At 42.7% G+C, this 131,878-nt stretch overlaps 3 protein-coding genes across 5 annotated transcripts; 1 reads left to right on the top strand and 2 right to left on the bottom strand.

The window, feature by feature from the left end:
* Positions 1-11,298: 11,298 nt before the first annotated feature.
* Positions 11,299-46,661, bottom strand: CAPN9 (calpain 9). Its single transcript, XM_044420752.1, has 21 exons — positions 46,633-46,661; positions 46,248-46,537; positions 39,833-39,902; positions 38,505-38,623; positions 36,960-37,093; positions 34,441-34,609; positions 31,506-31,589; positions 30,150-30,235; positions 28,320-28,397; positions 27,087-27,247; positions 25,379-25,536; positions 23,501-23,709; positions 22,292-22,328; positions 21,851-21,931; positions 19,287-19,344; positions 18,086-18,150; positions 15,935-16,003; positions 14,364-14,442; positions 14,158-14,274; positions 13,492-13,550; positions 11,299-11,453 (listed from the first exon to the last, which is right to left on the bottom strand). The coding sequence occupies exons 2-21, from the start codon at positions 46,458-46,460 to the stop codon at positions 11,427-11,429; spliced, it is 2,073 nt and encodes a 690-aa protein (XP_044276687.1). The 5' UTR covers positions 46,461-46,537; positions 46,633-46,661; the 3' UTR covers positions 11,299-11,426.
* An 8,649-nt stretch (positions 46,662-55,310) lies between these two features.
* AGT (angiotensinogen) lies at positions 55,311-63,605 on the top strand. The gene is made up of 5 exons (XM_044420744.1): positions 55,311-55,378; positions 59,295-60,105; positions 61,973-62,240; positions 62,576-62,720; positions 63,282-63,605. Exons 2-5 carry the CDS (start codon positions 59,319-59,321, stop codon positions 63,468-63,470), a joined length of 1,389 nt encoding a protein of 462 aa, XP_044276679.1. The 5' UTR covers positions 55,311-55,378; positions 59,295-59,318; the 3' UTR covers positions 63,471-63,605.
* A 6,182-nt stretch (positions 63,606-69,787) lies between these two features.
* COG2 (component of oligomeric golgi complex 2) lies at positions 69,788-102,403 on the bottom strand. Of its 3 annotated transcripts, XM_044420715.1 has the most exons (18): positions 102,266-102,403; positions 92,720-92,881; positions 90,830-90,895; positions 88,380-88,460; positions 86,231-86,328; positions 84,998-85,106; positions 84,522-84,701; positions 83,956-84,080; positions 82,656-82,782; positions 81,450-81,589; positions 78,848-78,909; positions 78,063-78,214; positions 77,647-77,847; positions 76,264-76,336; positions 75,282-75,424; positions 74,204-74,343; positions 71,779-71,959; positions 69,788-70,224 (listed from the first exon to the last, which is right to left on the bottom strand). In XM_044420715.1, exons 1-18 carry the CDS (start codon positions 102,320-102,322, stop codon positions 70,123-70,125), a joined length of 2,199 nt encoding a protein of 732 aa, XP_044276650.1. In that variant the 5' UTR covers positions 102,323-102,403; the 3' UTR covers positions 69,788-70,122. The 3 variants fall into 3 exon arrangements, with proteins under 3 accessions (XP_044276650.1, XP_044276659.1, XP_044276670.1); XM_044420724.1 differs by lacking the exon at positions 90,830-90,895; XM_044420735.1 differs by lacking the exons at positions 81,450-81,589; positions 82,656-82,782.
* Between the last annotated feature and the right edge of the window lie 29,475 nt (positions 102,404-131,878).

Here is a 131,878-nt window from a genome sequence, read left to right as displayed (position 1 = left end):
TGCTCGTGCCCATGTCAGTTTCACAAATTCTCAAATGTGGCCAGAGGTCACAATCCTGGTCCTATATAATTGTGCCAATACTAGTGACGTTGTTCTTTGTGCTGTTCTTACAAAGCAAAGTAGGTTTCTCCATCTTTAAGTTCTGCAGCTCTTCAGTCTGAAGACATCTTGCATATGTTGTTTTCCATATGCAAAAACAGTAAAAGAGGAGATGATTATGGTGTTCCAGACTGACTAAAAACACCTTTTTTTCTGTGTTCTGCCACCAGAAAACCTGAAAATTCTTTTTTTTTTTTTTTTTGGAGAAAATCAAGAAGAGCTGCTCTGTTATTATGTTATTTATTTATTTATTTATTTATTTAAAGTTTTTATATGCCGTCCCCTTGCAACATAGCCTCGGGACAGCTCACAGGAATAACAAATTGTAACAAATTGTAATTTGTATTGTAAAAAATAACACATTTGTTATTACAAATTGTCCCCCAGAGGATCCTGGTGAAGCCAAGTTGTCCTGCCTCTTTCAGCCGAAGGCTGAATTCAGCTTCGGGGAAGTTTCAGGGACCACATTGCATGGTGGGCAGAACAAAACAGCCTGGGGCTAAAGATGGAAGTCCATGTGCCCAAATAGGAGCATCTCATAGCAGACTGCTAGCAACTAGTCCTGAGGAAAACCATTTCAATGTTCTAGAATGGCAAAAACTGCACAAGATTTGGGAAACCACTAAACCACTGATGATGATGATGATGATGATGATGATGATGATGATGATTATAACATTTCTATGCCGCCCCTTGCTGAAGCCTCGGGGCGGCTTACAACACAGTAAGATACATTGAAATACAATAGAACATAATAAATTACCACGAAATACAAAAATACAAAAAATACACTGAGATACAATAATATAAAATTAAAATTAACAGTATAAAATAAGTAAATAAAGAATATAGGAGGAGAAAAGAGAAGGAAGAAGAAGTACAAAGTACAAAGATGTACAAAGGAAGGGAACATGACCCTCTGAGCAAAGCTGGAGCAATCGCAGGTGGGGTGGCTTTGCCTGGAGGTTCAACACCCTGCAGTAAAGGGTTTCATTTGACCAAATTTCAGAAAACCCTAATGAAAAATAGTAGACTTAGAGTATTGAGGAGGGTCACTTTCGTTCTCCCACTCAGCAAAGTCACTAGACTGCTGATCATGACTTCTAAGTGCTGCACTTTGGAAGGGTGGGAAAGAGGCCAAGGTGCTGGCAGGATTTGTCACATCTTGGCAGCACCCGTCTCCTGCCTCCTTCTCCCCCTCCCCATCTAAACCACCTCCTCAGGGTCACTTTTGCAACCTTGGGGAAGCAGCCGGTGAGGTTCTTTCTGTGCCAGCTGCAAGGAGGGGGCGGGGAACAGCTTTGAGGAGGGAACAGCTTTGGTTTCCTACCTTGGAGCTGGGAATCCAAACAAACCTACGGCCCTTTAGATGCTGACTAGGACAGCTTTGGCTAGGAATGAATGTACCATGGCTTTAAAAAACTACCATTATCCACGTTCAAGCCACAGCAAAGAGAGTTACAATGGATGAATTGTATTTCAGCAGTTTTGCTTTGAAATGGCCACAATATATGTTCAAGTTCTCCTTAAGATGCGCTAGGTTATGTTAAAAATACATGGGTATTTCAAGTGCTTGCTCTACAGTAGTTTGGTGGAAGCCCATTGCTCATTTCTACAGTTGTGAGGTTTCAAACTACCTGCTTTAAATGGAAAGTAATCTACTAGCAAATTGTGCTGTTCATATCTGATAGGGCGGAAAGAAAAGAGTGATGTGCTTCCAAGTTAATTTCATATTTGATTGGTAAATGGGATCCAGAGGCTTGCAAGTTTATTCAAGACCTTTTTATTCGATCAATATTTTAACCTCAACCAATTTAATTGTATATGATTTATTTAATTTATTTTAAATATGTCAGTTTTATGCTCAGTTCGTGGAATAGTTAATTTATTTTGTTTAGGATTTAGAATAATTCTGTAAGCCGTCCAGAGATGACAGTGATGGATGGCCTATAAATTTCCTAAATAAATAAATTCACGGAAGAGCCTTGGAAGGAGCAGAATACGTGGGACAGTAGTGTGTTTTTGAAGCTTACATAATGTGATCATCAAGATGGGATGCCTTAGGTTGAAATTCTATGGCCTCCCTATTCATCTGGGGTGAGCATAGGGTCCTTCAGAGAGTTGGTGAGGGGGAGAGAAAGAGGCTGGGGGTGGGGGGGGGATAGGATTCTGTTCCTGTGGAGAGGGGGATGTGCCAAGGTGGGAAGGGGAAGAGGCTGCGGCTGTCCACCCATGCCAAATCCTATCAGCACCCCAACTTCCCTGGCACCTGATCTAGGAGGCCAAATACAGATGCCTCGATAAAATGCATGGGGCAGAATGCAGTGGCAGCAAAGACCGCTGCTGCACCTCACTCCAGGCAACAGATGCATGGGTGCCTTTGAGTTTGGAGGACAATAAGATGGTGCCCTTAATTTCCCACTTCTATGTTTTTGGTGCATGAGTGAATATTTATTTATTTATTAAAACATTTCTATGCTGCCCCATTCGCTGAAGCCTCGGGGCGGCTCACAACATAAAATTAAAATACAAGAAATAACAATATAAAATAAGTCGCCCTGGCCAGATAAAATAAGCAAATATTGCAAATAATATTAACAAATAAATGATGCTTAAATAAAAAGGTCTTCGCCTGGCACTGAAAAACAAATAACGACGGCGCCAGGCGGACCTCTCTGGGGAGCGCATTCCATAGATTGGGCGCCACCGCAGAGAAAGCCCTCCTCTGAGTACCTACCCTCCTAATTTGTTTCATGGAGGGTTCCCGGAGAAGGGCCTCTCCCGCTGATCTCAGGGGGTGGGCAGGCATATATGGATGTAAGCGCTCCTTCAGGTAACCAGGACCCAAGCCGTTCAGGGCTTTATAGGTCATCACCAACACCTTGAATTGGGCCCGGACTTCAATGGGAAGCCAGTGAAGCTGACGGAGGACTGGAGTCATGTGAACATAACGCCCAGTCCCCGTCAGCAGCCTGGCAGCTCTATTTTGAACCAATTGAAGTATCCGGACCGTCTTCAAGGGTAGCCCCACGCAGAGCGCGTTACAGAAGTCCAGACGGGAAGTCACCAGCGCGTGTGTCACTGTCGCCAGGCAGTCGTACTCCAGGTAGGGGCACAGCTGATGGATCAGCCGAAGCTGAAGGAAAGTGCTCTTCGCCACTGCTGTCACCTGAGCTTCCAAAGAAAGCTCCGGGTCGAGGAGCACTCCCAGGCTGCGGACCTTGTCCCTATATACACATCTCTTTGTTTGTTACATTTATAATACAACTTCTACACAGCCCAAATCAACCTATGTTGTCTTCTCCCTCTCCTTCCCCTTCATTTTAGCCTCATAACAACCCTGTGAGGTAGGCTAGGCAAAAGGCAGTGACTGCCCTGAGGTCATCCAGTAGGGCAGTCATGGACAAGTAGGGACTAGACCCCAGTCCAATACGCCATTCATTACACCAGGCCTGTATCTCCAGTATATGTAGCCCTTTATTCCCAAGCCTCCATTTCAGACCTATGTTGTCTCTCTGCTTCTGGCAGGGGGAAATGATTTTTTTCGGAAGACATCTTAACCATGATACATTCTTGATCTTCTTAAAAAAACACACAAACAAAACCCAGCAGCATCCTGAGCAAACCAATGCCATGAGCATCTGCTAGCTAGCCACAGAGTCTGCTTAGATATCGAAATGCCCTATCAGTACAGCTCTGAGTAGCATCTAGATTTTATAGTTTCAAAAACCACGTATGTTTTCATCAGCCGTTACGTTTATGCTGCTTCTTCCCTTGGGAGGGGCTCAGGTGCAATTGGAATCAATGCTACCTGCTAGAGCCCATTTGGACTGCATCCTTCTCCCCCTCTAGATTTTAGGCTTACAGCTTTCTAAGTCTCTGCTGCAGCTTGACAGTTGGCTGCTTCCTGAATGCCCTTTTTCCTTTTAGGCTCGGTTTACCAGCTTGCCCAGTGAAGTATTCTAGAGAACTTGAAAGCTTGCATAGAGTGATGTGACCTTTGCATTGGCCTGAGGTATTATGAGGATATGGATTTTGGAAATATTCTTTCAGAGGGATTTGAGCTTTGGCTCAGTGATGGAGCACATGCTTTGCGTACAGAAGGTCTCTGTTTCGGTTCCTGGCAGCTCCAGCTATGGGGCCACAAATCTCTTGACTGAAGCTGCTGCCAGTCAGTGTCAAAAATACTGGGCTAGGGGGACCAAAGGCCCAACTCAGGAAAAGGCAGCTTCCTTCCCGGGTTCCTAATAGCCTTGGTATGTCTGCATAGCCAACTGGTGACGAAATAGAGTTTCTGCCAAGCTCTTAAAGCTCTTGTGAGTGGAATAATATTATAGAGATTTATTGAAATAATATTTCATAAATTTATTTATTTATTCTTTTTTCCTGCTCAGCAACTTTAGCAGGGCTTTTCTATTTTTGGATTGTTTTGCAAACCAAAAACAAAACAAAACAAAACACATTTATATCAGCCTTCAGAGAAGCCAAGTATCAGCCAGATGTTAACTTGAAATAGTATTAGGCTTTTAAAAGTTGATGGTAGAAATCCAGGAAAGCTTATTTTAGAATGGAAAAAGCCATTCTATTTTAATTTTTATTTATTTATTTATTAGATCTTTAGCTCGCCCCATTAGCCACAAGGCTCCAGTGAAATCTCTTAATACACCATAAATCTGCGGTTGCTTTCACTTTTAGAAAGACTTTTCATTGGGTAACTATCCATCTGCCACCCATTTATACAAAGAGACTGCTGAATGAATTTTATTTTGCTGTGTGTGTGGACATGTGGGCACACCTGTGTTTGAGTGGGTTGTGTGAGGACATACATCTACAGTAGGAAAGAACTTCTTAGTCTTCCCCCTTTCAAAGCCAAACTTCTGTACCAAGCAAATAGCCTTTTTGGAAGGTTTAAAGACCATTTTCCCAAAGAAAAACCAGTAATCCCTAGCTACAGCAAATTACTTTAGATAAGGGCATATTTTTCTGCAGCCTTGCTCATATTCGGTGCCAAAACAATCCAAACGATGCCAAGAAAACTCGACCTTAGCACTGGTGAAATGTGAACAACTCTGCTGATTTCTCTCAGAAGCACACTTCCTTTGAATGATGCTTTAGTCTAGTGATCTTTACTGTGCTTCAAGCAGGAACTGCTAGGGCTTCCAACACCATCACTGAGGGGCTCAGGGGACTTTCAGCAGGCCCTCGGCCTCCCTCTCGGCCTGCTCATCACCCCTGGCTGGAGGCCTTTCAGGCTGCTTCTCTCCCTCTCCCTCAGTGACATCCTTGGTGACTCATCCGTCATGCAAATTCTGACAGGCTCACTTGTTCCTCAGACTGGGATGGATCCTTTCTTCTTACAGAGAATATACACTGGTTTACTCAGTGCTGAAAAATCACCCAACATGGGTGCACCTTGCATGCTTTCTCTCATCCTACATCAGCCTAGCAAGCCAGAGGGCCATTACCCAAACCCATACCCAACCGAAGTCTGCAATCATATGCTTTATGACAGGGGTGGGAAATTTGTGCTGTAGGGCAAAACTACTGGAGGGCCTAAAGCCGCCCATCAGTGGATTACAGCATAAGAACACAATCCTATATTCCATGAACTGAGTCCCCTGTCTCAGAGGCAAGCAGGAAGCAATAGTTCCTGTATGTTTTTTTTCCATCCACAGATGGAAGGCAGGATCAATCCCACACATTTCTTCCAGTGAGAAGAAAACATTCAGATAGGCTTTTCTGCTGGTCCAAACATTCCCCCCAGATGGAGGTGTGCCCAGGGAAGAGAGGAGGTTAGCTTGGCTTCTACCTCCCCACTCATCAGAAGCCCTTCAACACTCCTGTTTCCCTGCACACACTCACTTCCAGGATTCAGGGCTCAGGAGGGAGCCCATCCTGGAGGTTTACATGGTTGCTAGGAAAATCCAAGAGGATGACTCCAATGTTGGAAAAACCACTCAGAATTCAGAACTCTAAGAATGCGGATGGGTTTCCCTGCACCACTGGAAGAGGCAGAGGGAAGATGCCAAGGGTATTTACAGGCGGGGCTTTTATAGCGCGATCACCCTGCCTCTTTCACAGAATTTGCAGTGTGTGTCCAGACATTGTCGTCCACTCATAACCTCCCCATGTTTCTCCATCACTTTCCATCCTTTTCCTTAGCAAGCAAAATCCATTCAGGAGAAAAAAAACAAAATGCCTTCTGATTGGTAGCTTTAGGAGTTCCCTATCTGGAAGCACCCTTAGGCAGATGGTGCTGAATTTCCTCTCCCTTCACCATCCACCTCTTCGCTCTTGCCAGTTGGTTGTGCCCATCTTCTTTTCTCCTACTACAAATACTTTTGCACATAAAAATATGCAAATGCGCCCATGCTCATGGAATTGTTGTGATGATGATTTCTGGGAATCTTCTTGGCACAAAACAATAAAGCACAAGCAAAAATACAATAATTTACCAGAAAACTTCTTCATAGCTTCCCTGAGTCCAGCCATAAAATGTCTTTTGTAAAGTGAAAGGAAGTATTTAATTATCATATTTCGTTACCACCCTCTAGCCAAACCAGTCTCATAAAATTACGAAAGAAAACTTTTCTCTTAGTACAAGCAGTACTCAAAGCATTTTCAAAATCATTCATTATGGAATCTGACCTAGGGATGGGTCTCTCTCTTATGGTAAAACAGTTAACATCACCCAGAAGGTGCTTTCTTGCAGAGCTGTTTTCATTTCCTCCAGACACTGGAAATTTCGGGAACATGAAAGCGTTTTTGTGGGGGTGGGGCTGAGCCAGGCGGAGCGGAGTTAAAAACGCTTGATCAAAAACAGGTGCATGCTGTCTTGCCTGAACAAAAGAGTTACAGTCCACTTTGGAGAAATCTTCTGTGCGGGTGGAAAGAATGTATTCTGGAGCAAAAGAAATGCAAGGACAGTGTTACATTTGGCATTTCAGTTGAGAGAACCCAGAGTTGTGACGCCAGCAGTAAGTTTGATGGTGTTTACCAAATTGGGTTTTTTAGACATGCCAACAGGCCAGTTCTAGGACAGTCTAGAACCCGCACCCAGTGGTCATAGTCTCTGGTCTCCGAAGGTTTTTTGCTGAAGCTGGAGCACACCATCACCTTGGCCACTCCCAGGCACGGCTGAAGTGTCCGCAGTGTTTTCTTCCATGAGGTCTTCCATGCCTGTGGGAAGGAACCACTGTGAGTGCAAGCTGGGACTGTCCAGTGGGCAGGGAAGGAGTGATGGATAGTCTGAGGGAACCTGGGACCTCCCAGCCAACCTACCCATTGACCGGGCTGCTTGCCATTATGATTGCCCCGGGAGGTATCTTAGGACCACACATATTCTTTGGACCACACAAACGCCCCTGACTCCTGCACTAAGTAATGCTCCTCCAAGCAGCTTCCTCAAAGGGAGGACACCAAGACACAATGGCCAATGCATTCGGCTTCCTGGCCTGGCAGCAGATGCTTGTTTACGTGCATCTGTGACTGCTGCCCCCTCTCTTGGCAAAGCACCCATCCGGCTCACTCATCCCCATGGGCAGATGAACCGGCAGAATGTGGCCCCTTAACTCTTACGTGTCACACACACATCCCTTGTGTACGCTGCTCATTCCTAGAATGGTTGGCACCATGTGTGAACTGGGAGTGTGCCCCCAAATCCTCTGCCCTATCACATCCTTGAATTCAGTCTGAGTTCCGGCTAAACAGTTTTCTGACATTGCTTCCAGCATGGAAAATTCACCGCACAAAAAGCAGAAACTGTGTGATCTTTTAAGCAAGGTTTTGCTATGTTCAAGGCTCCCTGTTGTGTGCTTGTTCGTTCAGTATAACCTGTCACTGAAATCTGCTCACTAGAACACTCAGTTCACTTTTAGCCTAGAACAAGTATATGCCCTGCCATCCAACAATAACAACATATAAAGCTATGATTCTGACCTGACCTGTTAATTTGGACTGGTTTCTAATTTGGTCTTACTTGTCCTCTAGGAAATGAATCAGATCAGTATTACAAATCCACCTCTTTCTGGCACCAGGCAATCTGCTTGTAAGCTCAGCTGGACTTAAAAGAGACAATTATTATCTACCATTAATATTGCATTTCAGAGGTCAGTTAATCAAGGCACAAAGAAATTTGTGCCACTTTCATCTCTTGCAGCCTCATTAGACCAATATAGATAATAATACAAGTGGCACTCGTTGCTCTGCCGTGGAATGAAAAACAATGTCATTGACTTACTGATCGTGGAGTTCACATATCACTTTTTTGAGAGTCTCAGTGACCTGGATTAAAACAACAACAACCAAGCAAGTGGGATTTTCATTCGACCGTCCATCTCTCGATCCTTAAGGCACTCACAAAAAGAATGGGTTTGATTGACAGAATGGACAAGTTATTTTAGGGCTTGCTCATCCCTTTTCTGTTTCTAAGGATAACAACAGGATGTTGGGAAGAAGGACTTGGAACTCCAAAATGGATAGGAAATGATGTGTTCCCCCTAATGGTGTTAATGTACAAATGATCTTTGATTCTTCATCTTGATGGATTCCAGGGAAATTTGAATACCAACGTTCAATATCCATTCCAGCAGCATTATAGCAACGAGGTTCAGTCCAAATATAGGTATGTGCAATGTGACTGGCGGAATGAATTTCCCCACTTCTTCTTCCCTTGATAAACCCTCCAGCTCCCCCCAAATGTTAGCTACATAAAAGTGACAGGGGACTAAATGAATGAAAGGCGTAACCATATCTTGAACCTTACCTATATTCTCACACCCAGCTTCAAGGGGTGCTTGTAATTAAACAATGTTAGTTGCATTAACTTTTTTGGAGTTCTGTATAAAAGCACTAAGTAAGTTCATTTGAACTTCTGAACAAGCTCTAATATGGGTTTACTCATTCTGATATTAAATGCCATGTTGCCATACTTTCCCCTTTTATGGCACTTCTGCTTAAGTTGCACTAGCCTTTCCAAATTTCATTCCAATGCACAGTCACACTCACTGTGCGGCATACATTTGCATTTAAGCTGCACCAACTGTGCTGGGAGAAATGGACTTCCCCTCCACTTGTGAAAACACAACACCATGATCTGGTTCGCACAACATGACAACCTGCTGTGGGTAACTAGCTGCAGTGAGTTGTCACGTTGTCCGATTCCAGACCACTTCTTGCAGGATGGCTTATTATTTTTTAGCAAAGAGTCACCCTGATGTCCCGTGGCTTGTTCTGGGGGCTGTTCAACCTACCCTGGGTTGCCATGTCACCCAAACCTGGCAGAGTAATTACAAGGTAGGCTGTGGCAATCGGCTTCCCTGCTGCCAACCCCAAGAGTGACAAAAGCCCAGCTGCTTTGCATGTTTCTGCTCACACTGGTGCCAGTGACTGTCTTTCCACCGATGCCCAAGCAACACGGGGGAGCAACTGTCATGGAGTTGCACCCTTTGAAAAGAAAGAACCAAACACCCCCAGAAAATCAGCCGGCCGTGTTCATCTTTTTTGGCTGGGTGGGGGTAGTGTCAGTCTTTTGCATGTGCACTCATGGCTCTGTGATATTCGTAGGTGTAGTCTTGCCTTGTCAATGATCTTGTGAGTCTCAGCTTTCAACAGAGGGCGGAGTAGCTGATTAACGTGGTGAGACTGCATGTGCACTAACCTGTGCACAGATGCCAGTTGTCTCACTGTCAGGAAACAAGGCAAGAAAAGCAGTGAAAGTGGGTTCAGCAAAAGGAGGTGCCTAAAGGAGGTGGATTTTAGGTGCTGAACTGACTGCTCTCTGTCTGCTTCCTTTTCAACACCTCCCTGAATTTCCAGCTATTGTACAGCAGGGACATGACTCCACTCTTTAGACTATTTACTGCAGGAGTTACTGTGGATCACTGGCTGTCCTTTACAAACAAAAAATAGAAACTACCCAAGGAGGTGGCTGAAGGGCCCCCCACTGGGGGGCAGGTGCAAATAACGCTAGTGCTGGCTCCCCTCTTGCTACATCCTGGTTTGCATAAGGTTAAAAAAAATGACAGGAACATTTCTTTTTTAGAGACTGGGAAATATATGCAAATTTAACAACGGAGAAGTAAAGGAAGAATCAATTTGTACCAGCCTAAGGGCAGGGATGTGCACATGTCCCCGCTGCTCACTTGCTGGCTATTAAATATGCATGTATTTCTGAATCCAAAAAGAAAAAAAAAGACAATTTTCTAGATTATCAGACAGCTGCAGTAACTATAGTAGGTAGTTCTGCATGGAACAGGGAGTTGGACACAAAGGCTTCCTGGGTTCTTCCAAATCTAGTATTCTGTGATTCTATTATTCTGCGTGATCCAAAACAAGGGCCTGGATAGATAGGTATAAGTTAATACCTCCCATTATTGCAGTAGCTGGAGACTCGTGAAAATGTTAAAAGGTAGAAGGCACTGAGAACAGCCAATTCAACACTTAAAAGCCAGATTACATTGTTAAGGGAGAAGATATTGTCACCCCCCCCCCAATTTGGGCCACTGCTTTTGCTGCCCCCCCTTCTCTTCAGGTTACCACTAGGTAACTGATATCAGGAAACTGTGTCAAAATCAGCCTATATACAGTCTTGCCCTGTCAGTTTCCATGCCACCTGGGGCTCTCGTCCCTATTCCACCTTTTAATCCCATCGACAGTTGAAAATTACAAGGGCATTGACAAGACAAAAATTACACATATTGGTAGACCATAAGTCTGCACTTGTGAAAGGCCAACAAAAGTAGTAAATAAAATGATGAAAAGACTTACACAATTTTCAGGGTCCAGCCCCATGGAAGAACAAATACAAAGTTCCAAATATGTTTTAGACATTTGTGGCAAAGGAAAAAGGCAGCAATCCAAACAGGGAGAGGGAAACAAGCTGTGTTCTGCCATGAAGGATGCTGGCTGGGGAACTGAGGGGGAAGGAAGGGGAGAGCCATTCATGGTGAGGCTCACTCTTCTCTTGGGAATGTCAGGAATGGTTCCATGTACTGGCTTCACAGGGTGGCTTGGAATGATGTGTGAATGCAGCCTCTGAGACAAGGCATCTGCTGAATGGAGTGGAAGTGGTATGCAGGGGAGAGGAACCCCCCCCCCCCCAAATACTGGCCAAAAGACCTTCTGCAAACAGAGGCCTTCCTCTCACACAAGACAGATTCTTGATCCAACTTGAAGCTTTAATGTATATTTGGGATTTAAAAACATGTATTCCTCCTAGTGTTAAAATCAGAGTAAATAAAAGGAAGAGTTTCAGTGACTTTGGAAAGGACTCCAAAATTGATTGGAGAGGCACCTTAAGGACTGGCTGAAATCCAGACTGGATATCTTCAGATGTTCATTGCCAAGTTGATAAACTAATAAAAGAGAGAAAGACCAAATGTTACTGCTGATAAGTCCAATTTGTCAGTATGCTTCTTGTATTGTAGCTTCTTCATATGTTACAGACTAAATTGGTGACTACCAATATGTGAACTGTCTGGTAGTGGGGGTGGGGGCATTATGATCACAATGTGTGCCTTGGTTTGGAGTAGGAAAATCAAGGAAGCACAAGTATAATGTTTGCCAGCAAAAAATTCAGCAGAACCATAGAAATACTGGACACAGATAGGAGCACAGCTGGGCCACCAACTGAAGCTGGTAGAAAGCACTCAATGCCACTGAGGTCACCTGAACCTCAAATGGCAAAGATGGCTCCAGGAGCACCCCCTAAGCAATGAACCTGCTCCTTCAAGGAGAGTGTAACCTAATCCAGAACAGGTTGAACACCCTCCATTTGGTAAGAAGAACCATGCATTAATAGCATCTCTGCCTTGTCTGGACTGAGCTTCAGTTTGTTGGCCCTCACCCATTCCCCTGCTGCAGTCTGGCACTGGCTTAGCACATCCACAGCCTCTCCTGATGGAGATGAAAAGGAGAAGCAGAGCATCAGCACACTGATGGCAGCATCCTCCAAAATTCTGGATGTCGCCACTCAGTGATTCCACGTAGATGTCCAATAGCACAGCAGGACAAAACTGACCTTCAAGGAACTACATGCTGGAGAATCCACAGGGCTGAATAATATTCTCCAAGCATCACCTTCTGGAACCACCCAACCAAGTAAGAGTGGAACCACTGCAATGCTGTGCCCCCCACTCCCAGCTCAGACCATTGCCTGAGAAGGAAACCATGGCTGATGGTACAGAAAGCCGCTGAGAAATGCAGGCGTATCAACAGGGTCACACTCCCCCTGTCTCTTTCCCAGCGCAGGTCATCTTTCAAGGCAGTGGAAGACATTTCCAAATCGGACCGATCCCATGTATCTCTCCGCAGTCTTGGCTTTTTAACAGATTGCACATCTGACCCTTCCCTCCCAGAGCTTGTCCTGGGTGCATGTGTGCGCATGAATGCCCACACAAGCATATATCAGTGCTGGTATGTTTCTCAAATGAGGGGCCATGTTTCAAAAGAACAAGCCCAGGCCAAGGTGGAATAAAAACCAAGAGCAGAAAGTCTCTTTTCACCTATCCACCACTGTAGCAGGGTGAGCTCAAGTGTCTCCACAGACATTACTTTAAATTAGCACTGCAGCTGTGTAAATTAGAAGGCATTCACACGGTTGGAATGGCTAAAGGGTTGATAGCCCACTCGATGCATTTTTTGCATGAAGGCTTCATAGTGACGACATCTTGCCACGCTTCCAGAAGGGGAAGCTCTGCTTATCATTTACTGCCTGCCTGCCATTAATGGCACCCCAATCTAGACCCTGGTCAGGAAGGCGGCATATTTATTGTGGCATCAGGCTTTTATAGGTTCCTTTATCTAGACGGTTACACAGAAGTCCTTGTTTAAAAGTGACTTGATTTCAGATCTGCAACTCCCATAAGATCAGGCTGCACTGATTTCCCCTAGCGTAGATCTTAACTCCTTGGCTAAGCAAAATACTTCTGACATTTTTTTCTGGTCTGAAAGAAATGCATCTTGCCATTCACTCTGGATTACACAATTGAAATAGATGTAGGTAACACATGGCTCTCCTGATGGTTTGGGCTATAACAGTATCATGGGCTATGACCATGATACTGGAGCTGATGAGAGCGGAAGTCACACATGGATGCAACCAGCTTACCAACCTTGACTTAAACAGTAAGGAGCATCGGTTTGGCCAGAACCTTTGTCAAGGACTCTGATTCCAGGACTCTAGGCCTAATGGAGATTTTTATTATGTAGAGGAGGCCCTTAAATTAGTTTCACTCACTTATGGAAGTAATAAACTGTGCCCTACAAATAGCCAAAGTGATAAAAGAGAACTGAAAAGTAAGACATCAGACTGAGACACCTATTCCCAAATATTGACTCCATACATAGCTTTTAGTTAAGTACAGATCTGTTTTGTGTTTTTAAAGCAATTACCTCGCTGATATTCAGGTTAATGAAGTCTCTGTTTTTTGCATTTAGTGCTTGGAACACTCCTAAAAGAACAATCAGAATGTTATATAGGTAGATACTACTTCAATGTCATTGGCACAAATATGATTCACATACAAATTGTGTTTCAGTAAACATCACAAACATGTAAATGTTAAGATTTAATGGTAAGAGTTTAGGAATTCCAGTGGGAAATGTCAGAAATGCTCGTGTCTTTGAGGCTTGCTTTTGACCAGTAAATGATAGTAATAAAGGTGAGATTTGGGCATGTACTGAAGGCACTATTTTGGCTTTAAAAGAGGGGTTTCATTGAGGCAGTGCCTCTGTCTGGTGAATGTCAAAATCTTCCGACTTTTCCCTCTTCAAATCTGAAGAAGGACAGCTCAAGCAAGCATGCCTCACCTTTCTGTCTCTGGCTTCCATGATTCCAAATATCACAGATGCTCAGTAAAGCAGGCAGCAGAGGCATAAGTATTCTACTGCCAACATGTCAGGGGTAAACCTGGCTATCTCAGATGGGCAAAATATTTTGTTAAACTGCTACAGAAGCACAAAGCAAGGCAGATGAGCATCACCAGAATCACCTGCTCATATGGGAGAATGAAAGGGCTATAAAAGAGAACTAATAAAGGCACCAGGGGAAATACTCACTGCTTGCATTTTCCAGGCGAATGAGGCTGTTTAGGAAGTCATCAAACTCTATCTGGTACTGATCATCAGAGTATCTAAGCACAATCAATTGCAGCAGGTAATTATTGAGCTGAAACCCTTAAAGAAAGAGAATAATTTGTTAACAATTTAATATGGCTACCAAGAGACCTCACCTGCCAAGGTTATCCCTCCAGAAAATCAGATACCTGCTGCTTTGAGAGCAAGACGGAGTTCATAAGAAGACATGGTGCCAGACTGATCAGAATCAAAGTGAAGGAAGATGCTCTAAATCACAAAGGAAAGGAAGGAAGAATGCAAGCAGGTCAGCAAATAGTAAACATACATACATTGTAGTGAAAGCATTAAACTGAGATGCTCTCACTTTGTAGATAACTTTTCTCAAAAGGGTTGGTTTCAGAAAATTGTGGAAAGAACTTAGAACCACTTTGTACTGAATGAATCCTGGATAAGAAAATGTGGTATTACTAATTTCAATCATTTATCTTGGTGCAGTTCTCACTAAAGCAAGTAGGAGTTTTTCAGCTGTACAAGGAACCTCTTTGTTGTGTCCTGGGAACCATGAAGCCAATTTGTACATGATTCTGGGCTTGCTAGTAAACAGACGTTCAACTGGGAGCCACCGCCAGTCTCATCTTGGTGAGCGTATAATTCATGCCTTTCTTTTTGCTCATTGATCCATTGTTACATGTAGACATGTAAGGCAGATGTTCCCATGATTGCTGACCATTGTTGAGTGGGGATGATGGGAAATGGAGTCCACATCTGGAGGACTCCAGGTTGGAGGCAGCTGATCTAAAGCATTATGTTAAAATGCAACGTAACAGGTGAATCAGTTCGTGGAAATAACAGTCTAAGGACAGGGATCCTTGGAAGACAGAAGGTATATAAATATAAAACACAGGCAAAAGGGGGTGGGGAAGGATCTGTGCACAGAAAACTCTTTCTGACTAGTATGCAGATTCCAATAAGGCACTTAAACAATCACTGATTCTCTTACTTTCCACAAATCCTGTTGTGTAAGCAGCCCTTACTGCTAGTGCAATACTTGCGCCAACCTGCCTCCTTCCAGAAATGAGTGCTTCCCATTATTTGGAGGCTTCCTCTAGGAAGGGCTAAATCCCCCTTGCAGGGCTATAGGGTCACACGTGTGCAATGGAATTGTCGGGTCACCTGCTTGCAGAAGGGAAATGTGGTGGTGGAAGGGAACTGACAAGGGTGTAAAGACCCAGATGGATTCTGCCTGCAATGTGCAAACGGATCGGCTCAGGGGTGGCTTGATTGTTTCAGAAGGATATCCAAATGCTCCCTTATATTTGGCTCTCTTTTGCCTGTGCTTTCTGACAGGCCATTTCAGATTCCATTTTTTGATAATTGCAACAGTGGATAAGAATCAGAAGCAAGCCATGAAAACTGAGTCACACATCAAGAAGCATAAATCAGCAGTTTCTTGTCTGTCCCAACAGCAATGTACTATGCTCAATATTTATTTTTCTTGGCCTTGTTCTAAGGAACATTTCTGACAGACATTATCTCAAAAACCGTTTTTAATAATCTAGTAAAAATGCAGTTAATGTTTCTAGTAAACTATTGCAGTTTGTTGCACAGAAAACAAAGAGTATTTCTTAGAAACAACATGTTTTTTTGAGAATATGCACATTAAATCAAACTGTTCTGGGTCTTAAAATACTTCTTTCTAGTTGCTTCTAAAATACCTAAGAAAAGAATTTATAAAACAGAAGATTGCATATTAACTTACAATCCAGTTCTTCAGTTTGTCCCAGAAAATTTTGAACTCGTTGAATTCCAGTTTTCCATTTCCACTGGACTGATGTAGTCCGTATTAAAGAAAACAATGCTGGTTGTATAAGAAAAATAGAAATATAGAAACATAGAAACAGAGTGTGTCAGAAGGGGTCTCCGGGGCCATCTAGTCTGACCCCTGGCTCCAACCGGCTCCGCTCATGACATGCCTACTATGTCCATGCCCAGCCTATCTTTGAACACCCTCACTGATGGGGCGCCTCAACACTAAGAAGCCACGGCCAGCCTAAATTTCATGTCACAAAGTGATTAATTTTTCACTTGGTGTAACTAACCTGCTGTTTGTTTATTGCCTTGTATGCTGCCCCAGAGTCTTCCGGATTGAGTGAACAGCATCCTTCTGTTGCAGCCTTCATCAGGCTTGCTGTGCCACCCTGCTCTGAACAGGTCCCTGCTGTAGCACAGCTGAAACATGTTGCCAGAAGGAAAGGTTCACCGAATCATAGAACAGCAGAGCTGGAAGGGGCCAAGAAGGCCAGCAGGTCCAACACCCTGCAGGTGCAGGACTCTAATTTATATCGTCCCACTCAGGGTGTGATGCTGGAATTTTTGTGCCATGGCATGGCAACACGCAGGCCAAAAGCAGAGGTGTCAGCAACTCCCCCCCCCCCGCCCACCCCTCTCTCAGCTGGGGCTTGCATTCAGCCATCCTTCCACCAGTGAAATGGAGAACACTGGCAGAATGGGACTTTCCCAAGCTCTCCTTCATCCTGCAGGTTCTCCTTGCATCTTCCACATTTTCCCTGAAGGCCCCTCCAGTCCTTTAGAGCTGATTTTGATGGCACACCCATGTGTGTGTGTGTGTGTGTGTGTGTGTGGTGGGGGGAAGGCTTCAGGGAGGAGGAGAAGTCCCACTCCATCCAGCATATCTACTACACTGAGGTTATGCCAAAGTGGGATCCAATCCGATGTTTTACATCACGTGATATGTTGTCATTGTGTTGGTTGCTTTAAGGCCCTCACAAAGTGGACCATTCATTTATGTAATTTATGAGTCCTTCCCTATAGCTGAAGAAACAATGCAGTCATAGAGTCATAAAATGGTCGAGCTGGAAGGGGGCATGAAGGTCCGACCCCCTGCTGTTGCAGGACACCTATTTACACCATCTCACTGAGATGGCCATCCAGTCAATGAAGATATGCAAGCCCCTTATTTTCTTTGTCATGAACAATTAAACTAACTGCCCATCCTAGTTGGAAACACAACTAGACAACTGAAATGTGATTATGTTTGCTATATCTGTATTCACAAATGGGTGTATCCTAATGTCTCCAGCTGCTAGCAAAACTTGCATGGATTACTTGCCCCACTGCAGCTCCCACAAATCTGCTCCAAAAAAGACTGGGAGAAATATGAAGAGGAACAGGTTGCAGGGGGAAGGGACAGAATGAGAAGTTCTGCTGGCCAAATTGAAGTCTGCTTGTGCAGCTTTGGATGGAACCCATTGCCTCTAAGCTGCTTGAAGATGTTTCCACAGCTAGTCTGCCAATGGTTCTTGAGTTTTGTTGCATTTGTATTTTATTCCCCCCTCCATGAAAGCTGAAAAGTGCTTATAACATTAGCGGTATGCCCTGAGTAGTCTTCCTCCAAAGCGTACGGGCAGGTATCTCAATTTCATTTGCAGAGTGGAACATTTCAATTTTACCACCTTCATGTCTGTTGTGTGTAGATTTTCTATGCATTTTTTCAAATAGATGCATGAACTTACAAACGAATAGACACATGCTTCCATTCTCTAAAGTGCATGCATTTGTATGCACTTTAGAAGCACATGTGGAGGTTTCATATGTTTCAAATGTGCACATATTGTTGCATGCATTTTTTCTTTCTTTCATGGTACATAGTACAACTCTAGAAATATGCAGATTTTTGACCAATCATTGCATCCATTTCCATGTTCAGTTCTGAGAATTTAAAAAAAAATGTTTCAAAGCACATGAAGGCAGGGTTAATTTCTCATCCATCCCTCATTTAACACCAGTCCCTTCTTTCGCTGTTGAGAAATCGAAGTCTTGTAGAGACAATCCTGCAAGTTTATGTAACTTCCATGCAAAAAAATTCTCACTCATGTACTTCAAAGGATACATCCATTAGGGAAATTATATTTCTGCATGAATGAATACTGATTTTCTTGAATTTGATGTTGTTTGCTGCAAGAGAATCATTATCAAAATGAATTTACTGTACCCATCACCAAAACTGGTGGATTTCCATTTCAGATTTTGTTATTATGCAGATTAGAATGGAACAAATGAATAAGAGAGCCAGTGTGGTGTAGTGGTTAAGAGCATGGGACTGGGACTCGGACGATCTGGGTTCTAGTCCCTGCTCAGCCATGGAGCCAACTGGGTGACTTTGGGCCAGTCACAGACTCTCAGTCCAACCTACCTCACAGGGTTGTTGTGGGGATCACATGGAGGAGGAGATGTAAGCTGCCTTGAGCCCTTTGCAGGAAAAAGGCAGGATATAAATCGAAAAATAAAAAATAAATAAGCTAGTGATGGTTTGGCATTGGCTTTTCTACATGAGGCATTTTTCATGCTCATGATATGAAAGATCCTCCTGTTTTGCTTCTGTTTTTTCAGAGCACTTTGTAGGGTTTATTTCAGTCCAGGGAAAATGGGGCATTATTTCAGAAAACACTGTTTCTGTTTGTGTACTTGAGCTATTCTGCTATAGCACTGCTCCATCCAGAGGCTATGAGGCAGAACAGCAGGAAAGGAAAGGCTTTGAATGCAGAGCTCAGATCTCAATTCTGCAGCAAAGCTTGTGCGCTTAAGGAGGGAGACAGCAGAGGCGGGCAGCCTGCCTGAAGCACGGAGAGAGGAGCAAGACTCATTTCATTTGCTAAACTGGGACAGGATTATAATTCTGCTTAAATCCAAGCACTTTTGATTCATATGTCTGTGCACATGATTTGCCCCTGTCATTATAATATGGCAGGGGCACACATCCTGAAAGCCACGTCAAGTACACGCTGGGGATGCCGGGGGGCAGAAGAACTCACCCCCCCCTTTGCGAGGATTGCTGGGTGTAGGAGGAGGCTAAAGGCACATCTCTCCCCCTGCCATCCTGACTCCAGTGCTATTACCACCATTTATAGTGGCCATGAGGCAAGCAAGGAAGTTCCTCAAACCTCCTTCTCCATTTCTGTGAATACCATCAAAGCTTTTGCAGGGGCAGCAGCGGTTCTTCAGCTGCTGTTGGCGATCTTTATGGCAGGGAGGGGAGAGAAGAAATCAGTTGTCAATGGGGCAAGAGGGAATATGGCTTTTATGGCACTTACTTTTTTTCAGCACAGCATTCAGAATATATTGAAGCTCCTCAGCACTGATCTCCATGTCCTAGAGTTGAAGACATGAAGGTAGCTTTCATGTTTGCGGACTCAGAACACATGGAGTTTATTTCTGAAATGCATATATTTCTTTCAACTCTTTGCACCCCACCCTTCCAATTTTAATTTTAATCAAGGCAATGAATAATCAGCAGACGCCTGAAATATATTGCAGAAAAGTCAATGAAACAAAGTCAACATGAACAAAACTGTGGCAAAAAGTCAGCTCTGAGCTTGGAGCATGATACCCTCTTCTCCACGCAAATCTAAAGCCTTAGTAAAATGGGCCCCACACAATTTCTTAAACTGAAAGAAAGAGGAGCAGAGATGAGGTTTCTTAAAGAGACTGTTCGACAGAAGCAGCGCAGTCTTGCACCAACCAGCTTCGTCTCCTGAACAGAGTGGGCCTAGAGCAAAGCCCTTGATGGTCTTGGCGGGCAGTGGGACTCAGACTCTGATACGTGTCGGTCTCAAGCCAAGAAGCCTTTCAGCGCTCAATAGCAGCACTCTGACCTGGGCCCGAGAGCCCACTGCATACAGCGCCCGTGGTGCAGTGCTGGCTGTCTACCTTTCCATCGACCCACGTCTGGCAACAGGCAGCTGGGGGCTTCCTCAATAACTGCCAGGCCTGAATAGCCTCCAAGGGCAGACCCACATACAGTGCATCACTGCAGTCAGGCCTTGTGACTGTCGGCGTGGATAACTTTGTAAAGAACCTTACTGTCTAGACGGGGTGCAGTCATTGTATGAGATGTAATTGACAGCAGTTTATCTGACTACAACAACACCTGTTTATTACACAGGAAGGTAACTATTCCAACACTACACTATCTGACATTAATGAACAAGTAAATTCTCAGCTCCGAAGGCCCCTGGCTTCCAATGGGCATTAACGTTCGTCTTGTCTGCATTCAGATTCAATTTATGGGCCCTCATCCATCACCTTGTGCACGCCAGGCATTCACTCAGGGCTGACCGTCTGGATAATATTTTAATACTTAGCAGCACGGGCATTAACAATAATCATAAGAATAACAGAAATGCTAATGTTGGCACTGACGCTCCCAAACTCAACGTTCAAGATCAGGGGTGGGACCCACCAGCCCACCAGCTTCTTCCTAGGCCTCTCAGTCTGGACAGGCTCTCGCTGACGTTAGAGCACATGCCCAGAGTCCTCTGTGATAGGCTTAGACACACCGGGATTCCCTCTCGCTGGAGACCTTCAGTGTTTGTCAGACACCAAGTGAAGTGGCAAAAATGTGGCAACGCTGCCCATGGGGGGGCCCTCTGAAGAGTCTAGGCACCAGCAAACGCATAGCCTTGCCAACCACTTGGAGCTATCTTTTCTTTTCTTTTCTTTTCTTTTCTTTTCTTTTCTTTTCTTTTCTTTTATAACTTTTCTTTTATAACTTTTCTTTTATAACTTCTTTTATATCGTTTATATTTTTATTTATTTTATATTATTAATTTTAATTTTATATTGTTATTTCTGTATTGTATTTTATTGTGTTGTAAGCCGCCCCAAGGCTTCGGCAAGGGGCAGCATAGAAATGTTCTAATAATAATAATAATACAGCAGGGCTTGGATATTATACACAAACTGGCTTTATTATTCTTTTCTATTCCTACATGCAATCAGCTTGTAATAAGGTTTAACCTCCAGATGTTCATATCCAGCCGATGGGTTGGATACATGCTCCGGACACAAGAGTCTCTCTGATGATGAAATGAATGGTTCTGCCAACTTTAACCATGCTAATCCCACGTCGGGGTGAGAGAAGGGGTGCCTGGCTTCAGAGACTGTACTCGCCACCGTTTAGAGGTTATACATACTATCTCCCTCCAGCAACAATCGCTGTACATTGCATTACAGGCACGGGTCATGGATTGGAGGTGCTTAGCATGTTTTCCCTTATGAGGATTGGAGCAAAGAGGTGATACAGGCACGAGAGCCTGCTCTGGAACATGGCAGCTGAGTGGCATAGGATGCTACACCGCGCCAAGCTAGGGACTGGAGCATCTAGTGCTCTGCTGTTTGCAATGGGGTGGGCTGCTTGTGGTCAGTCCACCAGCTGTTTTTGGGCCTAAAATTCCCATCATCCCTCACCATTGGTTATTCTGGTGGATAGTTTCAGAGAGGGGCCTTTCCCAGTCTTAATGGAAGGTTCCAGGGATTGGACCTGTGGCCCTTTGCAGTCTGTGCCATCACAGGAGCTTCAGCTGAAGCGGTTTGTCATGCCACCTGAATTTGGGCAGTGTGGCTTGTTTGGGGGGAAACAGCCCCCAGATTGCCCATGGCCTGCTGCCCAGAAATTCGAATGTTGCTTTCCCACCAAACAAACCACACTGCCCAGGTGTAGGCAACGTGACAAGCCACACCCAGGCATGCCATGAAGCAAATGGCAGCGGGTGATGGTGGAACCAGGGTGCTCCCTGCCACTAAGCTGTAGCCTCACCAGTCATCCTGGGTTCTCCCGGGACTGGACTTTCTTTCCACATCATTTGAAAGTTGTTACCTGTCCTGCAATCTGTTTGAACAATGCCCGGAACTGCTTCTCCTCTTCTGTTTCTTGTTGAGGCGATGTTGGTTCAGGAAGCTAAAACAATCCAAAGATTATTAATGGAGAAAGAGAAGCAATATCTTAATATTTTCCCTTGAGGAACGCCAATTTAGTTGCAGCTTAGAAAAGACACATGCTGTTAATATTCTGTTTGACAGATTCAGGCATTCTCTGCACTTTGTAATGCATAAACTCAGATGAAATAAAATTGGCCTGACTAAACTTAGTACAAAAATAATGAGCTGACTTAGTCATGCTTAGAGCAGACCAATTTTAACAATGCTTGAGTCACAACTTACTTGAGTCTCATTTATCTCAATGGGCCTAAGACTAATCTTATGTACTTGGTAATGCATATTTGCTGATTTGTCCAATTGTTTAATATTGGTGACATACCTCTGGCAGATCAATATTGACATTTCCATCCACCTCCCTATGAGAAAGAAACAGTATATATGTAAGATACAACTTTCCATGTAATTCCAAGTCCCTGTAGCTCAATTAGATACCATTCCAGTAATCTACGAATATAGACACCAGATGGCAGCCAAGTCAACAGCAGTTGCTGCAACTGGGTGGTGAGCCTGGCAGGGTTCTGCCTTCGTGATTCTACATATCCCATGACATTTGCACATTCTTATATTACCAGACCAGCAAGGGATGCAACCACAGGGGAGCAACCACCACCACCAGGGACAGGTCAAGGCTGGGCATGCATTAAGGTCTAACCCCCCAGTGGAGGGGCCACTAATGACAACCCTGTGACTTTGCCCAGCCCTGCCAGCCACTGCAACTGGCTTGCTCACTTGCCTCTTGCTCCGGCCCTGGCAGTGGTGGTGAAGGGAAGGGGAACGGGGGATGTCACTGCCTCCCAGCATGCACTGCAACTGCCTCAACTGCACGGCTGCCATCCCCCTGTTGGGGCTCCCGTGCTTCTCCCGGTCTGCTGCTTTCACCTTCTCCGTGCCAACTGTACTTAGGTCGGGGAGGAGCGCAAGGGGCGCAGGCACTGCCTGCGTGGCAGCCCCTTGCCCCAGGGACAGACGTCACCAGTGCCAGTGGGAGCACTGTGGGAAGAAGCGTCTGGTGGTGGCAATTCCAAATCACTCCGGGCAACTCGCAGGCCTCTTCTCCCTTATGCAGGGGTTCCTTAGGGGAAGGCAGCTGGGAGCAGGGCCAGACCACCCAGGAGGCAAAACTGAGGCAGCCACCCCAGCAGCTGCCCTTAAAAAGGCAGCAAATTGTTCCTAATTTAATATGTTATTGTTATATTTCTAGTGCCAGGAAGGGAGAGAGGTGCTTGTGGTGTTCTCCGCCTTAGGTGGCAAAATAACATGGGGCACATGACCCGGCAGTAGAAGGAGAGACAGACTGGGGCCCCCTAATGAGAGGAGAAGCCCTCCTTTCTCTGCTCTCTCCGCTTCTCTTTCACCCTAAGGTCGAAGAGGAAAGGAAAGTGATGTGGGAGCTGATGAGCCTCACAGCATCTCTCAGGGGAGCCGAATTATTTCATGGGACTCCAGAAAGATATATCTACCACAGACTTTCAGAGGGGACTAGTCTGAAAATGACCCTCAGTTGGAGGGGATACCTGATAAAACTTACTTCGTGACAGCTTTCTTCTCAGAAAATATTCTCAGGCAGAAATCAGCTTCCTGATGTGGCTCAAAGGTGGTAGGGATAACAATGTAATTTCCAGGGGGTAGTGAGAATCGGTCAGAGACTTCCCTTAAGTTTATATAGGTTTTGCTCCTGGCCTTGGATGAGTGGTAGCGAAAAAAATCCTTTGTCAGCTGTTCTTCTTTACTTGGACTCTGAAATTGGATTTTAAGATTCAGCTGCTAGGTTTGAAGTGCAGATTCATACAACTTGGTATTCAAATGCCAGTAACTGTGGTACTGGTCTATGGCTCAGTCATTTTTCCCACAACCTTTTTCTGAGGTCTTTAGCATGGGGCCTATGGACATCTCTCTTAGCACCTGCCAGCATCCCTGCCCTTCCTGGTTTTTTAAATCATTCCTTTAAAAAATGAGGCACTGGCAGTTTCTTCCCCATTGCAGTCTTTATTTTGGTTCAAATGGGTGGTTTCATGTACTGAAGCTGAAACCTCACCCCTGCCTTCTGCTAAAGTACTTGTAGAAATTTCTTTTCTTTTAGATGCACTGGTTCCCTTTCTGGGGCACTGGTGACTTTATGACTGATCATGCTCACTGTGGCACCCATTTTGTGAAAGCATCCACTCCTCTCGCTCAAAATTCCAGATGTGCCCAGCAATCCACTGACATGAAGCATAGCATAAAGAACAGCACACACAGCTCAAAGCTATGCAGGACACTGCTGCAAAATATCAACATCTGTGTTGCCTAAAGTTTTTTTAAATTAGAATTTCGCTGGTGGCATTAGCTTGAAGAGTTACATGACATGTTATGAATCAGGTAGTAACTGAAATGAGTTTCAGAACCAGCATGCCGTTGAAGTTAAAGGCATACAAACTTGACATTCAAACCTTGAATGAATGTTCACATTATGCCATGTAAGGCAGCTGCCACTTCTCCTGAACAGCCATTAGGTGCCGTTTCTGAACCAGTGGAACAGTGGAGGAAGGAACGCTTAGCTTGTGTCAATCTGCAGAAGGCAGTCACAGCCAGAGAGGATAGGAAAATTACTCCCCCAACCCCCCTCACCCATTTCCTAAGGAAGTGCTTGTCTAAGTAGAAGTCCAGCTGAGCAAGACCAAGTCAAAAGCTAATCTGCCAATATAAATCACTTCAGGCCACATCAAAGGCAAGGCAGGGGAGCTCGGGGTTATCACCACATCACAGCTGTAATTGGTCAGCTTTCTAGTATGGCCCTTTTCAAGCTAACCATCATGTTTTTATGAAGAGGAAGGATGCTGCAGTTCAGGCTCCCGGGTCGACCATCCAGGGTTTCCTAAAGCACCTTCCCCTTCCCCCAGTTCTTTTCTCTGAATGGAGGTTTCCTGGTTTTTGCATTAATCTTCCCATTCTAAACAAGAGTGAGAGATTGCCATGCATCTCTCAAGAGTCAGTTACTGGCAGTAAGAGCTGTAAGGTAAAATAGGCTGCCAGTGTGGTGTAGTGGTTAAGAGAGCGGGACCGGAACCCAGAAGATCCAAGTTCTAGTCCCCACTCAGTCGCGGAGCCAACTGGGTGACTTGCGGCCAATCACAGACACTGAGCCCAACCTACCTCACAGGGTTGTTTTGTGAGGATAAGATTGAGAGGAGGGGAGGAGAATTATGTAAACCTCCTTGAATTCCTTGCAAGAGAAATAGGTGAGATATGAATGTAATTAATAAATAAATATTTTGAGTATTTGCCCCTGCTCCTTTTGCTTCTGATTCCACCCCACCCACCCATCTGAACCAAAATAAGGGCTGCAAAGAGAGGCCTCTCAGAATTTCTAAGCAACTGAATGCAGTCCTCGAAGGAGGTTCAACATCCTCACTGTGGAGGGAAATACCTCATAGATCGCATATCCAATCGTTAGCATTTCAGCACCCAGCTTCTTGAGCTTGCGGCGGTCTTTCTGCATCAGAGCTGCTATAAATGTGCATTCATTTTGGCCATCATCTTTTTCAGACAGCTGGAGTCTGAACTGTGGATTTGTCCAAAATGTTTCTGGAAATGAGACAGTAAAAACGCAATTTGTCATCCTTGGTTCCCTCCTCCGAAAGGCCTCATGATAAATTTTCTTCCCTGGCACCTCAGACCAGTTTTCACCACCATTATCGCTTGAATTGTAAGAGTGGGTCAGCCATCCTGCCTTTCAGGTGGACTAGCTAGAAGGCTGAGGGAAATGATGGGGCCTTCATTCTCTGTCCCCTTTCTGAACACTATGGACTAGCTTCTTGACAGGCTTTTGCCATCCCAGGTCTTACCAAATAGCCCATGAAGGCTTCAAATGAACATTTCCCAACTGAGCTTAGTGAGAAGCCAATAAGATCAATTACTCCGTGGTGGAGTTCCAATGAAATAACCTTCTATAGCTGCCTCAGCTTAGGTTTTGGCAGCAGGGTGCTCTCTTAGTAATAATGGTACAGTGGGGTTTTCCATGCAAAAAGTAAAAGTGGAATCTGAACCACCATTAGGACTTAGATTTGCATGGGGAACATATGGACAAATTTATAGAATCCATTTCTGGCTCTTGTGACCAGATTAGAGCCAGAAATGTTAAAAGCACCCTAGGAATGTTTAAAACAGGTTGGATCCTGGACCTCCTGGGCAAGGCAATTCATACCTGATCTGGGGAAATCTTCTTCACACACACCCCACTGTCTTCTCCCAGTCAGATGGGCTTCTGACTCGGCACAGAATTTTCAGGAGCTTGGAAGAGCTTCCCATAGGAAGGAGAGGGTGGCATTGTTTTGGCAAGCTCTATCTTGACCCTAACAACTGGTTATAAGTATCAATCAGACTTTTGGCCATTCAGGCTGATCAGGGCTCAAACACATGCACATTGAGGAAAAAAAGTGCTCCTGGCTAGGAGCTGTAGGACCTTTTCCTGTCTGAATGCGCACATGATTGAGCCACTGATATGTTGGCCTTGGGAGGAAAGCTATGGCAAATCTAGACAGCATCCTAAAAGCAGAGACATCACACTGCTGACAAAAGTTCACATAGTCAAGGCTATGGTTTTCCCAGTTGCAATGTATGGCTGTGAAAGCTGGATCATAAGGAAGGCTGAGCGCCAAAGTGTTGAGGCCTTTGAATTGTGGTGCTGGAGGAAACTCCTGTGAGTCCCTTGGACCACAAGGTGATCAAACCGGTCAGTCCTAGAGGAGATCAACCCTGACTGCTCTTTAGAAGGCCAGATACTGAAGATGAAACTCAAATACCGTGGCCACCTAATGAGAAGGAAGGACTCCCTGAAGAGCCTAATTGCTGGAAACAATAGATGGCAAAAGAAGAAGGGGACGGCAGAGGATGAGGTGGCTAGATGGAGTCACTGAGGCAGTTAGTGTGAGTTTAAGTGGACTCTGGGGGATGGTGGAGGACAGGAAGGCCTGGAGGAGTGTTGTCCATGGGGTTGGGATGGGTCAGATGTGACTTCGCAACTAGCAACAACAACATTGGCCTTACTGATCAAGCTGCTATGAATGATGATGGGGAAGGAATGCACGTGAGAATGCAGTTCCCCAGGATATGCAGTGTAATCCATGTGTGCATACCTATGAAGTTCCTGCAGCCTCCAGCCGTGGCACCCCTGACCCAGCTGCCCTGGTGGACAGTCACCTCCCATTTATGCATAGTCTTGTCCTCCAGTGCATCAGGTGTGAGGTTGCAGATCTCAACCTTGTCAAAATGGGAGAGGAAATCCTCGAACTCCATCCTATGTAAGATGGAAAGGGAAGTGATCTATGGGTTACAGTAGCCTAAGCAAATAAGAATCCATGAACCACTTCCAAACCCACTGGCTTAGCTATGGGTCTGCATTCCCCACTGTATAAACAGATAGGTTAAAATGATGACAATGTACAGTAACATTGCAATCTAGTCCCTACAGCTTTAATAATGAATACAAATTCAGCCAACACTTCATTCATGGGTCTGATGATGTCAATCACCAGCCATAATAAATACTGTAATTGTGTTAGTCTTTATGGATTCACAACACGCGTTGTCTTTTTAAACATGAAGATGTGTTTTCTGATGGCAATTGGCATACTGTCCAAACTGGTTTTTATATACCATCTTAAAAACATCTTACAGTCTCAGAATGTATCTAAAGTTGGAAAGAAAGGGATGAGGTGGATTCCATGGTCGTAAGTGACTGCTGGGAAGGTCCCAGTTTGCAAAATTCAGGCCACAGAGCATGGTATGTTTTATGCAAGGAATGTGTCTATCCATGGAATTCCTATATCCAAGCAATTGTGCAATAATGCGATGTTGTGAGACACAGACTTGGTCTCTCAACTTAAATGCTACTTCCCCTAAGTAATACTTGAATCAATGTTTTGCATTTCCTTATCATTCTAATGAAAACCTTAGCATTTCTATTCTATTTTAAAATGATGCTCTTCCATTTTCTATGTGAATTAACTACATGTACAACTGAAGCATTCCAGAATAAAAAGAAGCAACCTGACTCATTCCAGAGATATTAGATTACAGTTCCCATAAACCCCCAGCCAGCAGGGCACCAGCATGGTTTGTTTCAAAACTATTAATAGACTCCTAGGTTGTTTATAGGTTTGAGGAAATGATTCCCCACCCCAGGGGACCCCCCCCCCCTTTATACATACAGTATGCTAGGTATGGTAAACATGTTCTGCTATAAAGATATAATTAAGGACTTAAATCTAATTATGTCTGTCTCTTTTGTCTACAGCAAGAATTATTCAATAAAAAGACATCTTGATTTGTTCTAAGTTTAATGCATCTGAATCACCACATTCATTTACCAAAACTCTCCATCATCAAGTGCTGTCTGATACAAACGCTTTTTCTCAGATGGACTGACAGAACGCCATTCAGGCGAACTGGAAGAGAAAGAGGCACTCTTTAGTTATTTGCAATAAAATGTCCATTCCATTATACATATTCCACTTGTCTATGCAAAGCAGGCACATAAGGTAGTCCTTGCACAGGTGTCTCTTATCGAGGCCGGAAAGATGGCTTCCACCTCAGAAGAGAAGATCAGAGCTGAGATTCCTCCCCTGCAGTCTCCATGGGAGCTTCTACATTGTATACTTTCTTGATGTTGGAGCTCTGCTACTGGGAGAGGCTGGTTTGGGGGCATGGTGGTGCTGAGTTGGGTTAGGGAGGCAATGGACTTACAGGACACAACAATAACATACACAGCACTTCTCTATCTAGTTGGGTCCTAAGGGTCAAATCCTAAGCACTCACATAGCTTAGTAGGACTTACTTCTGAGTAAGAATGCTTGGAACTGGAATGCTGCCCATCTTGCAAATCTTCACTTTGCAAGTGTTGTCTTGTTGCAAAACCTTGTTGTGTGTGTGTGCTTGCATGCCTGCATATGAGTGTCATTTATTGAAAGCAAGGGTTCCACATTTAGTTATCATCACTGGGTCGGATCCAATTTTAGTCATGCTTAGGGCAGGCCCACTGACATCAATGGGATTAAAATTAGTCATGGTGGCACTGGTCCCAGCGATTTCAGTGGATCTACTCTAGGCATGACTAAGTCTGGATCCAACCCACTGTTTATGGCGTATGTTCCTACTAGCACTCTGATTTCCAAATATAATACTCAGAAGTAAGTCCCACTACTTTTACAGTTATATGGGCTTAGCAATGCAGTGCTTTTTCTCCCACCCGCATCCCAGACTCTTAATGACAAGCCTTTTGCACACAGTGATGTTCTGAACAGAAACCTTCCAGTGGGAGCAGTGCTGTGGAGAATGAGGAGGCTGGAACTGGAGGCATCCTAAAGCAGCACTCTTCGCCTTCTCTCCCCCCCGAGGTGCTTCAGCTGGACAGTCGAAGGAGCCGTATTTTGGAAGAGGCAGGGTGGGTGGACAGAGAGGCAATGAGCACCTCCACTGTTCTTCCCACTCTGCCCTGGATACCATGGACCTCCAAGTTTGGGGGCACATGGGCATTGCCATAGGATTGTGCCCCAGTAACATAACATGGAAAATAGACTGAGTTTGGCTTAGACTGAGTCATACTTAAAGCAGATCCAGTGAAATCAGTGGAACATAAGTTAGTCATGTATCTCCTATGGATTTCAGTTAGCCTTCTCTAAATAAGACTACATCTGGTTCCAACCTATATGTACATCGTTTTTTGCATTCCAAAAATTCATCAGTCTGATAGTTTGGGGACACTTCTTTCAAAATCTTTCCCTAGATTTCACATCATTAACCAGTACATTGACATTTTAGCGGTTGACATATTTTAACGGTTTCTCAGATCACCATATTGGATGGATATTTTACCACATCACAGACATTTAGCACCTACTAAACAAGCTGCAAGGAAGCAAAGGATTGCGGGAGCGGATTGTACTACAAAAACATTTGGGATATGTGCTGCTGCAGGCCAGAAGACTAGTGATGAAAGGGGTGGGGGGAGCCACCCCTGGTGAACCCAGTCATCTGTCAGGTTGCTCTGCAAACAGCCAGCCCACTGTGGCTTATTCACAGCTTGGCTTAGCTTGGCATGTAAATGCCCCATCGTGTGTGTGTGTGCGCGTGCGTGCGCACTTCTCTAACCTGGGCAGAGAGTGAGTGCATTATATACTCCTAGAACGCAAAATACAAACTTGTCACTCCAGGCACCATTCCATTCCACTTGACCCCATGGATTCCTAATTCGAATGAGCTTCACTTTCCGGCCTTGGTAGTTGATCTAGTAGGTACCAAAACAAGAAAGGGAAAGACAGAATGGATAGCTAATACAAGAACACTCAGCTAATAACTAATACAAGAACACTCAGACTTCTCAGACTGATTGCTCTAAAGAAAGTCCCCTTAACTCAGAAGCAGTACTCTGTGAAGCACATCCTTTGAGACTTTTGACTTCTAAAAGGAGAGCTTCCAGTTCCACTAATTAGAAAGCATTGAATAGCTATTCTTTCCTTCCCTCCTAAGCGGATTTTTGTGATCAGAAAAATGATGGGAGAAGTACTTGAGAAAATGGGATGGTTACACACTGAAGACAAAATCCCTTGAACCCTGCTGCAAAATTCTGAGAATGAGGCAGGGCAATTGCACTGAAAGACATTACTCGGGAGCACCTTGAGATTCTAGTCATCCATCATCATTGAGGTATCTCGGAGCAAATGATAATTCTTTCTTATAATGTCAAGCAATTCAGCAAATCTCTATAAAACTGTGTGGACATAAAGCCAATCAACATACTTTTAACAGTGCATAGCTGAACATGATGGTTTTTGCACTGTTTAGGGAAGAATCCTATGCATATTTAGCCTGAAAGTCCTATAACTCCAGCATGATATGAAGCCCTTAGCCTGAAGGTTTGGTAATCGTCCAGTGCATGACAGGAGGGCTGGTGGGGCAGACAGAGTAGCAGAGCAATCTTTTTCTCCCCATTTTCCTGCCCTGCGTTTTTCAGTAGACAGGGTTTTCTTCCTGGCTAGGGATGGTGCTTCAGGGGGACAGGAAAGTAGGTTTGAAGATGCTCAGGATAGCTGATATCCTGGGCTCTCTGGTCCCCTTTAATCTGTTCCATGAAAGTGCTCCCTCCTCCTCCTCTCTGTGGTTGACCTCCTGCCCTTGGAAGGCAGTTCTTTCTGTGCCAGCGACAAGGGAAGTGGTGGTCAGATCTCCGTCACTCCCTTCCAAGGAGAGAGCACCATCTTAGAAGGAGGAATCCCCAGCATCCTATGGCCCATCAGACTACCTAGTGGCCATAGGATTGCTCTCCTCATCTTGCTTTGGAGAAAGCATGGACTCTGACTTGTTGAGAAATCACATGCACTTAATAAAGCATGCTTCTGAATGTCAACAATGCTGCATTACCTTTCTGACTTTATCACAGATATCCTTGAAATCGGGATTAGTAGGCTTGATTTCTAAAACCACCCATTCCTTCAGTTTAATTAAATGTAGGTTTTCTCTTTTTCTTCCTCTTCCAAGTGAGAAAAAAGGCCACTTACCTCATCAATGCCAGTCACGGAATAGGCATGGCCCTTTATAAGCCCATATGGAGTTCGAGCTTCTGTCTCAGCTGCATTGCTGATCTAAAATGTGGTAACATACATAAAGAAAATCTTCCCTTAACCATATAGCATTTATTCATATGTTGTATAAGCAGCAGCAGTGCCAGCATTAAGAACAACATAAGAAATATGATATCTTACAATGGAACAGGCAATAAGCCAACCCCAAAAATGTAACCAGTCTTGTGACTAGATGCCATCACGAATGAGATCTCAAATCATTTCCAGACGGTTTGGGGGCTTTGGTGAATCTCCAACAGAGTGTAGCACAGTGTGTGTAAAATTCAACACCTTGACAGCAGACTCTGGCTCTGGCGATGTGTCTTTCCCTGTCTCTCTTCCAGCTGCAGCCCCCATCTCCTCCCAATCTGCTCTGGAGGATCTTCCAACCCCTAGAGCAGGTTTGGAGCATGCACAGGATGTTGCATGACATTCTGCTGACGGTAGCCATTGGTTGGCAGGAGTAGCTAACTGGATACAACCCTAAGTGTGGGGCTCAACCGCAGAAAATCCAAATCCCTCTTCAACTATGAATCCACCTTGGGCAAGTTTCTAGCTCTCAATCTAACCTGCTTCACAGGATTCCTGCAAGGCTCAAAGAGTGTTTAACTAGGGATGCGGAGAGGAGGGAAATCTGTTCAATTTTTTATGCAAAATTATCAAATTCTCATACATAAACACAAACATGAGCACAGTTAAACATTGATTACAGACTTTGGAAAGAGGCAGAGACCAAAGTTTTCATGTCAAAAAAGAATACAAAATCCATATAGCACAGAAAGGTGTGTACAAATGTGCATACATCACAGAAAAATGTGCACAAGAACAATTTCTCTCAGGGGAAATAAAATGCCTATAAATTAAAGAAAGCATATATAATGCATACATTTTGGAAAATGCATTGAAAATAAACATTTTGAGCAGGCTTTAAAACTTGGCAAACAAATGAGTAAACGGGGCAGAACAAACTTATCTTTGGGAAAATGAGTGAAATCAAGTATGATCATTTTATCCATCACTAGTTCTGAGCTTGCAGTGGAAGAACAGAATAGAAATGTAATACACTGTACCATAGGAAATGTAGATGGCTTCAAACTTGAATGACACTGGGAACGTGAAGTTAGAAAGTGATACAGCCTAGCATAAGGCAATTATCTATGACGGGTTCAAGGGATTTGGGCTGCAATCTTAGGAACGCTTACTTAGAATTAAATTTCACTGGAACCAGTAGGGCTCATCTGTGAGCAGACACAGACAGGGAATGCTTGCAAAATTGTGATTATTGCTACTCTTTCAAGTTTAGGTGCTACTAATGTGAGCACCCAATGTGTTGCTATAAAGAGCCTAGGTGAGAATTTGTAGAATAAATTGATTGTATTGTTTAATTGCTGTAGTGATCTGAAGCTTGAGAAATATTAGCTGAGCTCCATGGATGGATGCCTTAGAAGAAATGTACGTGACAAATGAATGGAGTTAGAGCTGTCCTTCGTTCTATAGCTAGTACTTCCACTTAGGGAAGAAGCTGTGGCTCAGTGGTAGAGCACCTGCTGTACATGCAAAAGATATTAGGGTAATCTCCAGGTAGGGTTGGAAATGTACCTTCCTGAATCCCTGTAGAATCATGGAATGGGAGAGTTGGAAGGACACAAGAAGGCCAATGGGCTCCAACCACTGCTTAATGAAGAGCTCCAAGTTAACCACCCTTCTCAGATGGCTGCCTAACTGCATCTTGAATGCCTCTAGGGTGGGAGAGCCCACAACTTCCTAGGTAATTGGTTCCATTGTACTGCTCTGACAGACAGGAAGCTTTTCCTGATGTTCAGCTGGAACCTGGCTTCCTGTACCTTGAGTCTGTTATTCCATATCCTGCACTCTGTAATGATCGAGAGGAGATCCTGGCCATTCTCTGTGTGACACTTTTCAAGTACTTGACGAATGCTATCATATCTCCCCTCAGTCTTCTCTTCTCAAGACTAAGCATGCCTTATTCTTTCAATTCAGTCTCCACATCATCCTTGTTGCCCTTCTCTGAACTCTTTCCAGCTTGTCTGCATCTTTCTGAAGCCAGAACTGGGCACAGTACACCAGATGAGGCCTAACCAGCGCTGAGTAGACAGGAACTAGTGCATCCACTTGAAGTACTGTTGAGCCAAGTATCCTCCATCCTGTAACTTTGCATTTGGTTTCTTTTTGCTAAGTGGAAAACTTGGCATTTGTCCTGATTAAATTTCAGTATAGTTGAGATGGACAGGCAAGCCACTGCCTGCCCATCTCAGCCATACTGAACAAGATGGGCCTTTGTCTGACTCAGAATAAGGTATGTTCCTAATTGTGTTCCTAATTCTTTGAATGGGAATTATATGGGCTGCACATCAAATGAAGTTGCCGTTTGTATAGTTCAGCCCAGGACTTCAGTGCCTTGCTATCATGTCAGCTGTAACCTGAGCAATAAAAGTCAAGGTTACGTCATATTTGCCTGATGATGCCATACTTAACTTTAGGGTGACTCAAATAAATCTTCACACAACTGTCCAAGGAGAGTCTAAATGAGCAGACTGCTGCGTTGACCCATGTCAAGAAGGCAGTACTTGTCATCTCCATCAAAAGCAGGTCTTCCGTAACATGAACAGGTCTCAATTGTCCATTCAGGACAAAGTCACCCCAAAATACTTTGCATTACCAGAGGGAAAAATATATCATTGCTGGGAAAATACATTCCTCCAGACTACTGTGAAGACTGCAGCTAAATTCAGAAAGCCCCACGGAGAGCCCTGGTTCTATTACACCACAGCACTGCAACAAATCAGAGATCGGCGTGTCTGCAAACAAAAATAAAAACCAAACTCAAGCTCTGCTTTATTCTGTTACTTACATCAATGGAACAGCCCACCATTGAACCTCTTTTCAGGGCCTTTCCTAGGATTTCATAATAGTTCTCTGGAGACTTTTTAAGTTCAAACATTTCTCCAACGCCTCCTGTGAAATCTTCCATGGCTTCAATAGTACTTCCACCTTTCAGAGCTTCATAACTTCCATTCAGCCTAACAATAACAATTGAAACACACACACACACACAACAGGGTACATTTGACAATGAGCTCACCCAATTTACATGCACCAGAGCAGTGACAGTATTCATTTTGTGTAATGCTGGGCCAATGGCCTGCATAGTCTACCAGGATAATCTCCTAGACAAGCCCTATAGAAGGGGAAGGAACCTCAGGTCCAGGGTCCCAACCCAGCCCTCCTGGGTTCCCCAGATTACTATGCCATTTCCCCAGTCCCCACACATTCCCCCCTAACTGCTGGGTAGTTTTATTTATTTATTTATTTATCAATTTATACCCTGCCTTTTTCCTACAAAGGGCTCAAGGCAGCTTACATCATTCTCCTCCTCCATCTTATCCCCACAACAACAACCCTGTGAGGTAGGTTGGGCTGAGAGTCTGTGACTGGCCCAAAGTCACCCAGTTGGCTCCATGGCAGAGTTTTCCCAGCTTTATGTACATGGTTTTTTTTCCCTCCACTCTAAAAGGTGGGAATGTCTCTCTTGAAGCTTTGTTACTAGCAGTAAGAGTTTAAGCTACAAATGCTGGCATTTTTATGGTCGAGGCTGCCCGCTTGCCTTTGGCCTTCTCCAGCACTGCTCTGTGGCCCCCAAGAGCTTTCCCAGACTGAATTCAGCCTTCAGGATGAAAGAGATTCTGCTCTCACCACTTCCCTGTAGAAACGAGTGTTTGCCCCCAAAAGCATCCTCATGTTTTTGCACATGAGTTCCAGTTCAGTTAGAAAGTGCTGTGCTACAGAGGTTCCTGTCATGCCACACCTTGCCCATAACCACTCATAAGAGGGGAACAAACCGTGGCTGGTACAGACCCCAAAAGGCACACTACTCGCAATACACCAGTCTAAATCGGAGACTAATGCAAGGAGGTGTGATGCCCCCTTACAATCTCTGGCTTCCCTTGAAATTCCTCCAATGGCTAAGCTGGCCCCTCCTAATCCAGTTTAGGCTCAACTCAGTGTGTAATTGATCCTCACCATGTTGTATGCCTTAGTGTAAGCATATGGGGCCTGGATCTGGATTGGGAGCACTCCACACAGGTAGAGGAGGTTTACATTTCCCCCCACCATGGTACCAACAGTGGTTTTTTTTTTTTTTTCTTTAGTCCTTGTAGGGGGAAGGAGCAAATTCTTAGAGAAAGAACAGCTGGGTGAGAAGGTTTAAACCTCCACAGAGTGGTCTCGATCCAGATCTAGTCCTCACACACTTATAAGGTAATACAACAGTGGGGAATCAGCTGCATGCGACATATTTGACACAGCATGTAGTTTAGCTCTCAGAGGCAACCCTGGATTAAAAGTTCTTGTATCATGTTGTTACTCACGGTTTGAGGTGATTAACAGGATCCAGTACCAGATTCATGGCAGCTAAAAAGAATCAAAATGCAGATTTCCCATGCCCAAATATAAAACTCATCCTTTGCACACTCCAGACCCTCCACATATTCTAGTTCTTTAAGAAAGGCTTCCCTGAATTATTTGGTCACCTTTCTTGCCCCACCTAAATTCTTTGCAATGCCCCACTGTCTGATTTCCCTCATCTTTGCCCTCTCTGGCCTCACCATGCCAGTTTCTTCCATAAATTCTTCTGTCTCTTACATGTACAACTGTGTCCCAGTGTGGGCGATACTGTTGTTGCACTAGCATAAACCATCACTTGTGCAATTAGACTAGCACTTGCTAGGAAAACAGGAGTAGGGAAAGCAATTGTCTGTTGTTAAACTAAGGTTGGCAGCTCTGCAACAAATTTCAGCAACAAAACACCATTTTTCCCATTGCCCCTTTAAATGCTAGTTACATTACACAAACATTGGTTTGTGCTAGTGCAATGTCATTTGTGCTAGTGTTGGGAAACAGTTGAATACTATCCACAGGGATTGTATTCAATTATCCCTTTACTAGTATTCAGCTTGTAACCTTTTCCAGCACTACCAGCAGTAGTAGTTACAAACATATGAAAAGTCATAGCTGCCTTTCTGGAGTGGCAACCCTGGCCAAGGCCATGCACAATAAAAACCATTAGAACACAGTGCAACATTAATGAAACAAAAGGAAAGGAAAGGCACTCATTATGAAAGATCCCGGAGCCATGATGGCGATGGTGATAGCAGTAGTAGGGATACTTGATAGTGGATGTTATGACCCTGAGAGCTAAACTACTCTGCCTTGGTCTCTTTGACCTTGCTTGCAGAAGCCTTTTCTTCACTGTCAGGCACTCTGAGCACCAGACCCCTCTGAGAGGGAAGAGTTAGACAGCAATAAGGCAGAAATCACAAGAGCTGCAGAAAGCAAGAACAACAGCCGAATCGCATGAGTGACAGGACTTACTTGGCATATGCTTTTTCCAGCAATGCACTCCAGAATTCATTGTGGTCAGCCGAATGCAGAAAGACCAAACGGTCTTTGAAAGTGGGCAATCGGTCATCGATGACAATATCCAGCCACTCATTGTGCTGCCAAAACTGTTTGGAAAAGGAGGGGCAGGGGAGCGATGATAACTCGTGATATACACCAAGGCTGCTGAATGTCTTTCACCAACTCAGTCAATTGCGCATTTTTTCAGCAGCTGGAATGATAGGGTGCCATTTTCCTGACCACAATTAGCAAAATGGTATGTTTTAGCTAAGCTGTGATCTGTACCCGCATCATCACTTCTCTAATGTAAGTGAATTGCCCTTGGAGAAGGTCTGTAGCTCAGTGGGAAAGCAAGTGCATGCTTTTCATGCAGCTGCTCCCAGATTCAGCCCTTGGGATCTCCATACAGGACTGGGGAAAGACTTCCAGGACCCTGAAGTCCAGCCAACTCACCCTCCATTTCAAGGTTCAAGAGTTTCCTGCATGCCTAACCATCAGCACCAGCTGGGTCCCATGGCATTTGTTGACATATCCAGAAGCCGACATTGATTCCTATGTTTCTAGATTGGGCATGCGGGGAGCATGTGATCTTTTAGAGTTGTTTAATCTTTTGTGGACTTGAGGTAGTCCAATTAGCGGAGTCTTCATAAGGTTCTAGCTGGGGTGCTGGACCTCTTTCAATTCAAGGGCTGAACTCAATATCAAAGAAGCTCCTGAAGGCCGCTCTTGGTGGGCGGGGGTCCAAGGCAAAGGGAGAGTGGCAGAAAGTAAAAGGGATGGACCAAAAAAATGGACATCTTTTAGTTTCAGGCACTTATTTTTGGGAAGAAAGCCTGAGGAGGGGCTTTCTAACTTTTTAGAATGGGGAAAAATAGTTTGAAGGTTTGGAATCCAACAAATGATAGGAGTGAAATGGAAAAAGTAGGATTCACTTGGTGAAATAGGAAAAGAGATGGGACTTCAAGCAGGGTGGATTGGGCCCCTGTGCCTGAGGTTTAACATTCCAGGGATACAAGCAAGCATTCAGCCTCTGGAGAAACTTGCAGCTTTCCAGATGGGTGGGCTGGGATGCTTGAGACACAGCCGGTGAAGGGCAGAGGAAAGTGAGCACATGGACTAAGCACCTTGCATGATGTGTATTATTACCCTGGGGTTACTCTTAATTGCTGTGGGGCCTGGACAGGTGAGAGACAATGAATGTGCTACTTCCAGTCTGGCTGGATCCCACTTGGTAAGAGCCAAGATTCGCACCACCAGCACTTAGTCTCTGGGCTTCTTAGTAATCAGTTGTGCTACTGTGATAGCAGGAAACACGATTTTTCTTTGCAAGTCATGGCACAAGTATCTAGTACTGATGCAGGCAGAGGGTGTTGTAAATATTGGACCTTCAAATAGCTAAGGCTCCCTTAAAGTCATGTATTGCTAGGTGTTGTCAAACCATTGCCCCCAAACCACCAGAAAATGAGACTGTAGCAGAACATTTGGACTTTTTAGTTCTTGTTGCAAGAATTGTTTTACCTGAAAATGAAATATTCCAGCATAGCCTGGTCCAAAATCCTGATCCGGTGGCACTACTCTGGCTAATGTGCTTTCATTAAGAGTAAGAGATGCAATAGCTGCTAAGAGCCAACAGTCACCTGGAAGTCAAATAGAAAAGTGCATCCATTAATCTTCTTAGCTGATTTCAAATAATGGGTATTCTTTCCAATGAACACCTACAAAATAGAAATGAAAGCTCCCTGTATTTCACAGTTCCCATCAACTTTTCCTGTTCGTTATTCCTGATTATTCAGATTTACCGTGCTTCATCTCATGGGTGCACATTAATATCATTTGATTTAAACAATATCCATGTTAATTCAGTCAGACATAGTCAAAAGAAGTCAGCTCATACCTTATTTGAAGATTTAAATTGCAATCTTGTACTTATTAATCCTGTACTTGTTTATCCTTACCCCGTTTGATGTCATTTGCTCTTGGAGGACTGGGGGGCGGGGGTCATTCAGCCCTCCCCCAACAATATTTTTGCCGCCTGCTTGTGCTTTGGGTGTATGGCATGAATAGATGGGAAAACTGGGAATCTTTTCACGATAAGGAAATTATTCCCTATATATGTATGTACAGTGGAGGCTTGTGGCTCCTATATCAGCAGAGTAGTTTATTCATTCTGGGCTTTAGACTGAATGCTAAAGAAGCTCTCCATGGTGCTGAACCGTTTCTGCAAAAGATTTCATACTGCAGCCCAGAGTGGACACAGTGCCCCACTGGCATGGGCGCTGCTATGCACGATAGTGGCACTGTGCTGACGGGGCAGCGGGGAGACGGGTTATGGAAGCTGCTGTACGTGTGCAAATCAAAGCTGGATGTAGCTTGTGTACAGGCAAGGCACGTGACTCACAGATGGGGAAGTAGTTCCAAGGAGCTGTAGACACGTGGCCATCTGTACACCGCCTGGCACCTCCACACCTCTTTTGATGCACATATATTTGAGCATTTCTGATGGAAAGATGGAATATAAGCACGGCTAACAAATAAATGCCAATGATGTTTTCATTCAGAGCCTGGCAACTTGCCTTGCTCCCACAAAGCAAGCCCAGCAAGGCCAACAGTCAGGAATGATGGGAGTTGTGGTCCAAAATACTGGACTACAGTACCAGGTCTTGCCTCCTCAATGCTGCTGTTAGACTGCTACATGAGAAGGGATGCTGACCTCCAGGATGTCTTCCAATGCTAATGCAGACTCTAACATCCAAGACAAACATGACTTCCAGCAACACTCCCTTCATCAGTTTATGACTCTCTTATTCTCCACAAAGTAGTCATAATTTCAGTGAAAAGACACTTACCAAGATCCCCTTGACATATGTCGGTTCTTGTGGCACCTCCAACAATAAACTGCGGGTCTTTAACAATTTCCTTGAAGGTAAGGGAAGTGATAAGGTAAGGAACAGAAGCTATTCTACTCAGACATTTCCAGTGTCTTTCCTCCATCCTGACCAGAGGGAGGGAGATGGCCCTGGGTAATTAGCAGATATTATGCTCTGTGCTTTATTGAAACTTCCAATGCACAATGGTGCAGAGAAAGTGGAGAGGGAGGCATTTTAACCCCTTTTCCATAATACTGGAATCCCAGTCACCCCTTTAAGCTGAAGGTGGGAGATTCAAGTCAGATATAAGAAAGTCCTTCTTCACACAGTGCATAGTTCATCTGTGGAATTCACTGCCACAGGAAGCAGTGATGGCCACCAATTTGGACGGCTTTAAAAGGGATTGGATGAATCAGTGGCTAGCGGTGCTTACTAGCCTTGTTGGTGACGTGCTGTCTCCACTGGTGGAGCTGGTTGCTGAGGAGTTTGGGCAGGGGAAGTCCTTGCACCCATCCTGCTTGAGGGACCCCGTGGGCAGCTGGATTGCCACCCTGCAGATGAAGTGCTGGACCACTTGGCCCATTCGTCTGATCCAGCATGGCTTTTCTTAGGTTCTTACGTACTCACAAAGCCATTCTTATTCTGAAGTTAGGACGTTGCTGCTGTGTCTCAGGAAAAGAGTGGTGAATTACTTTTTCCTAAATTGGTAGATTTCCCCAGAAACACCTCAAACCGCAATCTGCTAAAATGCAGGTGACTGTAGACTGGGGAGTGAAGTGTTAATACTTAGGCAAGACAATGTGCCTTCCAGATGCCGCTTGGGAAGAAGAATCCCTGGTTTGCTGACATTACTTTTAAGAGGTCTGATTGTACTTAGAGGCTCTGGGCCTCCACTGTTCTTTACACTTGAATTAATTCATAAAAGATGGGCTTGTTCTCAGGGGAAGCCAGAGAGCACCACTGAATCTCTACTACAAGACACACCCATGTAGATAGTATGACTATGACTATCACATGATTAAAGATTTTCGTTGTTTGTTTGATTTTATCTCAATATTTGTGCAAACAACACTCTCCCTTTTAAGCCCAAACAGACCCTAAGGAAAGACCATCATAATTGCAGACAACAACTTGCATCATACACAACTTCAATAGCCAGCTCTGAAAAAGAATAAAAGCAGAAACCAGACCCACTAAAAGCAGAGCAGAAAACAAGCCAGACCAAGGCAAGGCAAGGCAAGGCAAGATGAAGAAGAAACTTTTTCTACAACTTGAAGAAAAGGCATTATGGAAGGGTCCTGGGCAGTGGAACGGGTTCTATCATTGGTGCAATGGAAAAGACCCTGTTCTAACCCCCACCTGGTTAAGTTTTTGAGGGCAAACAGGATATGAAGCAAGGCTTGCTAATCCAGTCCTTTTAATGGACTACGCAGTTAATTAGTCAATTACATTTTAAAACATTTTCATATTACTGAAATGCCTTTTTGAGGTTAATCAAGGAAATTGAGGAAATTTCCTTGTTTAAGGAAATAAATAAATAAATAAATAAAAGCTCCCGAGTCATCATTAAATGGGAAAGATGTTTGGGGTTGTGGCTGCTCATGAAGAAAAGGAATTTTGTATTTGTGCAAAGTTCTAAAATTTCCGCCGATTTCCACTCAGTTATCTATGCATGTGCCAACCCCTCACACCAACATTCCCTGGCCACGGTGGGTGAGTTAGTGGCCCTACAACCTATGGTGTGCCCAGCGAATGACTGGGCTCACGGTGGGTTGTTTGTCCCTTTCCTCGTTCCTGCAGGTAAATCCAGGGAAACCGTGGCAGGACCAACCTGCCACCCTGTGCCCTGGCTTCCGGCCAACTGTGGTTCTTTTGCACTTACCCCTTTTCCTTCATGCTGAGATTGTAATTCTTGTTTTGATAACCGTTGACAGTCCCTTCAGGTTGCCAGAATGGAGAGGCATTTGGAGGGTCTGTCAGTGGCTAGCTATGTACACAAATAGTTTCATGTGTATATGATGCACGCACGCCAGGCTTGAGGCATGCGGAGGTTTGCAGTTGTGTGACTGTGGGAATCACACCTTGACTGGGGCGATGTCCTGCGAGCACCTGGTACAGCTTTGTTCCTTTTTGCTTTCTTTTGGCAGCTGTCAAAAGGCGAACTGTCAAGAGAAAGCAATGGTGAGAGTGCTCTTTGCCCATAAAAGGGAGTGATGTGATTTATGCTCCCTTCATGGCAAGATCCTCAGCTTTTAATATTTTGCCTTGATGGTCCACAGGCTGGTGAACATTTCAGCATCACTTTTTCCTGAGTCTCCAGATGTTCAGACAGTACAGAAGTCTTCCTCCCTCATTACACTTTTTCCTTGGGAAGAGGAGTTTTGCTATCAAAACTCAGCATCCTTTTAAGGGGAGGGGGTGTTGACAGAACAAAGAGGGGGTGGACAGAGCATATGCCATATGTCTCAGTCATAAATTACCCATTGCCTGCCTGCCTCTCTCTCTCTCTCATATGAAACCTATATTTATTTGTTTGCATTGTATTTCTTTAAAATAAATTTAGTCCACTTCTAAGGTTAGAACTGTACGTATATCTATACATTATATGTTTCTATCACACACACACAGTCATATATATATATCTGCAATTATGTAACTGTTACATCAGGGGTGCTGAACTTACTTCAGCCTGAGGGCTCAGTTCAATTTCAGAGAAGCTCTCAGCTGCTTCAAAACCAAAAGGGTGAGGTCAAAATGCCAAATATACTGGAGAAATTAGCATACTTTAGCTTAATGGGCTTACGTCTAGTAACAGAGCCTTAGGAGAAGCATTTTAGTCTTATTTAAAGCTTGCGGGGGGGGGGGGGGCGGTGCAAAAGCTAGGAAGCTGCCAGACCATGTGTGACATGCCTGGGGCCATCTGGGACACTGCGGAGGGCCAGACTGGGACAGCACTCGGGCCAGATGTGGCCTGAGCCTCAACACCCCTGCTCCACAGGCTGGCAGCACAATGCGGATACAATTACTTTGCAAGCCGGGGCACACAAGTCCCAGAGCTACAAAAGAGATTCTGCTGAGGAGCAAAGAGGGAAGACCAGAAGAACCTGACCTCAGATGTTGAGATCAGCGCCGGCAGAAGGAAGGCAATATAAGAACATGCCTGTGGAGGAAAACCTTCCTCACGGGGGGGGGGGGGGGGTGATACGGGCCGTCGATAATCCCGAAACAGCGGGAGAAGTGGAGAAATGCCCACCACCAGCCAAGACAATTCTCAGTAGCTTCAAGCTTTTCATTTTGTATGGATAGGTTTGAAAAAAAGAAGGAAAGAAAGAGGGAGAGAGGGAGGGAGGGAGGGAGGCTGAAGACCGGGAAGCAGCTAGCATTTCTCTGCTGTGCCCTGAGCATTTCACGGCTTCACAGGAAATGTCAGCGAGCAGGTGAACAGGCTGGCTGCATTCCTGCTGCTCAGCGCCTTTCCAGGGGAGAGCATTGCTTAGCTTGGCGTGTCGTGATTAGAGAGAACAAAAGGCAAGGCAAGGCAGACCAGTCATCGCTGGCACCACCTGCGTGCTCAACACACGGGGTCATGTGGCGCTTGTAACTGAGCTGAAGAATGCAGAAGTGCTCACTTCCCCTGAAAGCATGACAGTGCCAGAAGACTGGGATAAGGAAGGGGTCTTTCTGGAGCCGATCCTTTGCATTTCTATAGTCTAACATATAGATTGTGGAGTGGAGAGGTATTCCATGGAGATGTGCATGCATACATATGGCAGAGGCTGAGGACTCCAGTGTCAGGAGTCAAGGTTTCACTCCTGAACGTTAGAAGAGCGATCTATGATGCCTATTTTGGGATGCCACAGATATTTACTTAAACCAGGAGTGGATACACAGTCCACCAGCCTCTGTTGCATATACATCACACTGAAAGAGGAAGAGGGATCCAAACTATGTACCAGAAAAGGAGTGCTAAGAAAAGCGGAATCCTTTGTGCTGTGTATATTATGCAAAAACAACAACAACAACCCAACAACACATGTGCATTTACTGCTATTTTTTCCATAGCTTTTTTCTGCTTCCTTTTGTCATGGGGAAAATGGCAAGATGCTAGATTTCATGCTCTTCAAAGAAAATTCTGCTTATGGATAAGGTGGGGAGATTGCCTTCTACACGCACACATTCTCTAGGATTGTAGTCTGGCAGCCCTGGCTGGAAGCAGTGGGAAATTATTAGATAATCCAATTTAAAGGATTTCTATCCCTGTGTCAAATTTTCTGCACCCTTGGTTATTATCCTTTTAATTTTTGTCTATAGTGCAAACAAACAGAATCAGGAAAACTAGCCCTAAATTGAAAGAGAAGCAATATTCCTTCTGCAGAATGCAGTGTCCACAGTGTATTCCTAAAAATTTATTTTTTATTTACCTGAAGAGCAAAAAATATGATTCCTGTTGTTATCAAAAGTCAATGCATGTCATAAAATATGAAGACTTCAAAGACAAAGAAAGTGTTTAGGGCTTAATCCCATGCATGTTTAAACACACACACACACACACACACACACACGCCCTATAGTTCCCAGTATTCCCCAGTTAGCCAAGCTGGGAGTTACATGACTTATAATGTCCAGACTTGCATAGGAATGAACCATTAATCATTGAACTGAATTGAAATTTTTTCCCATGGGCTATGTAGAATAAAAAATGCTTTGACTTAATGGAAAATGCGTATTTGCTGCCCAAAGAAACACAATGCACAATACAATATATTCAGACATTCCCCTCCTATAAGTCACAGGAAATCATTTTGGTGCCATTTGTGGTGGGAAGGTGAAAATGAAAGCAGCTCAAACGCATTCTTTGTTTAACTTCTGCTGTCATCTCCAGCAATGTATTTTAATATATCTATTATAGCTTTATGTCAACTCCCTCTGAGGAGCTCTACAAGGTGGCATGCACACCAGCTGTGTGAGGTAGGTTAGGCCCAGGAAAAGGACTGGCCTGAGATCACCCAGGGAGCTTTAAGGATGCACATCCTTGCAATGCTGTTTAACTATCTCGACTGACATCCTGAAGAACATTGTGCATGGTAGCATAATTTTCAATTCTGCCTTGGAATTATGGGAGTTGTAGTCTAACACATCTGGGAGGCATTAGGTTAGGGAGGCAAGTAAATCTGCACCGAGGTAAAGTAGAATACTAGCCTGGGAGCAATGATACCCACAATTGAGCCAGGCTGATGTTTGAAATGCCAGCGTGGCATGACCACCAGAAAACAGATTTGCCCATTGGCAAACCTCGTTCCTGAATTATTGCTCACTGCAGTATCTCCCTCGCCCATTCTCTCATTCCTAAATGTATGTGAAAACCAAGATAAGACTGAAAACAGATAAACGAGAGTAAGAATGGTAAGGTATAACACAACCAAAACCACAGTTAAAAATGAAATGTAACAAATGCAAACAAATGCTTTCATTCCAATGTCCAGCTTCTCTATCACTTGATAATTTCTGGGAAATCTGGAAAGAGCACGATAGTGCAGGAAGACTGGGAGAAGGAAGCCGGGCGGGGCACGGAGCTTTTCCACCTGAGGCTGTTAATCCACTGTACCTAATTTCTGTTTTGTCACAGAACTAAGTTCTGAGCTCTGTTTTGTCCCTTTCTTGCTTTTCCACTATATAAACTTGAGGTGGCACCCTGGTATAGCAGAACAGCACAAATACACATGTAGAAATACTGTTTTCTTTTCCTTTTTTTAAAATAGTATTACATTTTTCCTGTTCTATAAAACTTGTCAAAAGTTCGGTGTAAAAACAGAATCAAAATCGGAGGGTAACAACCTCTAAAGAACCCACAAACAACATGAGTAAGGAACGACGCGTGCACAATGAATGCCTCAAAATGCTTCATATAGAAACTTCAATTCTCATGGTCAAGGCCGTTTATATTTTGCCACCCACTTCCATAACCTATGCCATGAAAACTCAAATTGTGTGTTCAGAACTTGGGTCAGACTGCTTTTAATACAGAATTTTGAACATTTTCCAACAAGGGAAATGAGGAGGCAAGGGTAAGAAAAAATGGATGGAGTCTGATTAGGGAGGAAATACATTGGCTCCACCACCCACAATCTGGGCCTTATGTATCTTCCTTACAACCTCTTCGAGGAAGAGAAACTTGCTGTGTAACTCCGTAAGTCCAGATGCTGATTCTGCTGCAGCAACCTTCTCCAAGTTGGTGCCCTCCAGATACTTGGGATACAGCCTCCCAGCATTTGTGACCACTGGCCATCCTGGCTGGGGCTGGTGGGAACTGTAGTCAACGATCTTGAGGACATCGGTTAGGGGATGGCTGCGCTCGTGATGGGAATCAACGAAAAAGCAGAGTCTTTCTACTCACCCCAGGCCTTTTCCACACAAAGGGGACAGGAGGCTTCTCGCTATAGAAAAGGGACGTGTCGTTGGCTGGGAAGTCGCAGTCCTCAAAGAGCATCCCCTTCTGCTGGCATTCAGCCTTCAGCTCCTTGTATGTTTGCCCCGTGGAGTGTGTAGGGCGGGCATTTTTGGGCACAGCTGGGGCCCGTGGGCTGGAGTCCCGGTAGAGGTAAGGCATGGCTCGACTCCACTTGTAGCAGGTAACCGAAAAGGGGGTGGAGATGTGAAGAGCCCAGAGGAGGGATGTTCAAAATCCTAACAACAACAAAGGAAGAGATAGGATCAAATTGCCCCTGGCAGCAAGCAAGAAGATCTAGAATTTCAGGAAAATGTAGAGGGGAAAAACCCACCTCTATGCATGCAGCCCTTTCCTATTTGCACCGGACTAAATGGGAGGCTGCCGGTCACATCTAGCAGAAACAATGCATGAAAGAAACACCCTGAGAGCAAACAGAAAAGGAAACTTGTTTGGCTTCTTTGGGTGTTCCAGTTGCCAGATGCCTACCTTCTGGTATGTTCACTCGAAAATAAATCGCAATGGGTGGCAGAGAGATAACTCGGTTTGTTGACTGTGTAGTATAAATCTTCTGCACCCAGAGAAAGGAATGGGTGTTTGAGTGATAAAGGAAGGGTGTGGAGGCAAGGCCTTTGCAGATGGCTGACTCTGAAAAGTGATATTGGGCATGTAAAGCTCCTGGAAAACCTACACTACACTATGCTATAGTATGTGTTGTGTGTGTAGCTTGCCATTTTCTAGTTGAGCATTTCTCATTTATTGTCGATCAGCCTTTTACAACATGGTGCCCTCCAGATGTTTGAGCATCCAGCTCCCTCCTTCCCCGTTCACTAGTATTAGTGCCTGTATTATGCTGGCTACAGGACTTCTGCACCATATGGGTCTTGGGATGGCATCTTCAAAACAATTCTACCTCTCACACATTAAATATTGCCATGGAAGCCTTTAAATGCTACATGCATCCTGGTCCCTATTCATGCAGAGGAAATGAAAAGCATTTAAGTGGAAGCACATGTGGATATGGTGCCTATTTATTTAATTAAAATATTTCTAGCCCAACTTTCCTGGCAGCTTACAGAAATCATGGAAAAACAATAAAACTGAAGCTTAAATAAAATCAAATTAAACATAACAACAGCAAAGACAGCTGGAGAGAAAAAACTGACCATTAAGGAGCATCACAAGCAATTTCTACAGTCTATATAGTCTGAGTGTACTGGCCAGAATTAAGGAAAGAAAGATGTTGGAGAGGAATGAAGAGAAAAACAACCACAAGATCTCTTGTAAAAGATGGCAAGGTGAAATTGAATTCTCCATAGACATAATCAGCTGATGGATTAAAGCTCAGATTTCATGGGGCGACTGCCTTTCTGCAGCCCTTCCCTGCAGGACCAGCCACCATATGACCTGCTCAGTGTTTCAGCCGCAGGCCTCCTCCCATTGTCTTCTTTGCTGCATCTCTGGCCCACAGAGCAGGAAGCAGACAAGCGTCTGCCCACAACTGGTTGCCCGATTACCAATGTGACAGACTCATCCTGGAGCCCCAGCACTCTTTTTTTTCTTTTTCTTGTTCGCTCAGAACATTCAAATTGGGGTGTGGCAGTCAAAAGAAAACAGCCTTGTCTGCATCGTGCACCACTTCATTTTTTTGGTCAGGGTTTCAGCTTTCCACCTTTTCAGCTTCTCCTCATTCACTTCATTGCAACACACACCGTTCCACCGATTTTTCTACTCCTGATTGGTGCTTTCTGTCAACCAGCTGTGCAGAACCTTTTGCAGCCCAAGGGCCAACTTCCATCTCAGGAAAGCGCTTGGGGCCCATGTTCTAGTGGTGAGGGAGTCAAAGGCAAAAGGAGGCAGAGCTAAAGGCGACTGATGCCAAAATACCAAAAGATGGACTTCAAGGTATTTTTAGCTTCAAGGTCTTCCTGCCAGTAATCTTGAAGAGAGCCTTTTAGAATGGGAATACGTACACTTGCTAGGTAATCACCAGTCAACAGTTGTGGGAAAGGGGAAGGCAGCATTGCTATCTGGGCACACCCAACAGAGCTGAATAAGACAGGCCAGATTTGGCCCACGGGTTTTGTGGTCCCTGATGTAGACAAACTGAGGAAGAAGAAGTGAGGGAGGGAGGGAGGGTTTTCCTCTGTGCTTACCTGGCATAAGCACACTTATGGGGGAAGGCGAAGAATACATGCCCCATTTTTCCTTGACTGAAGCAACAACAACTTAAAAAGCAAGGAAACTATTCCCCAGCACAGTGCTGGATACCACACATTATGCTGCTATACATGCCACATATCTCACATCTTGAGTAAGTGTGCACAAGTGCAAAGTCTCTTGCATGGAAACCATTAATTCTTGTAGATACAGTAAAAGTACTTCACATCCAGGTTGCGCATTATTAATTCTAGGCTAGGCTTCTTTAGTGAGTGGTGGGCCAAGGAGTGCAAAAGGAAAGAAAAAAGACTTCGTTCCCCAGTCTCTAGTCCAGACCAGTCTTAGCCAGCCACAACCAGGACTGGGTGGAACTGAAAGAGCCAGACTCGGTCCTTAATTTTAAATAAGAGCTTCTGCATAACTTTGATCCATGCAAGCTAAAAGTTGAAAGGGGGAGGGGGAGGCAAATTGTCAGTGGGCTTAACAAACATCTCTAGCACTTGCAAAATTCTGCACAAGAAGAAAGGAACAGAGGTTACTCTTACATCACTGAGAAAGCTTTTTCCAATATTTAACTGCCCCGACCCCAAACACACACCCTTCCTATCATTATTGTGTTACTTCTTTTTCCTCCAGCGTTCCTGAAGGCCAGTGGTGCATCTCATGCAATGGCTACTAACTCACAGCAAGGGCTCTCTAGCATAGCTTTGTTTTTTTCCTTTAGTGGAAGTTGAGCTGCTGCAATTTGGGCTACTGAAGGAGGCTTCAGGGCTGCCCGGCTCTAAGCTGGCCAGCGGTACAAAAGAGCCTGTGGACAATCAGACAGTTGGTTGTGCTGGTAGGAGATGCTCAAACGGCAGAGAGCAAAGCGACTGGCTAGCTGAAGAGGATCAGTGATTCTGTGGCACTGGGCAGAGTGGTGCAGTCTCGGTGAGAGGAAAAGGGCCCATCCCAGTCCAAAGACTGGTGGCATCTGCCTGCCTGGTGGCTTGAGGATTGCCCGATGAGGTCTTGCTTGGACAATGTGGAGAGGAGAGATGTTCCAAAAGGCCTCCAGCCAAGTCTGGTTTAGTGACATCGCTTGGTTGGAATATGTTGCTCAAAGCTACTGATTCATGCTCCTCCATGGGAGTTTCCCTAATACTCCCGTTGCTTCACTGTTTGTGTATGTCTGAGTAGCAACACTTCCCCAGGATGTTAGAATTAACATTTAGCTCCAGAAATTACTCTGCTGAGGTTAATGGAGGGTATGTTTTCAGAAGGCTTTCGGGGATGTAGACTTCCCCGTCCATTATATCTGGCTTGCATGTTAAAAAGTTATTTGTAGTCATTCCAGCCAAGCTCATTTAAAGATTTCATTCAGTCACCCAAAACTGCATCTTGAATAAAACTGGATTTCAAGATTTCAGCATCTTAAAACTTCATTGCTTTGTGGAATTCTGTAGCTTTTTACATGCAGCACTTTCATTTCTGAAGCAAAATTATCCCATCATCATCTTGCAGCCAATTTGGAGCCTTTTCCTCCACATGTACATTAAAGATTGTATGGAACTTTCAATTATCTAAATTATGACTGTCTGCAAATTATTGCTCCATCAAAAATGAAAGTAATTTCTAGAGAAATGATGAATTGTGCATTAACCTCTTACCCTTAATATTAGAAATATATTAGACTAGCTTCTGTAGGGCAATATTAGGGGATAAGAAATGTTAACCAGACTACCGCTTATTATTACATTATGGATATGTTGGAAAAATACTCATTTACCTCCAGAAGATCTTTTCAGCTTCTTTGTAGCACTTAAATGTTACAGGAAACCTTTTCTTGTAGTAATTCTTGTAGTAATTTGAAAGCCGTGCCTACTTTGGACCATTGACTTTTGAGTTCAGGGTAGCAAAAAGATATAATGCAATGTATATCGCACACATCTAGACAAGAAATTCTCACACCCATTTGAAATCTTAGAATGAAGAGTTGAAGATGCTCCCAAGCGATTTGCTCCTGAACGGCAGTGCGGCAGCCACTGTTGCCAACTTTATGAGATATACAAAATCTGCAATATTATTTACCATTCATGTTCACAAGAGGGCAGGCTCATATAAGAAGAGGGAATGAGATCCATTATGGCTCCACATCTGAACAAAAATAACAGTGAAGTATTTTTCATATGTGAGTTTATTTTCTGTCAGTCGGTTTGTGTGTGTGAATATCTACGTCTTTGTGTGTGTTTCTGTGCAAGTTAGCTGATTTCTTCATAGGATCCGGGATTCTGTTTAACTTTTGACATTATTTTTCTTCTGGAGTAGGGATGGTGCCATAGTTTTTCATTACTGGGTGTAATGCAATGATGTAATTTCTCTTATTCCCCACCTCCTTTGGGCCAAAGCAAACAGTGCTTTAAATCCTTGCTTAGCAGCTATATATTTTTACATTTTTTAAAATTTTTCTGTACGATAGTCAGCCACCCCCTGATCTGGATCAGGACTGGATGATGGATCAGGACTTTAGCAGTGGGGAAGATGGGGGATTTAAAATCAAGACAGGGGTCCTAGTACCATCTTTAGAGTAAAGGATTTTAAAAAGGTAGCTGCAAGATACAGATTCAAATATTGTCTGTTTTGGCTGCTTGGCACTGACTCTGAGCTTTTCTGCGTGAGAATCTTCATCCCCTGTATCTACATTCAGTTTCCTTGCACACTTGAAATTACAACACTACTTGTAGAAGCATTTCCTCTCCTGCTTTTTGGCTACCTAACCTCTAGTGGGACTGTGGCATAACGGAACAGCACAATCTGTAAGAGGAAATCAAGCTTTCTTCTGCTTTGACAATTAAATGGTCCATTACCCTGCTTTAAAAAAGTCTGCCAGAACTGCTGCTTAGACACAGAAGCAAAACCAGAAGGTCACAACATTGTCTAAAGAACCTGTGAACAAACATGAGTAGGCAGCGATGCTCCCAAGATAAATACCTCATGTAGGATGAGCCCTTGACTGAGTGTTAATAGTGCATAAACTGGTACTGGAGATTTTGTTATGCATTATTGAGGGAACAACCCCTTCAGTTCCTGCAGAATTTGCAGATGAGGCTTTCACCATCCCCCAAATGAGTAGCTTATTCACTTGTAGGGAAGAAGTCTGTATAAGGATTTGTGGACTCAGCCCATAGGGTGAAATCCTATGCCTATTTAGACAGAAAAAGTCCTGCAGCTCCCAGCAGCCCTGCCACCCCAGAACATGCTAAGAGTTGGAGGACCTCTGGGACTTCTTTGAAATACTGATGCTTAATAACAATAGGCCATCCTTTCACTTTGCTTAGATTGCAGCCCTGTGCTTGGCTGGCTGGGGCATGCTGGGAATTGCAGGGCCCTTTTCTGCCTAAGAACACATAGGATCACACTCTTAAAGCATGTAAGCAAGGAGGCTGTTGAGCAGTTAAAATCGGCCTGGATTCGCGCTTGGACAACTTACGACAGCCTATGGACTTGGAGTTCAGATAATGATGTGAACTGTGCAAACAGGCATTTGACACGTGCAGATCTCCTCCAAGAGGAATATACCTTTACAAGCTCTCTATTCACAAGGCTATTTTTTAAGAACATGAAAACCCTGCGGCAGATTAGGCAAGGCCCATTATTTTTCCAGCTTTCCAGATGCTCCGCTCTGGGTAAACTTCAGCTATAATAAACGGGTTGGCCTTTAAGGGGCTGGCCCATTTTGTTTGGTTTGCTTTTTCTGCAGTTTTCACATGGCTCACCTTGTGGACTTTGAGCATCGTCATTTGAAAGGGTATTTGCACACCTATTTTAGTGTGTTTGCTGAAGCCCTTTGTGGAAGTCCAAACAAAGCAGAGTCCCATGTGATTTACTTCTCTTTAAGTACCTGGAGGGCTGGATGTTCTACGCCATCGAGAACAACGTAGTGGCCCCACTGACGTTTTAAGGCATGGGTCCTCAAACGATGGCCCGCGGGCTGGATCCGGCTCGCCATGCTCATTTATCCGGCCCTCCATAGCTCACAACTAAGCTGCCAGTTTGCTTGCAGGGAGATCATTTTGGACTCGCCAGGAGAAAGGGGGTCTCTTTGCGAGCAAGCCGGTGCCTGGCTGGGAGATCCTTTTCTCTGAGCGACGGGGAGATCATTTTGGACTCGCTCAGAGAAAAGGATTTCCTTGCAAGCAAGCTGGCGCCTTGCGGGAGATCCTTTTCTCTGAGCACATCCAAAACGATCTCCTTGTGAGCAAGCATGCATGCCCCTGCCTTTCTGTGTGCGTGTGCATGTGCCCCCTCCCCGGCCTGCACCCCCCGCCCACACTGCCTTGGTGGCCAACGCCCTTCACTGGCACCTTTCAACTGGCCCCCTATTCAAAAAGTTTGAGGACCCCTGTTATAAGGGATGGCAGCTGACAGGCACTACACATCTCAGTTCAAGGCATCTGAAGTGAAGAAACCTCACTGTCCCACCATTCAGCTGCCTTTTGGCACTGGAAAGCGCAATGTTTGTCACCAGGGTGGTGTGCCAGTGACGGTAAAAGGTGCTGGCTGGATTATGAAATGTGCTTGTGCTAGTCTCACGGCCACCTGTGGAACAGTGCCTGTGACATCACAGGTGATGCATGACATCACTCTTCCTCTCCAGCCACCGTCACTTTGTGAACTTTTAAAAATGCTTCTTATTTTTAACAAGTCTTTTCCCCTTGGGTTAATTGTTATGTATGTAATGAACATTATCCTCTCTGTTCTGTACTCTCAAATTATAGAGGTGCCTTGCCCCCTCTTTGACATGTAAGTCCCAATAAATGATGCCTCATTCAACTAAAAGTCTCCCGTGAAGACAAAGGCTTTCCGACATTCAACTTTTCCTGCAAGGAGTGCGCCTGGTGTGCTGCCCCCATACAGTTTTACTTTCAGAACCATCCCGTGAGGCCAGCTAGGCTGAGGGGTAGCGACAGTGAGCTCCTTGGATGAGCAGCAACCTGAGCCAAGGTCTCCGGGGCTCTAGATCAATGTGGCAACTTTGCTACACTTCACTGGCTCTCAGCACCACACTGGCCTTACACTGGATCAGAACGTGGGTCGATCTTGCCCAGTACTATCTGGTAGCACCATTCCTGGGTCTCAGGCAGGCTTTTTCTAGCTCTGATGGGCTCATTTAAACCGGAGAGGACAGAGATGGATCCAGGAACCTTCTACATGCAGCGCACATGCTCCTTCCCTGCACTTTGCATGCCCTGTGAACAAAATGCATCAGTACTTTAACACTGATGCTCTGTAAGTGCTGATATGTTCACACTAGTGTGTGTTTTACTGATTACTCCACCTTGCTCAATGTTAATATGTTGATTTAGGGTCCAGTCCTATGGATTGTGCTCTCAACAGAGAGAAGGGTCTGAGTTCAGAGACCTCTGCCGATCCTAGGCCTGCCAGCCAGATCCAGCAAGACCAAGAGGAAGAAGCCCCCTTTGCTCCCTCTCCAATTTCTCTTACAACATTGTAGTTGCCGCTTTGTAAGAGAAGCATTCCTCCGTGGCTGGGAGGCAAGATCCATGAGGAATCTCCTCCTCTATATTCCTAGCTCTCTCAATGGGTGTGGAAGAGCCATTCCTGTGACCCGTGGCTTCCTGTGGTGACCCAGATGCTGCCTGGAGGCCATAGGATTGCGCAGCCCATCACAGTAACAAATTATTATTATTAAGAAATGGTTCAGCAAGGCATATAATATCAGGTGTCCTTTCCTCCAGTAAGCCTGAGCAATCAAAAAAGAAACAGCAAAGTAGGGTAGAGAAGTGTCTTACTTTACAGAGGATCATCCTCTGCTGGAAGGGCTTCCCATGGCATGTCTGATTTCATGATCAAGGACCAGCAAGGGAGAGAGCGAGTAGACCTTGAAGTTGCCCGTCACCAGTGAGCACCTGGTGAGCAGGAGGAGCAAGCAGATGCACAAGCCACCTGGGCAGCCCTTTCCCCATCCGTGGTGAGACAAATTGCATTTCTAGTTCACTTACAACCTACATTTCCAAATGAGCATCAATATATATAAATTACATTAGGCAGCATTTCTGCACATCTGTGTCCTCTTGCTCTTTTTGAGCAATGCATGTCTTCCTTTTGGGGAACCTGTAAGCGGCCACCCTAATACAAGGAAGTGAACAAAACTGGAGAAAACAAAGCACTGCCCACGGGGTTAGACAATGCAGCACCGCAGTCTCACGCGTACCCTTGTGCAAGCTGGATCTGTCACTTGCACAGCAGAAAGCTAGAAGTGCAAAAAGCTAGTGCTTTACTCTTCCAGGTATGCTGAATTGCCCCCTTCCAGAAACAAAGTTTCAGCTCATTTCGGGTTGCTTTAAAACTATGTGCTCCCCAGTGTGCTAGCAGTGGGTTGTGCTGGTCCGTGGGCAAAGCTGGATACTGTCCAAAGTTTTCAGATCCTAAGGCTCGTTTGTAAGGCCTGTGTTTTCTTGCCTTTCTTGCCCCCAAATATCATCAACCCTGTGTTTATTTTTGATATGCAAAAGGTGTCTTGGAGGGTATTTACATAAGTTCCTACTGCAAGGCAGGGTGTCATGTTTGCACTGCTGGATGAGGTCCTTATCTTGACAGTTTCCAATTTAGAGATGCGAGAACATACGAGGGAACAAGGTCCCTTAGAAGACAGCAAACACAGCACTGATGAAATGGTATCCTGCAGTATTTGTTCTTCCCAGTGGGAAAGGAAAGAGCAATGATGACAAATTCATGGAAAAACACATCTCCTAGAACACTGTGCACTGAAGTCAGAGAGCAGTGGGGACAGCTAATGTGTAACTGAGGTTAGGCAATCTAAGGAATAAAATACGGACCCAAACTGTCACTTGGAATCAGATCCCAAGGGCTGGAAAAGACCTGTGATCCGCATCCAAAGAGACTTGAGTCTGAGAAAGGTGTGTGTCCATTTTCTACCCTTACTAACTGCTGGCAGAAAATAATTTAGAAAATTATTAGTTGCTATTATTGGTGTTATTACTATTTTCACCCTTTTGAAAGGAAGTCATTTGCTATCTTTTTCTCATTTTTCTTGCTATTTTGCTTCGTTTTTCCAAAGTCCTTCCCCATGTAAATACTGTAAGTTCTAATGTGTGAATACATTATTTTATGTTCTAAGCAACAGGATTTTAACATTGTTCTTAGAAAGGTAAGAAACAGGGAAGCACTGAATGTTACATTAATTTGCAGCATCTGGCCCACATTTTAAAGAATTCAAGGGAAATGCCTCCCCTGCACCTCCATGACTCCTCCTTTGGAACATAAGTACTTGGAGTTTCCTAGATTGCCAGTAAGTATAAAGATAGTGAGCAAAACTAGAAAGCTGTATATAATGTACCATTTAAATGTTCAGGGATGAGAATGGATGAGATGGATCAGCCAAACATTTCACGTGTATCTCTTTTTTCTGGTCTTTAAAAATGTTTCCATTGCTGGTTTAATTTATAAGCACTATTTAATTGGATGTTATTGTTTTGTATTGTTTTTATCACAATGTTCATTTTTAGTTTTGCACACCACCATCTTGCTCCAACGTAATTTCAGAGAGAGAGACGATGTCACCTTTAGTTCAAGATAGCTTAACATGGAATGGGGAAAGCCTTAAACAATCCCATGGACTCCTGACATTGTCTCGAGAGTCATATGTTTATCTGGAGCCCCAGCTCCAAGGTCCTGCAACTTCAAAACTAGGATGCGAATACTGAGCAACTGATCTGTGTCCTTGCAGGCAAGCTGGAAAGAAGCATATTGGCAGCTTCCTTGTGGCTGCAGCCTGGCTCAGACAGCATGCAGAGGAGCAGTCGGCGGGGATGGAGACAGAAGGAGGCCAGAGTAAGGACTTGCAGTGATTCTGATCACGTCCCCAGCCTCCTTCCTCGACTCCCCCTCCTCCTCTCCGGTGCTTCATCTAGATGGCCACCAATGGCAGTTTTGACAAAATACACTCGCCACACTGTGCTCTGGATGGGCATAACCCCCCAAGTCCAGAGGCTGACGTATATCTAAGGCAGGCCCCACTGGACTGCATCCTTAGGGCACGATTCTCTCTATGTCTATTCTTTAGTAAGCCCCGCTGCACTGAAGAGGACTTTGTTCCTCCTAAATAAGGCTGCATATGGAGGCACAATGATTCAGCTCAGGCCAGTTGCTTAGGATCAAAAAGATTTTAGGTTGCACGGAGTATTTCTCTCCCTTCCACATAATATCATGCCTAATGAAAGGTTTTGGTGTTGCTGCATGCATTGGTTTTTCATGTATCCTTGGACCCTGCACAACCAGGATTCTGGAATCCATGGAAAGCCATCATGTGTCTGCCTTTTCTCTGCAGAGATGAGGAAGTTTGGGGAGAGGCCCAAGCTACCCACCCTCATCCAGAGCTCTTTTCCATGCGTGATGTCCCTTCATGCAGTCCACATGTGATGGTGGCTAATGTGTAACAGAAAATGATCAACCCACGGCACCTGGCTAAAGGTTGTGCGCTGCAAGGCCTCCAGTAAGCCGTATTCAAGTGTTAGCTGGTCCCCCTAGCCTGAAGTTGCTTAGCTTTGTTTTTTCTAGAAAAGGTCACTGAATGATGCAAAATAGCCTTTCCAACCCAGTTGCCCTCCAAATGTTTTGGGTTTCAAGTCCAATCAGCCCCAGCCAACATGTGCAATTCTGGGAGTTTTAGTTCCAAACAATTGGGCTGCATGAAAGTGGACAAAGGCTGATCCAAGAGGGCAATATTACCAGAGCATTATGGTAAGGATCTCTCCTTATCAAAGGACATTAAGAGGACTATCATTAGATGTAATAAAACAGGGGTGGGCAAGGGTTGTGAGCCAGCTGCACTTCCTGGCTGCTTGAATCAGGGAGTAGAACTGATATGAAAAGGTGTTCCTACCTGTGCCTGTGGTGGAGCCTCATGCATGCTTTGCATACAAGAAGTCCAGGGCTCAATCCCTTCTTAGAAAGGCTCTCCAGGTGTAGGGCTACAAAGACCCTCCTGCCGGTCACCTGCTGGCAGTCAGGAGGGACTGGCCTGGATGGACCAGTGGGCTGATTCAAAATGGTGCAGCTCCATGTTTTCCTCTGAGCCCGTGCCTTGGGTGGACAAGGAAGGCAGCCTGCACTGAAAGCTGAGGGCGAGAAAAAGAGAACAGAGCCCTTGGCATCCCCACCGGCAGTTTGTACTTGGATAGCAGAGCAGACTGTGCAGACAAACACAGAGGTCACCTGGCTGCTGGCTTCCTACCAGGGCAAGATGCAAATAACCACTCCCATTCCTAAATTTGTGCGCACACAAGCACACACACACACATTAGCCCATGCAAATCACCATCCACTTTTACGTCCTTTCTGGGTGATGCATTTCATGCTTTTTCACAATGTTCAAGTGACCACCCCCCGCAGTCCTATTTGGGAAAATAATGAAGAAGAAATAAAGCAGGGGGATTTTCTTGCAAGAGCTTTGGAATAGGAGGGGCATTGCTCCTTGCTCTCATGGACGTGGTCAAAAACGTACCCAGGGCAACATGGAAAGGCACTTACAAGCATTAGCCATGAAATGAGATCCCACTCTAATCAAACCCTTGAAACCCAACCAGCTAGAAAGCAACCTGCAGAAACAGGGGAGAAGTTATTAGGGTCCCACATAGAAGAGACAGGGAGCCACCCACTGGTTTTAGTAAGCAACACTTCCTTGTCTCCCCTCTGGGCAAAGGAGCAGCCAAGTGTTCAGAATGAGCCACATCCCCTGTAAGCGGCAGATCAGCAGGTCCCCTGTATAGACCAACAGATTCACAAAAAGGTAAGAAGAGCCATGGGGGAGACTAAGGGACAGACTAAGGGTCTGTCTAGTCCATGATTCTATTCTCACAGTGAAAGCAACAGCTCCCTCCCACTCAAGTTTTCCAGCAACTGGTGTACCCCAGGAATTCCTCCTCTGATAGTGGAGATAATATGTTGCTATCAGGACTAGCACCATGGATTGCCTTCTCCTCCGGGAATTGTCTGATTCTCTTTTAATGGGTGGCTATTCCAATTGGTGGTCATCACTACATCTCATGGAAGTGAATTGCATCATTTGCCAGTTGCCATGTGGAGCACTTCCTTTGATCTGTCCTGACTCTTCCACCAAACAGCTTCATGGGATGATCCTGCATCCCCAGTAGGATGGGAAGGGAGAAAAATTTCTCCCTCTCCATTTTCTCCCTAGCATGCCTCCTATTACTTATGTTTAAAGCCAAACATTCTCAGCTTTTGTAACCTTCCTTCATAAAGGAGTTTCCCCAGCTCTTTGATTGGTTTGGTTTCTCCTTTTCACACTTTTTATAACTCTACAGTATCATTTTGGGGGTAAGCATGATTCACTACAGAAGTGTATATCAGGAGTATAATCTTACAGAAGATTCCACTCACTGGATTGATTTTTATGGGGCTGTCCAGTACAACCTCAAGATCCCCTTTTTGATGGAGATCAAAATTCCACTAGCTTATATTTGAAGTTGGGATTTTTTTGCCCCAACACAATCATGTTACATTTGCTTACACTGAACCACATTAACCATTGCGCTGTCCACCCTCCCAATTTGGAGAAATGCTTTTGGAATGCCTCACAATCTCTTTTTGTTTTAAACACCCAAGATAATTTGGTGACATCTGCAAACCCATTCACTTCATTGCCCCCTCCTAATGCCGGGCCATTTATGACTAAACTTAAAAGCCAAAAAAGATGATGCTGATTGTGTGGTTTGGGCAGCCATTTTCTATCATAACAATGAAGCACTCTGGACATTCATAAGACATCTGTCTCTTTCTTCCTTTCTTAAACAGTCATTGCTGAAGCTCCAGTTAAGCATGAATCCAGGCGTGAGTCTCCTGTGTATCCTTGTGTGCATTACTGCAGCAAGCTGTGACCGGGTGTATGTCCACCCCTTTGCGCTGGCTAATGTCAACAACATGCACACAAACAGCTGCAAGGAGGTGGAAAAAAGAGAACATCAGGCAAAGACTTTCCTCCCCAGCCCAATCGAGTCCCACATCCCTTCAGCACCTGAAGAGAGCCCCGGGAACAAAAGTGAAGACGGGGAGAAGCTCGTTGGAGTGGACAGCTTGGTAGACCCAATTTACATTCTCGGTGCACGCTTCTACCAACTCCTGAGGGAAATACATGAGGGAGACAATATCTTTTTGTCCCCAGTATTCATATATGAAAGCCTGCTGTCCTTCTACCTGGGGGCCTCTGGAGTCACAGCCACTAATTTGCAGACATTTTTAGGATATGACTCTCCAACTATTGATCCAAACTGCACCTACAAAATTGATGGGCACAAAGTCTTTGCTGCCTTGAGGTCCATCATCCATTGTCCATTGCACCCAGGGGAAGATGATGGATTGCTCTTCTCTAAGTTTTCCTCCCTGTTCACTTCCCCAGGCATCTATTTATCTGAATCCTTTGTCCATGAATTGGCCACTCCTGATTCTAGTTTCCAGATACGTGCGGTCAACTTTACAAACCCTACAAAGGCAGCGGAACAAATCAGTGCATTTGTTGAACGGAAAAGCACTCACAAAAGCCAAAATTCGCTGGGAGACATTGATCCAGAAACCAATCTCCTGCTCGCAACCTACCTTCAGGTCAAAGGTAAATCAATGGTGGAGTGAACTGGTGTCAGAGAATCCCCACATGATGGTACCAAAGGCAAATCTGAAGTGAAACAGATTTTTAAAGACCTTCAGTTAAATTCACAATGTAATATTATAATTTCAGTACAGAGGCTTCAGCCTGGGGACCAAATTCAGCATTCCAAGACTTCCCATTCATTCTTGCCTCTTTCCCTGGCTCCACGCTTTCTCCCTAAAGCCAGTTACTTGGTGATTTTGGCCTCTGTGAAGTTTTTTACCCCATTGCAAAATGTTGGCACACCTCTCTTAAGGCTTAGTCACTGGAAGTGAAAGTTAAAACATGCTGGTATTTGGTTCTTTTTTTGTAATCACATATACCCACAGCTGACAGCTGACAGAATCTCCAGAATGGAAGTCAGTTGTCAATTTGAATGAGGCACAACACCTCTAGATTACTGGTTTGCTCCAGAAGGTGGTGGTTGGGGGATAGATGTGGCACAACGCTGTGCATTTTTCTGCACGGGGTTCTTCAGGGGCCCCTCCTGTCCACCATGCTATTCAGCATCTACCTGAAACTCCTGCATGATGTCATCAGGAGCTTTGGAGTGCATGGGTGTCATTTCTCCTTATCATCTCGATCAGGTGAGGCTATGTAGGTGCTAGACCAGCCCCTGACTGCAACAATGCACCGGGTGAGTCAACAAACAAGCTCAATCTAGAAAAGACCCAGGTGCTATTAGTGGGTGCTTCTTTTGACTAGTTGGAGAGAGAAGATCCTATTCTGGATGGGCTTGAAGGAGCAGATCTGTAGCTTGGGAATTCCCCTCAAGCCATCATTGTCCCTTGAAGATGAGGTTGCTTCAGGGGCATGACTTGTCTTCTACCAGCTTCAGCTAGCTGTCCACTCACAGTCCCATCCCGACAGGAAAAACCTGGCTTCTACTGTTATTCCAAATTAAATTAGTCCAACTCACTGCGCATGGGTTCCCTTGGAAGATGGTTTTCATCTTGTGGATTCGAGGCAGCCAGGCTGATATTATGAACCAGAAGGCCCAAGCATCTCATACTGATACTGTCTCCACCCCAATGGCTGCCTATACATTTCTGAGTCAAATTTGAGGTGCTGGTTTGGGCTTATACAGCCTCATATGGCTTATAATGACCATACCTCATCGAGCTCCTCTTCTGGCACAAACCTACCCAACATTGCAACCAATGTGAAGCCCTCCTCAGAGATCTTCCCTGAGGTTTGAAGGATGGCAACATGGAAGAGGACCACCTTCGTTTTGCTGTGTCCTGCCCATGACTAGGGAATGCTCACCTGCCTGGCACTAACAGTGTCAACTTTTTGGTGCCAGAGACTTTCCTCTACCCCCAGGAATTTGAAGATACATGACAGGGTTTGCTTTGGTTATGGTTCTCATTGATGTTTCAGTTGCCTTATATTTTGGTATTTTAATCAAAATTGCTTTTAGCTGTTTTATACTTTGTATGTTTTAGTCATAATGTTGTATGTCACCTGTATTCAATAAACAGGTAAAAGATTAATTAAGAATAACATATTTAAAGAACAAAGATTTTTGCAGGGTGCATACCTCTAAGGCACCATTCCCCTGAAGGCTGTTTTAATCCAGTTGGAAACTGTTAATTTAATAGGTGCTCTTAGTCAGTTGCTCTTCATTTTATTGCTTCTATTTTATTTCAATGTTCAGCATTGCTGTTTTAAAATTCTGCCACAATCTGCGACTGTGAACTTGTCAAAGAAAAGCAGCATTCAAGAGATTTCAATAAATATTGTGGATGGCCATAAGTGGGAATATCCATGTGCCAGTCAAGTGGACACAACCAAGACCTTTGCTCTAGCCACTTTTCCATTTGTTTTTCAGTTGCTCTAAAACAAGCCTCCCTCCTAAGGGAGCCCCAGGAATTCTGGCTCGATTCAGGCACAAAGATTTCCGTGCCCATGATGACAGTGACTGGAACCTTCGAGTACAAATGTGATGGCAACCCAGGCCTTGCTGTTGTCAAGATTCCTGTCAGCAAGTGTGTATTTCTGCTGCTTTTGCTACCCACTAACAGCAGTACACTGGCCAGTGTGGAAGATCAATACTCTATGAGGCCTTCTAAGGAATGGCTGGAAAAACTGTCACCAAGGTACATTTTATATATCTATTACTATCTTTCGACTTTTTACCCTCTTGCAATAAATCCAAGGTGGCATACATGATCCTCCTCTCCATCGTAGTCTAAAAACAACCCTGTGGAATATGCTAGGCTAGGCTAGAGAGCTTTGGCTGAGACTAGAATCCAGATCTCCCAACTCCTGGTCCAGCATTCTAAACACAACAACTCATTGGCTGCCACAAGGAACATCATGGAACACAAGTTGCTCTTAAGAGGGGAAGAACATCTTTGGAGGTTTCAGTAGCAGTGCAGTGTGTGTAACAATTCATATTTTTTTTCTTTCTCCCATCTTGTATTTTCTGCAGCGAAATCAACTTGACTTTGCCAACAGTTTCCTTCAAAAGCATTTATAATCTTCAAGAGCTCCTCATGAAACAGAACATGTCTTGCCTACTTGAAAAGAAAGATGGTTTCAGAATGCTAAGTGACACTAACGTGAAAATTGGAAAGGTACAATCTGTCTTCTGCATGAAAGCAATTTTTGCCATATTTTATACTCATACCTACTTACAGTCATTATACATGACAGAAGGGGAAAAAAATCCAGCCTTACCCAACATGATGCCTTCCAGTTGTTTTGGCCTTCAACTCCCATCAGCCCCACCTAGCCTGGTCAAGAATGCTAGGCACTGTAGTTCAAAACATTAGGAACACACCAAGTTGGGAAAAGCTGATGCAAGGCCAAAATATTGCCAGAAATATTCTGGTATATTCAAAAGGCATAGAAATGCAAACTTTTAAAAGTAAAAGCAGCCTCAGGAAAGGGATCTATGGATTTTGCAAAACCTGTCAGTGGGATTTCAGGTGCCTTCAGTCTGTCATCCGCTCACTAATGGAACTGGACTTTGTGCAAATGTGTTATACCATTTTCTATAAATGTTATTGGCTGCTTCATACCAGACCTTTTGGTTAGCACATTTCCTTTACTTGCATTTTTCCATTTGTCATTTCTCTATCATGCCCTGATATCTAACAGTTTAAGAGATTTCCTAAATTCATTTTTGTTTGCAGGTCATAAATCAGCAACTTTTTGAGCTCAGTCCTGGTGGAGCAGATCAGCCAGAAGAATCCCCCAAACAAAATGAACCCAAAGGGAGAATTAAAATAACACTGAACCGCCCTTTCCTGGTAATAGTGTATTCACGCAATGCAGAAGGAATGCTTTATATTGGCAGAGTAACAAATCCATTAAAAAAATAAATTTTATACGGGGTTTCTAGATTTGTTTGAATAATCTTTTCCTTAACAACTGCTTCTATGGTCTGAAATGTAATTTGATGTCTTGCAATGTAAATGGATGTCTTGCAAAATGTATTAAATATTATTAACAAGTAACACATTAAAAAAATCTTTATTTCATTGTGTGCTGCAGGGATAAAAGTCATATGTATCAAGGTGGTCATATATGGTGCCACACAAATGACTGAATAGGGTGCTTGGCCCGGGGCAGCAACCAATCAGGCAGTAGTGCTAATGTGAATTGTGTTGCACATAGAAACAGAGCGAGTCAAACTAGATGGCCTCCCGGGCCATCTAGGCTGACCCCCAGCTCCAGCAGGTTCCTCTCCTGACATGCCCACCATGTGCATGTCCAGCCTATCCTTGAATACCCTCATCTATGGGGCCTCAACCACCCCCCATGAAAGCCCATTCCACACCCTCGGGGTCCTGACTGTCAGGAAGTACTTCCTGGCATCCAAATTGAACCTACGTTCCCTGAGCTTTGCTGCACTGGAATGGGTCCTGCCCCGCTCCGCAGGGGAAAACAGGTCTCTACCCACCTCTGCATGACACCTCCTCATGTACTTCTAGTACAAGATCCATAAAATTAGCTGATGTGAAGGGCTTCCCTGAAAAACGCCATCACACCACCTAATGTTGCTAGAGCTTCCTTACACCAGCAGAATGTAATTTCCGATTGCTCACCATCTCCTGATAAGCCTTCCTCCTAGGTGGAAACAGTATTTCCTTGGTGGCAATGTGATCCTCAGTGGAGGACACTGCTCCTAACCCTAGCTCACTTTCATGGCTCCTTTTCAGAGCAGTTACAGCTGCAGTTTCTGTGGTTCCCGGACAATTTTAAAAAAGCAAATGAATGCTGAAATGTACATTGGCTTTTCTGTTACTGCAGGTGCACACATTCTCCCTCCCCATTTACTTTCCAACCATTAATCCTGCATGCTTTTCTACATTTTTGAACTGTTAGGAAACTACAGTAACTGCTCCAAAAAGCAACCACAAAAAGGGAGGAAGCTTTAATATCTCCCATTCCTGGAGTAGCTGGACATTCTGAGAAATGTTGGAAAAGTGGAGGATGCTGAGAACACTAAGTTCAACATTTAAAATACAGAGGACTGTGTTATAAAGAGCAGATATTCTCTCCCTCCCTTTTTTGGTGCTTCTTCCTTTGCTGCTGTTCCCACTTTACCTGTACTTTTCAACTGATAACTTGGCAATTGGACCCTGGAAACTGTGTGCAAATTAATTAATTTGCCTTGTCAATTTTGCTGACCTGAAAACAACAGAATGAGATTGAATAGGGACAAATGCCAAGTTCTGCACTTAGGAAAAAGAAACCAAATGCATTGCTACAAGATGCTAAATGACTACTTTGCCTCTGTGTTCTCCCCAAAGCAGGATGGGGGAGATCTGATTGGGGAACTGGATGAGGCTGGGGATTTAGGGGTACAGATTAGAATCACCCCTCAAAAGTCAAGGAGCTCCTCAGGGCATTGGACATTACAAAGGCACCAGGCCCTGACAGGTTACACGCGAGGGTACTTAGGGAGTTGGTGGGGGTACTCTCATATCTGCGGGCCTCAATTTTTGCGGCCTCATGGAGAATGGACGAGGTTCCAGAGGACTGGAGGGTGGCGTCAGTGGTCCCAATCTTCAAAAAGGGTAGTAGAGGGGACATGGGGAATTACAGACTGCTTAGCCTTACATCAGTTCTGGGAAAGACAATGGAAAGGCCCATAATAGGAAATGCTCTGGAGTCCCTAGATAAGGAAGGGAGGTTGGCGGCCACACAACACGGCTTCCACAAAAACAGGTTCTGCCAGATGAAGCTTGTAGAATTCTACGGCAAGGTTTCAAGGTGGCTAGATGGAAGGGATGCAATCATTGTGGTTTACCTGGATTTCAGCAAGGCCTTTGACAAAGTGCCACATGATATCCTGGTTGAGAAATCGAGGAGTTTTGGGATAGACTGATGCACTGTCTGATGGATCAGGGCATGGTTGACAGACTGACAGCAGAGGTTAAGTATTAGTGGGGAATCATTGGGGTCCCCCAGGGCTCTGTCCTGGGACCAAACCTGTTCAATCTTTTCTTCAATGACTTGGAAGAGGGAGTGACAAGCCTGCTGATCAAATTCACAGATGATACTAAAATGGGGGCAGTGGTTATGGCTGAGGAGCAGGGATTCCGGATCCAGAAGGATCTGGACACAATATGGAAGTGGCCCGGGGACAACAGGATGGTGTTCAATGCTGGTAAGTGCAAGGTTTTGCACTTGGGGCATAGGAATGAATGTCATAAGTACAGGTTAGGGAACAAGTGTCTGGAAAGCAGCACTTGTGAAAAGGATCTTGGGGTGCTGGTTGATTGCAGGCTTAACATGAGTCAGCAATGTGATGTGGCAGTAAAGAGGGTGAACGCCACCCTAGGATGCATAGCCAGAAGTGTGGCTTCTAGATTGAGAGAGGTATTACTGTCACTTTATATGACTCTGGTGCACCTGCAGCTGGAGTATTGTGTTCAGTTCCAGGGCCCTCATTACAAGAGGCATATAGCAAAGTTGGAATCAGTGCAGCAAAGGGCTAAAGGGGTGGTGGTTGGTTTGCAAGGTAAGCCATGTGAGGAGAGACTGAGGGAACTGGGTCTTTTCAGTCTTGAGGAGACTCAGAGGGGACTTGTTAGCGACATACAGGTACATGAGGGGGTGTCACACAGAGGTGGGTCGTGACCTCCCCCCCCCCCCCATGATGGAGGGCAGAATGAATTCCAATGGAGCAAAGCTCAGGGAACCAAAATTCAAGGTGGATGCCAGGAAGTACTTCCTGATGGTTCGGACCCCAAGGGTATGGAATGCGCTTCCACAGGAGGTGGGTGAAGCCCCATTGGTGAGGGTGTTTAAGGATAGGCTGGATATCCTTAAACATGGTAGGCATGTCATGAGTGGAGCCAGGGGTCAGACTAGATGGCCCAAGAGATCCCTTCTGACTCACTGTTTGTATGTTTCTAAGATGCAGAATACTTGGCTCAACAATACTGCAAGTGAGAAGGATCTTGGAATCATTGTAGATCACAAGCTAAATATGAGTCAACAATGCAATGTACCCGCAAAAAGACCAAATGCTATTTTAGGCCGCATTAGTATAAGTATCACTTCCCAAATCATGTGAAGTAATATTTCCCTATACTTAGCATTGTGCAGACCTCATCTGGAGTACTGTGATCAGTTCTGGGCTCCACAGTTTAAGAAAGATGCAGACAAGCTGGAAAGGGTTCAGAGAAGGACAACAAAGATGATTCAGGGCCTGGAAACAAAGCCCTATGAGGAGAGATTGAGAGAACTGGGCATGTTCAGCCTTGAGAAGACTGAGGGGTAATATGGTAGCGCTCTACATGTACTTGGAAGGCTATCACAAAGAGGAAGAACAAGATCCCATCATCCCAGAGTGCAGGATCTGGAACAATGGTCCTAAATTACAGGAAACAGGATTCCAGCTAGAAATCAGGGGAAAATTACTGACTGTTAGAGAGGTACAACTGAACCATTGATCTAGGGGGGTTGTGGTCTTTCTCACACTAGAGGCATTTAAGATGCAACTGGACAGAAACCTGTGAAGGATAGTGTAACGGGGTCCTGCACTAGCAGGGGGTTGAACTTGATGGCCTTCTTGGCCCCTTCCAGCTCTACTATTCTATGACTCTATTCTTACCTACTCCTCTTTGCAACTCCCTTGGACAGTTGAAACAGTCAAAGAAATTGACCAGGCCAGAGTATACATTTCTGACATCTCTAAGAGTGCAAACCCTGGTAGGCCCAATTGTCTGCCAACAATCAACCCACTATGGCTTATTTACAGACATATTAGCATGGCGTGTGAATGCATCTAATAGAACAGGCCAGTTTTCCAAGTGGTTATAGACACAGTAAGTGACCTTCTGATGAACAGTATCCACCCTACTTTATAGCTTCCTGGGGTGATGTGCCTGAGCCCACATCATAGCCTGGTAGTGACATGAGAAATGGAGAAGGCCATCAGAATAGAAGAGTTGCTTAGCCTACTTACAGCTCCACAGGAATTATTTTGATAGCATTCAGTCCAGTCACCATCAAAATGATTCCAGAAGCTTACCAGGAAATTACTATAACAACATTTAACTTCTTTGCTTTCAGAGTCTGGTAATGAACTTAAATGTCCATTTAGCTCTAATGGAGAATAGCTGCCAATTAAGATTTCTCTATAAACTTATACTTTTTAAAGCTATCTAAGCTAATAGCCAACACCACAATACATGACAGTGAATCTGGTAGGAAAAATGCAACATATGGATACGAGTATACCCAGAGCTGGAGTGGCAGAGAAAGGAATTATCCTCCTCCCTTTTCAGTTTCAAGGAAGGCTGGAGAACATGGCAGCAACTTTGCTCCATTCATTTTGACAAGGCTTAGTTAATGCGGAGCACACAGATAAAGAGGCTCAAGAGATGCAGGTAACCCACTCATTATGCCATACAATTGGCCACATTCTAATGTCATGAAATTTCATATTTCTAAGTCATAATATCAGGATTCAGAGAGGTTCTGCTAAATGTTATGGATAGGGGGAGTAGAACTAGATTCCCAACTACATCTAGGGCTTCTTTGTTTTTGCATAGCAAAGAGTAATCCTTGAAACTCATCAGGAATCATTCGGCTTCCAGATTCTGATTTCTAGCTTTATGTATGTGCATCAAGCCTAGGCATTTGCAGCACATAGATCTTTACTACGGCATTTAAGCTAATAAAATATAGTCTTAGGATAGTTTCTTCTAAATACATTTTAAATTAAAACAGCAATACGTACAACAAAGTTTTCTATTCTTCCCAGCCCTTTTTTCTTCTTTTTCATTTCCTGTTCTCTTGCCCATATCCAGTCCCTATTGCAGAGCTATTTAATCTCAACTTTTAATAAACTCACTTATAAAATTAGATTTTCACAGATCCTTTGGATTCTACACAATAACTTTATTCTGTGTAAATGATAATGCACGATTAATTTGTATGGTGGCTTCTCAACTGAGGTCCCAATACAATTTTAGGGCAAGAAATATTCTGATGATGTGGTAGTTTTGAAACTAAAAAGTTGAAAAATTAGATTCTACTAGAATTTACCTTAAGGAGTATAAATTAAAGAAAATTATAATATATATTATAATGATACTATCTGACCTTCTGATGCTCTTCCAAGGATTTCTGGGATTACTTTAATTGTTCTTAAAGAGGGCACTTCACTTTCAGACATGCATTAATTTGTTTCTTCCTTCGTGATTCACCAAAGCAAAAATCACAAGGCAAACAGGCATGTTGGGTCACTTTAAAATAAGACAATATTTATTTCTTTGAACCCCTCTAGTTCTAACAGGAAGCAGACCCTGTGGAATTCAGGTTTATACTGTATATTACCATTTTGAGCATATAGTTAAGAATCTGTGTAATTTTATCATATTTAAATCATTTTCTATCCCACCCTATTAAAATCCCTCAAAATTAACAATTTATCTTGTAATAAATCTACATAAATCAGACTACCTAAAGCTTTGAAAATAGGAAGGGATTAGAACCAGGATCTTGTTAGATTGTGCAGAATCATTGTGCTAATCTGTGTACATTCAGTCTAGGTTACTAATGGAGATGACATGCTGGGAAATTTTAATTAACAAAGGAAACCTGCTGGTGGATTTTATGTATCCTGAGTTAACACCCATAGCTCATGAGCACAGCACATATATGGTTGTGATAATCCTAATACCACATCTTTCAGATTTAGATGCAATCATATTTGAACTTCAAATGCAGAATTTGAAATCTCTGCCTGATTTGGACTGAAATTTCATTTTTGCTGGAGGAAAAGCTTTAGTCCTATTTCATTTGCAGTGCAGCCAAAATCACAAGTACTGCTTCCTGTTGTCAAGTGTACCTGGAATATCCCTGAGTTTCTCTATATGGTTCTGCTGAAAATACTGGTCTTTATGGCTCTTCTTTCTTGAGCTAGGAAATCTTTTCAATTCAGAAAAAACTAGTGGGTACCTTCCAGGAAAGGTTCAAAAGCTTGTTTTTTCTTCTTTAAAATTCAACAATATTATTCATTTTAATCTTTTCTATATATTTCAGAATTATACAATTAAAGGCATGACAGTATATCACTTTTCTCACATTGTCTGAAGATCAGTATAAACAAAAAAGCAACAAGAACATCCCATATTTAACACATTTCTCCTCCCAGTAATAAAAAGGAAGACAATGCTTTTCTTTTTCATTTTAATCACATTAAATCATTTTTACAGCATGATAAAGATTTACAATAAAAATTAAAAAGACTTTCGTAGCTCTGTGTAGAATATTTAGAAATAATATAAACAGTCTTCCATATAATGGAAAACTAGAGTAAATGTTCTATCCTGCAAGGTTCTCCTTTTTGGTGGAACAAGTTCTTATGTATCTTGAGACACATTTAACTTGCTGTACAAGCTGCATTAGGAAGCACTTCATTGCTACATAGTATTTGGTGAGAGAAAAGTAAAAATAAACTCTCTTCTTTTTGAAAGTAGGCCTGCTCTCATCACACATCTGGAAATCTTGCTATGTTTGTTCTGCTGATATCTGATCCTTGGCAGCTTGAACAAGCTCTGACAGAGCTGAAAGGCTTTTGATGTTGCTCAATTGCAATCCCATCTTCTGCATCTAAAATAAACAAACAAAAAGGCTTTGCTTTATTATGTTTGGTAGGCAAAAGCAGAAAGCTCAAAATCACAGTATGATCAGAAGATATACAGGACAAGCCCACGGAGTTCTCCTTTGTGCTGACAGTCACCTCTTTAATTTAGGGCGCTATCCTATGCACATTTAGGCAGAATCATCTTACATGTGGTATGGCTAGCAGACTAACAGACTTGTAATGGTTGTGGACACCCTGATCTTTGGATTACAGTAATGTGTGTACATGGACTGCTTTGGAAAACTATTCTTAACTTTAACTGGTACAGAGGACAGTGGCCAGATAACTGAGTAATTTTGGAAATGAACACATTAGCTAGACTTAAACCAACTGCAATGGCTACTGACCCATTTCTGAACATAGCTGAAAGTGTTGGCTCCTATGCTTGAAGCACCAAGAGGTTTGAACCTGGGGTGTCTGACGGTCCACCTTCAAGCCAAGCATTATAATTATCCTCAGAGACCCTTCCATCTCTGAAGGTGAGGCAGGACCCTTTAGTAGGGGTGTACTGATTATGGGATGCTCTTCCCGGAGGCTTTTCTGGTGCAAGGTCTGATGTCTTTGCCACACTAAGTGGTGACATTTTTATTTGTCAAGGCCTTTTGGATCTTACGAGTTTTAAAAAATTGAGAATGTTCACATGTTCTACACTGATGTAGCTAATGATGTTATTAATTTTCTATTATTTTTTATTGCTGTTTTTTTGCCTTCATGGCTTTAAATCCCAAAACCAGAATTTGAAATCAAACCACAAACAACACACAGCCAATACAACTGGTACAGAATACGCACATTCCACTTAGCTATGCCCTATCAGCAACTTTGCTGCTGCATTCTGGACCAATATTTCCCATGGCTGGGAGAAAAGAAAAAAAACTTACATAACTGGAGTCTGGATGAAAAAAACACCAATGAATCTGGTTGTGGCACTTCTGTTAAGTAACCATTAATCCATCATCTTCATCACAACCACTACTCACAGAACGTTACACTTATAAACCCACCTTTTTTCCTCTTGTGAGGAACCCACGGCAGTTTAAAGAGTCCTCCATTTTATCCTCACAACAATCCTCTGGGGTAGGTTAGGTTAAGAGTCAATGACTAGTTCAAAGTCACCCAGTGAGCTTCATGGCCAAATGGAAACGAGAACCTGGATCTCCTCGGTCTCAGCCCAACAGTCCCACCACCACTCCACTCTAGCACTTAGTGATTTAAATTAATTTCATTAAAGGGCTTTATGTATCTTATACAGAGGTTTCCTGTATGTTTAAAACAAACTTCGAAGCTTCCACTAAAAGCAGTAATCGTGACTGTAAAACTACACCATCAAATGTTCATTGCTTGCTCAAGGCAAGCAGCAATGTAGCAATCTCCCCTATGAGAATACTAGGTTAGAAGGGCATGTGAACATCATCGAGAAATATAATGAAAGAGAAATAAATATTTATTTCAGGCTGAGCAAAAGCAGACCATTATCTTTGTTTATTCAACAAAAACAGTTCTGTTTGCAATCAAGTTACCTGAATTCCAAAGTACTCCACATCTAGGGCCAACTGAAGGCGGATTTTGTTATCATCACTCATGCCTCCATTTGGAAAGGTACTATTTGCAGTCACTGTTTTCCTGGCCTGCTTTAGTCTTTTCAAACTCTCTTCCATTTTCTTTACAGAACTCAAAATGTCTGATACTGTTTCAAAGTACCTGAAAATAGAAATTAACAAAAGGGTTAGACTGTAAGTTCTTTGCAAACAGAACCATTAATATTTAGAAGAAACTGCTGTAATTCATTCTGAGAGAGGTCCGCCTGGTGCCGTCGTTATTTGCTTTTCGGCACCAGGCCAAGACCTTTTTATTTAAACAATATTTTAATAACTGTTAATATTATTTATTGGTTTTCATTTTTACAGCCAGGGTGAATCCGGATTTTAATATGTATTGTTTATATGCCTGTTTGTTTATTGTGTTGGAAGCTGTCCTGAGGCTCACACGAATGGGACGGCATACAAAACCTTCAAATAAATAAATAATAAATAAATAAATCTGAGTCCATGAAATAGGAAGAGATATAAATGAGCTAACGAAATGTAATTCTGTCTTGTGCTGAATTTAATGGGACAAAGTGCTCAATTTTGACTGGATTTTAGCAATACCAAGCCATTATCTACACAGAAAGATGGGCATAAATTGTCAGACCCAACAACATCTCTTACAAGACTGGGTCTTTTTCAGCAGAATCCAGAAATCCTATGTGGAAGACAGCTATTAGTCTGTGCAGGACCAGCTCTGGGTTTCTGTAGGACCCACGCAGTCGTCCTGAAGTGAGCTTTTCTCCGTTTTCCCAATACACAGACTCTACTCCTTTGGCAGCTCCTTCACTCGGATAGCTGCTGTTGGTAATGAGAGCATAATGCCATGGAGGAACAACAGCAGTGATGGGAAATCAGATGCTGATGAGGCTCAGGAGGCCCGGATGGAACCAACATGGCTGTGTCCAAAACTAGAGACAAAGGTGCAGTGTTAGTTTCAGGCCAAGAAGTGGAAAGTCAGCCGGGTTGCCCAGCAGACACTGTTACAGACTGTTGCAGGGCTTGCTTTGGCCTCAAGGGCGGAGGAAGGGAAACACATTCCAGTATTGCTGTAATCTTGAGTGGTGTGGCAGTGGCTGGGTGTATTATGGTGACAGAAATGCTTTCCCCCAAATTAGTAAGAGGAGAGAACTATTTCATGAGACTGGAGGAGGGGAAGGTCTACGTGCCCTGGCTGACTGTCTATAAGCATCGAGGAAGCAACAATGCAGGATGCCCTGGGGTCTCGGGGAAACCAGAGAGGAGTCTAGGGAAGAGCAGAAGGTTCTGGGGTGAATGCAAAACTGCTTCTCTCTAGCAGAGTCTTTTCCCTGATTGAGCACCAGGAGTGGAGTTGAAGTAGTTTACCCCTCCCTCCAGGAACCTTGTCTGCAGACACAGCATCAGTAAGATGTCCCGATAGCTGCTCAGTGACGCCAACGGCTCAACCAGTAGTTGGATGACTAAAGTGAAGAACAAGCATGACTACTATCAAATGGTCACTTGTGCTTGAATGTAACTTATTTTCAAGAGACTGAAATTGCTTAGGACAGTGCTCTACTTTTTCTGTATGTAATACCTATTTGATTTATTAATATACCTGATTTTACTAATCATTGCAACTAAATGAAATCAGCAAGGCAGGTGCTTAAGATTTAGCAAAATTAATGGCATAGATACTGTATTTCAGAACTTAGGAAATGTTTAAACATTCAATTTATGTGCTTATAGTAGTTTCCAGTGTCATTATAAAACAAGGCACTGGCACTTATACTGGCCAATTGCTTGACTCCATTTTAAAGTGGGGCTGGAGTTGCAGTGTGTGAATGTTTTGTGTGTTACCCAAGAGACACAAACCTGGCTCCCAAAACAGCACAGCAAGTTCAGGTTTCTTTGCATATAGCAGATAAGAAACAGTAGCAACCAATTGTTACAATTTTGTTCCAACATTATAGTAACTTCTGAAATTTCACACTAAACACTGAAAAAACTGTGGAACAGCTATAATCAGTTAGGGACAATGGGGATATTCCATCTAGGCTGGTATTTGTAGACACTGACTGATAGCCATTTTCTGGGTTTTCAGAGGGGCTACACTATTGTATCATGGTAATCACAAATTAAACTTCTATTTTCATCAGGCTGCAGGGGGCCAAAGGTCAGCTAACTATAAAATACAGAAGAAAAGCAAGATCTTAGTTAAACTAGAACAATGAAATAAATTAATTACAAACAATAGAAGAAATAAGCAGCACCAATTAAAACCAACTTCAAAGAAGAGACCAGCTAACATGCCAAAGGTCTTACATCCCTTCTGACCTAAGTAAACTGTTGCCCGGTTTCTATTGATGAATAAAGCCTCACCAAATTTTGCACTTACTTCTGGGTGCTTGTACTGAGTGCTCCTTCAAGCCACTGCTCAATTATAGCTGGTTTTAACGTATCTTTGTATTCATTCTTCAGCTGATAGAAAGGTTTAACAGCAGCATCAACATACGGCAATGCCTTGGTTGGCACTTCCTGGTTAAATGACACACAGGGTGAGGGCAATACAAGAGAGTAAATAGTTTGGCATTTTAGTGTCTACAGCCAGCAAAACATGACACTCCACACATCATCAGTACATGGCAAGTTAGAAAACTTAGTTTTATTTGCTCATGAAAGCCTTGAAATTCTTTATCATCAGCAAGAAAACGGTATCAGGCAGAAAGCTGGTGATGAGATTTCAGCAATTCAAGCTTCCCAGAAATGTGACACAGCAGACCCCGCCCAGCTAACCCTCAAATTAAACATCTTTCCCCATGTTTCAGCATGTTCACAATGAGTACTGCCAATATCATAAAATGTAGAAAAGCAAACAGAAATTAACTCAATAAGAAAATAGGCTGTTAAAGGATGATAAATTATGCCTCAGACGGTTTTGACATCTGAACAAACATCCAGTGTTTGAAGGAAGGGGACATGAAGAAAAACTTGTTCCTACTGTGTTCAACCAGAGGTAAATAACTTTTTTTTTTTTTTGGCCTGGGATCCAGAAAACCCTCCTGAACCAATTCAGTGGGTTGCATGATATTAAGGGCTTGGCCCCTGACACCCACTCTTTTGCTGTCATGTGCCACCCACCCATTTTTGTTTCATTGTTCCATGCAGAGATTATGCTACCAGGGGGGAGGGGGGTGCATAACCTTTTGGCTCCATGAGGCCTGCTGCTCTGCATGTATTATTGTTAGAGTTTTTATTGTTGACTACCCTGAGTGCACTGCTGAAGGCTGAGATACAAAATTTATTAAGTGTATAAAGCAGAGGCCTGCGAAAGTTGCAAGGGACTATTCCTATCCAGAAAGGTGATGAAAGGTGAAGCTACTGATCCCTTAGGCAGGGGGCTATCAGCTGCCAGCTAGTGAACAACACATCCTACAACATGTAAGTATTTATTTTTAAAATATGCAACTCACTACCTTATTGGTTCTTCTATATAGTCTTGGGATCTCTACAGCACTTTTCAGGCAACTAAAGCAGGAGTCACTTAAATCCTGAATGATTTTACTGTTTAAGGCTGGCCAACAACCCAGTAAAGAATCCTTTGAGTCTTCCAGTGCTCCTAGTAAGGAAAAAAGTGTAGTAAAATCTGAGCTCCTAGTTTATTTATTAGATTTATAGCCCACCCTTTTCTTTTTAAGGAACTCAAGGCACACATATTTTTCATCTCCTTCATTTCTTTCACAGAATGTAATGAAAAACAAACAAACCAAGAAAAAGAGAGATACTATTTATTATGCTGTGTTTACAACTTAGGATGCTCTTAGGTTACAATATTATGTTTCAAACTCCCATAGACTTGGTGTTGATGTTAAAATAGTGCCGACTCTTCTGACCATAGCTGGCAATCAGGAGTATCAAATGGGCTCATTTCTCTTCTATCCTCCTTTCTCACATGTGAACTCCCTGCCTCACTATGAGCCAAGCAAGAAGTTATGCTTGCACTGGTATTTTTGCTACCTATCAATAACCATAAATGATTGTTTGCAAACATACAATGTAAGTATTGGTGAAAATGTACCTGTGCAAGTATAACATTTCATCATTGTTTTCTCCAAAAAGTGTGTGGGGGGGTATCTTTTGTAAGAGTTGAGGTGGGATAGAAAAGAACAAGCAATTCCATGGGTACTCCCGATTTCCTAATCACAATCTGCTAAAAAGGAGTAAGGAAGTCACATGTATGAAATTCAATAGCATTTAGAAAGAATGGGTGAGAAAGCAATTACCTTCAAACCCATTGCCTAAAATTTTGTTGAACATTCTTGAATCCAGAACAATCTCTCAAGTTAATGATTTTGTTTTGCAAAAGAAGAAATTTGGTAGAATAGGTTCACTGGAAGGTGAACATGTAATATTTTACAATTGTACAAACATGTAACAAAGAATTGATTTCATCTTTACCTGAGATGCAGTCTATATTCATGAATCCCACTGTTGCTAGTTTTGGTTTGATAATTTCCATCAGTTCAGGAAGCTGAGTGAAAACCAACATGCAAAATCATTATGTATACATTTGAATATATTTTCTCAAGATCTTCGAGTCTCCCCTGTATTAAGGAGAAATTACTTGTGTGTAACAAACACCTAATTTTACTGCCACACTCCACTCTACACAAAACTACTTAAGAGAATAAACCAGGTGCACACACAAGTAAAGGATTTTGCATGCAATGCCCTACACCACTTCAGTCCTCCAGGCAAAACATCTAGAATTAATGGAACAGTTTTATTCAAAATAACATATTTGCTCCTCGAAGCATTTAATTAACCTTCAATAGAAGAACAGATTAAAAAGTAAAATCATACTCAAGCAGACTATACAGCACATCAACAAGTTATGAGGTTTTGTAGTTTTAAAGTGGAACATTATCCTCTTACTGACGCTGAAAAGGCTGAGCATTGAAAATTTACACCACCAACTGAACACGTAGCTCAGTCACCTCCAGCCCAAAGTCCCACAAAATGAAGTACAGCTTTCTATCAGGGGTTGTGAAAAACTGATGGAGAAGCCATGAGCATGACAAACTGGTGGCTGGTAAGGGGATGGAAATAATCTCTTTCACAACACATTGCATTCATTGAATTAGTCTGTGGGTTTCTCCAACAGACAACGATGCTTAAAGTAAGTAAAATTAACCTTTGTAAATATGGTCTCTCATTAATACCAAGTGCACCAAGATTATTGTAACTTCTGCATTTGCAACAGATATTTTTGCAGCATTCAGAGTGAGTATTAGCACTATGGATGTGCAAGAAATGTGCTTTGGGCAGAAAATCCATCAGATTCCCTGGTTTTCAGCTTCCCAGACTCCAGTCCTTTTTTGCAGGTGCCCAGAGTCCAAGTTCCTGGTGAGCATGCCCAGGGTTTGTGGGATGCTTGGCAGAAATTGAGCCCCATGCACTGTGCAAGTGGCACCACGGTTGACTCTCAGGAATGGAGGCTGGCAGGTCCACTTACTGTGCCTCATTTCCCAGTGCACTGCCGGTGGCAGTGGCGAGAATGAATGGGTAGGGAGGCTGACTGCTGGGAAAGATGGCCGGTGCACCTGCTCACTGTGCCCCATTTCCCTGCACGTTGCTGGCAGTGGCAGCGAGCGGGGAGAGAAGTTGGCCAATGGAGATGGCGGCTAGGGAATGTTCCTGGTTGTGCAGCTGGGGTCTATGAATGATTGCAAACTTCTTGTGGTCTCAGTACTCTTATTCAGAGAGGGATCTGAAAGCATCCATGCTAATCATTGGGATGCCGAGGAATGGTTTTTATTACTGCATGCAAAACATACTGACCCATTCCTGAAGGTGGTCCAAATCCGCAGCAACAAGCATGAGTTGAGTAGTAGAAATGGAAGGTAAAGACTGAGGATCAGGACTGGAGTCATTCCGTTGTTCCTCAACAGAGCTGGGGTTCAGCACAGATTCCTTGTTAATGCTTGTCAGTAGTTTTTTATGGTCCTTTGAACTTTCGTTAGAGATGGGCCTGAGCAAAAGCTGTTCCATAAAGCACAAACATACACACATACACACAGCAGCAACAAAGAAGTGATGCATCTCGGTATATCAAGACAGCAATCGCATTTGATAAAGTTACAGTTAAACAGTACTAGGCTGGTCCTACCACTTTTAGGCTTTCTTGAAAATTCTAGTATAAGGTTTGAGAAAAGCAGAGCTATGTAACAGTGAGACCAGTTTGTAGTTTTCCTCACCTCATTAATAAAAAATGAATAGCGTGCTACGATCTGCAGAGAAAGCTTCCACAGACGGTGTGCTAGTAATGGCAGGAATATCTGAGCTGACCAACACTTCTGTAAACTTGTCCATGCCATATGTGTAGCCAAGAGACAATATGGACTTCCAGCTGAAAAGGAGGAATGGAGACAGCTATATTTGCAGTTTTGATCTCGGTCTATTATTGTACCTTAAATACACATTTCTGCACTAGTTTGCTTCCTGCCCCAGCCCCCTGAAAACTATCCAGCTATTAGACAATACTACCAATGCATATGAACAAAATGTTGTTTTGTTCTCTTATTTCCAGCTCAAGGTCCATGGCTGCTGCCTAGCTTCTTTATAAGCACAGCCTACTCATATAAGATGACAGAGGTGTCTTTTCAAGGCAATTCAGTTTTCTTCATTTGAAGCTAATATATTATGCCTTCTGATGGATCCTGCTACACATCAATTCCTCACCACTATTTAATTTTGGGGCATCACAGTAGACATGAGTTCTCCTACAGTAGGTGTCATTGACTAAAAGCAGGAAACATTCCTGAGGAGTAGAAGTAATTATTTCATTTTGGTCCTCCTCAGAGGATTGAACAAACAGAGGCACTGAACTATTCCTGTAGCATAACTGAGGTACCTGAGATCCCAATATTACAACATGACAGATATGAGGACCTTCAACGTTATAGTAAGAGAAAATGAAGCTTTGCATTCAGTGGCAAACTTAAATGCATTTATGGATGGCAATTATGATAAAGAACTTTACCTGGAGCTTCCCCCAAGTCATCAGATAGGGATGCTTCAAAGGCCCCTGCTATTTCTCTAAACCTAAAAAATAAACACAAATGTAAGTGGTCTGTGACACTCCAGTTAAAAAGTATTACCTTAAGCTTATGTTTGGCATTTTAGCACTGCAAGAGCAGCAGCTAAAGTTCCCCCAACATATCTCAAACTCAAATACTGCAGGAGTCTCCAAAATATCACACCCTACCACAGCTTTTTGGTGATACAACCCAAGTTGCAGAATGTCCTCCTTAGACAAACTCATCTAAGTATCCACACTGTATTCTTTCTACTACCAGGTGAAGGCCTTTATATTTTCCAGGGCATTTGATCTTGAAACCTTTTGGTGCCTTTAGTCCTGCTCTACATAAGTTTTACTGCTGTTGACTTTATTTATTTAATTTACATGGTGGTTCTTTATTCCACTTGAATTCAACAGGTTGGAATTACATTGCTAATCGCTCAGAGAATTTCAGTTGCTGGAGGCAGCATTACTACATTAACGATTAATAACTGAATAAATAAATAGTTAAATAAACCAAGCTGAATGAATAAAATGTATATATACTGAAATCAAACTCCACTATGTCTCCACTACCACTTTTGAAGCAAAACAAGCCTCACTTCTTTTTCTATAGGAGTTTGGAGTACAGAAATGACAGCTGTGACATAAAGTGCTGCTGTGATAGCGTTTCTTGCCCAATCTGGCTGAGCCCAAGTCACTCATGCACATAGCTAAACAGATCCTGAAACCAAGACTGCCTGTTTGCAGGACTGATCTACATTTATCCAGTAATTCTAGGCTGTACACTCTCATTATCAGTGTCAGCTCTTGCTGCCAAGATAAAAAAATAATGCTGACAGAATGCAAGACATGGGATATAACGGTCAACCCCAGACAACAGGATAGGCTGATGAAAGAGGGCAGAGGGGATACCTGACCTCATGAGGCCCCTAAGGAATCCAGCCAGGTTTCTGGAAAAGGTTGATAATCCAACAGGGGTGCTCACACTTTTTCCTAGCCTCCACTCAGTTTGCACCAGAACTTTCATTATCTACTTAAGAAGACTTTGGGGATTTTGCAAATTGCAACCAAATTTTATGTTATACAAGAGACAAATGCATTAGGGTTAACAGCATTACAGTGAAAAAGTGCCTATTTCTGGAAATGCACATAACCACCCTACTTTGTGGAATTAACATTTATTTTTACACTAAAGGAAGTAGAAGAAAGCAGAGAATATAAGAACATAAGAAGAGCTATACAGAATTAGATCCAAGGCCTATCTAGTTCAGCATTCTATTCACACAGAGGCCATCAAACTGGCTGCCAGAATTGCTCAAGTTGGACATGTGCCCTAGCTTTGCTTGAGTTGACCTATGGCTAGGTCGCATGACCGCAGCTCCAAGTTTCCATCGTATTTGTTAATGGACACTGGCACAAGGTTCTACAAACAGTTCTAGGGGATAGAAATCAATAGTTCAACTCATAGTTTGAACATTAAAAAAAGAAGATACAACTCCAAAAGCACTATCATAAACCTTGATTGACAACCAGCCACATTTCTTAGAAATATAGTTCTGAAAGAGTAGCTAATTTCTTTTTAAGTCAGTGCTTGTATTTGTCGCACTAAGTGACCCTGCAAATAGGCTGCACAGTGAAAAACCCAAGGTGCTCCTAAGACATGATCAGGCTTGCTGTGCCTTGTTCTGCCTGTCCTTCCACTTCGGCCCCCAGCTGGCTCTGGGACATAACCCAGGTGCCTTCGTCCTGCCATCTGCATCTCGCAATTCCTTGCTCCCTCCCTACAGCAGCGGCTTTTTAACCTTGTCTGCAGACCCTAGGATAGCATGCATTCCCACATGCAAGGTCAGAGACAGCACTGTGACCTCAGTGCTGGGACTCAGAGCTTCAGTGCCCCTCCTTCTAACAGCCCACATGGAAAGAACTGTGCTGGCTGCTCTCTGAGGCTGGGAAAGCAACTTCAGAGAGGGGTTAAAGGGGGCAGGAATAAAAGCAGCCTGAAACAGCCAGGATATAAGGTATCCTGAAGCCAATACAGAATCCTTCTGAAATGCCATTGCAGGAAAAATGCAGGGATGGTGAAAATTGCTTCTGAGTTCAGAGGCTTATTTAGACTGCATCCTAAAATGCATGTCTTACCACAAAAAGACAATAAGAATTTTACCAGTTCTTATAATTCCACTGGCATCTTGTAGCAATAAATTTATGAATTGCCAGATAAGTAAAGATGAGAAACTATTCCTCTCCCTCATAGCAGAAAAGTTGACAAAAAATACAACAGCAAAGTTCTGTAAGATTTGAAATTAATGCACATCAGTCCTGGGCAAGCTGATAAGCAAGAGAGTGAAGTACAGCACCCAAAATGTGGGTATCTCTGGATGCTCTTCTGATTGTCTGCTTGCAGAGCTAGCTATGTGAACATGCCATTTTGGCTTTTCATATGTTTTTAGCAGCAGCAAACAAATGCATCTTCCAAAAAATGACACATCTTTTGACAGTAAAGTGTACCAATGATCAAACTGTGCACATGCCCCTTTGATATAATACTCAAAATACTGACCTTATTTGGAAGTAAACAGGTAAATTCCACTTATCATTAAAGCTCTGGTAGGAGGGATGCAATCTTAGTCTTTTTACACTGGCTTGGGAACCACACTGCCGTTCAAACTTCCTTACAAAATCCATGCTTACAGTGTATTTCTGAAGATGGAAAATATATATTAAGCTGCATACTAAGTAGATTACTAAACAGATGGATAGCAAACATAGTGCAGCCTTCCCATTTTTTTCATAGGCTGGACATGCACATGGTGGGCATGTCGTAAGAGGAGCCGGCTGGAGCCGGGGGTCAGACTAGATGGCCCGGGAGACCTCTTCTGACTAGCTCTGTTTCTATGTTTCTAACAGGTGCCTTCCAAATACATTGGACTGGAACTTCCAGCCAGCATGGGAGTTCCAGTCGAAAGTACCTGGAGAGTACCAGGTGGGGGAAAGCTCATAGCGCTCTACTTTATCTTCCTTTGAAACCCATGAGAAATCCATCAAATCCATGCACAGTTAACAACAGAACTGGAAAAGCCATTCATCTTATTTCCATAATAAAGGGAAAATGGCATTTTCAGCGCTAATTGTTCCTACTGCATTAACAATCTTAACCAAACTGAACCAATCTGGGCAGTCATTTTTATTGTAACTGACGCAAAAACAGCATTATGCTAATGGGTGGCTTTTATACAAATTTAATCAATCAATCAATCAATCAATCAATCAAGAAATGTATAATTACCTAAATGTAAGTTCTACTGAGTTAAACTGAAAAGTGAAAGTAAGGAAGATCAATATGAGGACTTGTGAGGAAAAATGGGAAGGCCCATGTACTCGTCCTTAGTTCCCATGCTAGCCTCCCCTGCCTTGCACTTAATTAATTTTGCTTCAGAAAATCTTTCTGTATTTGTACACCTCTCTGAGGTTATCTTTTGAAGTGCTTAATGAGAAATTATCTAATAGTCAGAGTTGAGACTTTTGGATAAGAGATTAAGTAAACAGCCTGAGATTGAAGAAGTTCAAATACTGTTTGCTCAAGAGCATTTCATATTACCAAATAAACACTTCCTTTACATTAGTATTAATCTCTGTGTAGAAACTGCAACCTCTGTAATAGTTCAGCATTTTGTATTTAAACTTCTTTTTCCAATTAATCTAGAAGATTTGCACATCTTGGCTCACTCTGTCAAAAGATATAGTTAATATACATATTTAAAGTTACCTCATGAAAGACATCTGGATTCCCCGGATTAAAGAGTGAAGGCAACTTAACTTCTAAACCACGAACTATTTCTGGCCACACAGAATTAACCAAAAAGTCATATCCAGGAACAGTATTCCCTTTTTCACTGCAAGATTAAATTAATATTTATCTGATGAATGATTTTTTACTGAAAATAAAAGAATCCACAGTAATATCTTGCACCATATATAGCGCTGGGTTTCATAGCACAGCCATGCTTTCTATTTGTGACACTTTGCTGTCATCATCAGATTAAAACCAATTGATGTCTCCTGCTGCAAAATACATAACCATTTAAAGAATGCATGTTGTTTTTATAGGACTGGAGAATTTATCTAGAAAATATATTCTAAATCTAAAATCACTTTCTGCTGAGCAGTGAGTTGACATTTGGGGCAGAGGGGAACCAGGAGCCAAACAGAGGCATACACAGTTTATGGCATAGTTTATAGCTGGGTCATATTATATCACACACTAGTCTTAATACAAACACAGGATAATTTATTGGGAAGAAATCACTGATTAATAATTCAAACTGTCTTAAAAATGGGACTGAGCAAACAATGCTTGGACATCTAAATAAAACATGCCTGTGAACAACATCACCAAAAACTGAGATAAGTGCTGCCAGGCCCTAATCCATTTATTGCTCTTCCAAAATAAGCCATACGTGAAATGCAATTCACTTCCTCCTCTGCAGGGGATTTTTTTTCTTTTTGCACCAGCAGGATTTAAAAAGCAGCAACAGAACATAGTATGCATAGAGATTAGAAGAATTTACAACGAATTTTAACTAAGTTGGAAAAAAAAAGATTGAGTAGAAGGATAGTAATTGTTGGCTAACCGAGATTTTTTTAAAAAGTCTTGACATTCTATGTTTCTATGTAATTGTTACTTGTATTATTTTCTTTCTTCTTTTTAAACTTTTAAAAAAATATTAAGTGTGTGCATGTAATGTGGGGGCATAATTTGGTGGGAGAGCACCTAGTCTGGATCCCAGGTTCAATCCCTGGTATCTCCAGGTAGGCCAGGGTAAGAGGACTGTCTGAATCCCTGGTGAGCTACTGCCAGATACTGTAGTCAATTGGACTAGATGGATTAGCTATATTTTCATTAAAAATATTCTCAGCATGTCCCATGGCAGCTATTCCTTGCCGCAGGATATAGATTACTGCAGATTTCACCAAGGGAATCAGGAATTCTACTCACATCATTTAAAGTACCTATTTGTTTATAAAAACCCTTACAACATGGTTCATAACATTGAAAAAAGAGTTACCTTGAGATACCACCCCCTGTTACTTCACGTAAGAGGCGACAATGGAGAGGAACAAATTCCAGCAATTTACTGTACATGGTCTGGAGGCCATTAGGATGAGACTGAACATACTCTTCTATAATCACCTGTTAAAAAGCATTCAACATCAAAGTGAAGCACCATGCAAGAAAAGAATGCAAACAATGCAAAAAAGAAGAAGACTCCATGCAGTCCAAAGTCAATAATTACTGTTTAGATACAGATAGGCTCACAATACTGTTTTTTTTTTTTTAATAGGAGATGAACGATTGTTAAATCAACTTTAATTTTTAGGAGCAATTGCAAAGGGGTGTGCAATACATAGACTCACAATGTTGTTGTGCATCATTGCCATTATATGCTAAAGTATATGCTTTTGGCACCTAAGTTTTTAAGATATAGTGAACGAGGTCAAGTGACTGGCATACTTTTCTACTCTACCTTTACTCTAATTTAGCCAGTTCTGATAAGCTAGCAGTAGCCCCAAAAAGTTAGACATACATACATACAAGAACATTACCAAATCATTTACCATCAGCTTTTCTTACCTCATCGATATATGGTTTCACAAGCACTTCACCAACTAATGCTTCAGCATCCCGTGTTTTGTCTATTGTTGCATAGGTGCGCAAGCAATGGCGTATAATGTCAATGTTGGAAGCCTGAAGACCTTCTAAAAGCAATCCTTCCAGAGATTGTTGCAACATACCGGTTATTCCAACTATACGCTAGAAGAGTTTTTTTAACACAAATGAAAATATTAGCTGCACTAAAATAATTATTAGCAAGATCCTTGCCTATTCTTCTCAAATATCTTCCAAAATAAGAGCATGAACATTCATATACATGGCTCCATTCACTCTTCTTTAAATAAAGGTAGAATATGATGCATGTTTCTGTGCTGGGTGTTGCTGGACTTTTTCCTGTTTGAACATGCATAGGATTGTGCCTTGATCTAGAGCAAAATAGAAAATAATACTGCTGAGTATGTACGTATGTATCTGTGATAAGGCAACATACTTACTGGTTTCAGCTTGTCTAAAAGTGGCATTCCTTTGCTCTGAACTGCATGAAATTGTAACTGGTTGAATTCTGTAGCAATTCGCTCTAAAATCTGTCCAGTCAGAAGTGGGCTTGAAAAAGAATAGACAAGCGTAAGGACGTAATTTTAATACACAGTGGCAGAACATAATCCAAATCCATTTATTCTCTTGCAAAAGATGTTCTGATTTTACTCTAGCTCCAAACATTTGCTTTATATTTAAATATACATTGGCAGGGCCATTTTATATGGCAAGAAATCAGGGTTATGTAGTAATCTATAGTTAGACTGTTGGGAACAGCTGACTGAAATCATAGCACAGGAAACAAGTTCACACTCCACCATTACAGTATCCTTTAGTTACCCCTTTCTTTTCTTCTATATAAGTGAATGGTTGCCACTCACTTATATAAGAAGAAATGTTCTCACTGTAGGACTCTATTTTAATGGGTTTCCCTTTGCAAGAAACACCTGTTCAAGCCCCGCAATAATGGGTGGCCCAGTTTCCAGCAACAGGGACCATGTAGATTATGTAACAAGTCTGTGATTGGACACATGCATTCAACTCGCTTTGAACCAACTAATACATGAGATCATATTCTTATACTGACATCAGGAAGATATAAAGGTAAGAAAACTGGCTAGAAAACTGACATTTTCAAATTTTGCGTTTTGAAGGATTTTCTTATTAAACAGTGAAAGAAGATTCCATAGGCTATGAAAATGTTTTAGTCTTATGCCTTTCTCACAAGTGATATTTTTCTAATATTGGTATTGCAGAATGAAGCATGCAGGACACATCTCTCAGTAGACATGAAGAGGGCATACATGTATACACTGGGCCAACCACAGCATTCTAACAAGTATACAAAAATGAAATGGATACACGTGCATTTGTAAGGTGAGGTGGGGTGCCACCATATGTCTTCCATTCACAGAAGCGATACCTATGGTAGGGAAAGCATTGTGGCTACAGCTGTCCTTAATTGATGGCCAAACAATGAAAACAACTGAAGAGATTCACAGACTCACACTTGTCAAATTCTGCCTCACACAACTGTAAATTCTGCCTCACACTCTGCTAACTGTAAAAATACATTTGCTATGTTGCCATTATGCTATTATAGCTGGAAACTGATACACAGATTTTAAGGAAAATATATAACTAAGCAAAAACAACTTGCTGAATGAAAGAATCAAATTCCAATGCCCTACCTGCTTCCTTCCAGTGATGATGTTTCTTTTTGGGAGTGAAGAATTTTCTCAATTTTCTCAACTGATTTAATAACTTGAATGAGTCTCAACACACACATCTGTTTGTTATAAAAAAGCAAAGAGAATGTCTCGTGTTGAATCTGAGCTACTACTGGGTGGAATGGTACTTTCCTGTCCAAGAAATATACCATTTGAGCCAATGAGTAAGGGAACTCATTTCTTCTTTTCTAGAGATGAGAGTTAAAACATGCAAGTACTATGTTACAGAGTGATTGCCGAAGTGTTCTATAGTACCAGAGTGACACTCACTTCTCCATTCTTCATGCCATCTGAGCAACAGCCATGGCTAGGAGGTGAGTAATTGTATCCAGTTCCCAGGTATACCTGGTGTTTTCTAGTATGAAGGAGATTACTAAATTGCGTCAGAGCAGAAGCACATTTTGAAGACAGTGCTCTTAGTTATCACGTTTAAATAAATGCATAAGAAAAACCATATATGGAATCAAAACCCAAACTTCTATGCTTTAAGAATTAAAGAATGCTTTAAGAATTCAATTAAAAATGAATTAAAACCTGGTTTTTAAAAATTTTTGTCTACAATGTTAAGTGTACATGGAAGGTATGTTAAGAGTAAGAAAATGCATAAGAATTAGAGACGTTAAAAGACCCACCTAATGTTATGGAACTGGTTAAAATTCATTTAGCAGAATTTGCAGAGATCATAGGTCTACAAGTTAATTGGGATAAATCCTAACAGCAACTGATAAATGGCAATAATGAAGAAAAGGAGGGATTTAAGAACAAGAACAAATTTCAAATTAAGATACGTAAAATTATTGAATAGTTAGATATAAACATTTAAACAAATCTTCAATGTTTAAGAAAGAATAATTTTGATATATTGAAATCTGAAATAAAGGACCAAATGCATCAATTTAAGAAAATAGGATTACCATGGAATGGTGGAATAGCAGTATATAAAATGACAATTTTACCTATTAATATTTTGTTTGGGGTGTGTATTGATTAAGATATTACAAAAAGGTTTGGAAGATTGGCAAAATATGATTAACACATTTTGTAATGGAGATAAAAAACAAAGATTAGTAAGAAAGATGGTATAAACCACTAAAACTGGGAGGATTAGATACACCAAATATCAAATTATATTATGTAGCTAATCAAATGAGATACATATACCAGACATTATATTACAGCCCAAAAAGGCAGTAGGGGCAGAATTAGAACACTAACAAATTGAGAGATCTCTTTTAAACCTTTGTGGCAAAAAAGTGGGTACATAATTTCACAAGTGGTGGGAATGTGAAAATATTAGGAAATTTTGGAAAATGTTTTTTTAAGCAAAAAATTGAATTTAGATATTGAAGTAGTCACTGGAACTGTATTATTGTCATTATTTCATATAAATGGAAATGGAATATTAAAGAATTAATAACATTATTAAGAGCTGTAAGATTAATTATAGCAAAGAATTGGAGGGAAAATAGAATTTCCAATTAAGTGAATGGTATAAAAAAAATTGTGTAATAGCTGTTAGTGATAAGTTAATGTCCAGTATTAAGGTGAAAAAGGGGTTGACAAACAAGAACAATTTTAATGACATTTGGGGGTTATTTATTGAACATGTATTAATAAAAGGGAAGGGTAGTAAGCCTTTGCATGATTCAATGCAATTTTGGATGCAGGAGCGTCATTCTGAAAGAGGGAAAGCACAGAAGGAGTAAAGGAGAATAAGGATATGAATAAAGAATTACCATGTAGCTGAAGGTCCTGGTGTGGGAGTGTACCTTTTGTGTTTACTAGCAATAAACTAAATATTAATCTTTCTGACTGATTTACATGATACAATTTATTTGCATTGTAAGCTTTTTTTCTCTTTCTATATTTTGCTGTTATGGATGTACTATTGTATTATATTGTTTTAATATTTTTAAATCTAAAAAAATAGTAGCCATTAATTAAAGAAGAAAAAGAAATGCTCTGCTTTTCTAATGAGGCAAATCTGGAATGATAATTAACTGACTTTGCTGCACTAGAAGCCTACACATAATTCACCCCACAAATTAATCATTAGGATTTAATATGGCTTATCCATTTTGCTCAAAAATGCAAATAAATACATGCAGACCTTTCTTCTCCTGATATCTTCTTGTTTAGCTAGACGTTCATCAATTGCCTGAATTCCTTCACTGACACACGACTTAAGACTCTGGAAAAAATAAAGAAGGCAAACTTTTGAATATTCCACATCACAAAGCAGGAACAATGCAACTATTTTAACATTTTAATTCTCTGAACTGAGAGCAACAGAAAAGAAAACCTCACTTCACACTACATTTTCTTCCAAATAAACCAAATAACTATATACATGTATTAGTAACTCTTCCACAACGGATCATATCTGCTTGGCATCACTTTGAAAAGCATTACCAAAGAGAACAAGGGTTTTCAAATCCTCAGAAAGATCCACATCTCATTTGACAACCACCTTCCATAGATGCTTAGCTGTAGCCCCTTCCTGTGTCCAAACATGGATCCCAGAGAGCTCCTTAGTTCCATGCTATCTTACTATGTTTTACCTATGTCAGGCTGCATTTGAAAACAATGTTGGGCATGGCAGATGACCACAGAACAGGCAAGCATGCTAGTTGGTGAGATGGGCATGCCAAATGGGCATGGTCAGGGATATACTCCAAACAATACTCAAAACAAAATTTGCGGGAGTTAGTAAGGGCTCTTTCCAACATTATCTTAGCAGCTTACGAACTATTGCAAGGTGCATCCTTCCAGTCTGAAGTTGCACTAGAAGAGCAGGAAATGATGATTCATTGTTTCTGGGAACTTAAGTCAGTAGTGATGTGGAATGGAACACATTGTGGATTTCTCCCATGTGACCTGGGGCTTTCATTCTTATCGAAGTGATGCATGTTGCAGTGGCTTCCTCTGCAATTATATCACTTTAGCAGGGGTGGCCAGACTTGCTCAATGGTAGAGCCACATATGGTAAATTTCAGATATATAAGAGCCACAAGTGGGTGCCTGCAGGCATTGCCCGTGGGTAGCAAGTGGCAATTGGGTACCCATGGGTGCTGCAAGCCATAAAATATGGCAAGCTGCAAGTCATAAAATAAACTTAAAGAGTTACATGTAGCTCTAAACCTCAGTTTGGCCACCCCTGTGCTATAGTAATGTAGAATGGGGTCCACAGAAGTTTTGGATTGTAGGTATGACTTGACTTTCAGTTTTGGGGCATAATTTACAAAGAATACTACCCTTTACAAAATCCATTTTCCACTCTTATTATATTTCAGCAGGATCAGAAAATTCTGAGATTCCAAGCTGTAACTGACAGATGAAAGGAAGGGAGCTCCTTGAAAACTAAGCAGATTAGTGACGAAGCTGCTAAGAACCAAAAGGTGAGTATAGGCTGTGAAAAAACAGTCCAGGAAAACTGAATGTGGCAAAGTTCAATTAAAAGATGAGTAGGACAGAGACTTTAATTTTTTTCCAATTTAATTTCACTGGGGCGCTGTAGAATAAAAATGTCCTAATATCTAGAAATTACATTAGTTATCTTTGCACACTGGTGGTTTGTAGACATTCCATCAATTTCATTCCATTTCTATTACTTCAGTTCACGAGGTCATCCAACTAATCTTGCATGCCTTGCTGGTTCTCAATAATACATCCTATTTTTAGTGTCATCTGCATATTTAATCGACATAGACCTACTTTCCTTCCCAACACATAATACATTTAGGCTTATTTTTAATTGGCTCTTCGTGAATCCTTTAAGGCAGTGTATATTTGTTGCAAACTCAATAAAGCTAACCTCACACTAGGGAAAACTTGAGGCTAGAAAATTTATACCTGATTTGCATATCATAATATTTTATGGTGCTGTTTTATTATGTTCTAATAAGATAAACCTATTTTGGCAAAATTATTCCCAGGGGGCTGCTTAAATTCCTGCTTAGCAGTCTTGGATGCTTTTTACCAAACTAAGTTTTCAAGAAACTATACAACTGAAGGGTAATACTATGCCAGTGTACTCAAAGGAAATCCTATTGAGGTCAATGGGACTTACTCCCAGATAAGTTTAGGATTGCAGTCTGAATCAAATAATATATTTTAATAAACATGTATTTACTCTCCTAGAAAAAAATGAAATTATCCATCTGGACTGGAAGCCCATTTAATATAAATTAATCAGTTAATAGTTGAGAAAAAGGAAATTGATTCTCATTTCTATATATGATATTCTTATTTCTTTTTTTACCACTATTAGTGCGTGTAAGAAAAACGCGGGCCGCACTATCACTAAACTTTGATATCAAGTGGGGGCCACAAAATATCATCCCACGGGCTGCAATTGGCCTGTGGGCCGTGAGTCTCAGACCCCTGTTCTAAAGAAATGTGTTTTATTTCAATATAAAACCCTCACATTTCAGCATCATATAGAATCTGCACATACAACCTTGTTTCCATTTCAAAGAAACTAAGAAACCTCCCTGCAAAACCCATACACAAATGCAAATTCCATATGGCATTGACAAGTCAGATAATTTCACAACATACCATAACTTCCTCTCGCAGCTGTCCCAAAGGCACTGAAAGCTGATTAAGGGCTTTGTCCATGCCAACCTAATAAATTGCCAAAATACATTACTAATACATCTGCGTATGCAAAACTTATTTTAATAATTATGTTGAAAACAAAAGTACAAAAATGTTTACTTATCACCAAATTATCTAGCCTGTATACTTAAATATACTTTCCTTTGGATTGGCTATCATTGCTACCAGATGAGAAATGGAACTCCTAAATTGCTAGCTTGTGACTTTCATTGACAGTCTGCAATTCTGCCCAAAGACCTCTGTGTAAAAGACTGCTGAAAGAAACAGGACATAACTTGTGGATGAGTGGTATGTTCACCACCTACATTCTTATTCAAATTTATTTCTAGATTTTTAAACAATGCTCTTCTTTCTAGCACTCTGCAAAGTTTTGCTTTTACTAGCTGTATGTCAAGTTCATTTGATAAAGCAAGCATCTACTAAGAAGTCAAGGTCTGGAACTAGAAGGTATGAGACGTATTGCACTGCATGCCTATATGCTTCTAAGCCCAATTCAAGGTGCTAGTTTTTAACCTGGCTTGGCATCCTATTATCTGACAGAACACCTCTCCTGATCTGAATCTACCTGGATAATTAACATCTGATACCTTCCTCCAACTGCCACCTTAGAGGGAAGTTTGGGGGATGGAAACAAGGGAGAGTCTTCTCAGTGGTTGCTCCCAGATTATCAATGATTTTCCCGCTGGGGCCCAGCAGGCACTAAGGCTGTCATCTTTTCATTGCCTGGTTAAGACTGGCCTCTATTCCCAGATATTAAATGGTACCTACTAGCATCTAGTAGAGAGCCAGTGTGGTGTAGTGGTTAAGAGCATGGGACTGGGACTCAGAGGATCTGGGTTCGAGTCCCCGCTCGGCCATGGAGCCAACTGGGTGACTTTGGGCCAGTCACAGTCTCTCAGCCCAACCTACCTCACAGGGTTGTTGTTGTGGGGATAAGATGGAGGAGGAGAGATAATGTAAGCTGCCTTGAGCCCTTTGTAGGAAAAAGGCAGGATATAAATTGAAAAAATAAAATAATAATAATAAATATGACTGGGCATTTCTGCTACCTGTCTTTTTAAAAGTCTAGCTATAGAAATGGTATTATTGCTTTATTATCTGCACATGCAATTTTTGTGAATTGCTGTGAATCACCCAGACAGCTTCAGCTATTGGGTAGCATAGAAATGAAATAAATAATAATAATAGGGATGTGAACCCTAGTATTATTATTTTATAATAGGCCAGAAGTCAACTCCCTGGAGTTCACCGGACTTCTTTCCTGTGCTCAGCCCCCATCAGGAAGTTAGCCAAGCTAAAATCAAGTCCACGAATGCTACAAAATACTAGTGGCTTCTTTGCGCAAAGTACATAAAATATGCAGTTCTTTGCACAAAGTACGCAAAAGACACGGAGCCTACAAGTCACATGTTTAGAAGCAGAACTCTGCTTATATTGCAGGTGTGCAAACAGCATATGCAGAAGCTGGCCTCATAGATTCAGATGCTCACGCCAATGCCTGGTACAAGGCAGACTTAGGGCAGAACAAAGGTCGACAGGAGTCTGAACCACTGAGCCAAGGAAATCTGATAGATTCCCATTGCCAACCAGGATTCTTCACACTTTGCTAAGTAACAGTTCTTCATATAGTTGAAAGATGCCAATCCAATCTTTGCTTTGACAGTTTCTCCCTCCTGTACACTGAAGTACTATATGGGACCTTCCAGCACCTCTTTAAGGTCCCATGTTTCTCACTTCTGGTACCATGGTTAATATTAGAATCAAAGCCTAGTAACAGCATAAGTAAACATTATTTCATGCTCACTGAAATCATTCAATCTGAAAACCTACCAGATTGGTGGAAAGATTAACAAAGTCTGCATAATCCTTGTTTATGAGCTCTACCATGGCAGTTTTGAGAAGTTTGTAGTAGAGCTCAAGATCATCACGAAGCTCTTCCAATTGAACACGTTTTCTGCATTCAGACACAAAGTGATCAACATCGAAGTCTGGCTGTATATGAAAAAGATAAGAGAAACATAAAGATTTAAGAATTATCCATCAGGAGAAACTGGAATTTCTTGTAAAAATAGTGAATGGTTACCTATTTTCAAAGGTAAACCTGGTATGGGACAAATAAAATAGAATCCTATGGACTAGGAACACTACTTGTTCCAAATACTATACATTTCTGGAAAGACAGTCAGGCAAACCCAACCTTAACAGAGTTGGAGAAGAAAGAAAATGGTGCATCATACGCCACTGACAAAGTCCTGGCAAGTTGTACCAGCCAGATTTCTTTCTTCTTTCTCTATCACTTTTAAAAAGCAGCATTCCTGCCCATTTGACAGAAGAGAAAATACCTATGTCAGCCAGAGGCTGGCTTAAGGAAGGGGTTGAAACTAGAGCCTCAGGAGAATGGAGGGGTCATCGATCCAGTGGCAGTGACACTGCTAAAGAAAGATGCATGCCCATACTGGGGGACTTACCTACACTCTGGTAAAGCTCTCCTCTGCTGATAGAGAGGCATTTCTACCCCATCAATCCCACCCATTTACCTAAAAAGACCACCCTTTCTATTTTATTGTAAATTATATTTATATCCTACCATTTTTCCTTTCAAGAAACTCATGGGAGCTTCATAATTCTTCCTCCTCTCAGTCATATCCTCACAACAACAGCCCTGTGAGGTAGGTTGGATCAAAAAACTGTGACTGGCCCAAAGTAACCCAGTTAGCTCTAAAGCTGAGTGAGGACTAGAACTCAGATTGCCCGAATCCCAGTCCTGCACTGTTAACCACTACTCCACACTGACTCATGAGAAATATACCCATATGAATATCAATTAAGTAAATGTGAAGTTTTGGAGTGATCTGGATTATTTTTGCTGGAAATGCAAATGTTGCACTGTTCAAAGATCTGATCTATTAAGCTCCCTCCTCCTGTAGAAGCCCATAAATTTGTTGCATTTTACTAAAATCAGTAGGGTTTTCTATCAGAGTAGTGCATGCAGAATGATATCACCATCACCATCATCATCATCATCTGCATTTCTTTACTGCTTGTAGCCAAAGCTCTCTAGGCAGTTCACAAAAGGATAAAAAGTATATATAGAATAGCATTTAGAACATTCAAATTAATTAAAATTGCATAAAATACATTAAAAACAATTAAAATTCCCAGGAAGGAAGGAAGGAAGGAAGGAAGGAAGGAAGGAAGGAAGGAAGGAAGGGGCACCTAGATAAACCTATAAGGCTCCTGGAGGTCCTGGAAGATCTCTAAAGGCTTCAATAAAGAGGGCTATTTTAATATGGAGCCAAAAAGACAGCAAATTTGGCATCAAGTGGGCGGCAGCAGGGAGGCTGTTCCAGAGATGGAGGGCCAAAACAGAACAGGTCCTCCCCCTAGTTGCCACACTTGGAGCTTCTTCAGGCATCGGCACCTAGAAGAAATCCCCAGAGGTTCAGCATAGTGTCCAAGCAGACTGAGGTTGGGAGAGGCAATCCAACAGGCATTATGATCCCAAGCCATGTAGGGCTTTATAGGTTAAGACCAGCACCTTGAACTGGCACTGAAAACATACAGGCAGCCAATGCAGGTGGCTAGAAATGGTCTTACATATTCAGACCACTTTGTTCCACTTCTTAATCTGGCTGCTACATTCTTCATCAGCTGCAGCTTTTGAACCATCTTCAAGGGCAGCCCCACACAGAGTGTGTTGTTATCCCTGTCCAGGTAGGGATGCAGCTGGGCCACCAGCTGAAGCTGGTTGAATGCATTCCGAGTCACCAATGCCTCCTGAGCCTCAAGCGACAGAGATGAATCAAGGAGCACCCCCAAGCTACAAACCTGCTCCTTCAGAGGGAATGTGACCCTGTCTGAAACAGACTGAACATCCCCATCTGGTCACAGGAGTCACCCACCAACAGCATCTCAGTCTTGACTGGACTGAGTTTCAGTTTGTTCACTTTCATCCAGTCCATTATCATAGCCAGACACCCATTCACCACATCCACAGCCTCATCTGCTAATGATGAAAAGGAGAAATAGAGCTGCGTGTCATCAGCAAACTGATGGCAATGCACTCCAAAATTCTGGAAGACCGCACTCAACCATTTCATGTAGATGTAAAACAGCATGGGGACAGAATGAATCCCTGTGGAACTCCATGCTGGAGAATCCACGGGGCTGAACAATATGCCACAAGTACCCCTTTCTGGAAACAGCCCTCAGAGCAGTCAGGGTTGATTTCCCTCGGATCGACTGATTTGACCTCTTTGCAGTCCATGGGACTCACAGGAGTCTTCTCCATCTCTCCATCATCACAATTCAAAAGCACCGATTCTTTGGCGTTCAGCCTTTCTTATGGTCCAACTCTCACAGCCATACATTACAACTGGGAAAACCATAGCTTTGACTATACGAACTTTTGTTGGCAGGGTGATGTCTCTGCTTTTTAGCATGCTGTCTAGATTTGCCATAGCTTTCCTCCCAAGAAGCAAGCAACTTTTAATTTCTTGACTGAGGTCACCATCTGCAGTGATCTTGCAGCCCAAGAAAATAAAATCTGTCTGTCACTACCCCCATCTATTTTCCAGGAAGTGATGGGACCAGATGGCATGACCTTAGTTTTCCTAATGTTGAGTTTCAACTTTTGCACTCTCCTCTTTCATCCTCATCAAAAGGCTCTTTAGTTCCTCTTTACTTTCTGCCATTAGAATGGTATCATCTGCATACCTGAGGTTGTTAATATTTCTCCCAGAAATCTTAATTCCAGCTTGTGATTCCTGTACCTCAGCCTTTCATATGATGTACTCTGCATATAAGTTAAATAAGCAGAGTGACAATATACAGCTTTGCCATACTCCTTTCCCAATTTGGAACCAATTAGTTGTTCCATTTCTAGTTTTAACTGTTGCTTCTTGACCCATATACAGGTTTTGCAAGAGACATATAACATGGTCTGGTACTCTCATCTCTTTAAGAATTTGCCACAATTTGTTGTGATCCACGTAATCAAAGGCTTTAGCATAGTCAGTGAAGCAAAAGTAAATATTTTCTTGGAACTCCCTAGCTTTCTCCATGATCCAGCATATGTTGGCAATTTGATCTTGAGTTCCTCTGCCTCTTCGAAACCCTGCCTGCACTTCTGGTAGTTCTTGGTCCACGTACTGGTGAAGCCTAGCTTGTAGGATTTTGAGCATAACTTTGCTATCATGTGAAATGAGTGCAAATGTATGATAGTTTGAACATTCTCTGGCATTGCCCTTCTTTGGGATTGGAATGTAAACTGACCTTTTCCAATCCTGTGGCCACTGTTGAGTTAATATACAAAAATAGATATCAATAATTCATACATTAGTATTATCTCCACTCTACTCCAATTACTTTCACATTACATCAGCATAGATTCTCATAGTTTGTGTAGATATTTTCCCATTCCTGGAGCACGTTTGTTTCCAAAACTGAATGTACAAAATGTGGAACTGATGTAATCATATAACAGATTGACTGCCCTTTTTTATTGCCTTGTTCTTTAAATAAAGCTTTTTACTCAGGTAAGAGGGGATTTTGTAATCAAGAATTATTTGCAAAATATTAATGAACTTCACCAGTATCTCTTAAATAATCTGAAATACCACCACAGGTTGGTATTGGTAAGTCCAAACAGCACTTCCAAGACCTGAGTATGTTTTATCTAAGCTGAAACATTAGGTACACTTACATTGGAGTAAGCGCCATTAAACTTAGTGAGACTTACTTCTAATTGGTCATATGTGCATCTGTACTATTATCCTTTCACAGAGTAATCCTACGCATGTATATCCAGAGATGCCCCACTGAGTTTGTTGGGACTTACTTTCATGTTAACTGGATTTGATCAGAACTGAGCTGTGTGATAACCAGACAAGCATATTTACAAGAAACAGAGTTACTTGAAGGACTATCTTCTCTTATATCAAGATACCAGCAGTGGCCCTTCCCTGAAGGCCACCTGCCTGAATTCAAGATCAGTTATGCTTGGAGTGCAAGGGCATTTTCATTGACAGCCCTGCGCCTCTGGAATCAGATTCATCAGACTCTTTTTCTGCAGGTCTTCAGCAAGGCTCCGATGAGCCACCTGTCTTTACTGGCCTTTCTACAGGTAGTGTGTGGCACATCCTATTGATATTATATTCTTTATAGCATTTTATTGGATATTTATTATTGATATTCTATTGTATTTGTTTTGCAGTGTTTTGTCTACTGTTACCTTGTTCGCAATTTAGTGGGTTTTATGTTAAAGATAGTCTAAAAATATTTTCAAACAAATCATTATTGCTCATCTTTTTTCTAATTACTTGTGAAGCTATTTCATTTCATCAATTAGATTAAATAGAGAAATAATTCTTCTTCAAAGGAAAAAGATGTCTTGCAGAAGGAGGAGACATTTTTCTCCCTCTTCCATAAATACCAGAACCCAGGGCTATCCCATGAAGCTGGGTGATGGGAGAGTAACAGAAGTACTTCTTCACACAGCACATAAACTATGGATTCACTGCCACAGAAAGTAGAGATAGCAAATAATTTGTACAGCTTTAAAAGGAGATTGGACAAACTCATGAAAGCCAAGTCTATCAACGGCTACTAGTCTTGATGACTGTTTTCTACATCCAGTACTAGGGGAAGTATGCCTGTGTGCACCAGTTGCTATGGAGCTTGGGCAGGAGGGATCCTGTGAACAGCAGGTTTGCCACAGTATGAAAAGAATACCAGACTAGATAAACTATTGGTCTGATCCAGCAGGGCTTTTCTTATTTCCTTATAGCTATTCTTATGAGGCAGCTGACCAAGGAAATGTTATTTCTTCCCTATATGAATTCAAGCTTCTCAGGATGAAAGCAATACAATTTTATATCTGGATTTGGTTGACTTCCTGTTTTACTTATGAGAAAATACTATAGGTGTAAGAATGTTCCTGTGTTTCTGCTCTTTGAATTTTGCATGTAATGTCCCAATTGCAACTGAATACATGTACTCCATAGCTGGATTGCACCATCCAGGAAAAGATTAGCTTTCATAGGAAAGCACACTCTTGGCCCTAAGATCATAATCTGGAGATCAGAAGGACCCCTAATATAAAGAAATTGCATACCACTTCTATAGACTAATTTCAGCTGCATTTTCTCAGGTTCACAACTTAAACAATATTATTTTTAATTTTTAATCATAATTATCATAATCAATTCACCACATTTTCCAGTTTAAACAAATTGTATGGTCAACAACAATTTTATAACTTTTGAATTAGTATAAATAAGAATAGGGTGGGCAAACCAAAATTATACTTTCGAAATGGCATTTTTGTAAGTATGCTATCTGGCAGCAATGAGAAACTGATTATCAGAAGAAAAATTAAGAATTTTAGGAAAATGGCAGATGGATACAGGAAGGACAGCTGCTGCAGTCTCTTTAGGAAGCAGTTCAATAAAACAATTTTAATTTTCTAGGGTACAAACTTATATATGTTTAGATAAAAAGAAAAAAAGTCCTACAGTTCCCAAGCCTGGCTGGAGAATGCTGGGGGTTGCAGGTATTTTGTCTGCCTAAATGTGTACAGGTCTGTGGTTTTATACAGTGTTTGTCTTCAACTAGTGACTGTAACTAAAACTGGAGTGACATGCAGCCTAGTGTGGTTATACCAAGTATCCCCACCATCTTTAAAGAGAGAGATGGAAAGAAAGAGGAAAAAGAAAGAAAGCCAGACAAAACATGAGAGAAAAAAAATATGAATAGTTTAAAATTAAAAGTAGGTTCCATTTTGCAAGTTGACATTAAAGTGTGTCCATGGGTGTGAAAAAATTGACATCTGACAGAAAGTTGATTTATAGACTGAAAGCTCCTATCATTACCAATCAAATGGCAATGCGTAGCAATTCCATCTTTTTTTTCTTATACAAATTTTCTGAGATAAGAAAAAAGATGGACAAAGTGGTAGGAAAGCACAGTAGGTTCTGGACCTTCTGTAAAATTCCATGAATTAAGGCAGAGTCATGGCACAATAAAAACCCTGCCTAGAATAACTCGTATATATGAACCTGTCTTATACCGAGTCACTCAGTAACCATCCACTCAGTATGGTTTACAGTAGTTCCCCGAAATTCACGGAGGTTGCATTCCTAGAGCACCCGCAAATGAAAAACCATGAATTTGGTGCCGGCGATGGGCATGGGCCACCAAGGCAGTACAGGTGGGAGGTGCGGGCCAGGCCAGGCTGGGGGGCGGGCGCCTGCATGTGGCGAGGCAGGGGTGGGCCCGCACAGAGATAGTTTTCTCTGAGCAAGTCCAACCCGATCTCTTTGAGAGCAGCTCGGATCGGTTTGGACTCGCACAGAGAAAATCATCTCCTTGCGAGCAAGCCGCCACATGGAAAATTCTGCGAAAGACTGAGGCTGCAAACACTGAACCGCGACTTCACAGGGGTATACTGTATTCTGACAAGCCTGCTACCCACACTCCATTTAACTGAAGAAGCAGAGGAATGACTGAAACTTTCTGTGTACAAAGCAGCTGCTCTGACACTTTGCTATTGGGGGCTTTCCCTAATACATAGTCATGCATGAAAGGTGTTCATCATACATGTCATGAAGTATCACATTAAGTACACAAAATAGTCACACTAATTGCTCAAGTCTAAAGTCATTTAGCATTTTTATTTTCCCATTATTTTAATGTTTGATTGATTTTAACTGGGATTTTAGTATATTAACGGTCAGATGCTGTGGAGTTTATTCTACTTATTTATTGTAAGCCATCCCAAGACGTTCTGTAGGAGATGGAATAGAAACACTTTTAATAAATAAATAACTAAATAAATGTCATCCCATCTAAGGGAATAGATTCTTTACCATCCAATAAAAGATATTAAGCTAAGTATGTGGTAGTAGTTTTGAATTAATTTTTGTTGGTACAGAATTGCTACTATACCAATATTCAAGAGCCTCATGTGAGTCTAACTGTGCTGCACAAAACCCAAGATGCAGGAAAATCATCAAGGCATCGTCCATGGGAAACCATGCTCTCACGGTCCAGTTGAAACCAATTAATGTGTTAGATTAGAATAACACTGGAATATGAGGCACTGGAATATTTGAGTTTTGCCTGAGCATACTAGCACTAAGCAATAGTTTCTTTCAAAAAATTATTAATTTGATTCAAGTTTCTTTATTCTACATTCGTAAAAGAAAAATGATAGCAATTTAGCTCCAGCCCACAACCACACACACACACAGGATCAGCATATGGACCAAGGAATATATCTGGTTCCTTTGTTCTTTCTTCCTGCAGTCAGAGAAATCTGCTGTCTGTGTGTCCCTTCTCATTTCACTTAGGACTTTACATTTGATGCTGATTTCACCCTTCTTCTTCGAGGTAGGGTAATAGCTAACAGGACACTCATGACATGAACTAATTAGAAGCAAGCTACTTCCTCTTAGCCTCAATCTCTCAATTTAGTATGAATAATACTGGCCTACCTTTTATGGTTGTTGTAAGCATTACTGGCATAACATGTGTGAAGGATATGGACACTCTGAAGTGTCACATAGATGCAAAATAGTCATAATGTTATGGGATCACTTTCTTAGGACTGGAAAACTAATTCAATTATTTTAAAAATTCTCTGGCAGTTTAAGACCAAAGTTCCTATCTCACAGAATCCATTTGGAGAACAGTTTCCCCCTCCTGCAGCTTGTCTCCCATTGCTCCAAAGGAGTGAGAAACTCATCTGGAGTACATTTGGAAGGCACAAAGGAGGTGCAGGAAGAATGAGCACAAGGACAAGTCTGCTTGCACAACATTGGATTTAAGCCTAAACCTGATGCCTTAACAAATGTGTCCCGTGATTAGTTATGAAGTTCTACAAGATCACAAATTGTGTTTGCTTAAAATCTGCATTCCATGCACACATACATTTCCTTGGTCTTTCGGACAAAATGTAGATGATGAGGATGAAGCGGCTGGGAGCAGCAAAATCCACCTGGCGCAGTCCTTATTTGTTTTTCAGCATCAGGCCAAGACTTTTTTATTTAAACGCTATTTTAACTGTTAATGGTTTATTTGTTGGTTTAAATTGATCAGGCTGGATCCACTATTTTATTTTTTGTATTTTATTTATTTGATGAATTTTTTGTATTTTATATGGGATTTTAATGATTGTATGCCGCCCCAAGGCTCATGCGATGGGGCGGCATAAGTTGTTTAAATAAATAAATAAATAAATAAATAAATAAATAAAATACTGTTCAATATATTAATCTGACAGAACTTTGCATAACAACAGAAACTATGCTGATAATGACGCACCTTGCAAAGAAGGGGATGGATGGAGACACAAAAAAGGCAACACTATTCAAAGGGCCTATCTTCCTTTTTCTTTTTTCCTTATTACTTCCTTTATTTCTTAATTATTTCCATTTTTTGTGTGAATATTCACTTAAACCAACTTTCTTGGAGACTGATAATTATGCATTATTTACACTATAGTTTGTCAAGAATGCATACGAGTCTGGAATGGCAGAATACAGTGCACATTCCTACGATTGGAAGATCCACATTTCAAATAGGGTAGACATTACCATGGTAAGTAGTAAATGACAAGTTAACATGCAAGCTGCAAAAATGTTTGGTATATCATTCTTTTTTCATCTACTTAAAAATAATAACATCAGCAACACCCAATAGAGACATCAAATCCAGAGAGTAATCCAAAGAGAAAATAGCCTAGATTAAAACATGACATGTTTGTAAGTGTACTTTACAATAAGTGATTTACACACTTATCACACATTAACATGCTAGAATTATGTGATTTCACAGACCAGCTTTCCACAAACTAGAGGCCTCCAGATATGTGGGGAAGACTGTCCTTAGACCAAAGGCATTTCCTTGTAAGAATCCGGAAACGTGTGACAGGGCAAGTAGTAAGCAGCATAAGTATTTGTCTATTAAAAGAAAGGGGTGGGGAGGCTGAACAGAGACACCATCATGACTGACGTACACTTGACGGTCATCTGAACCTCACCAAGGGGCCAAAAAGGAGTTACTGCTGCTTTGCTTTGCAGGGAGGAGATCGGGAAGGATGGGAGCGAGCGGACAAGTTTCCATCTGGATCTGTTAGGCCTGTACATCATTCCAGCCCGTACAGAGTCCGTCTCTCTCTCTCTCTCTCTCTCTCTCTCACACACACACACACACCCTGCCCACATCTCCTCGATACATGTTCTTCTCTCCCTGCCTCCCAGAGCAACCCTGCCTCTGCCGCGGCTGCGCAACCTCCTTCAGGGACGGCTTTGGGCCGGACCCCGCGGCCACGGAGCCCCGCGCCGCTCCTGCCCTGCAGCCGGGCGGCCTCCGCACCTTCATAAACTCATCCTTGTCGAAGCACAGGTTCTCCGGTCCCCGAGGCAGGTTCATGTTCTGCGTCTTCGTGGCGGGCGAGCCAGCGGCTCAGCACCCGGCCAGCCACGTCTTCGCCGGCTCCCCCCGCCGGCCAGGCGCCGAGGCTGACACGAAATGTACGCGCGCCACACTTCCGCCAGCGCGGCGGCGATTGGCAGACGCGGCCGCCGCCTCCTGGGCGCGAGTGCGGCCTCCAGCGGCCTCCTGCCTCGCTGCAGACGCTGAGGAGGCGCGGCGGGCGAGGCCGGCGCCGCGGGGTCCGAGTGTGGCGGCGGGCCGGGCGCTTCAGGCTGGTCCCGAGGCGGCGCAGCGCCACGCTGCTTTAGGCCCGCACTCAGCCCTGGAACCTGTTTCCTTAGTCCGAGCTCCGAGCTGGGGTTTGCGAAAGGGAAACTTGCAAAACTTTTAGCTCGTCTACCTGCAGGTTTGTTGGAGAAGCGGGGTCGAAGCAGGGGCGGAGTGTTTTTCCATCTCGCTGTTCAGCGAGTTTGTGGAGCTCCTGCGATAACCGATTTTAGACTCCGACACAGCTCTATTGTTGTGTGACATTTTATATCTTTTTTCTTCTTGTGAGGAACCCCAGGCAGCTTGCATGTTATCCTCACAACAATGACAACAATCCTGTGAGGTAGATTAGGCTGAGAGACTGTGACTGCCCCAAAGTCACCCATTGCCAAGTGGGGACCAGAACTCTGATCTCCTGAGTCCTAGGCCAGCACTCTAACCACTCAACTTGCTGGCTTTCTGTAATACAAACTGAAACTTGGGATTTTAGATACTGCTGCCACCACAACACCTATATAGCCAAATCTGTTGTATATGTAGAATGTCGTTGGTATACTTTTTCTATAACCTAGAAAAGGTTTCTGCCCACCACTGCTACCATCACACACCTGTTGAATGTGCTAGAGCAAAACTCACATGACTCCAGTCCTCCGTCAGTTTCACTGGCTTCCCATTGAAGTCTGGGCCCAATTCAAGGTGTTGGTGATGACCTATAAAGCCCTAAAAGGCTTGGGTCCTGGTTACCTGAAGGAGCGCTTACATCCATATATGCCCAGCCGCCCCTTGAGATCAGTGGGAGAGGCCCTTCTCCGGGAAACCGTGAAGGAATTAGGAGGGTGGGTACTCGGAGGAGGGCTTTCTCTGCGGTGGCGCCCAATCTATGGAATGCGCTCCCCAGAGAGGTCTGCCTGGCGCCGCCGTCATTTGTTTTTTGGTGCCAGGCGAAGACCTTTTTATTTAAACGTCATTTTAATTGTTAATATTATTTGCTTATTTTATCCGGCCAGAGCGGCTTATTTTATATTGTTAATTTGTTTTATATCTTTAATGTATTATATTTTAATTTATGTTGTGAGCTGCCCCAAGGCTTCGGCGAATGGGGTGGCATAGAAATGTTTTAAATAAATAAATAAATAAATAAAAAGCGTATGTATGTCTATTCTCTTTACAATTAAGTTGAGGCCACCTTTAAGAGTGGAATCTGTTGATAGCTTTACAGATTTTACTGGGCTGTTCATTTTAGGAAAGGTCAATATAGAAATCTAGTAATGGTCCCACAATTGGAGTTGAAGTGGAACAAGTACATTGGCCATACTCCCTAGGGCTATAATGGAAATAATAAATTAATTGTTATTGAATATTCCTTAGGATTTTTTAAGTTGTCCTCAGATCTCAAGGTGGATTTAAACCCTGTGCTCATCTGTGCAACTGGAAGCACAGCAACTACTTAAAAGAATAAGTAGGATTATTGTAGGTATCTGTGTATACAATTGTAGCCTTATTGATCCATTTCAGACATTATATTCCAGTCCTCTAAACCAATGTGTTCTTACAGGCCCAAACCTAAGCAAAGATGGCAAAGCAGATGTGAACAGCCTTGTACACTAGCTGGTTTAAGAGGCTCTGTAGGAAGGAGAGCCCCAGCTTGACATGCTGCAGTTGTGTCACAGCTTGCCCAGCCTCCCTCTCTCCCATCCCGGCTCTCAACAGGGCATCAGGAGGGAAACACTGTAGTGGACAGTGACTTACAGGGCTGCAGGGCAGGGGGAACAAGGCAGGCTCCTCAGCCGACTTATTTTACAAACTTGGGACTTTTTGTTCACTTTGTTTCTTTTGTAATAGCAATCTGTACAGGTAGTCCCCAGGATACAGCCCGCCACGAGCTCTATTCCTGAAAATGTTCTTAAGTCGAATTTGTATTACATGAGTAAGCCAAATGTTTGTCTTAGTATATGTATGTATTTTACTTTTCCAAGCATATAAAACACTTAAGAAACACCTCAGTATTCACTAAAACATCTTAAACACAATAGAACATTGTAGTAATGGTAATAACACAGTAATAATAAAGTAAGTTCAGATACTGAAGAGAGAGAACCTGTATTTAAGTGTGTACAAAAGAAACATTCTTAGAACAGTTTAGAACATTCTTGATAAGGCTGGAGATGGGCCTGGAGAGTCAGGCTTTGATTGTGCTTCTGGAGAGCAGGGGGCAGGTGGGTAACCACTACAGTTGCTTTCTTGAAGTAGGCCTCATGGGTTGAAGTAGGCCTCATTTTCTTTTTCTCATCATAAATGGCCTTGTAGCAGCTGAGGGCATGGTTACAAAAGCAAATGCTAAAGAAAAATGAAAGGAGATCTACAGGCCTTACATGTGCCCCAAAACACACTGGCTTGAGTATGTTCAACCTGCTGCTGCAGAACAAAAAGCCATGAATACTGTAACTCTAAGGAACTAAGCTGTCACTGATGCTGCTGCTATCTTTGGAGATAGCCTTGACCACCTCTAGCAAATCTTTTATCTCTAATGAAAAGCTGTGAATTTCTCTAGGAACTACACAGCCAATGATAATGCGTTGCCAAATGCATTACATAGTTATCACGGCTTTTTAAGGTGACATTCATATAGGGTTTATAGCAGTCCACGCATTGGGTTGTTTGTATGGGTTGTTTGTAACCCAGATACTGCCTGTAATCTCCTAGCTCCCCCCACGCCCCATCCTATACCAAAGTCTCAGGACAGTGATACAAAACAGTAGTGGCAGCATACAAAATAAAATATAAATGTCTAATAAAACCAATACTAAAACCACAGTTCTTAAAATACAGGGAAAATAAAAAGGGTTTGGCCTTATCTGAAATGAATAAAGGGTCAGTGCCAGGTACACCTTTCTGGGGAGCTGGTTCCAGAGCCAGGACATCACCACAGAAAAGGGTAGCCATTCTTCTGATGTCCTTCAAAGAAGGCTCTGGAAGAAGGACCTCAGACATGGATCTTAGGGGGTGGGCAGGTGTATATGGAATGAGATTTGTACATGTGAGCCTATGGTGCATTCCCATGGTTTGGAGGATTGACTGAATTAAATTAGTAACGAGCAAAAAAATGGGTGGGATAGAAATAGTAAAATATTAAAGTACCCTGCCATAGCACCGCAAGAAGGCTGGCAGATGGAATATCCAATCTGTACTCATCCAACCTATATCCATTTTGTATGTTCTGCTACTGCCCATCTACTCCTTCCTTTTGTTAACTGTGAATTAAATATTGCATTCATAGAAGCATAGAATACTAGAGTTTGAAGGGTCCAGAAGGCCATCAGGTCCAAACTGCTATTGCAGTATACTGTGTTACACCATCCCATGCAGATGACGGCCAAGATGCTTTCTGAATGTCTCCTGCAAGGGAGAGCCCACAACTTCGCCAGGTAATATGTTCCTGACAGTGAGGAAATTCTTCCTGTATCTAGTCCCAATCTGGTTTCTTTTTAACTTAAATCCTCTTTGTGACAACCTTTCAGGTTCTTGTAGAGTGCTATCATGTCACCCCTTAGTCCTCTCTTCTTGAGGCTAAATATGCCCAGTTCTCTCAATGAAGCAGAAGTAGTTGTTTTTCTGGAACTCCCTAGCTTTCTCTATGATACAGCATATGTTGACAATTTGATCTCTAGTTCCCCTGCCTTTTCTTATAGATAGGGACAACGTTAGCCCTTCTCCAGTCATCTGGCATTTACCTTGTCTTCCATGAATTCTCAAGATGATAGATAGTGCTTCTGAGAGTTCTTCCACTATTTCTTTTATTACTCTGGGATTAAGTTCATCAGGCCCTGGATATTTGAACTCATGTTAACCAAGATCCTTGACCATTTGCCTATCAGCCCTTCAGCTGCCATCCTGCCCCTTCAGCTTGTATGATACCTTCATCAGGAAGATTGTAGTTCCTTTTTTGGAAGAAGACTGAGTTGAAGTAGGAGTTGAGCATGTCTGCTTTTTCTTTGTCATCTGTTATCATTGTTCCATCCATGATGAGTAGCTAAACTCCCTTCTCTTTTGTCTGTCTTTTGCTTTCGACATATTTGAAGAAGGCTTTTTTGTTGTTTGCAGCTTCCCTCACTAGTCTCAGTTCATTTATCACTTTAGCCTTCCTGACTGCATCCCTGTAGTTCCTTGCTACTTGCTTTGTAACTTGGCTTTCCTTCCATCTCTTATATACATCCTTTTTTATTTTCAGATTATCTCTTAGCTTTTTGTGCAGCCACATGGGCTTCTTCTGTTATCTATTACTACTTTTCCTTGTTGGAATTATTTGCAGTTGTGCCTTAAGCATTTCATTTTTAAGATATTCTACCTGCCTTGTGCTCCTTTTCCCTTTAGAATGGCTTGGCATGGGTCTTTGTTCCTCATTCCCCTGAATTTGTTAAAGTTGCCTTATTTGAAATTCAAAGTATATGTTTGGCTACATTTAGTTTTAGCTTTCTTTATTATTAAGAATTCAAGTAAGGCATGGCCACTTTTCTCCAGAGTTCCCATACCTGTTACTTTGTCTGCTGTGCCTTCCCTGTTGGTTAGGATCAGGTTGAGTAAAGCCATACTTCTTGTTCCTACTTCTGCTTTCTGCTGGATGAAGTTATCAGCAACACATGTTAGAACTCTCTTAGAGGAGCTGTGTTTGGCAGGGTTTGACTTCCAACAGATATTGGGGAAATTGAAGCCCCCATAGAGAGAACATCATGCCTCCTTGAAATACTTGCAGGGTTTTTTTTTTTTTTTTTTGAAAGTTTCATTTTTACCCTCTCCTTGCTTGGGCAAACAATCATAGACTCCAACTACTATGCTCCTTTTATTCCTTTTTCCATTTATATGAATCCACATTCACTCGCTGGGATTACTGGTCTCTTTTTCCTGTATTTCTTCACAGCGATATGCTTTCAGTAATTTTAGTTTCTGGCTGGACTTCTTTGTCACATTGTATTTCTGATTTTTCTTTTTGGACAGGCCCTGCATTGATCATTACCTTTGTTTATGGTCTCATCTGTAGGCTCAGCTGCAGTACATGGAGAGATCCATTTTTCACAAGATCCTTTCAAATCTGTGGGAAATTTTGTTTTAATTTCCTCTTAGGAGACCTTTGACATACTTAATCTGCAGTCATTGGGTGACACTGGATTAATAGGTACCTGTCCTTCAGGAAGCCTTTGGGAAGACCACAGGTGGAGCATCTGAAAGTAATTACAAATGTTACCAAATATGAGTGAAAGCCAGGCATAATGACAGTCAGTGGAGTATGAGTTTTTAAAATGTACTTCTTAGACAGAATATCTAAATAATGTCACTCTGAGATTGATCGTACAGTCATTTTTCTCTTAAGGACTCCCTCTAACTAATCTGCTATCTTGGGAAAGCTCTCACTCCAAAAGACATTAACCAAATTGCACTGCAAATAACCTCTTTCTTTCTTCCTTCCTTCCTTCCTTCCTTCCTTCCTTCCTTCCTTCCTTTTGCCTCTGATCCTATGAACTTTTGACATGTCTTCTTTCCTGAAGACCATTTTGCCATTTAAGTGGAAGGCCAAAAATACATTAACATGAAGTGCATACATTCAAAAGTATTCTTATTACTGTGATGAGACAGCTTGTCCCAAGAACACGGAGAAAATAAAAGTAACTTGAGATGTGACAGTGTGCTCACTTGTGTGAAGGGTCTCCCCATAACTGGGTCAAGTGATGCAGTAAGCAGCTTATGTATGGCTCTAGTGAGTGCTGTCATTGTCCAACCACAACCTTTACCATTACCTTCCCTACTAAATATGGGGGTGGTCCCAGGCAGGCAATGTCTATCATGAATCTGAGTCTAGAGAAGAGGAGCAGTCATATTGCCACCTCTTTCAAGACAGCAGACACCACTCTTTCACACAAGGTGGCAAAAGGTTGTATTTCTGCATTTTTCCTATTTATATGGAAAATGGATGCTGCTGCTTGTAACCATGAAAGCAGATTCTGATGGAAATAGTGATTCTTTTTAATTCATCTGGAATAAGCAAATGATTCTGGTATGTTTCTCTAGGTTCTAGTGGCAATTCAGCTATGACTTCCTTGATAACTCGTGTGTGTGTGTGAGTGTGTGTGTGTGTAGTGGGGGTATAACTTAGCACTGTAATAAACTTTATATTTGGCATCATGTTTCATACCACTGATTATTCTTTTCCCTTTTTAAAGCCAATAACCATTCCGACAAGGCAGAACAAGGGACTCCTAAAAGAAGGACATTAAGGGCACAGTCCTATGGCCTCCCAGTGTGTCTGGGGGAGGGGGCACACTGAGACTCCAAAGGCTGAACCCCTCCTGCCCCCCTCCTAACTGGCATGCAAAGAACCATGATGGGTGGCTCTCCAAGGATGCATTTAGGTCTTTGAGGGATGGGAAAGGAGTATGTTAGGGAGCAGGAAGGAGAGCAAGCTGGGGCTTATAGTGATTCCTATCAGCACCCCAGCTTCTTTCTTTCCCTGGTTCTCCCTCCTCTCCTTTCTCCTGGTGCTTAGATGGCTCAAGAGCAGTCTTGAGAAAACACAGCTATCTTCATTGCCACTGTACCTCCCTCCGTCCACTGGTTTCACATAATCCTTTGAGTTCAGCATTTTACACGCATCTGAAGGGCACTAGACTGTGTCCTAAAGGTGTAATCATATGCATGTTTAGACAGAAAAAGGCCTACAACTCCCAGCATGGCTGTCAGCAGGGGCGTGGTGGGGGGGCAGGGGGCTACAAATCCCATATGCAGCAGTTGTTTAATTTTTGCATATTTTGTAAGGCTGATTTCCCTACATCATTCTGCTTCTTGTTACTTGCTAACCAGGTAAAGAGAGGGGAAATGGCAGTTTCTGAAATGGTGAACTATTTTAGTCAATGGAAAATTAGTTTGTCATTGAGATCCCACATTTTGACTTGATTTTTTTTTACCTTTGTAACTTTTTGGCTCAGCCCTAGCTATTTATTTTACTTATGTTTAACCTTTCTTACTTATCAGTAGATGTGCACTTCACCATAATAATAACAGGTTACCTATACTAATACCTTTTTCCAAAGTTAAAAGAAACACTTTGCAAAAACATATCCAAATCCACTTTATAACAACTTATATCAAGGCCATTTTGTTCAGTCTTATATTTAAACTGAGTATATAGAGTTGCTATTGAGAATAGAGGTTTTTCTGATCATGCAGAGGGAAGGTAATAATAAACACCAGCTGGTGTAAGTGGTGTTGCTTTCTCAGAAACTGGAGATAAAAATGTTGTCTTTCCTGTTTTCCCAGACTGGCAATTTAGTCCCGGCAGCATAGTTAATAGAAATGACTGAAAGTGAAATGCAGAAATGTACCAACAACAACAGTATCAGGTGAAAATTAAGTACATGAAGTCTATCTAATTCAGACAGTAGTTGAACTGTTATGGATTTAAAAACATATTTTAAATTTTTCTGTATGGAATCAGCTCCGCAGGGAAATACACCTGGCACCAAAGTTACATAAGTTTTGGTGCCAGGTCAACACATTCTTATTTTCCCACCATTTTAATTGTTGATTGTGCTACGTGGTTTTATATTGGCTTTTAAACTGTTTTTGGTATAGGCAGAATGGTTGTTACTATGTATTGCTTTGTTATTGTTTTATCATAAGACTGTCAGATTTTATTATGTGGTTGTTTTATGACATGCAAGTTTGTTTAAATTTGTTTTTAAATTGATTGTTATTTGATATTTTAAAGTATATTCTGTACACTGTTCTATGAACTTGTCTAATTGGTTTAGAAATAACTTCAATAAAAATAAAACAAGCTCTTCTCATGTTTTACTGTTATAGGAGACAAAAGGATACCTTTAAACTCATGAACTTTGCTAGTACAGTCCTGTGGTGGGATGAAGTTGGAGAGAATGGAAGCATTAATGCAATACCAACAGGTATATTTATTGTAACACCAGCCTATGAGGAACAACCAGCTGGAACATAGTAAAGTCAGAAAAGCAATGCAATAGAATTTCTAATCCAAACTGGCTGATTAGATAAATGGATACAAACAGCTGTGCACAAAGCAACATGCGATGGTACCTCTGCTGCCTCAAAAATTGTGCCTAGTGGTTAGCACTTGGTTTACTGATAAGGACAATAGGGTGCTCCTCCTACCCTTCAATTGTGCTACTAGTAGCTGTGCCTCCTCTTCCATGACTCCCTATTTTGTAGTCTGGTCATGCGGTTCATAGCATTGCAACCATTGACATCTTAATTGAGAGTCAGGACGTAATATGCAGCACACTGAGTTTCTGGAATTTGTCATTTATTTATTATTTATTAAAACAGCATGTGAAAGCATAACCTGGTAGTAAACCAAAGCAGATTTTGTAGAATTCCACATACACTAGCACTCACATAAAAGCAGCTATCCAGTTATGCATGTGAGCCATAGAAATGTGAGTGGTCATGGTGATGGTGGGTGGGATGATGGTGTGCCTGCCCCTGATGTCCCCAAGCATACAGGCAGTCGTATTTAGTGCTAAGGTCTGGCAGGTGGGGGTTGTAAATGTATTCTGTATACCACAACATAGAAACACAGTAACAGAGCAAGTCAGAAGGGTCCTCCCAGGCCATCTAGTCTGACCCCTGACTCCAGCTCCACTCATGACATTTCCACCATGTGCATGTCTAGCCTATCCTTGAACACCCTCACTGATGGGGCCTCAACCACTTCCCATGGAAGCCCACTCCATACCCTTGGGGTCCTAACTGTCAGGAACTACTTCCTGGCATCTAAATTGAACCTTGATTCCCTGTGCTTTGCTCCATTGGAGCGCATCCTGCCCTCCTCTGCAGTGGAGAACAGGTCTCTACCCACCTCTGTGTGACAACCGCTCATGTACCTGTATGTTGCTAGCAGATCCCCTCTGAGTCTTCTCCAGGCTGAAAAGATCCAGTTCCCTCAGTCTTGCCTCATACGGCTTTCCCTGCAAACCGGCCACCAACCTTGTGGTCCTAAAACATTCTTTGCTGAAAAAGACTTTTGTTTGTGTGTATATGTGTATGCCTGTGGGTAGCTGGATGGAGCTCAGTTCACAAACAGCCAAGCATTATGAACTGGACAAATTGTTAAACGAGCTATATCCTCACTAATTTCAGCAGAGTGGTTCTCCCACTAAATAATCATAATCAGTATTCATACAACTCTCTATTCGATGAAAGAGCTCCCAGGTCAGCTCTTCTAATTTTCAAGGATACATGAGCTCCAGAATTTCACTTAAGCATGGCCTAGAATGGAGGTGGCTAATGAGCAGCCCACGGGCTGCACATGCCTCTCTGGCCTCTTTTGCACCCCAGCTCACTGCCATTGAATTGCTACTGAATGTTGACAGTGCGGTAGCAGTGGCAAAAAAAAAAAGCTCCAAGTTATCTTTTGAATAACACATGCACCTTCAGAGCTTCCTGGCCTTGTTGCCTCTGCTGAATTGCTGCAGATTTTCAGTGGCTATTTAGTGGTGACAGTTTCAGCGGCAGAGGTGTGTGTATTGTCTTGCAGTGGGTTCTGAAGTTACCCATCCCCTTACCTAGAAGGAAGGCAGAAGTTTTGATGAGGAGAACAACAGATTAGAACCCATCCGCTACTAGTATCCCTTCTCTCATTGACATGCTCAGGTTTCCATATCACACTTACTTCAATCTGGCTTCTAGAAAACCTCATTGGCTCCACTAAAAGGGGAGCTGTCAACATGAGCTTTTCAAATAAAAACAACTCATTCTTCCCAAATCAGTTTGAAATGTGGAAAAAGTCAACCAACAGGAAATAAAGTTTTCCTGCTGCTGTAAGATTGGGGAAGGGACAGGACCATGCCCAGGGTAAGGCCCAAAGGGGAAGACAACTGAATGTACTGTGTGTATGCCAAGAAAATAAAATGGTTCCAAGTGTGCTTCTATCAAAAACATGAGACCCCTACTCTGGACTGAGCCATTCAACAGGATTTGCTGAACTGGACTGCTGAATGGCTTAGTCCAGTTCCCCAGAGAAACAAAATTGTTTTTTCATTGATATTAACTGGTGGGTTGAAGAGAAACTAATTCCAAAGCTGGCCTAGTTTTGCCCATATGAACCCATTCACCAGTTGCCGCCATAGGAAATTGTCCTGCTGTCTGAGCCATCCAAACATCTGACTTTGAATGGTGGATATTAGGGGTCAAGCTCTTTGGACAATCATTCCAAAACTTTGGAACCACCATCCAAAAGAGAGGAAAGCTTTCTATTGACCACATGAGTAGACTGTGCTTTTTAATCCTGGCAGCCTCCCTTGGGTTGGTGGCTAGCTGGGAATAATGGGATTTGCAGACCAGCTCATCTGGAAGGTGTTGGGTTGGAGAAGTCTGAACTCAACTATATATTTGGTGGGGGGGGGGGGGTTGTTTAATTGTTTGGAAATACTGTGATTTGAAACATTTCTATTCTTTTTGTGTGTGCTTATTTGCTTCCTTGCTTGTTTGTTGGCTGTACAACTCTTGGGAAAAGAAATAGAATGGAAATATTTTCATAATATAATTAATGGTTTAGGTGTTTTGATGATCTGATCATTGTATTACTACTACTACTACATAGGAATTTTAAATTGCCTTTTTACCCTCTTGTGAGGAATCCAAGGCAGCTAGCTTAGCTCCATTTAATCCTCACAAAAACGTTGTGAGGTATGTTGTGCTAAGTGTGAGTGACTGGCCCAGAGACACCCAGGGAGCTTCATGGCCAAGTGGGCATTCGAACCTGCAATTCCTGGGTCTCCAGTCTAGCACTCTAACCACCACACCAGATCATTGTACGCATGAGAATCATGCTGAATCCCTATACATATTCTGTGGCATGGATTTGGAATCTCATTAGTCTCTAGCCCTGGTGAGGTACTTAATTCCATCAATTAATAGTCATATTGAGCAAGAAACCAGGGTATAGCATCTCACTCTCACAGAACTGTCAGATTCCAGAAGGGGAGTCAGACAGACAGATGTTAGTCTGTCCCAGCAAGAATCACTTCCGGTACCTGATGGTTTGACAGTTTTATTGTATATTTATTATTTATTTTATTTATTTAAAACATTTCTATGCTGCCCCATTCGCAAAAAGCCTCGGGGCGGCTTACAAAACAGAATCATTCACACAATTAACCTTAAAAATTTTGGAGACATTTCGGCACAGTATAAAACCCAATAAATAATCAATTAACAATTAAAATAACTTTTAAATAAAAAGGTCTTGGCCTGGCGCCGAAAAACAAATAACGACGGCGCCAGGCGGACCTCTCTGGGGAGCGCATTCCACAGGTGGGGCACCACCGCAGAGAATGCCCTCCTCCAGGTACTCACCCTCCTAATATCCTTCACGGAGGGCTCCCAGAGAAGGGCCTCTGCCACGGATCTCAGGGGGCAGGAGGACATATATGGACTCAAGCGCTCCTTTAGATAACCAGGTCCCAAGCCGTTGAGGGCTTTATAGGTTATAACCAACACCTTGAATTGGGCCCGGACTTCAATGGGAAGCCAGTGAAGCTGACGGAGGACTGGGGTTATATGTATGCTTTCATATGCATCTATGGAAAAAGTTTCCTGTCCACAAACATTTACAGCACAATAGATCTGTTAGTCTTCAAAGTTCTATAAGACTTCCTGTTGCCATTTTTTCAGTGGTTCCCCAGATTGATAGGCTGACTAAACATGCTGCTCAAAATGAGGCAGTTCTGCTTATGTCAGTTACTCCTATGGAAGAGAGGTGATAGAAGAAATTCTCCCTGCAGTATGTAATTCCTGACATTCCAATTTCTAACAGATAACAGTAGAATGTGATGTTCCTAACCTTTTAGCATTACACAGTTCCTTGTCAAAATCATGAATATTACAAAAAATGGAGGAAAAAAGCAGTCACCTCTATTATCAAGAGCTGAAACCAAATGGCTTTCAGATAAGATTTCTAGAGAATGGTGCTTTTTTTCTTTTTTCTTTTTGAAAAGAATAACATGCACACATCAAGACAGATTTGTTCTGTCAGCTGGAACAAGAAATTGTCTGTCCCCACCTGTGCCAATGCTCCTTTGACCGTTCTTGGTTCCCAAAGGAATGATGTCGCTATTACAGGACAGATTGAATGTTTTTCCACTAAGGCTACCAAATAGGAGATTAATCAGCTAAAGCTTTTGTTGATTAATTTTTGGAAGTAACCTTTAATAGGTGAAAGCAAATTCAGCAGGCAATCAGTGGAACTGAAAGTTAAAAGCCGTTCTAAAAGAAGAAGAGGGGGAGGAAAAGAAGCCACTGAACACTATAGAATATATTTTCTCTAATTGCCATGTGGGAGCATTGTAGGGCTGGGCTCATGGGAAACCTGTTTTCCAGGACTCCAGGTCTATTCTGTGGTGTCCATTACTGCCATGAGAGGTTTTTCTGTCAGTTCAATTGCCATTCAGGTGGCAAGTTTCAAGGGGAATTGTAATCCCTCCCTCTGTGTGTGCGTGCACGTGTATCTCACCTTTTTTCTGTAAGGAATCTGAGATTAATTATATTAGCCTCTTCTCCATGTTCTCTCCCACTAACCCTGTGAGGTAGGTTAAGCCAAAAGTTAGTGTCTGGCCTAAAATCATTCAGCGAGTTTCATGCTCAAGTGGGAACCAGAACCTGAATCTCTGGGTCCACAGTCCAACACTCTGATCACTATACCATGATGGACCACTTTGAATACTCTCTCCCTCTCACATGGCAATTAAACTTAGAGGAAAGTATATTTTATACATGTTAATGGAACTGTAAACTGTGTATACAGGGAGAGAGAAATTTTTTTTCTGGAGCTGGGAAAGAGGGAAGTCAGGAAAGGCAAAGCATAATGACTTTGCCTTCTGTGAAATGTAAATTAATTCTAGTAATTCATTCCTTATTTGCAGAGATAAATATAGATCTCTGCATTGATTTATATAGATGTAAATTAGCACATGTAAATGTTATGCAGATTCACGTCCTATGGGCCTGGGCCTGAATCTTTTAAATGCCTAGCAACATCACTGCCATCTAATGACAATCTTTTCTGTCTAAAGATTCATAGGATGGCACCCTCAGACAGTCATTTCTAGCAGCAGATATCATGCAATTCTATTTCCACTGAGAGAAGTTGCTTCAGTATGAATTGTGTTCTCTAGCAGTCACACAGAATGGGGCACTACCCCAGGATCGAGAAAACTGAGAACCTGCCGCCCGAGACTGACGACAGAGGAAGAGCAATAGAGATGTGTTGCCCTTTTAGCAGAAACACTCCATCTCAGCATCTTTCTGCTAAAGTGACAGTGGTTGACCAGATCCTCAGATGCTTCTTCACAACATTGGTATTCCCATCAGCATTCTTTCTGCTTTAATAAACTTGAGGTAGTTTATAGTTATCGGGGGTTAATGCACTTATCTGTTTACTGGGATTTGCTATGGTCATTTGGTATATAAGTATGCCTGATTAAAATGATTCATTATTGTATTCTCATTCGTTAATTTTTAATAAAGTGGTTGGGAAAACTTCATGCAATTAAGTAGTATCTATTTTTCCCCTTCATGATGGCTTAACTATTATTTTCCCCTACAGTATCCTTACATTAACGATGAACATCAATCATCAATGATACAATAGTGTGTTGAAAAGCATTGAAAGGCAGCCAATGATTATGGTAAGTCAAGGAAACCCAACCCTGTGTGTCAGTGTTATGTTTCCCGACAGTTGGTTGATACTGCAACAGCAACAATCATTGTCTCTTCCCCCTTTTAATTTCCTTTAAAACACATGCACCCAGATACTTTGAGAGTGTCAGTTGATTTTTGGAAAATGATTCATTCCTTTGGAAGTCTTCTGCTCTTTGAATGGCTGTCCAGTCTGTGTCCAGTTTATTTCTAAAGACCTGTAGGAAAGGAGAGAAGGAAGTAGGAGAAACAGGGATGGTAGAGAACGGAGGTGTTGCTGTTTGTACCTGGACAGTAGATGAGCCTCCATATTGGTCAGCTGATCTGTCTTTCCCACTATGGTTGGATGCATAATTCCTCATATGCATAGTCACACGGCAGTGTCCTATTTGCTGCTACTGCTAAATTAAATGAAGTTGCACTACTGAACTTCTAGCACAACAAGAACAGCATATGCTAGCTGTAGGGATGTAGAATTCATTTCTACTTGTAGTTATTCAAGTAGAAATGCCCAAGTGTACATTCGTGCTAATGGATATTGGAGATGGCAGGAGTGGTCTCAGGGTTGGAATTAGGGGCAGGATGTCCAGATGACAGCTTTGGGTGCTGGGTTGAGTGAATGCACCTGCTACTAGTCCATCCATTCACTAGTTTAAATCAACAACATAAACCATTCATCTTTGTTTATCAAGCTGACAGCACCGATCTGCATTGGCCAAGGTTGCAACAGCCTTTCAGTTTTGCTTTGTTTCTTTCCTTGGAATATCCATAACATTGTGTGTTGCAATCTTTCTGCTAGCCATTCTCACAACTACCCAGAAACGTAGGTCTTTGATGCCCCCATCCTACAGATGGAAAACCAACACCAAGAGATAACAAGCATCAAGCAGAAAGACTAGAGCTCAAAACCAAGAGTAGAGACCAGATCTTCCAATCCCAAGTCCAACACCTGAATGATACAGAAAATGAGGGAATGGTGGAGGACATGCTGGAAATTTGGAAGTTTCATTACCTTTCGGTCTGAGTAGAGTAGGCCACCACAGCGTACATGCTGTCTGTGGTACCAGAGGAAATATGCCTGTGTATGTGAGTTGCTGGGGAGCTTGGGCAGGAGGAAACTCTTGTGCCCATCCTGCTTGAGGGACCCTGTGAGCCATTGATTTGCCACTGTGTGAATGGAATACTAGACTGGATAGACCATTGCTCTGACCCGACATGGCTTTTCTTGTGTTCTCATCTTCTCATTTAGACCAGCATGTATTTGATGGCTCACATTTCTCTAGTTCAGATGAAGCCAGAAATACCCACCACCACACACATACACATTAGCCAGCCTCAGTCACAACCATGTGATACTGTGTATTTAAAGTACTTTGGCTTTATTTATAGCTGCTCTGAAATCAGCCTCGGCTCATCATTTCAGCATGGAATAGAATATTTGATCACTGAAGCTAGTTTAAAATTTTCCACTGTGTTTCTGTTTTGCTCAAAAATATAAAAAAAGCACACACAGTCTCTCTGTCTATCTTTCACTGCACACAAGCAGGCAAACAATTCCCCTATCTGAGGTTGTTGTTTTTTTCCCTTTCACACTGCTCTTGCCTAATTGGATGGTGAATTCCATATCTGAGATTTAACTTAAAAATAATATACTGAACATATTAATAGAATGTTTCCCATGCTGGATTGCACAGATTTAAGTGAAGTAAAGGCTGCTAGATGATCACTGTTTTGTTATGTATTCGTTTGTTAATGCTCTGGCATGGTTTCTGTATTGGAGCCAAAGGCTGGGATATCTTTTGGAACAAAGACCTTTTGTATAACAGACTGTTAATTGCTTGTTAATCCATTGTGTCAGTTTTTACATTCATTACAGGATTGAGATCTGAGCCCTACACAGAGACTATTTCCTTTCTGGTTTTTCATATGACCTCTAGGTGGCACTGTGGAATAGCAGAATAGTGCAAACACATAAAAGGAAATCTTGCTTTCTTTCACTTTCATAACCAAATGCCACATGTGGGGTACAACAAACAAAAGAGAGAGAGAGAGAGGAGGATAAATCTGTGTTCATAGACTACAGAAAGGGCTTTAGCTGTGTAACTCACAAAAGGTTATGGATGGTTCTGAAAGAAATGGATGTGCCTCAGCATTTCATCATCATGATGCATGGACTGTTAGGACAGAATATGAAGAAATGGAAGGGTTTCCTATAAAGAAAGGCATCATACAAATGTTGATTTTATTTTCGTACCTATTCAATCTGTATGTCCAGCATATCTTAAGGAAAGCTATTTTAGAATCGAAGGAGTGAAAATGGGTGGATGATACCTCAATAATTTAAGCTAGGCAGATGATACCATATTACTGGCAAAAAGATGGAAGTCCAAAGCAGGACTGCAGCTGAACACTAAGAAAACAAAAAGAATGAAAATGAAACAGAATATTTACACAACTTTAAGATAACAATGAAGAAATTGAATTGTGAGCCATACCTTGGCTCAGTCATCAATTAAAATGGGGACTGCAGCCAAGAAATGTGAAGTCTGATACTTGGAAGAGAAACAATGAAGGAACTAGAAAAAAAACCACAAGTATTAGGTCATTTCACTGCAGATCAAGACCAAGAGCATCCGCACTACTGTATACCTGATCACTATGTACTGGTGTGAAAACTGGGCAGTGAAGAAAGCTGATAGGAAGAAATGGATGCATTCCAAACACAGTAGAGAAGACAATCATGCTAGGGAAAGATGAAGGAAGAAAAAGACCAACTATGAGATGGATCAGTTCCATAAAGGAAGCCACAACCTTGAGCGTACAAGAACTGAGAAAGGCCAGGGCATTTTGGAGAGTATTCATTGATAGGGTCATCAGAAGTCAAAGATAACTTGACAGCATGTAAGAACAGAAACAACAACAACTTGCCAGATGTGCTCATTGGACACAAATGTGAAACTGGAGGACTGTGACATTCTCTAAAGAACTGGTTAACATCTGTGAGGAGAATGAGACCACAGAATGAGAGAAAGGGGGCAGGCAAAGGATTAAATTTGCTGAAGCAAGGCACTTGGAGGGTGCAGTCTCTCTCTTAGGGATCTCATATGGAGCACAACAGCTTTCCCCAACCTGGTGTCCTCCAGATGTGTTGCACCACAACTCCCAGCCGCCCCAACTGGCACTGAGCTCTAGGAGTTTATAACTCAAGTAGAAGTCCAACACATCCGGAGGCCACCAGGTTAAAGTAGGTTGTGGTCTGAGAACGGCTGCCTCATAGCAGTGCATGCTGTGGGCCTTCACTTATACTCTAGCAAGCCACCTGCGGGGGAGGGGGGCAATCAAAGGGTCGCTAACACAACATCTGCATGATTTCACGCTAAGGATCTAATCAAACTGGCCCTGTCTGCGTGGTGTAGATCTTCCCATGTTGCAGACATGCTATGGAATCAGCTGTCAGAGATGTGGCTCTTTTATTATTTAGTTGCAAAGTCATGTCCCCATGGACAATATTCCTGCAGGCTCTCCTGTCCATCCTCCCATGTGGCTCTTACTGAATGGGAATGCCAAAGATGTCAGATACCAAAGATGTTTTTAAACTGAAGGTAAATTTAGAAGTAGTTTGTAAGAAAGTATTTGGAAGGGAGTGATGTCCTGAGCAAATATTGATTGGGGTCATTGTCTGGGAATTTTAGCATTAATGTTTTGGACATGAAAAAATGTACCAGTATTGGGTAACTTAGACAAAATTTATGCAGCTATAAAAGCAGATGGTCATATTTTGATAGAAAGTAGCTTTTCTGTTCTTACTTGTTTGGCATAAAATTGCAATAAAATATTTCCTCTCTCCCTTTAGTCTGACCCCTGGGCATGTTGAAGAGCCAGTCAGTCAACTCAGGAACAGCTTCTTATGGTATTATTACCATACTGTGTGATGGTGTATCTCAGGCTACACTTCATTTTCTACCATGTTTTCCTACTGACAAGCAAAAAGGATGTGGTCAGTTTTGAGACACAGCACAATGCTATGTAGTTACTGCACACACTCTCTAGACATGTGTACAAACTTGCACAGATACTGAAGAATGCATTTATTAAAGCATCTTTTAACCTTGGCAGCATCACATCTTGTCAGGGCTAAACCAATGCACCTTGGTCCTTGGAAGAATTCATCATCATCACCTTCCAATGATACACATGCACACACAGGTTTCTTCAAAACTAAACACACAAGAGCTGAAACTACAACAATTACTTCAAGGAGCATAGGAGTCAAGGGACCTCTTACAGAATACTGGTTATTAGTTCATGTATTACCAGCATGAGCCTACACAGCAAACCACTGAACTTGATTAAGAAACTGATAATTTGAAGATATGGGCACTGTGTTCAAATGCTGGAGAAATTAGCTCAATTCCATGCTGCTAAATCGAGGGTTGTGTTGCATGGACTAGGCTGGGCTTATCCAGTTTATGTACAAAGGTTTGTATAAAGATCTGGGCTTATGGTTCTGGACAGACTTGGAGAGATCATGTTAGGCAAACTGGGGTGCTAAGGGCACTGGCATAAGAAAGGAGACATGCATGGGGGTGAGCTTGCCAGAGCGAGAGAGAGAGATCATGCAGAGATGATGACAGAGAAAGTCACAATGAGGTTAACTTTTGGCTATTTTGCACACTTCAATTTCTAGCCCTTGCGAGCAGTCCTTGTTTCCTCTTACAGTTTTATTGTTAATGAAGCTGCTGGGAGTCCAGTCTATCAAGCTGGCTTCTTCAGGGATCACAGTGGGATGATGAAGAGATGAGGGTAGAAATTTCTACCAACAAAGCCAGACCTTGATCCTTCCCACTGGCTGAAGTGGAAAATGCTTGCCTTAAAGTGGCTGGGCCTCTTTAAAAAGAAAGAGTGCAGAGGAGGAAGCAACAATTAGTACGTCCTCCATGAGATAGGATAGGGATTGGAAAATACCTCTCTCTGGATTTTGATAAACCTGATCCTGAACTGAAGACTGGGAGTGTGCTGAAACTCCTGCACTGTTGGCAGGGTAAAAAATAGGTTTATTTAAACAGAGGTTGTAGTTGCTCTCTTCATTGACAAGGAGAGGATGTAGGTAGCTATACTGGGGGAAGTCTGGGGAAAAACAGCTGAGCTGGGTTGCAGAACAATGGCATTCAGTGGCTTTGGACCAGGGGGCAACTGAAAGTAATTCTGTTTGTCCCTAAGCAACACGAGGAAATAACAGCTTCACACCTCTTATTCTCTGGGAGACAATTATGGAATCCTTCCAGGGATGGAGAGACAGGAGTCCAAGTTATTCCAGAGGAGTAGCACCAGTGTAGGCCCCCTGTAACCAATAGCAAGGCAGACCACATTGGAAGCATTTGGGAAAACTGGAACCACATGATTTCAGCAAAAGGTGCCTGCCTCACGTGGCCAGGCTTCTAAGGATTTCAACAGCAGAGTGGAACCTGTTGAGGTTTCCAGAACACAGAGGACTTGCAGCCCTGAGTTTTTAAAAGGTAAAAACAAAGGTTACAGAGGGGACACAGGTGCCACACTGAATGTATCACTCACACAAAAGAAAGTTGCCAGGAAGGGGAGGGGAACTCATGACAATAGCGATCCTGAATATAAAAAGGATGTCTTGGTGAAATTAAACATGGTGATGTTTATCCAAGAGGTCATTAAAGCTGTGAACACTTCCAAAGTGCCTCAGCCAATCTGCATCGGGACCTCTGTGATCTGCTCATGTCTGTGGAGATCACTCCAGAACTGAAATAGGCATGTTTGTCTGATGAGCTAATTATAACCCACACTACCTGTAGCTCTTGATTGCATGAGGTTCTGATCTGAATGGTGTCAAATTTAGCTTTGTGCACTGCCTTCCTGCGGAAATGAGTGCCCTGTTTCTACCCCCACTCCCACAGCACTGTTTGTTTCTGGCTAGGTTCCTTAAAGTGATGAACCACCAGGTTGCCAAATAGCACCAGAACCAGCAGTGCCTGCTGTTCTGCTCCCAAGCAGCCTGCCAGCAATGTTCATCTTTAAATTATAAAAAACTGCTTGAATTTTCAACAGGAATTAGTTCACTGATACTGGCCTTTGACTAGCTGCAAGAAACAGTGGCCCCAATGAACCTGTTCCACACAGCATGCATAACAGACGAGCTTTTCATAAGTGTAAATTGGGAGACACTGCCCAGTATCTGCTGAAACGGGGGGTCGTGTGCCCCACCTTCAGAGGTGTGCATGTCGTTTGAAAGCTGGCCTTGACCCAGATCAAGTAGTATCCAGAGGGAAAGCAGCAGGGACCATGAAGTAGGCTTCTCCAGGCAGCAGCAGGACAGCTGATGGAGCCGTCCCTTGGGTCACCCCAGCACAGTGTACAGGGAGTTGGACTACATTTCTCTTTAAATGATCATAATCATTCCCAAATTTGCATGCAGATTTCATGCAAATCCATGCAAACCTGTGTCCTCCTTCATCTCAGTTTTTGGTGATACATATCTAGCCACCCAACCATAGCCCCATGGTTGCATGTAGTCCGATCAAATTGAAAAAGCAATTTACTCACCCATGGAAATTCATGTTTTCTAGTTACTAAAACCAGAAAGACTTTCATTTTTCTGCACATTTTGTCTAGTGATGCCCAATTTCTCCATTCTGCACAAAGCGGTTTTCTATTTGTTCCCCTCTGTTTTCTCCTTGTTCTCCCACTTGCTTGCTTTCGGTCATGCAGCCATTCCTTGTACTTGGAACACCTTTTCTCTCCTTAACACCCACTTCTCTCTCCTCTTTTAACGTCTTTCCGTGAATGAAGATGCATTTCCTTCACAAAGCCTTCCAAGATCCACCTTGGCCACACACTCTTTGTTCCCCCATTGCTAAATGATAGAGCAGAATGTATTACATTTTCATACTGTCAAATAGCCCAAGATTTCCAGGCAATGCACAACAATGAAAACCCTAAAGAATGGCATGAGAGCATTCAATGTGATCCTGAGCCATCTCCAGAGTTGGATTTGGCCCCCAGGCAGAACGAGGTCTGACACACCTGCTGCACCTCCATGTACACTTTTTCTAAACACATGCGGTGTCTGGTTATTTTAAAACGGGCATGTGTGAAGGAACCCAGTGGTTTTCAGCCACCATTTCATGGACCAGTGCCTGTCCCTGGGGTGGGGGCTGCATCCCACTCACCACGGACTGACGTGGGGGCTGGCTCCATTCCACCACCTCTTCCTTGGTTGGCATCACATTCGTGGAGGGTGCACCAGGGTCACCGGGGGGGTGGGGGGAGCCATGCCATGCCATGCCATTTTTGGTATTTTGTTCTTTTGTTGGCATTTTTGTTGCTCAGTTTCTGGTTGTTTTGGAGAATTTTCTTCTTAATTCCTCCCTCCCTCCCTCCTTTCTTCTTTTTTTGTATTGTATTTGGAAACTAATACACAGAATACTGTATTATGTATATGCTGCTTTTTATTTATTTCCCAGCTGTGGAAAGGTTGAAAACCACTTAAGTAACCCCAAGCTAGGCATGCTTTTCAAGCCCCAACTCTTTCAGTTTGAGTGTGAAAAACTACTACATACCTTCCTGGAAGATAGGGCTGTTCAGTTGTTTTGCTACAATCAGTTGCCTGCTAACCAGCTGACACAGTCACCATCAGCTCATGGGTTGCATCATGCTGGAGTGAGAGAATTTTTCCATTTCATTTTGCATGGCAGCACAAGCCTATAATAACAAGGCCTATAATAACCTTGTAGAATAAGGTCCCCCAAGGGAGAAATGCAGGCAAGCCGTTGTTAAAGCGATTATAAGTGCCTTCCTGAACTCTCCGAGCATCTTGTTCCAGGCTCTGGATGCAATGTTCATTTTGAAAAAGCAGTTGTGCCCTCCTTCCTGTTCAGAATCAGGGCCACGGTCCAGGGAGAATGGCATCTCAGCTTTTCTCTTCTATAACTGCATTCCTGGATCTCACTCCTCCTTTCACACACACACACAAACACACACCAGCCCACTTCTGTTCATTCTAGAGTGGAAAACTGGTAGCCTTACATTTTTAATCCCACACATTATCCTTTCTGTGTCTAACAGTAGCTCCCCTGGGCGATCTCAACTGAAACCATAGCATTGTGAGTGTGTTTGTAAGAGTGTAAGAATCAGACAACCACCCTCCCTTGTGAACCTCACTCTAGAAGGCCGAGCTGGGGTTACTGCTGCTATTACAAAAAGGAAATTATGCTGAGATGTCCAAGCATGGAACTCCACCAAAACCTGTAATTTGGACCAAAGACTCCTAAGGAGCCAAAAGCAACCTGAATAATAATTCAAAAACTGGGACTGCAAGGGCATGGGGGGAATGTTTTCAGCAGCTGCCCCCTGTCAGAGACCATCTCCCATGAGATCTCCTGAATTCCGAGACTGAGGATTGGCTCACACCCTCCAAAAGTGTCCCTTTGTTGAGCTCCTGTGCACACAGATAGGTGGAGAGGCACATGTATACTCGGCACCTGCTGCTTCCATGGGGGTGATTCATATAAGCAGAACAGCTTGAATTGTGCAGCAATACAGCTTCCTGAAGCAGCACCTGTCATTATGCTTGAGTCAGCTCACCTGTTATTTCTCCCACACAGCAAAATTTACAGGGCTGTTCTGTGCAGATTAGACAAAGCACTTATGAACAGGCCCCAGGAATCTTCCAGAAGAGGTACAAGATGCACCTCACCTGGGAGATCTTGGATTAACTGATGGTGCTTGGAGATAAAATGTGGCATGAGGGTGGAGGGTGCTCCAGGGGCATGTCTTCATGTGCTTCATTTACATACTGAAGAATTCAGTGGTCCTTGGGGCAGAATTTGGGTTATGCTGGCACAGGATTTTTCTGCATTTAAGATGCAGAGCAGGACCAGAGTTAGCTGACTGCATAGCACTTCCTGCTGCCACCACATCCTCCCCCAGTGCTCTTCCTCTTAGTCCAGCCAGCCGCACTGGAAAATGAGGTGCCACTGCAGCTGCCCAGATCAGCTTGCAAGGCCCGCGCCATTCTCAAGCCCAACTTTTTAACCTTATGTTTCAAACAGCCGCAATCTGGACCAATCAGGTATGGCCTGGGGGCAGGGAGTGGCCAATAAGGACACAGAAGATACAAAGGGATGGTCTTTTCTGTTTTAAAATGGCACAGCGGGCTGCAGGCCAGGTTGTCTGGTCACTACCAAGATGCTTCCCTCTGCCAGCTGCAAGAGGGCATGGAGAGAGGAAATGGAGGAGCCGCCATTGCTGCTCCTGCAGCAGCGTTATTTTGGCCTTGATGGCTGTAGCGGCTCAGGATATGGTCAGGATAGGGCACTTTCAAATCTTTGGTCCATCAGCACTTCTGCCAACTCCCGACACCAAGCCTGATGCAAGAGAGACACAGCTCGTCAATTACTTGCTCTTTGTGTCAAGGAAGAAGGCCACAACTTTCCCTTATCGTTTTTGTCTTAAAGCAGTTCTGCCAGTTAGGTTAATGTGGTATTGACAAAGAGGGATCTAAGAGTTTCTCCCAGAGTAGCTGGTGACAGCAATTTGGGCCTTAGAGTCATTGAAGATATTCACACATAAAGACAACCTGCTGTGGCCAAAAGCCACTGTGAGTTGGTTGCTTTGGAAGAACCACAGTGAGCCCAGTTGGATGATTCAGCTCATCATGAGTTGTTGGCCACCCTCTTCCCCTCTTCAGTCCTCCCAGAGGTCTCCCAAAGGACACCTCAGTAGGAATGGGTTTTTGCAACCCTCCCTGTTGCCACTACGAGCCTTCTGGGCTTGCTGTGCCTTTATTTTCCATTTTCTCCTTTTTTTTTTTTTTTTTGGTGAGTGTGAAAGTCAGTGGTCCAGGCAGCTTTTGCATTTCCCCTGCAAGCAGATAAAGGTACCTCTTCAAAATGCCATATTCATGTTTGAAGGGACTGTCCAGCATTTTTTTTAAAAAATTTGCACACAGAAAATAACTTGCACACAAAAATGTGTGCAAAAAGGGTTCTCTTTTGAATTAATAGAAGTTTCCCAATGCACTTGTTTGTATAAACACAACTGCATAGATTGCAAATCTCAGGTACCCATCAGAACAGCCTCAAAATTAATATAAATGAATATTAATTTTAAAAATTATTGTAAATAAAATCTCCTATTTTCTCCTGATTGGTCACTGAGAAAGCCAAGCTATCCTGGGTCTTTGGATGAGAAGGGGGTGTTTTTCAGGATTTAGGGTTTGCCTAACCCTAACTCTTTTCAGCAAGATCCGTCCTATTCATGCTGGGCAGCAAATTTTGGAGTTTGCCTGAGCCTCTGTAGGCTTAGGTAAAGCTAAAAGTAAGTCCATTTTTGAAGGGAAACGGAATTTGACAGCTAAGTCTCTTTAAAGAGGAATAAGAAGGGAGTGGGCAACTTTCATTTCCCTCAAGTCTTTTGTCCAGTCTGTCTCAATATCCTCTTAACCGCATCGATCCTCCTTCTGTTTTAATATATTTAATTTCCACCAGACTAGAAAAATCCTTTCTCCCAGATACCAAATTCTTAAAAGGACTAGCTGCACATCCTCCCTGCCTCACTCCACTTGCCTTGACTAGATGGCGGATCTATGGAAACAGACACAGCTTGCAGTGAGAGAAGTCCGTCTCCTCTCTTTCCTTTTTCCTTACTATAATTTGTTTCCGTCCTTTGATACTTAGTAGTGCATTTTGTAGCTAAAGCTCCTTCATTCCAGTTTTAATAATACAGCCAAGCTGCTTTCTGGCATAATCTCAATATAATCGCCATAATACCTTCAGCTTCCAATGTAGGTCATGTTATGCCTGATTCAATAAAATATCACTCGAAAGCCTTTATTAATCTGATAGTACATTAGGCAGTTTCATTCTGAGGGCAGGCTCCTGCTGTTTTGTTTGCTTTTAAACAATGTGTGCTCCTAGTATTGAATTCTAGTAAAAGCAAATTCTCATGTCATAAAATTGTTCTGTAAAAAAAAGTTGCCTACAGTCAGCATTCTTTATATGCATTCTTTTGGCATACGATTTTCATAGGGGTGCTTCAATTTACACACAAAAGTTTCTTACTAGGACTATTTTAGCTGTCTGGTATAGTTGGCTCCCTTGGGATCTGCAGGGCAGGGCTTCCCAGCTGTTCTAGATCCATGGCTCCATTTGGGAATCTGAGAAACTGTTTGCGACCACCCCCACAACACTCAGTGAACTGCTGTTGTCGGAGTCTCCCTGTCATGTCTGTGGATCTTAGGCTGAATCCTGCTTAGGAAATACTTTTGTTTTGTATCAGCTGGATGTGACTTTAGTAAGGAGCTGTCTAATTCAGAAAACTGCTTGCAGTACAATGCAGTGGGTGCTTCTTTTGAACATACATTTTCACGATGCCCAGTAGTTGCTTCTTTGGGGGAGGAGATAACATTCGTACTAGAACAGTCTTCATTATTCACTGATGTACATGCTTTTTAAATTATTTACCTGATTTACCTAATAAATTATGCATTGTTTACATGTGAACTTCTGATGATGACAGATTTGTAATATCTTCTTTTACCCTCACAAGTCTTCATCTTGTAGCATTCATGAGCATTCGTTAAAATAGGGTGGGCAGGGCCAGAAATTTTGAGGGGGGATGGAAGCCAGTGGTGGGCAGGGCCACTGCTGGATGGGGTACCCCTTTCCTCTTTCTTCCCCTCCTTTCCTGCCCCCCATTCTTTCTCCTGCCTCCTCATCTCCTGCTCCCATTTCCTTCCCATGTCATGGACTGATAGGCCAAGTAGAGAATATTCTTCCCAGAGATCTGAACTGAAGGCATGCAGAGGGTTTTTGAAATTCGCCCAAGGGCTGTAAGAAATCTTGAGGGCCTGATGGAGGATGTGCACTCTTGCACTAAAACTTGCAGCCCTTCATATTCCGTGCTATGAAGGCCCTAGAATAGGGGCTTCCTTGATTTTTCCCCATCTATGCCAGGTTCAAGAACAGCCAGTGCTTCCTCCCCAGCAGACCATTTGACTGTGGCAGGTAATATGAGTAGAACTGAGAGTGGCATCACATTTGGGAGGAATCCTTAGGAATTCTGACCTGCAATGCACACTTGGTTCCACCTTAGCATTTGTTGCTTTGTAAGAGACTTGATTCAAGCATTCCAGAAAGTATAGGATGTTTCATGTAATGAGAATAATTGGCCAGAAGACTGAGGAAAAGCTTCCTCACTGTCAGAGCAATACGACAGAGGAACCAGCTGCCTAGAGAGGTGGTGGGCTGGACATTCAAGATGAAACTGGACAGCCACCTGAGTGGGATGGTGTAACTTGTTGTCCTGCAACACCAGGGGGTTGGACCCAATGGTCTTCATGGCCCCTTCTATTCTATGATTCTATGAGGACAAACCCTATCCATTGGCCACGAGGAACAGATTAATACGTGTTAGTCACTTGCATTCATATATGACAAGCCAGGATCGACTCCCAGCACAGGGTGAAGACAGCTTCACCCCTGAACATCTGCTGCTCTTGGCCAGGGATAAAACACCCCTTTATTACCCCATATGTCACCTGATAATCACCCATAGTCAAGGCCCCATCAGAACAGGCCAACAGGAGTGGTCTGGATGAGTGACTTGATTCCTGGGCCAAGACAACCTTATTGTGGGATGATATATTTGTCTGTTAATGCTATGACCTACAATGAATTGGCTTGCATGGAGGGATTTAGATGGTCCGTGTTTAATAATACTACAAACTGCATCTTGAGTCAGTGCTCATTGGATCTGACTGAGGTGGGCAGAATCACTAAATATGGCTTCCAAGGGATGAGACTTCACTAGCGATAAATGATTCCCCAGGGAAAGAATCTACCCTAATTGTTAAGGATTTCCCAGCCATCAAACCACTAGTAAAAGTTAAACCAATTTAAAAGTTATATTGAAATCAATGGGATTTAGAACTGGTTCACACATGCTTTGTCATGTTTGCACTTAATGATTCTAGCTTCAAGTTGCTGGAATGACTTGGACATCTGAAAATGCCTTTTTAAATGAAGTATGACAGGTGGAGCTTCCAGTTCATCTCACATTATACATTTCAATGGGCTGAATTCACAGGGATCCTTTCACAAGACCCCCTAAAGATCTGTGGTTAGGTATCCATCCAATCCTTCCTCCAACGAACACAGGGCAGCATATATGGTTCATAACCTCTCCCTGTTGAGTACACCCCTATGAGGTAGGTTAGGCCCAGTGTGTAGTGAAAGAAGCTGACTGCCACTCTTGGCAGGTCTCCCAAGATCAGTGTGGCTTAGATTCTGAAGGAAAATAATAAGAAGGGGACCCTGAGACAACAGAGATGGGAGTTCTGGGAAACAAGGCCGAGGCACAGACCTTCACAGCACCTCAGGTTTGCTGCCCCCAGGTTCCCAGACTAACCGGGAGAGTGGGAATGTTTTGGAAGAGATGAGAGGATTGAAGAAGAGAAAGAGGAAGAGCTGTTGCCTGACCCAGTCCTTGGCCCCTTGGGAGAAAAGAGCTGCCCAGTTGAAGGGCTTGCACAGGTCTCACCATCTGTGGGAACCATCCTGGCAGTGGAGCCCCAGAATTACTGAAAAGAAAGCATTCTGCAGAAGTTCCTAGGCTGGGTTCAACAATCATTCTTAGTATGCACAGAGGCTTATTTTCCAACCCTTGCAAGAGGGTTTTTAGGGTTACTTTGCCTTGCAGCTATGAAGTACCTGTAAAGATTGCCTTGCAAAGAGACTGTCTGGTGTTTTGGATCCTAAGGGCATTGAACATCCCTACAACCCCCTTACATGGCGTGTGTTTTTTGGCTCTTTGTAAATCACAGAATAGTAGAGTTGGAAGGGGCCAAAAGGGCTATCATGTCTGAACCCCTGCTCAGTGCTGGATACCATGATCACTCTTACTGAATGTTGTTCATTCACGAATGTTTCAGGCATCATCTCAGCATGACAAGTTAGTTTAAAGTATAACTCTGACAAGCAAGGCCTAGCACAACGTTGGCCCGGAGAATGACTTTGTTCAGTGATCCCGCCAGCCAAGGGGACTCCATCATGCATGTCGGGGCCACTAGCTGTTTGTGTGTCCTCTCCCTACCCATATGTGTTTTCTTTTCTTCTGCACTTCAGCAAAACTTGGGGTCCCTCCCAGGCACTTCCTACCTCTCTCTCGTGTGCAGATGGTGCCATTTTTGGCCACAAAAGATTATCAGTTGGAGAAATGGTTTGCTCCTAGCATGTAGAAAGCGTTCAGGGGTACAGAATATGTAGTTCACTTTGATCTTCTCTCTGAAAGGGTGAAGGGACAGGGAGAGAAGACGGAAAGATGCAAACTCAGGTACCAGTTCTGAAAGTGAGTCTGTTTGTGTGACAACTGGAAAATGCTTGAGGAAAAGGAGGAACATGTCTGTATCAGACACAGAAACAAAAATGAACTGTAGGCCAATGTTTTTTTAATTTAATTTAATTTTATTTTATTTTATTTTATTAAGAAAGGTATTGCATCATTTGGCTAAGAAACTAAACACAGCAGCACTTGTTAGTATTACTGCAAAAGGTTCATTCTGAAAGAGCAGAGTGTTCTTAGTCACAGGGACATTTCCCCAGAGTGCTAATTTTCCAGTGGCTGGAAGTGCCTGCCAGCATCTTCATTCATTCATCTCCCATGGCCAGAACATCTGGGGCTAGTTTAACAACTTTAAAAATAACTCTTGGCCGCTCTTTGCCAAATTTGAAACAGGCAGGGATTTCATCATGATGTTGCTCATGCTTTAACTTGCAGTATTAAAAGGATGTATTATGGATATCCAACAAACACCAAAAATGTAATAAATATGGTCTCCCCGCACCCCATTCATTCAGTCTCAGGAGTTCTGTTTGGAAAGCAGAAATCTAAGTCCTTGTCCTCTCCTGCAGGTATGTTTTTGGGTTGCAAAAGAGTATCAATCCAACTCTCAAATTTCAGTGATGGCCAGAATACCTTGCCTGCCTCTTTCGTGTGAGATCGGCTCCTGTGCCAAAGAGCACCTGTGGAGCACATAAAGATTCTGGAGAGGGTCTGGGAAGAAGGAATCACCAGCTTTGTAGAGGAATCATTCAGGCCTACAACATTACAGAATTTGATCCGAATGGGATACGGCACGTTGGACTGCCACTTGGTTTTTGTTTAGACTTATCTGTTCTTTCCTAAGCAGATATTTTGTTTATCAAAAAAGAAAAACCTCTGCTGAATGTATTTCTCCTCAGACCTGTCAGACATCTCATTTGGGTTTTCCAAAACGTTACTGTTGCTCTTTGCTCTAGTTCAGCTTCCAGTGTGGCATTTTGCTTTGCTTTTCCAAAAAGGCGGGTTTCCACTGCCAGCTAGGCCTACTGGGTGCTGTGCTGCCTTGAGCTGAAGAACATTTTGCAGCAGCTTTCCTAACGAAATCCCCTCTCCAGATGTGCTGGACTGCAGCTCGAGGCAGCATGTCCATGTGGACTGCAGGTTGATGGAAACTGTAGTCCAACACTTCTGGAAAGAGCCAGGTTCGGGAAGGCTGCCATGCTA

This window comes from Varanus komodoensis, unplaced genomic scaffold, assembly GCF_004798865.1.
Source record: "Varanus komodoensis strain SLA01 unplaced genomic scaffold, ASM479886v1 scaffold1, whole genome shotgun sequence".
NCBI classification, from domain to species: Eukaryota; Metazoa; Chordata; class Lepidosauria; order Squamata; family Varanidae; genus Varanus; species Varanus komodoensis.
The sequence above is the reverse complement of the archived record's forward strand: the minus strand, read 5'-3'. Positions and strand labels throughout refer to the sequence as shown.

Coding starts and splice junctions, on each gene's coding strand:
- CAPN9 (XM_044420752.1), bottom strand. CDS start 46,460: ATGCCTTACCTCTACCGGGACTCCAGCCCACGGGCCCCAGCTGTGCCC. Junction 34,610..36,959: donor CTGGAAAAAGCATATGCCAA/GTAAGTCCTGTC, acceptor TGTTATTGTTAG/GCTGAATGGAAGTTATGAAG. Junction 23,710..25,378: donor TTGGATATGCGATCTATGAG/GTATTTCCCTCC, acceptor ATCCAATTTCAG/AGTCCAAGTAAAGAAGAACA.
- AGT (XM_044420744.1), top strand. CDS start 59,319: ATGAATCCAGGCGTGAGTCTCCTGTGTATCCTTGTGTGCATTACTGCA. Junction 60,106..61,972: donor AACCTACCTTCAGGTCAAAG/GTAAATCAATGG, acceptor TTTGTTTTTCAG/TTGCTCTAAAACAAGCCTCC. Junction 62,241..62,575: donor CTGGAAAAACTGTCACCAAG/GTACATTTTATA, acceptor TATTTTCTGCAG/CGAAATCAACTTGACTTTGC.
- COG2 (XM_044420715.1), bottom strand. CDS start 102,322: ATGAACCTGCCTCGGGGACCGGAGAACCTGTGCTTCGACAAGGATGAG. Junction 90,896..92,719: donor TTAATCTTTCCACCAATCTG/GTAGGTTTTCAG, acceptor GCAATTTATTAG/GTTGGCATGGACAAAGCCCT. Junction 88,461..90,829: donor AGCTGCGAGAGGAAGTTATG/GTATGTTGTGAA, acceptor TATTTTTTCCAG/AGTCTTAAGTCGTGTGTCAG.